We start from the raw sequence: 144,179 nt of genomic DNA, 5'->3' as shown, positions 1-144,179 counted from the left end.
GTTTTGAACTGGTACTTGTTACCTAGTCACAAGCTTCAAAAAGTATCTCAAAAAGTATAATTTATTTCAGTTCTCTCTGCATCTTCCTCAGCAGATTATGCTGCCCCTTAGTTACATCATTCTTGTACAAGCCTGATATTGCTTGAGATAGGAGATCACACAATAAGTCTATGCATTCCTTTAGGACTAATTATTTAAATTTGGCTTCCAGCATTTTTTGTGCATGTAGTCTGGGGCCAAAGGACATAGTTCCCCATAATTTTTAGGAGATTCTAGATAAAGAGAAGGTGAAAAAAAAGGTGCTGTGTTGATTACTGTAATTGCTGACACATTCCTGTGGTATACTTGATCATTAGAACAGCTCATTTAAAACAATATTTTCTTTATGGAAAGAAAGTTGGTGATCGAGTTGCTATGCTTCTCTGCTTTGCATTTTCAGTTTAAGTATTCAGCTGGCAATTGGTGTATGGTCATTGGTTGCCAGAGCATGTTGATTCAAATTTTCATTATCCAACTGCAAGTTGATTTTGTTGAATGATGTTTAAGCTCTTAATTGTTGGAGATTTTCATGTACAGGCCTTTTGGATTTTAGTCATGAATGTGGGCCATTTGAACATACCATAATCTCTAACTGCTCTGTGATTAAAATGGCTGTGACACAGGTTTGAATTTGGTCAAGTCTATCCCTAAGCCACAATAATCAAAATGAACTAGTTGTAGAAACCACACAAAGAAATACATTATGTAAAGTAAAATCCAGTTCTGAAGTGTATGAGATTAAGTGGAGTCTTGCCAAAAAAACCCCATTTTACTGTCTGGGGATGAGCTAAATCTGTGTTATTGGTGGGTTTCAAATGTTTGTGGCTGGAGTGTAAGGTGATAGAGGGAAGCAGTAGTCCTACACAAGTCCTGCTTCTTCCCTCTAAGCTGATAACACAGGTTGTTCCCATTATGGCCTTGTCACTCCCCATCACTCAGAGTCCTTCTGCTATCCCTGACACTCCTGCACTCTGCTGTGAAATGCCACCATCTCCCTGTTTCCCTCAATGCCCAACAGCATGTAAGCCCCATCTGAATCCTGAGTCCTCTCTGAGTTACTTTTCCTGCTCAGACTGCCTTTGCCTATACTACCCTTGCTCAAATTTTCTAGATACTTTGGAAAACAACAGAATGCAGAGAAGTGTAAGTGATGAAAATGAAAAGATCATTTATCTTCTGGAAAACACTTTCTAGTACAAAAAGCTCTTCTCAGAAAAGCCTAATGTTACCATCTTTCATCAAGCCTCTATGAAAAAGATTCTGCACAAAGTAAATATAGAGTATGAATTATATTGTGTTGGGATTCATTGTATCTCTCTACAAGTTAGCACTTGTCCATGTTTGTCATCTGGTCCTTTGGAAGGAGTGATACTGATACCACAGGAAAGTGCTCCAGTGTGTCTATCTGAAATATCTGTTTTAAGATGTCACAGAATCACAGACTCTTAAGGGTTGGAAGGAACCTCGAAAGATCATCTAGTCCAACTGCCCTGCCCCAGCAGGACCTCCTAGAGTAGGTTACACAGGAACTTGTCCAAGTGAGTTTCGAATGTCTCCAGAGAAGGAAACTCCACAACCCATCTGGGCAGCATGTTCTAGTGTTCCATCACCCTCGGAGAATAAATTTCTCCTTGTATTTCTTTGGAACCTCTTATGTTCCGTCTTGTACCTGTTGCCCCTTGTCCTACCATTTGCCATCACTGAGAAGAGCCTGGCTCCATCCTCTTGACACCTGCCCTTTACGTATTTGTTAAGAATTCATGAGGTCACTCCTCAGTCTCCTCCAAGCTAAAGAGCCCCAGCTCCCTCAGCCTTTCATCATAAGGGAGATGCTCCACTCCCTTCATCATCTTGGTGGCCCTGCACTGAACTTTCTCCAGCAGCATCCTGTCTTTCTTGAACTGAGGGGCCCAGAATTTGACACAATATTCTAGATGCGGTCTCTTGACCTACTAACCACACCCCACTGAAAACAGAAGTTGTCTACACAACTAACTTAGGCAAGGTGCTAATGTTTTATGTCTTGGGTCAGGTCATCTGAAAAAGAGTAATTGTGGTAGCTCTTACGGAGTGTGTGGGACGGGAGAAGGTTGTATTTCCAAGTAGGAGTTTACTAAACTATTTACTATGAGGTCATTATTCTCCAGCATGCACTGAAGAGTTAGGAAGTCACCCTGAATGAAGGTCTACTGAATGAGGTAAACCTATGGCACCTCACTTAGAAACAGCCACAGTCTTATTTATTATAGAAACGGAAAATGAACACCACAAAATATTTTTGGAAAATCCCGAAATAATTAATGCAGACATAAGTTGCCTGGGCATGTCAGTTAAAACTTTAAATCCTGCATACTTGATTTAAAACACAATTTAAATCTCACAAAACTACTAAGGTCAATAAATCCGCCATGAAAACAGAAGTGTACTCATAAAAATCACCTAGTCCGTGAACTAGAGATTTTGTCAGCAATGACTCCCTGTGCTCCCTGGTTTTTGTGAATGAAATGCATTTGCCTGCCATGAAACATTGAGTTCACATTATCCTCAGATCTGTTATGAGGTCTGTAGCCTTTCAATATTGCTGGAGAACAGTATATGGTATTCAAAGTCCGAGTCTGAGATCCAATGGGATACAATTCTGCCATGAATTGATACAGAAATAATACTTAGCTATGTCTAGTGTAGGTGAATCAATTTTTTTGTTAGCCTAATGTCAAGCAAGATGTCCTCTTTTCAGGACAGCAGGACATAACCCTTGTCAAGCAAATGTCTGATCAGGCAGCTGGAAGTTGTTAAACAGAAATACTATGTCTGAATCTACTTAAAGTTTTAACACATGCATTTCTAAGAAGAGGTTTAAAAATTTCAATTAAAATTTGTAGATACCATATTGCCCCACTTCCATAAACGTATACCTCTTCTTGCTTCACCTTTTGTTTTTTAAGATGTATTTTTAGTTCGATGATCTTGGAAATTCTTCATACTGTTGAATGCTAAGCTGCACTGGAAGCTCAGGAAGAACAACAGTAGAAGACCAACAATAAGGATTTGTTGACACTCCAGTTTTCTTTTAGAGACTTATAAGACTATTGGATTGGTTTTCAAGCCAGACTTCAAAAGAGCAATCCAGTAACAGAACTGCTTAAGATTTAACTGTTAAATGGATCGATTACTGCATAGGGTGAATGTCTCAAGTTCAGCCTCCAAGTATTCTTTGAGCTTGAAATGTGTTACACCAACAAATGGCCTCAAAATGTAGTGTAAGCAAACCTTTTACTGGTGTTTTTCTGTACTGATCATGAGGGAAAGAAAATGAGAAGTATGGGGTTGATTCTCCCTCTTTGTCTCAGATATTGTTTACTCTGCAATGCATGACTTGTATATATATATGTATACATGTATGTATATATATATAAAAATACATATCTAAAAAAATTGCATTTTTAACGTGATATTTCTTTTAAAAATGTCTTTTCTAGACCATAGTGCTACAATTTGAAGTCTCACAGGGAAAATTTAGCACGTCATGAACAACCAGGGAGTGGGGTTTCAATGTAATTCAGGAATGAGAGCTAAGCAAAGAGAAGAATATTCAACCTTTCATAGAAGGATTGAGCATTCTTTTCAAAGTCATATATCAAAAAGCCACATACAATGGAAACATTCTCTCTGCCTAGGACATAAAAGAGGAGGGGATTGCCTGTTATGTGTTCTGAAATGATCTCTTTTCATTACAACTTCAGAATTTTTCTCTCTGGGGATCGCCAACTTCAAACCATGAAGAAAGGGGAAAACGACATCATGCTATTTCCATTAAAAGCAGCCAAGCGTAACCTATATTTTTTCCTTTCCCCTTTTTTTTCCCATTTCACAATAATATTTGCATTCCAAAAAACTTTTTCGCTTTTCTTGGTGTGCTGAAGTTAAGCAAATGAGGTTGCTGCTGACAACGTTGTTCATACCACTTGCGTCCGCAGCCTTGTTTTCAGCCAGTGGCAAAAAAAATGCTTCGGCTGTGTGAATTTCATTAGAAAACAAAACATTCAATCTTCCTTCATTTGGCCTCATCCTTCTTGTTTACCATAATCAAGTTATAAGAAAACCATCTTGCACAATAGGAATAAAATATTCTCTCAGTCTTGTAAAGGCATAACCTAGAATTTACTACTTTTTTTTTTTTTTATGTTCCCAAGTACAGTGTATGCACAAAACTCCTGTATATGAACAGTTAGAAAAGAGACAAGAATAAACAACTAAACAACTCAGAGACAATGAACAAAATCTGAAGAAAAGGGACTAAGTATGACATGGCAAAAGTTTCACCTGGTTTTTAATATAGTGAAGAAAGGTAAAATTAACGAAGAACAGTCAGTGTAACATAAGGAATATAAAAAGAAAGAGCAATATAGTCCCAGAGAAGAATTTTTCCAGGCCCGGTGAGAATGAATCAGGAAGCCAACTTTAGATGTTTCAGTATTAGAAATATAAAATTGCTCTAGGAAGAGCTTAAAGAGATAAAAAATGTATGTGAGATACAAACAGACTAATAAAGAGAAAGCAGCAGTCATCATTCACATACTATTCCTTTAGATGTTCAAAGCAGTGAATAGATGTTAACAATTACCTTCTGCATAATATCTATTTAAGGCAGGTAGGTTTTTAATTGTCTTTTTATAAATCATGAAACTAAAGCAGAAATGTAAAATGGCTTAACTAGGAAACACATAACAGAAAGAAACCACTTTAATCTCATTAGTGTGTTTATTTCCTGAGATAATAACAAAGCACTAATCAAAAGACCTTTTTTAAAGCATACTGTGCAATGCAGGTTTTCTGATTTCTGCAGTCAAATCATAGTGATTGCAGATGCCATGATTCTTTATGAATCTCTGCAATGTGAGCTATCAGGGGAAGAAAAAATATAATGATATAAAATTATTAAAAAGACAGAAAAAGTAGTACTAAAAATTTCATATTTTAAAAAAATTAAAAAACAATAGGAAAACATACAGATGTTAGTATCTGGAGGCCTGAAGTGGTTTCTCAAAGCATATTTAACTGATCCTGTTCTTGTGATTGCTTAAGCCTAGACTCTTCCAACTCAATACATCCTGATCAGATTGTGCTAATGTCATCTAAAGTTATTCACAGATTACAAGGAAAATTAGCAAATGTATTTAACATTTGCACATTGATGCAAATGCATGATGTTAGATGTAACTTGTTGTAAGCTTCAAATTATTGATCATTGCAACACCCACAATACGTGCATTTCTGCAGCCACACAAAGTTCATAAGACCCTGTGAAAGTGATCACATACATAACTGGAATTGCTAGTGAATATCAGGAAAAACTGTTTTGAATTCTTAGAAGTCATCATCTTCTCTGAAGGACTATAAATCTTCCTATGGGATTTGGCATTGAAACACATTTTAAAGACATTCATTATTATTATCAGTGTAAAGCAAATGACACGATATGTTTGAACAGGGTATATGATTGCTATTGTTTTATATTGTTTGCTAGAATAATGCCACCGTATAAGCAGCACTGATTTTGTACTGTCTGTCTTTTCTGGAATTTAGCAGCATAACATTGGATATTGAAAACATTTCTGTTTCTTCCTAGTTCTTCTGAAAACTAAGACACGAATACATTTATTTATTTGTCATCAATTCATTCTCACATATATGTTGTTTTTCAAAATGTTTTAAAGAATGTTTGCTGAATGGCTCTGGGAAGTGATCTGGATGTGCAACTTGATCCAAGGGATGCTAGATTTTTCCTTTTTTTCATAAAAGCTGTGTTGTGTATTTTTCCCAGCCTTTAAGTGGGATGATCTTTTCCCACTGCAAGTCATCAGCAAAATTGATTAATATTCTTTCTTCCAATCATTCCTGAAACTACTGCACACAGAAAACCCCCAGAAGGCACCTTCTCTCAATTAGCACTGGAGATTTTTTTAAGGCATTTCTCTGCATTCCCATACTACAGATTATGACATCAAACAATCAAGATTAGGATCAGAGTCTGAACAAGCAGGAAGGACATATGTTCTTAGGGGGAAAGATCTCACACACAGAGATATTTTCAGTAAATGACAGATTATAAAAGCTCAGCAAAAGCCCAGGCTTTAAATGGGCTTACTTACATGCTCTTCATTCCTCTGCCACTTTTAAAGCAACGTTTTGTCCTTTAAAAACAAAAAACTGAGAGCATGAGAACCAGTCAGTCCTAGCAAAAGTCTGAAGAAAGCACTTCTTACTCATATGAAGGTTTTTACACATCCCTGTGCACAGTGTTACCAGTTGGCACCACGTTTTCCTGAGGAACTAAGGTGACTTGGTCTCAATTCAGACCTCAGGCCAAGATGACCAAGAGGAGCCGTTTCTAACAGGTAATCTCCTTCCATTCTACCTCCAGACAAAGAACAACCCACACATGGGCCAAGAAGCAGTAGATGACAGAAAGCTTTTCCTAAGGGAAGGCAATTCTGGACATCATGCTTAAGTTGCCTTTTGTCCTGGCATGACGAAGGATGGAAGGAGGAGAGATATTTGGAGGTGCCACCTAGCCATAGGCTTCTCCTTCACAGAGCTGGAGTGGAAGCAGAGAGTAGAAATAAAGTCTGGATTCCTCCAGACTTTGGCTGCACAGTGATTTTTGACCCTTTTGAGGTCTGCCCAGGTAGAGAAGGAGATTTGTTCTGGAGCTCCTGCTTTATGGAGACCCCCATAAAGCTAGTTCTTTTCTGTGGATAACGCCATTGTCAAAGACAGGCTTCAAGGCATCAGACAAGCTCCTCATGTCAAAGTGCTGTGCCAGCATTTTGTTTTAATAAAGTGAACAATATTAGTCATGCTTAACAAATAGTGAGATCTAACAGATGATCTCTAAAGGTCCCTTCCAACCACTACCATTCTATGATTCTATAATATATGATTTTTAACTTGATGCTAACATAGATGCATACTGGATGTAAACAATAGGGTAGATTATATTGGTAGTGTAGAGTTGCATATATCATTCAGAAAGGTGGCCTCAGTGTTGAAATATCAAAAATGTATGTTTAGCTATTTAACCAATACCTTGATTCTGCAGACTCACAGTTTACCTACTTAAGGTAATTTTAGCAGGGGGATTGAGCTAGATCTCTAGAGGTCACTTCCAACTGCCACCATTCTGTGATTCTGTAAATTAGGCACAAACTTATTGGAACACAAGTGTGGTGACATTAGAAATTAGGGGCCATATTTTGAGAGTTAGGCCTATAAAACTAGCTTTTTAGAATTAATTACAAATTCTAAAATGGATGTTTGGTCTCCCAAAGTCAGTACCTCCTTGGTACCTTCCTCTGTGATGCACCTTTTGTCCACTAAAAAAAAAGCTCTGTAAACTGTCAGATGCATTCGTGCATTCACTGTTTCCATGGTCAATAACAAAAGAGCAACAGAAAAACAAAAAACAACAGAAAAAAAGCAATGTAACTCAAGTCATTTGGAAAGAGCTGCTCGTCTACTCCCACTATGTTAAATGTAAAAGTTATTTTTTAAAATCACAGCTAGCTCTGACAGAAGCAGTAATGGAGGGGAACCAGCCAGACAAGTGCAGCAAGAATTGTATTTTAAGCTTTTCTTGTCAATTAGAAGAATCATTGTTTTGTTTGTAAAGTCTAAAGTAACATGTAATTTTTAGAAGTTTATAAAAATTACAGTGTTCGTGCAGCATATAAAAAAATTCCATTATTTTGCTAGTTCACCTGACATTTTTTCATAAACTCCCAACGTATTGTGACCTTCCTCATAAAGTAAACATAATAATTTTTAGAATGTTTTAATCAACATAAAACTTAAAAAGTGATCAGATTAAAATATTTGGCTCTTGAAACAATGCCAGTAAACAGTATACTTAACCACTTGATTCTCTTTCTACTTGAATTCAAAGGAAAGAATTGATCTAAAAGTGGGGGTTTTTTTATACTTAGAGAAGAAAGCTATCTTAAGACAAAGAAAATACTTTAATTCTGTGGTCTGATCCTATATTGTCTGTAGATCTGAAAATACGATTCTAACATTTCCCCTGAATGGGATTCATTCATACAGAAAACCAAAAGGAAAGGAAGTGGGAAGGTTGTTGGGCAATGTGCTTTTTTTGTGAACCTACGAGCTCAGGCTAGAGTTGGTTTATTGGGTCAGACGATACTTCATCATATGAAGAAACATCTTTAAGAAATTAGGAACATCCTAGTGGCTTAGTATGAGCATTCCATTTATATTTGAATGAATTAAACAATGTGTTTTCTTGAGAGACAAAAGGAAACTTTCCTCCCCCTACTTGTCTGATGTTTAATTTTAAAGTTTTCCAACCGCATATGGTTGATGTTCTTAGGACTGCTGAAGCAACAAAATCAAGAATAAAAATTTAGCACTATCATTTAATGGACATCAGGAGATACAGCAATCCATTGTTAAGAAGTATCGATTGACCCAGAAATCAATCTCTTGGATATATACATCTACTTCTTAAAAAGCGTAAGATTTAATTGATTACAGTAATCTTCATTGTGCTGTGGGTTAGAAGTTGAGATGGCAATTATTGTATAAAAAACAGAAGATAGGATACAAAAGAGAGAGTTAAGATAACATGTAGAAAAATGAAAGACAAGTTTTATTGTATGCAGGTTTACTACTGCCTGGAAGAATAATACAAGGCTATTGAGATAGAGTCTTCTCCTAGAAGTAGGAAAGGTGAACAGGACTTTTGAGGAAAGCCATGGACCAGGCATGTTGAAATCTAAGAAGACTGGGAGAAAAAAAAAAAAAAAAAAGAGAGAAAGAAATAAAGGACTAATTCCCATGCTTTTAGAAGGTAAGGGACCAGTAACAGGAAAAAAAAAGGCATAAGGCATAGAACTGCTTGAGGTCACACTGTCAATTCTTTCTCATTTTTTTCTACTTTTGGGAGTTGCATAAAATGCAGAAAAGAATTTTAAGAGGTAGATTTTTTTAATGTCTCATTTTCAAAATGGAAATCTTTCTTCCAAAGCTAAGCACTTTATGACTCTTCATCTGGGAAAATTCAGACAACACTCTAGAGAAGTTTTCAACATTTCTAACTTTCACTTGTAGCTATTTCATGGAAACTGATCCATGTGAACAACAAAGGAAAAATTTGGGACAGGAGAACTCAATTATTCTTAGGCTAAGGGCTGCATACAGAGTGAGAAAAAAGTGAATTAAAAAGATTAGCACTCGAATGCTGTGGGCAGAGGAGGAGTAAGCAAGTAAAATTAAGAGAAAGGAGGTGAAGCTTCTTAGCAAATAGTGTGGTCTGACTGCAGTTTTCTAGGCACTTTAGTGAATACGACTTCAAATGGGCATTAAAATGGGAATTAAAGTAGCTGGCAGATGGAATAATAATGGCTTGATTAAGAAGGATTGTTACAGAGATGAATCCTGCTAAAGGTTCGGAGAAAGCAGTAGAAATTTAGATAAGGGAAAAAAAACTATCAAAAGACAATAATGGATTTGTAGTTTCAGAAGTAAAGTTCAGACTTGAGATACAGATAGTTGAAATGATGTCACAGTGATGGAGGCTTTTACTGACAAAATAACTTGATTCAGAAAAATCAAGTACACAGAGAAGATGGGTGTCCTAGTAGAAAAGGAGACATTCTCAGAGGGGGATCAGCAAGGGATTTGTAGCTGTTGTTAATGAGCACTGGTCATAAGTTTGGTTCTTGAGAATGTAGTATTTCTTACTTGGTTTGACTTGTATGTCTCTAGCAGCACTTTCATTACTAGTAAAGACTTTATGTCTTCTCCCTGTCTTTCCCTTGAGGGAGTATGCAAGGTGCTTCTTTACCTTTCTCGTGGGTGATTCATGCCTGGTGTCAGCCTTGGTCATTCTCTGTACACAGAAGAAAATTTTGTATTAGCCTTTAATCATCTGTTTTTCATCTTACAATGCTTAACTCACAGAAGCAAAGCTCCTGAAGCACACACTAGCTAGTCCAAAAGTATGATTTATAGTTGCACACTGTCTATAGAAAAATATTTGTGCAAAGCATGAAATGTAGATGTACACAGTTTATAGACATCACTGACAAATATCACTAAGAGCAAGACAGACAACTAGGACGCAATGGCTTTTTTGTTGTCATCTCCCTCTGTGTAACCTAGAGTCTAATATAAGATATAATAAAATCTACTGGCATCTTGCAGTACATTCATCAATTTTTAAAGCTTTAAAAATTAATGAAAGTATTGTCTCTCTAAAAGAGCAATTTTTGTCCTAAAAGCGATTAATTCTTGATTAGCAAGTATTTTTTTCCCCATTATAGTAAGGCTTGTAGTTATCTGCTTCTTTGGTGTTGTTTTACAAAATGCTCACTTTTTTAGGATAATATCCTTTATTTAGGTGTACTCATGTACTTAAAATTTTATTTTTCAATTAAAAGACAGTGATAGAAAATTTTCAGTTACTCTATTGCTTCTAGATTGCCCACTTAAGTGAAGGGTAAAGCATTTTTTAAATTGTGCTCCCTATCCAAGTCTTGTTAGCATTCTGGGTTTTTTTAATTTCAACCTAAATAAAATGAGTGCATCAAAACACTTTATGTTACTCTTCTTCTTGTTTTGTCCTATGTCAGTCTTGTTGCTTCATGATATGTAGCTCTTCTTCCTTCCTTCAACAGTTCCCTTCAATATTTTTACAGTACTTTCTGACTTTAGCAGCTCCCTCTTTTTGAAATCTGTTCATATAATTTAAAGACTTGCCTTGCCTTTTGTACTCATGTTTATCACATCCAAACCCCATTTTCAACTATTTTGACATTATTTCCACCAGACCACATGAGAGAACACTAAATACACTTCATAAATTCCCATACTTAAGCATCAAAGAATCTATACCAGCCCTACTGGAATTGCAAGCCATATTACATCTTTTGTAGATTGATACACATCTGCAGGGGGCAAGGTCTTTCTCATATTTCTTTAAAACTGCAGCTTAAAACTTAAAAAAGAAGAATTAACATTTTAATACAAACACAAGAACATCATTTACTTGTGCAAATGAACTGAAATCATCCAGAACAGTATACTCCAAACAGAAGTATACCACATAAAACATGCCTCTCTCTGTAGCTAAAAACCTCTCCATTTCTTACATGCAGATGTTAGTGTGGACAGTATGGGGAACATCTCTTGTTGCACTCTGATGACTACCAAGAAATACTAGTGACAGCCTCTGCTCTCTGTATCTCTCTCTCTCCACTCAGCTCAGCTCTCTGCTCTGCTGTAGGGAGTTTATGGTATAAATTACAGGAACATTGAAGCTTCTGGAGGGGTGCTTAAAGGGCACACAGAGGCTTTGGGATCTTTTCAGAAAAGGAGATGTTTATGCACATAAATCCTGGGTTTTGGTGACTTCAGTGAGAGCTATGTGGCTGTATGAATCTGGAAGCAGGTGAGGAGAAGCCTGTGAGAAGGAGTGATAAAACCACATACTACACCAGGCAATACTGGTAGCTCCTCCATCCTTCCAGGAGATATTAATCTGCCCCTGGATTTAGGTCAAAACACCTAGGTTCTATCCTCACTTACTTAAAAAGTTGAGCATCACAATGCCTTGATTTTCTCCCCCTCCAGAGAAATTCAGAATCCCTGTGTGACCACTCAGACTATCTGCACTGTACGCACACAGCATAAGTCTAGAGTCCGGGACAATTAGGAGTAACACTTTGGTTTCCCCAACCTATGGCACCCAAAGCAAGGAATAACCTGAAGTTAACATACTAACCTTACCTATCACTTCAACTAGAAGGACCAAAGGGAGGGCATGCTTTCTGCCTTGGGAAGAGTCATTCTGTAAAAGACAATCCTTGGATCAGGAACCAGCAGTTATCTGAGTTTCTCAGTTGCTCTTGGGTTTTTTTCCCAGCCTTCTGAATCCAGCACCACTAGGAGAGGCAGCAAGAGCCCCTCTTATACTAAGTCTGACAGTCAGCAGAGACTCATAGGAAACAAGAATTTGAAAGAGGAAAGCAAAGCTCTGGTCCTCCACAGTTTTCTTATGTAATCTAATTGCTAAATTAGCTCAGGTCCTCCACAGTTTAGCTGTAATCTAATAGCTGAATTACTATTTAAAGGGATTAATACAAACCAAACCAAACACAATACAAAACCCAGTGATATTTCTTTTAGTAGATAGCCAGTTCTGTCTGCTTTAGATTTGTTCACTGAATGAGGAAGGATTGGGCTATGTCTCACGGAAACAACAAATTCTTACAAAGTTCATCTGTTTTGTCATTTTTTTCTGCTAGATAATAGAAAGAAATAATGTATTTGTGGTCTTCTTATGAATAGGTTTGCTGCATTTTTTAATTAATTTTTTTTTAAGAGAGAAGTTGCATTCCTAATTGACAGAGATGTGCGTCAAGATGAGTTGGTTATGGGAGAACATGAACTTTTACATGAACCACAGAAGGAAAAGGAGAGAAGAAGAAAACAGCATAACAGATATCACTAAGGAATTTTATTTTGTTGTTGTTGTAGTTGTAACATGAGGAGGAGAAAAGTAAGCCATGCAAATCTGTGTTGTTCATTAAAAGAACACAACGGTGTTCACGCCTGACTCTGCTCCTTCCCTTTAAAGACAGTATTGACATCTGATCCAATCTGGGGAAAAAATGCTGATGAAAAAAGGGATTTCAGTGAATAGATTTCCATTAAGACCTAATGACAGCAAGACAATGAGAAGATATAAGCAGCTTCCTTAGACCTAACACAATAAAGTTTTAAAGAAGTAGAAGGGCTCTCAGAAAGCTGATACAGTTTGGTGGCAGGGTGTAGCAGGCTTCCAGCACTTCTGCAGAAAAGTTGTTATTACCTAAAAGTAGCAGAGACTTGTTAAAATTTTAGCTGTTCCTCCTCAGCTTGAGACTGGTACTATTTATTAGTTTAGACGCCACAGATTCCAGAAGGCGAAGGCAGTTCCTATGCAATTAGAAGAAAAATATGCTTTTGACTCCCAGGAAAGTTTCCCTCCCAGCTCCCGGTTTCCCGCTCAGGCTCTTTGTGAGGCAAGTGGTGAAACCAGCTTTTGTGAAGAACCACACATGCAATCCAGACCTCTTCGGACAAGGCGCCATCATTCACATCGCTCACATGTTGACAAACACTTTAGTTGTGTTGCTAGGGCAATAGCGCTGGAGCAGAAGCACATCCTCGTTGCACATCCCCCTAAGGGCAATGGGGCCGGAGGGCAGCGGGACCAGATGGTTCCACTCTTTCCCATCAGCTGGCCATTGCTCTGTGCAGGACCAACTGGTAGCTGCTTTCCAGCCAGCCAGACCACTCAGAAGGCTTGTGGGTTGCTTTTCCTTAATTGCCTCTTTTTGAGAAACATATCAAAGGCCATTTTCTTCTTCTAAGCAACACAGTTACTCAAAATATTTCCAGGCAGTTCAGGCTGCAGTATGAGGGATTGCTGGGGTGTTGAAATATAGATGCACGAGAGGCAGTGGAGACAAGAGGCAGTCAGTCACTGGGGCTTGCAGACATAAAAGGGCTTCTGCCCTCCTCCTGGCCTTCACTGATGGCTTTCTGAATGACATATCTCTCTGTAAAACCCCTGGGCATTTGTACAATTGTACATGTTTGTGGTGAGGGTGTAGGAGCTGCAGTAGAATCAAGAGCAACAGAGCACTCTGATACCAGAAAAAAATGCACTTGGACATTTTCCTTTTTTTTTCGCACACACACACACACACACACACACACACACACAAAACAGTTAGCAGGGCATACCTGCACTTATTTCATTTATTTTATTTTCATTTCTCTTTGCTTGGGAGGGGGCTGCACACAGACAGAAGGGGGTTGCCACAAAACATGAGTTTCTCATCTCGCCTGTGTGTGTGAATCCAGTTTCCTGTCCTTGATGCCAGATTATTTTCTCCCGTCAGGAGACAGCTGGTTTGGCAGAGCTGAGTGAAGGGTAGCTCTGTCGGCAGAACAGGGGTTGTGGGGTGCGGGGTGACAGGAGGAGAGCTGCCATGGCCAGGCAGCATGAACTGCACTAGAAGCTGCCTGCGGGTGACCAGCAGCAGCAAGAGGTCCTGTGAAAGCCAGAGCGGAGGCCTCCCCTGGCTGCCTTCCAACTCGGGCCGTTCACAGGCCTGTTCTCAGCCTCGCCTCTTCCACAGGGCCCAACTGGGAACAGAAAATGAATTGCTTTTTTATCAGCCTCAAAGAAGTCCTTTGACAGGCAAGCCTACGCCTGCCATTGCTATTTGATGCCCCCCACCGAGCTGACCCTGGTGGCACTGCCCTCACCCTGGCCTGGTAGCAGGTGGTGTTCCTCTGGCCCATGGGTGCCCTGAGGGGTCCGAGTCCTGGCATGGGGCACAGTCAGGACACAGCACCTCCAATGGGACCTGTGCTCTGGGAACAGGCTTTTATCCCACACGTACAAACCCTGCAGCTGGCAGCAACTTCCAGGAGACCAAGGTGGCTCCTTGAGGGGTGTTTACAAGGTGTTTCCCTGGCTCAACTTTTTTCTTTTTTCCTCACAACTGCCCTGTGAGTGGCTTTTGGAGACAGCCTGCCACTCCAGAAGACACAGCAGTTGGTCTCCACAGGCAGCCCTGGCTGTTTGCACCCTGTTTTTGAGGCCCCAGAGCGGACATCTGCCAGGCAGGCATCCCCACAAGAGCTATGGCACAGGCGAGCCTTCACAGCAGTGGTGAGAAGAGGCTATTTGACATCGTGTGGTGTCTGGGTTTTGTGGTTGGGCTTTGGAGACCATATATCCCAGCTTTTGTGCACCTCCGGAAAGGAGCGGGAATTGACTCAAGGGAAATAAGGACTTTTAAAGACATGTTTATTTATGGACAGGCTTTCATGCATGCATCTTACACCACTCCGCATAAAACATAATTAAAACAAGCATCACACTGAATATGATTCAGAAAATAAAAATGTCTTTAAATACAGCTTAACTGCCAGCAGTTTGACATACTTCATTCCTCTGGGGAAGAGCAACAGAGACACAAAGTTATGCGACTACAGAAGCCACAAGACATGGGTATTTTTAGGGGAAGTGTAACTGGGGGAAGGAACTGACCTGCGACCAAGGGTTTAATACAAGAAACCTTCCTGAAGCCTCAGATGGCAGTCAGGTCCTTTTGTGGGGAGGATGAAGAGGGAGGTCAAGATCCACCAGCTCCTGCGGCTGGTCTCAGGCACCCCATGAAGGCATACCTTCACCCAAACAGATCTTCAAACACTTCCGTTGGTGGGGCTATCTGAAGGCTAGGTAACGAGTAAAACAATGTGAGATCCTGAATGCCTGACACAATTTTCTGTGGTTTCTGACGTTTTCTTTTTTCCTCCATTCCCATTCAAGTCAGCAGCCAAGATGGCATGTAAAGATGCCCTGGGGGCACCCTGCAATAGGATGAAATCAAAGCCACTTTCCACTGCTGCATGCAGTATCATCAGTGCCTGCTACCAAAGTGAGACAATCTCTGTTGAGCAATCAAAGTTGAACACATGCAGAGCCTGAAATAACCTCAACGTGTAGTTGTTTTCTTTTTCATTCCTCCTCATCATCATATTTGGCAAGTCAGAAGAGCATTTTTTTAAAGAGAAATACCAGTCTGGTATCATGCTGTAGAGCTGGAAGAATAGTATGGACTCATGTAATGGTTTTTAACTATGGACATTTTACCACTTGTGTGACTTTTTGAAGACTTGTGTCTGCATTCCCATTAAACATATTAGGACAAGGGTACTTCTCAGGGAATCCAAAGGAGACTTTGTTTTAAATACCTCTGGAAAACCATATGTCAGTCTAATACTGTCTGTGATATATCCATGTTCTTCAAAGCAACATAGGGAATATTCAACTTTTCTTCACTGTTAGTTTCATATTTTCTGTTTATTACTTGAGCATTCTTTAGGGAAAGACCCTCAAATTAATTTTCACAGAACTATTGTTCTAAACCCTAAGCAAGAGTAAGCAAACACTGTGAGGCACTGAGAGATCAGAGGTTTTATGAGCAAACGAATTCATGCCATAGATTTCATGTAGATTTTTTTTTCCTTTCTTCTTTATTCCAAGTTATCTTAACATATGCAGCAGAATAGATGCCTGTCTCTGATTTTTCATTTTCCTACTCTGTTTACAAAAGAAAAGCAATTCTGCTATAGCTCCCATTGTCATTGAGGGCAATATCAAAACCCCAAAAGAACATTAACAGAGTCAGAACAAAACTTATTTAATTGTAGAATTTCTAGAACAGAAGTTACCCTTAAGAAAATCCAGTTTTAGATTATAGCTTTATGAAATCAATGCCCTAAAGTGATAGATTTATATGTATAATTGCAAATTCTTGAAACTCAAACATTCTTATTTATTGTCAAAAATGCTAGATACTTTACCTGCATAATTGTAATTATACTGCCATAGCTCATGTCTTTTGTAAAATGAAAATTGCATATGGAAGAGTGATCTATGTTCTTACTATGTAATTTTAAATGTGTTTTCCAAGAGCTTAAAGTTTTAGTTGGGTTGTTTTGTTGGGTTTTTTTTGTACTGAGCATTTAAATTAATTTCTAAATATACATACATGGTGGATGGGTTCTGCAGTTTGATGGATATCCTTTCTACTTTGCATGATTCTAAGCAGATAAGTAAATGATACAGACATCAGACAATGAAGCCAACTCAAAGCTGTGCACTGCTGTGTTATACAAATATAAGTACTTTAAATGCAAGAGCTTTTTCTTGATCTTCATCTTTTGATTGCACCCTGAGAGAACAGGTAACAGGCAGGGTAACACAAAGTCCACCTTGGAGCAGGGTTTTCTCTCCTGAATTGACCAGAAGTTTGCCACAAATTTTACAAGGGACACGTCTGAACCAGCATGTACCCCAGTGGCTTAGAGTCTAGCTCTGCCACCTATTCTAGACTATACACAATCCAGCAGCTTTTTTTCATGAGGCAATAGACAGTGTACAGCACTATTTTAAAGGTAAAAGGTGGTATGATGACATAGAAAAGTATTCAGATTGTTGTAGAGAACAGAGGTTCGCTTTCAACTTGCTACATTTGAGGGATTTATTAGAAGTTTTTACCTTGTCCATTTGTCCAACAGTTTGGTGGTCTGAACAGAATAGACAAAAGGATAAAATGGCATTTATAAACAAAAAACCCCAATGTTAAACACTCTTCACAACCGTTACAGGTGTGGCTTCATCACCTTGGAGACCTAACACTCCACCTCATATTAAGATGAACTCGATCTCTAGAGCAGATCCTTGTGACCAGCATAAAACCTAGAGGTGTAAAATCTCAAACTGCTGTATGAATGGGTTCTGGCACCATCCAGCTTCTTATTTTCAGATACCTAAATGCAGATTTGTGAAAATGACATCTTCTATCTCAAGGCTAAAAAATTTATTTTGTGTTCCTTAGTGATCACAGAATATTTCAGCTGTGTCCAAATGCATGTCTGTGTTTTCCCATGCAACAGGAGGAAATGGAGCGTCTCATTGCCCTACAGCTGTGAGTCCACCCACAGTGAATAGGTGGTGACAGATGGGACATCGGTTTTGGAATTCACATGATTTCTGAAATCCCCTGTGCTTGCTGGTGGGCACAGGAGTGTTTATTCTCAGCATTTTACACCCAATTTTTCCCCCTGCTGATTTATCTTAAAGATTGTCTTAAATACAGTTACCATGTGTGCATGTAAACTACTATTATTTGAAAAAAACTTCAGATATTTCCTGCTCTTTTTCCACTCCTGCCTCCCACTGTAGCCCATGTCACCCCAGGGAAACACTCTTCATGCTGAGGGTGTGCATTGTGTGGGCACTGGCAAGTGCTCAGGGGTTATGCTAGGAGGGAGGCAGCAGCTGAGTCAGAAGCACTGTGGTAGCACTGGACTGGGAGCAACCAGAAACAGTTCTGCATCTGTCTGCTAATGAGCTTTCTGGTGGCAATGCCATTCTCATCAGGACTAGTTGTATTTACAGGCTGCCCTTTGTTGACTTTAGCCTTGTTTTTCTTGCCATGAAAGACAAAAATTCTCACGCGTTAAGCTTTCCATGCCACTACTGCCTTCTTTTCATCTGGGTCCATGTAGAACTTGATAGATGATGGCATTTAATCCAGAGAGGGTCAGGGTGCTATTTTCCTGTTAAACGTTCTCTGGTTTGCTTCACCTGTTTACATTCATGTCTTTGAAATGTCGTAGTCAGTCTTGCTTCCCAGTGAAATCTCTTCTGCTTTCCTTCCCTCTGTGAGATAGTTGCTCTTAATTTTGTGAATCTTCATGCTACTTTTTCTGATGCTAGATGGAAATGAACAACAGCTATGGGCTTTTAAACCAGATGATGCCATGACTTACAAACTCCCTTCACTGTAATAGAGAGCAGGCCCCAAATTCCACTGTTGTAAACCACTAAAATACGAAAGCAGTCCTGGTCATGTTTTCCCTTTCCTGACAGTCTTTGAGAAACATCTCCTTTGAGCAACCACATGTTCAGCACAACCATATGGGTTCTTTTTTATAGATCTGAAGACAGCAATCTTACTGTCTGTCTCAGTACTGGATGTAAGTAAAAAAATTCTCTCTACCAGATGTCTGTGCAACTTTATGCACATTATTTGCACATTCTTTGAACACGACACATCTTGCTGATGTCAACTAACTGTATGCATAGGCTTTTACTAACTTTACCTAATTACTTTATAGCATCATCGCCTCTGTGGTAAAATTCTGACATTCTTAGCAAGATGGAGGGGTTTAGGGCTAGAAAAGAAAGGCAGGACATCTTGCCTTAAGTTTTACATGTTTACATGTTTACTGAAGAGTATATACTCTTTTATTGAGCAGTTATATTCTTCTATTTTCCAAAATAATTCCCCTAGCACTGATGAAATATGCATATGCACAAGTACAAAAGTGAACATAACAAAAAACATGAACTACTACGTGAAGTTGGACTTGTTTAAAATGGTTGAAAAAAAGCCCTTTGCATTTGTTCACCTCTGTAGTCATGTTATATTCTTCATGATGTATCGGAAGAATCCTTTAAAGTATATTGACTGACATCTGCCTACAAACGTATATGAGGTCAACTAATCAGTGCTTTTCCACGGTATAGTCCATCAAGGTTAGAAACTAGATTTTATGAATTGTTGACCAATTCATCCTAAAAAATGCATCTCTTGACTCTGACATTCCTCTCAAGTAGCTGCTGCCTTCCGTTCAGATAGCTTGTGAAGAAAAAAGTCTTTAGTATACAGAATTTTCAATATAAACATTTTTAAAAATATATCATAGAGGAAAGCCACCTCAACAGTCTAGAACCTTGCCATTTTGTATACATGATTATACATTTTCAAGTTATTGCTGCAAAAGCCAAAATGTATATTCTTCTGCAAAGCTATGCAGGTATATGTACACACATTCAAACCCTCTACCTCAGGCAGGGAGAAAACATTTAAACCAGTAAGTACACCTCTTGAACTGTGCTTTTAGAATTAGGGCTTACCTGCTAGGAAACTAGTAACATTACACTGGCTGATGTGTTAAAAATGATACTGAACAAAATAATATTTGACAATTGGAAGTGGAAAATTTGGAAACAGAAAATATATCTCCAGAGAAACACAAAAACAATGCAAAAAAACCCCACAATCCCAAATTCCTCCAAAAAACTAACTGGGGACTAATACTTGTCCAAGACCCTGTGACCTTGTGAACTGCTTGAAAATGAAAGAAGGATTAACTCATTTTTACAGAAAGAATCACAAGAAAACAAGATCAGCAGATGTCTACATCTTACATATACAATTCAGTGACTTCTCTTTACCTAGTTTAGTTGCATAAAAACCAGATGTCTACCTTGGATAGTGCTTTCATCTCACTTTATCAGCATGCAATATAGATAGAAGTGGACACAAGAATGCCTGTATGAACTGAGGGCAAACATCCCTCTTCTCTGGTCTTCCTTCTCCATAAATTGATGATTAGGGGTAAATGAGGACAGGACAAGAGTGTATGATTCTCCTCTCTTCAAGTTGTCTGCCACATCCATCTTTTTTGGGGGTGAGGGAAATTTTGGGGGGACTTGATGCAGTTTGTCTGTTTAGTAATCTTTCTCCAGCTACTTGTCTAGTCAGTCTTTGAGCTCATATGAACTCTTTCCTTGGACTAGAACAACTGTGTATCTATACTGCATACATTTCCTTTTATTTGCCCCAAATCTGGATCTTACAGCCTTTGTATAATGCTTCCTAGTTCATATATTCAAAGAGACAAGAAAAAGTTAACTCCTAAACATCTTCTTCGGGCCACTCATGATTTTGTAGACATCTATGGTGTTTCACTCAAGTTGTCAATTTTCTAGCCTGAAGACTACTACCACTACTCAGTTGTTCCACGTGTAGAAGAAGTTTCTTGCCTCTCATCTTTATAATTCTTTTCCACTTTTTATAAATCCTCTTCAAAAGAAGGGGACCAGCACATTACACACTCTTATGGCATTTAACTTCTCTTAGAGATCATCACTTGTCCTTCTGGACTTTCTAGAGGGCATTTTACTCCTTCCTGTTGTACTAGAAGAATTTAGCCCTGGTTTTAATGCCTTTAGCATTTGCACCTGTCTCTCTTTTGGCTTTCTTACCTTTTTATATTTGATATGCTAGAAGGTATATTACTGTGTATGTTCTTCATCTGCACACAACTTCTTCTTTTTGAAGAGTATAAAGTGCCCTATTTTGTCATTTAATCACATCACCTTTCCTTTAATTTTTCTCAAGGGTTACCTAATAGATGACAAGTGAGGAACGAACAGTGAGATTTCAGCACTGGGTCTTGTGCTATTATGCCTATCATATTCTCAGCTGCATCTTCGAGCTCCTGTTTAACAAGCTTCAACTTCTTTAAGTTAACTCCCCATATAGTTCTCATTAAGAAGCTGAGCACAACTTTTGGGACTTTTTGACATATGATGTCCTGAAAGACAAAACATCTAAGCACATTGGAGCTGTGATATAAGGAGAGGGCTGGCAGCCCCAAGGGGATTTATTCCCCCTATCTTAAAACCAGACCTGAAACTGTCTTGTCTTATCACCAACTACAGGAGGATCTGGGTGACTTAACTATTAAGCTGAGTGACTCATGGTTAGTGTACTACACCTGGATTCACTTCAATGTGAAATAATCCAATGCTTCTTCCTCAGCCAGCTTGGAAAAAGCAGCAATATTAGGTAAGAAACACATTGCTGATTGTAGAAGCATGAGAAATAAAGGCTATGATGATGAGAGTAGTTAGTGGAGGTTAGATGCAGAAGTAATTTCATGACAATGGCTGACTTATCAGCTTCAGTTGATACAAAGATACTTATCTATTGGGTTTAGTTTTACAACAGATGAAGTTATTTGACTAAAGTGTTCAACGTTTTTCTCCATCTTCCTGCTTTCCTTTTAGCTCCAGCAGCTTCTTTTTCACTCTCATACGGGACTATGTTTTGATAGTGATATTTTATTCTCACTTTCTTTTCACCTACCTAGCTGATCAAAGTTGGTGCATGATCCCAAGATTGCCATTGTCAATAAAGAGATGTGGGGAGATGCGTAACAGGAGGTAGTGAAGGAAGCAACATGGCTTTGGCACAAGTTTGCTCATAGATTGGGCTAAGCCAGTCAAGAAACCTCACCCTTGATTTATAAACACTAATTATCTTTTAATGTTACCATTGTAATTAATACTCTGTTCCTATTTCTTTGTTTATATCTGTCCCTGGGGGAATAATTTATATTTGCATTGTGTTTCTTTGGAGAGAAAAGGCTAGGAACTGCCTTTTAAAAATGCATGAAAGCATAGTAGTCCCGTCATACCCTGTTTTAAATCAGTTGATGTTAAATGACTCACAATAACGTTACCTTAAATTGTAGTGAGTGTAATATATCTGTGGCGAAAGAAAAATGGTCTAACACACTAGTCTGAACACCAGTGTTTTCTTTGTGCAAATTTCATGAATGCAGAAAGAAACCTGAACACTGAAACCCAGTTTTACTTCTTTGCTGTCCTACATGCAAATGTGTGTGTCTGGTAAGACAGCAATAGTCTACATGAATAGTTCTAGCAAAAATTTTGCTAGAATTTTGGTTACTAAACTCCTGCCAGATATGCTGTTCTCTTTGGGAGAGCAACAGGAGGCAAGTTTTCTATGAATTAATCATGTCAATGAGAAGCTTCATGATACACACATGGGAGGCTAACATAGATAAATGTGGGAAACGCCCTCATCTTCAAAATGAAGACTGAACTCATGATGTTGGATGAGTTTTGTTTTTCTGGAACAACTTATGCTGAGGACAAAACTATGCATCTCTCTTTTGAACGCCTTACCTTTAGTCTCTCAACCTTCCTGTGTTTTAAATGAATGTCTTTATGCATTAGGTCACAAATGCCTGAGCTTCAAGAAAGGACTTCTAATAAAAAGTAACTCAATAATTTACAACTTTCAGACTGTCTTCTTCCTTCCTGTTTAACATGCCTCTAACACAGGCTTTGCCCAAGTTCGGAATTGTGGAAGAATCATTCTTTCCCTCACTTATTACTAAAGGCGATGACAAGACTGTTAGCACTTTCAGGCCGTAGAGCTAAGTCTGCAGGTCCTCAGCACAACTAACTGTGAACAACAGACAACGAACCCTCTTCCTCCATCTTGGTTATGTATTGGTAAAATTAGGTAAATCATGATGTTTAGATTTTGTAATTCACACAAAATCCCTGTGTCTATGCACTCAGGACATGAACCAGTGTCAACTATTGTACATGGGAAGTATCCCATTGCTTTTAAAACAGGCCTTTTTGGCACTTCTGGGGTGCTTTTCTACATCAGGATGTTTGTTCAGACTACTTCCTCCTTCTCCCCCTTTCATATTCATGGGACTAAAATGTCCAACGTGAAAGTACAGCTACGAACAATGCACAGACGCCAGGGGAGCGTGTCAAACACTTTTTCACACCGAGGCTGAAAAAAGTTGCTTCTTTCTTCCTCTGCCCTTGTGTCTACCAACCTCTTCAGAGCTGTCATTTTGCCAGACTTTGCTAGCCAATAACCAAACAACCAGCTTCAATTACAGCAGCATGGCCATAGGTAAGAAAACTTCTATTATAACTATGATGATCTGCAACACAGTACTTGGCAAAAATATCTTTCATTGAAGGGGAAGATAAAAGTGTCACATGAGGTCTCAAAAAGTCCAAAAAATACAGATTTCATCTTGGATCTTTTGGTTTTGTCCTGGGTAATAAAAGAGCAGAACAGTACAAAAAAAAAATAAAACCAACACCAAGAACTTCTGAGCCTCTTTCAATCCCCAGAAATTGCTTGAGGGGCAATCTTGTCTATTATGTGCTCTTCTTGTAGGCTGTTTCTGGTAAAGACTTTGCCTTAAAAATGTCTGTCACTGTTATCCGTGCACTTACAGAGAATGCTATTATTTTGAATGCACAAAATGCCCCACTGAGACAGCCTTGCAATCAATACAAGACTGCCTGGAGATGTTCTGAAAAATGTTCCTTGAGGATCTTTCAGTATAGCTATTTCTTGAACTTGCTCCCTGTGGTAGAGCACAATTGCCTGATTTTTTCCAATAGAGAAATGTCTAGTAAAAAAAGCCCCCTGTAAAAGCAGCCTGGTGAGCTGCAGAAGGACAAGAACCTTTGTATGGGTTTTTATCTGCAGAAATCCTTTTTCTTTCTTCATGGCACTGCTTAGTTACTCTGAAAGATGAGTCACTATTACTTGTTCTTTGACACATGAACTTTCTGAAAATTAAAGCCCAAGCCATTTCGTCCTTACCAACCAGATAGATTGTATTCCTCTTTACTGTGCTGGAAAGAATCAAAAGCATTACAAGTTCAGGCAGCACGTTTGCAGTGGTGGTGTGTAGGATACTGTAAGAATATAAACAAATAATACAACATTGACTGACTTTGTAAAAGTACTACAGGTCTATCTCTGTCATTCTACTATCTTGCCCCATCTGGAGGAAAAAATGTTTTCATAGTCCAATTTAGTTTACAGAATCACAAAATCACAGAATGATCAGGGTTGGAAGAGACCTCTAGAGATCATCCAACCCAACTCCCCTGCTGAAGCAGGTCCACCTAGATCAGATCACACAGGAACACATCCAGGTGGGTTTTGAAAACCTCCAGAGGAGACTCTACACTCTCCTTAGGCAGCTGGTGCCAGGGCTCCCTCACTTTCACAGGACAGGAGTTTCTCCTCCTGTTCAAGTGGAGCTGCCTATGTTCCAGCTTGTGCCCTTTACACTTTGTCGTGTTACTGGGCACTACAGAAAAAAAGGACTCCTGAACCACAGCTGAAAACTAGTCATAAAATACTAATGGGACTAATATATGTTATGAATTTACATCCTAATTTGAGGACAGTTCACCAAGACCCTTACATCCACCAGCAAGATGAAGAGCTCAGAATTCTCAAATACATTTTATCTTTGTTTATTATAGATGAACAATGTTACTACTGCAAAGAAGGAAGACTTCTGAACTGTAACTTCAGAACTTTCATTTGTAAAATGTAGGAGCTAAATGTCTCCTCCTCCTCTGGTGAGACCTCAGTAGTCTAAACCTCACCTAGGGAAATAAAGGGACTTTGGGACCCTGGGAAGCATGTAGTAAGAAGAATAGAAGGAAGAAGAAGTTGGGGTTAGGGAGATTTGACCTATGAGAAGGGTCAAAGGAAGTGAGTTTGTTTAGTCTAGAATAGATAAAAATGAGAAAAGACATGATGGCAGTTTTCTAATATACAAACACTTATAAAGAAGATTAATTTGTTGCTCACTATGTCCACTAAAATCTTAGGAAAAGAAAAAGTCAGATTAATTTAAATAAAGGAAGTTTAGGTTACATATTAGGAAAAAACACTTCTTAGTAAAGAAATAGGAAGGTCAGATCATCATAATCACTTTCCATGTACCAGTGGCTCTCCCTGGTCACTGCTTGCAGGTGACAAAGCAAACACTGTTTACTTTAGACTATCCTTTCCCTTCAGCTCAGTCCTCCTGGTTCTTTTACTCCCTTTTTCCTCTAAGTTCCTATTCACCACAGGGTCCAAACCCTCACCTCTTACAGCAACAATGCTCATAATCTCGGTTGCTAAATCACTGATTTCAGAGGTCAGTGATTTCTGCCTTCAAGCTGCAATGAGGCAGCACCAGATTACCCTGGTGCTTAGGAAAACAGAGCTTTCTCTGCCCTCCTTATTGAAGGCTACATCCATCTCACCAGGAAAGTGAGGGAAAAGTGAGAGCTTTTCTTTCCCTGTAGTTTAAACACTCACACACCGGGTTTCAAAGTGAGACACTGACTTCCTCAGAGACACGCAATATGTAGTCTGTTCAGGTTGCTGTCAACAGTGAAAGTCATGTAAATTCTTTGGCTTTTTGGGCATCAACCAAGCCCAAATCCTTTAAGTGTGGAATTGTCGTGTGCATGGCTGGGTGATCAGCTGCATTGGCCCACACAACCTTAAATAATACACAGAGATGTGGCTGTGGGTAAGCCTGATGCAATGATGTGATGGAACTAGACCACAGGTCCTGAACTGTCGAGGGAAGCTCAATGGGAGTCAACTCAAAGATTGGAGCCAAAAGAGGAAGTGTTTCATTCCCTTTGCCAAGGGATGAGCTCACTGCACATGACAGAAGGAGCGTTGCTGCTGACCTCACCATAGACCCACTGAGTTAAAGTGCTCTAGTTTAGGCATCTGTGGATCAGAAGATTAAAGAGAAGACAAAGCTGTGAGTGGATCACCCATATATAACGATTTTGCTGTTTTACATTTTCTTTTTTCTTAGCAGAATACAAACTTCCTACAATTGAAGTTGAAATTCAAAACACAGGGTACTTGGGTCTGCTTTTAGTGAAGTATATCGTCCATGAAGAGATACAAACTGGTAAAAACCTGAAGGCAGTGTGACATAATTTACTTTGCAAATATGGAGATTTAAAGAGACAAACTACATGTTGAGAGTGTTACACTACAACATTTAGCAGTGTGGTAGAAATCTCCTCTTAGCATTGAAAGTTACAAAAACAACAAAAAACCCCTAGACTCAATTTTCATTCTGAGTGTTTCATGATATTAAAATTTTGATTATAACTTACTTATTGTGCCCTATTTTGAACTCCTAACCCAGATAAAAAATTCCAGTAACTGGTTTCACAAAGGCCTGACTAAGGCATTGAGAAGTGGAACCATTGTTTTTATATGATAGTTTCACAAACAGATGCGCATGTCTTTGAATGAAACCAATGGGAACGCTATGCAGTGCCTTCTGGGAATATTAAACATGGAGATTGTTAGCTGATCTCCAAGAACACAGCTTTGCATCAGGTTTTCTTTTCTCTGTTTATACACATAAAACTGTGTAAGTACACTGTGTTGTGGTGGAGCAATTTACTCTTATACATCCTCATTTAAAATTGTGTTTAGTAGCTCATATCAGGATGAGTTTTATATTACACTCATTCTTTTTTTCTCTTGGAATTCAGTTTTAATATGGGCTTTGCAAAAGTATAGATACCTGGGGTGTGGAAGGCGACGTGGGAGAGAAAGCTGGTCTGGGACTATGTAATATGGTTTTGGTTCCTCCCTGGAGCAGAGATGACAGCTGGGATTTGTGTGCCTAAGCAGTGTCTAATGCAGGAATGCTCATGGGCAAAGTGCCATGCCACAGGCTACAGTATAAGACATTGGAAAATGAAGAAAACACTGTTAAGATCTGTGAGTTACTTGAAATTTAAGGAAAGAAAAAAACAGCCTGTCTTCCACAAAATACTTAAGAAAACAAGTCTTAAACAAAAGGATTTTTGGAAGTATTCTTGATGGCGTATTTCCAAAGTGTCTTCTAAAGGGAAGATTTATTTAAAGGTGCCTGTAGGGGGAGATGGTTGCCCAGGAGACTGGCAGTAAACATTTCATCTCCAGGTCTCCAGCTCAAGCCAGCTCTGCTCACTAGTGGCCAAAAGCCTACTGTATTACTGTCATTAGGAAAGGACATGAATCATCTGAGTCTGTGGAGATGTGAAATGTCTAGTTCAATAACATATAAATTATTTTCTTATAATCCTTTTGGGGACTTCTGAAGTACATACGAAAACAAACATCTTTCTGAATGTTTATACAAACAGTAGTCTAGAAAATACTAGTAATTTTAACTTTAAAAGTAAACTCACTAACTACACCAGTCATCTTAAAATCTCTCCTTCCTTCCTTCCTTCCTTCCTTCCTTCCTTCCTTCCTTCCTTCCTTCCTTCCTTCCTTCCTTCCTCTCTCCCTCCCTTCCTTCCTTCCTCTCTCCCTCCCTTCCTTCCTTCCTCTGTCCCTCCCTTCCTTCCCTTCCTTCCCTTCCTTCCCTTCTTTCTTTCACCTCTTTTGTCTTTCTCCCTTTCCTTTTAATTTCTTTTGTAAATAATTTCAGTTGACTTGTGAAGTCCCTTAAAGAAGACACAAAACTTTACAAAAAGCCTTTATCATCTGTTTCCTTTTAAAGTATAGCAGGCCATTGGAATTTCAGAGAAAAATAAATTATGTTTGGGATCATTTTCCCTCTAGAAAAACAATAATAAACAAGACACTAAACAATATGTTTTGCAGCAGCCACTGTCTGAATTGTATTGTAGCAAGACATGATATGCTAAAAGGCAATTTGATCAGATTTGATTCAGGCTAATGTCTTTCTTTAATCCACTGCAGAAGAGAACAAAGCTTAAATAATTTAATTTAATAGCAAACAGACAATAATATCAATAGTACTTCCCATTTAACTTATGGCAACCATTAATATGTGCTTTGCACATACCCAAGCAAAAGAGACATTTTCCCCATTTGGTTGGTTTCATCTTTTGAAGCATGTCTCCACCAAAAAGCAGATTTCAATTTCCTTCAGGGACCACAAAATACCCAGCTCTTTTCCCCTCCCTCACTGTGGTTAGAAGTTTATTTTTTCAGTTGTGGTAAGTGCTTTGCACCATATTTATCTGCATGTTGTTTGTTTTAGGAGTGGAGCATAGAACATACTATTTTCAACATGGTCTTCTACCAGAGGAAGGACTAACTAGCAAAAGTCTGCACAGAAATAGTTTAATGAAATTGTTATGGGCAACCATACTGGTTGAATCAGAAAGTCTGCAAGAGTCTCCAGACCAGAGCTGAGGAGTTTCTCCCGCAAGACATGCAACTAAGGCATGCAAACAGACCTAACCAGTAGTGAAGCTGGGTTGCCCTTGGTTTTGTATGTAACCTCACAGAAGTCACTTCACCTTGCAAAACATGTCCACATAGTGGGCATTTTCTATACAATTTCTGCCCTTACTTCATTCAGTGGCCTTACAGATTGGTAGGACTAACATTTGTACAGGGGTCTTGCAGTCTTTTATGCTGATGCAATGGTAAATTCACGGTGATAGTTGGTTACAGTTGTCAGTAATTTCAGTAATTTCAGACTATTTTTTTGAGAGATTTGGAGGTATGAAAGCCTGAATAGAATTTGGCCTTGTTTTGGAGGACATGAGAGGGGTTGTGCTGGAAGTGATCACTGTGTAATTAGATGAAAAGGTTTGTCATCTTTTTTTCTCCTATTTCCTTAGAGGCAAAGAGAGAAAATAACAGTTAAACCAGTATTAAAATACGTGTTAAATGCATTTGTGCATATTTGAATGTGTGTACACACACATTTTCCACATTACAAAAGCAAAGTTGACTGTATTTCTCTTCCTAAAGAACCATCTGCATGAATTGAGAAAAAATATCGTAAGACATTTCTAAGTCGCAGAATCATTACGGTTGGAAAAGACCTTCCAGATCTTCAAGTCCAACCACTAACCTCATACTGCCAAGCCCATCACTAAACTAAACCATATCCCTCAGCATCTCATCTATGAGTCTTTTAAACATCTCCGGGGATGGTGACTCCATCTGGAGAGTCTCCAGACCACCTGTTCCAATGCTTAATAACCCTCTCAGTGAAAAAATTCTTCCTAATGTCCAATCTTAACTTTCTTAGGCTCAACTTGAGCCCATTTCCTCATGTGCTATCATTCATTACTAGAGAGAAGAGATTGACCCCCAACTAATTACAGCTCCCTTTCAGGAAGTTGTAGTGAGTGATCATGTCTCCCCTCAGCCTCCTCTTCTCTAAGCTAAACATCCCCAGCTCAGCTGCTCCTCATAAGACTTGTTCTCCAGACCCTTCACCAGCTTCGTTGCCCATCTCTGGACACATTCTAGCACCTCAATGTCCCTCTTCCAATGAGAGGTCCAGAACTGGACACACTATTTGAGGTGTGGCTTCACCAGTGCCAAATACAGGGGGACAATCACCTCCTTGGCCCTTCTGGACACACTTATTTCTGATACAGGCCAGAATGCCACCTGGCCACCTGGGAACGCTGCTGGCTCATATTCAGATGACTATCAATTAACATCCCCAGGTTCTTTTCCACCAGACAGCTTTCCAGCCACTGTACCCCACTCTGCCTGGGGTTGTTGTGGTCCAAATACAGGACCCAGCACTTGGCCTTGTTGAACCTCATGCAATTGGCCTCAGCCCATTGCTCCCGACTGTCCAGGTCCCTTTGAAGAGCCTTCCTGTCCTCAAGTTGATCTATTTACACATCCAGTTTGGTGTCATTAGAAAATTTTTTGAGGGTGCTCCAAATCCCCTCATGCAGATCATTGATAAAGATGTTAAAAAAACCAGGTCCCAGCACTGAGCCCTGGGGAACACCACTAGTAACCGACTCCATTCACTTGTCTTGTAGTCTTGGCAGTTTAAGAAAGATGATTTTAATTTGTTGTGCATTTATTTGTTGTAAACATCTGTTTAGCATGAACTCTGTATAAACAGTTGAACAGATGACATAGAAGATGTTATCTGAAAGCAGGAAAGAAGCAGATGGAATTCTGATACTTCCAGGTAAAACCAGGAGGAAAAATATGTAGAAAATATGTTTTGTTTGCTTCTTGACTTGTGATGTTTGCTTTTTATACTTTTGCTTTGAATCTGCTTCTTAAGATTCTGGACTTGATTTGTTATGTGAAGTACTGAAAATTTTGATGCTATCATGCTGAAATAAGAATAAAATCAACATGTCTCCCAGTCTTGTCAGAGCATCCCTCTTAGACATCACTACTCTTTTTTCTGAAATGACTGTTAGAAGTATTCCAAATGCACTTTTTTAAAAAAGCATTTTTGTTTCTCTTTCCAGAAATCTTATCCTGTCTTATGGTTGAATTAATTGTTCACCCTTAGTTTTATTTTTCCTTTGCTTAATTATTTTACTAGTGCAATGAACAGTGCAATTGATTCTCTGCCTTCTATAGTTGCCCATGTATGTATCAACCTGCATGTACCAAGCTGCATTAGACAACGTCACCATAGATCTAGGGAAGTAGTCCTTCATCTCTGCTCAGCCCTGATCAATGGAAGTACTGGTTCCAGTTCCAGGCTCCACAGTACAGTGGAGACACAGACGACCTGGAGCCAGGCCAGCAAATGCCACCAGACTGGTTGTGGGCTGCAGCATGGGACTTCCAAGGAGGTGGGAGGTGGGCCAGTTCAGTGTAAAAGGAGAAGACTCAAGAGCATTTTTGGTGAGTTCTTCAGTGTTTGGAATTGACTTTTCACATAAAGAAATTATGTGTTAAAAATCAACATAATTTCACACTTCAAAGCAAAACACAGCAACAGGTATGTCTCACAGGTCTGCTGAAGTTTCCAAAAGCTACAAGGAAATACTGTGTGAATCTAAGAATTGCAAAGCAGGGGATAACACAGGCAGTACAGAGATATCTGAATCTTGGAGAAGTGTGATATTTGTTTCACCAATACATCTGGCATACCATAATTATAAAGTAATGTCAAAGAAAAAATTGGCCTGGCATATTTTGAACACCATTTCTCTAAATCATGCCACACCTCTGACTTGAGAGAGAAGATAAAGATTTGAGTGTGCATCATATGCCCTCAGAAGTCAAAATAATATGACAGAGAAAATGCTCTCAATTATTTGTTACATAATAAATTAATATCATAAACTTTTAGGACTTTGGAAAATTGCCTTTACTACATCAGTTGGGTTTTTTTTGAGAGGGCATGAGCCACTTAGAATTGGTGACACTGAGGCAAAATTGCTATTTATACTGAATAACACTCATATGCGGTGTAATTACATAGAATCATTGAATGGGACCTTAAAGATCTAGTTCCAACTCCCCTGCTATGGGCAGGCACACATTCCACTAGTCCAGGTTGCTGAAAGCCCCATCCAGCCTGGCCTTGAACACTTCCAGGGATGGGGCATCCACAGCTTCTCTGGGCAATTTGTCCCAGTGCCACAACATACCCATGGTGAAGAATTTCTTCCTAATATCTAACCTAAATCTACTCTTCTTCAATTTAAAACTGTTGCCTCTTGTCACTACATTCCTCCATGGAGAGTTCATTTCCATCTTTCCTCTAGGCCTTCTCTATGTTCTGGAAGGCTGCTATAACGCTTTTCCATCAAAAGGTGAATTTATCATGGTGAAAATGGAGACTATTTGTCCATAGCTGGGAAATATTTGGCTTTCATTAGTTTTTGGCACACAGAACATTTTGGAATAAAATAATCTATTTAATCAAATAGAAAAAGGGCATAGAGCTTGAACAAAAATCGGTGGGAACGTAAATGGACATGAACTGACAAGGTGAGTCTATGACATTTTTCGAATCTACAATCAGGTCTTTTGCCTGCCTTGAATTTTGGTTTGGGTTTGGATTTTTGAGGTATTTTTGCATATACTTGCTTAAATGTATTGGTATGTTGTATTAGTCTGTAAAGAAATGTCAGATTTCAAATTGAAATAATGAAATTTTAGCCGTTCTACTAACTCTAACAAAAGCCATATTCTACAAAATATTTTCATCTCAATCTCTGTTTAAGCAGCATTAAGAAGAACTAAGGGTTTAATGAAGCATAGATGAAATTAACAGATGAAATAACATGAATTTTTTTGCAGCAGGTTAATTAATTAATCAAATCAAACATCCTTTACAGCCCTCATAAAACAATTTTTCAGGACAATTACCACTGTGATAAATGAAAGTCTTGATTGAGTGTAAATTGAATTAATATTAAGATATCAAAAAAAAGCCAGACTTTTTTTATTGCAAGCCTATAACATAGTCTTTTAGGGCATTTCCATCTTTTAAAAACCTGCATTGAAAATGCAGATTATTTTTTTTACTACCTATTTTCATGTCAGAGGGAGTTTAGGGAAGTTTCATGCTAAATTGTGACACATCATTATTAATGCTAAACCTGAAGGCCATTTTTAATTTCACTTTGGTTATGTGAACTTATACCTCTCTACCTTCTAGGCAGAGGACAGGTAAGGTGCCTGAGGACTGAAGAAAGGTCAATGTCATTCCAGTCTTCAAAAAGGGCAGGAAGGACAACCCAGGAATCTACAGACTGGTCAGTCTCACCTCCATCCCTGGAAAGGTGATGGAACAACTCATCCTCAATGCAGTCGCTAAACATATGAAGGAAAAGATGGTGATCATGGGGAATTGGAGGCCTGTGGCCAATGGGGTTCCACAGGGATTGGTTCTAGGACCAGTCTTGTTCAACATCTTCATCAACGACCTGGATGAGGGGACAGAGTGTACCCTCAGCAAGTTGGCTGATGACACCAAACTGGGAGGACTGACCAATTCCCCAGAAGGCTGTGCTGCCATTCAACAGTACCTCAACTGACTTGAGAGATGGGCAGAAAGGAACCTCATGAGGTTCAACAAGGACAAGTGAAGAGTCCTGCATCTGGGGATGAGCAATCCCCTGTACCAGTACAGACTGGGAATTGACCTGCTGGAGATCAGCTCTACCAAGAGCCCTGGGAGTCCTGCTTGATAACAAACTAATCATGAGCCAGCAATGTGCCCTCGTGCTCAAGAAGGCCAATGGCATCCTGGGATGCATCAAGAAGTGTGTAGCCAGCAGGTCGAGGGAGGTTCTCCTCCCCCTCTACTGTGCCCTGGTGAGGCCTCATTTGGAGTCTTGTATCCAGTTCTGGGCTCCTCAGCTTAAGAGGAACAAGGAACTTCTGGAGAGAGTCCAGCACAGGGCCACCAAGATGATCAGGGGACTGGAACATCTTTCATATGAGGAAAGGCTGCAGGAACTGGGGCTGTTTAGTCTGGAGGAAACTGAGGAGTAATCTTATTAATATTTACAGATATCTAAACAGGGGATGTCAGGAGGCTGGGGCATCTTTTTTTTTTTGGTTGTACGTAGTGATAGGACAAGGGCTAATGGAAAGAAACTGAAACATAAAAAGTTCCATTTAAACATAAGGAAAAACTACTTTACTGTGAGGGTGAGGGAGCAGTGGCACAGGCTGCCCAGGGAGGATGTGGAGTCTCTTTCCTTGGAGGTCTTCAAGAACCACCTGGACATGTTCTTGTGTGACCTGATCTAGGTGAACCTGTTTTAGCAGAAGAGCTGGACTAGATGATCTCTAAAGGTCCCTTCCAACCCCTACCATTCTATGAGTCTATGATTCTATGATCATATTCAAAGAAATTCCCTGTCAACATGAAGTTTAAGTGAAAGGTACATAATAGTGAATCTTGTGTGATTTCAGTTTACTGAGTTTTCCTCCACCTTTTCTTGCTGCTGAGCCCAGAATACTCAGTATACAGCAGTGCTGCTGTAGAGCTCATTTCAGCTGTGGGCTGATTTCCAGTAGCCTGTTCAGGTTCTGGTGTGAGGTTGACATGAGAGGCTTGGCAGGACCACTGCACTTCCCTTCATGAGTGTTAAGCATGAACCATCACTGACCCCGGTCCCCCAGTGCAGAAGCATCTGCAGAGAGCAGCTGATGAAGCCAAGCCTAGGGGGCTGTTCTGTGCTACACTGTAACTCTGCATGAAATGGCAACTAGGTTTTCAAATAGTATAAATTCGGTTTTAATCTAGATTTTATCTATATGCAACTCCACAACTCATTACAAGACCAGTTGGGATATAAACTGGGGTTTTGCTGCTCAGGGAAATGACACGTGACTAGCAGCAGGGAACCTGTCAGCTGCTACTGACTCTGCATTAAGCAAAGATATTGAATAGTGCTGAATACTGTGGATGTTGACAGGTTAATGAAAGCAAGAGGTCTACAACCAAAGACACCTGCAGCTTTAGCTGAAAATGCCTTCAAGCAGGAAGAGCTCCAATGGTAACGATGAGGATATTTTTGTGGTCACCTATTTTTGCAGCATAGCAGTCACTGTGCATACATATGAAGTGTGTAGAGTCATCTGTGTAGCTCTTTAGCAAATGTATGATACTATATTTTAGAAGTGTTCTGTTTATATAGAGAGACTGGCTAGTGACTTCTGGATCCTAGCTTCAGGGTGCAATACCCATTGCTTGGTGTTTGGCCAGCATTCTACTGCCTGTCATGCTGCTTGAAAAAAAGAAATTTGAGTAATGAGTCTGATACCAAGTCAAACTTGCAGTAAGGGAGAGGTCTCATGTCTCCAGTTAATGGGAGTGGTAGCCTGGGAGAAAAAGTATTTTCCATTCCCTAGGAATCCTAACTCCATGCCAGTGACTGGTCCCTGAGACCATCATTGTCTCAGGCACTGATTCTAATCAGAGACCAACGCAGAGTCTCCCTTGCTCATGCCCAGATCCATTTATTCAGCAGCTTTCTTAAAAGAAATAGCAGTGACAATAGCATGTGCTGTTAGCATGAAGTCTTTGCCTACACAAAAGCATGTGTAGGGTGTTCTTTTGGGACAGATCTTTTGCCTAAAGGATCTCAGACCTCTCTTGTGGACATCTAGTGTCTTCTGCCATGTCAACAACGGTCTCTGTCAGTCACAGCTAGTTATCTCTTTTTGAGCTTTGTTCTTTGCTGCAGGACTCACTCTGCAATGAGAAGACAGAATGCCATGTGCTTCCCAACAGCACTAGGAAAGATTTAAATGGAGACCTCTCATCTAGTAGTGTATACTATATTGTTACGAATTTCAGTACATTCCATAGTACTTCTCAGTCTTAACGGTCCTGAGACACACTTTTCCTTAGACCCTTTCCTCAAAGTAAGCAAGTAATTTACTGAAGTCAATAGAAAGTACTCCAGATTGAAACCTGCTGAGGATACAGAGACTCTTGCCTGCACGGGAGGTTAAGCAGCTGTTAAGCAGCACTAGGAAAGACTCAGAAGAGCCATGTGATATTACAATTGCCCTATGTGATTAATTGTCACTTCTACTTCTGGAGAGCCAGACTAAATGTGTTGTCAAGATTGCAGCTTTCTATATCCCCCTTGTGTAACGAGGACAACTACCTAAAATACAACATAGCAGCATCACGCTCAGTATCTCCTGCTGAAACTGAGAGAAAATTAGGTTGTTCAACTTAGTTACTTATTCTGGAGTTTGGCCAAGATAACAGGGCTAATCTCATTCTTGCCAAATCTCTGTCACAGGGTATTTCGGCACCTTGGCAGCTACATTGTACAGAGTCCCTGTTTAGATAACTCTTTTCATGTAAATACTGTAGAAGGATCTGGCTTTTACATGCAAAGTAATTGTGAACTAGAATGTACTTTACTGCATGAGTTCAGCAAAATATTTCTGGAAAATTGTTTTCCTCCTCCCTGCTAATCAGTTACGATTGCATGGGATAGCCAGGGTGTAGTACAGATGGAAACAATCAGGAAAATATTGTTTCCATTAGGAGATTTGGGTTTTTTCCCCAAAGCTTAGAGTTTGATTACTCTTATTTTGATGTTCTCCCATCTCTGGCAGCACAAGATTATCCTCTTCTCCTACGAACATCTTGATTACAAGTTTTGGAGATTGAGTTTAAATTCAGTAGAACTGTTGACTTCTTCAGAGAGGAAGCTCATGTCTTGTCCAAGGTGATTCTTCATAGATTCCCACTATAATCAATGGCATGACAGATGCTTCTTCAACTATGACTCACTTCAGGCTCCTGCTCCAAATCTGGCAATGATACCAAAATTAGGTGTGGAAGGTGAGACCACGTGAATTGGGCAGAAGCAAGAGTCCCTTTGGTTCTTTCTGATGACTAATGGACCAGCTTGTGAAGATTTGCTATGGTGTCTCTTTACTTTCACAGAAAAACATTAATATCCAGATAAAAGTTTAGACAGATCAAGCCGAAAAGAAATATTTCTATCTACTGTTTTGCCTGATGGACCCTTGCCTTGTGGGAAGAAAAAACGCTAAGGAGTCACCACAAATCTCCCTGACTATTCCTTGTACCAAAAGGTTGTCCTCATCCTAACCCTCATACAGAGAATTTCAGCAGAAGGCATTTTCGGGTCAAGCTGAGGAAATGAGACAAAATGCCTCAAGGAATTTAATACACTGGTGATCCTGTAGAGGGTCATTCCAAAAGGGGTGTGTGTTGTGGGTACTGAGACTGTACCAAGTTGATGCATATCAGGCCTCGAAAAAATCCGCAACATTACCATTGGCACAAGGGTCCAATTCCCAGTTATCCTTAATATAAGCCAGTATAAAGGAAAAAGTACTAAAGGGAAGACATGACAGATGGGAATCACCTCTATTAACTTGCAAAAGTCATGTATATGTGTCAAAGCAGAATATTAAAATGGATTGGCCATTCATACAAATAAGAAAAACATGTGCATTTGTTTCAGCTAGGATAAAAATCACAATGACAATCAATTCTCATGGAGCATATGTAAAAGAAAACTTGGCACCAAGGACAGCTTATCCCAAGTGTTCAGATACATGTTTCAAATACGCCTATTATTTTTTTCAGCTTTCAGGTTACTAGTCTGCTCCAGTAGGCCATGAGAAACCACAGCTTGAAGAGAGAAATAATGACTTTACACTCCCAATTTATTCTCTAAAGTCATTATTTTTTGTCTATTCAAGCTTTTTCCATCTGTCTTTAAGCCCTATTCACACAGTCATGCTAAAATGACATTAAACTGTACTGAAATACATTGTGATAAACACGGTTTTCTGGGTAATAAACATGCATTTGCTTTTTTTTTCCTATGACTCTTCTTAACAATAATTTTAGCCTATGGAGAACTGCCATTTAGCATGTACAGAGCACATTTCTAGCAGTCAGACTCCCAGTCCAATGCACAACAACCGTGTTGATGGGCAGATTGTATTTTCTCAAAATATTTTGGACCAAAGAAGGAAGTTACAGCTTGCACAAGACTAAGTATTTTGTTATGACTACATAATATTCCAAATAATTTGCTCTTCTTATTGGGATTTGGTAAACAGTCCAAATGTTTCAGAGGTTATAAGAAGTGTCCTTTTGCTCACCAGTTTTCACATGCAGCAGAAATTTGTTGTCCAGGAGCATGGAGCCATGTCATATACAAAAAAATCACAAGGTAGAAGAGCAGTGTGTCCCTTGGTAGTGATGTAACCCCTTAGCTCCAAAATCACTACCACAAACTCTCTGATCAAGCAGGGGATCAGAGTCACAGCTAGACAGACACCCAGCTTTGCTGTCTTACAGGTATACTTTCTGAAAAGTAGTCAGATAAAAACATTTTGGGTAAATAAAAATCATATTGGTCAATTCTCCCTCATTTCCTCTGACAGACTGGCATATCCACATCTGGACCACTCCTAAATTAGATCCCTGTGTTCTGTTTATCCTGATGGTAATGACAAACTTACAGAACTAGAGTACTGCCTTGGAAGGCAATTTAAAAGCCTGAGATATTCCTTTGGTCACACTTTGGGCAAGCACTCCTGCAATTGCAAGGACACTGGCACAGTTGCCCTGTGTTTTCAAGAACAGAAGTGTCACAGTTTCCCTTCTGAAGCAGAAGCAGTTATGCCTTGTGCAAATTGAATCAACACGAAGCCCTGGCAGCACAAGCTTACTGAGGGCGGTGACAGGCTGAGTGGCAAGGCAAGGTAGGAGCCTCAGGGTCTGCTGGTGGATTTTGTTAAGTGTTGACTCTATTCACTTCTCAGTGAACTGGGACAATGGAATACAATAACAGCACAAGATAACAGGCTGAGGCCATACATAGAGATTGCTGTCTGCTGCTGCTGAGACAAATTAACTTTGTCACTGATATCAATAACAAAGAATTTGATTCTCAGGTACCTAGCTGTATAATTCGTTTGCCTGGACATGCTCCTATGTGACCTGATCTAGGTGAACCTGCTTCTGTAGGGGGGTTGGACTAGATGATCTCTAAAGGCCCCTTCCAACCCCTACCATTCTATGATTCTATGATACTTAAATTGATCCATTTTATCGTAGTAATTTAAAACAATATCAACCATCCTTGAGTTTTTTTGCATTCCTATCATTCAAGAGTGGAAAGTTTTCTGGTTTAATTAATTGGAGAATAAAAATCAGTACCCAGCTGAGAGGTAGAGTCTTTTTTTTTCTTGTGGAATCAATTCTCCCACAGCAAATAGATGTTTGTGCTGGAAATGCCAACTCAGATGAAATCAGAAGACTGTGATCAGGCATGTCAAGAGCACCAGAGGTTAACATTGCATTAAATCCTTACTGTTGAAAAAAAAAAGCCACAACAGTCAAGCCCCTTCTCCCCCGACACCCTCTGTGCTTCATTTCCCTCCAGTTTCTCCCTTCTTTCTCATATTTCATGACATGAGTGTGTATATGTGTATGCAAACACATGTGTGGGAGGGTGCTAAGCTGTGCTCTCATTCTGGTCTGCTTCCTCTCAGTGCCTGCTTTCCTCCCTGCTGCCATGCATGCCAGCAACATTTATGCACACTCAGTGAATTATGTGGAGCCGCCTCAGAAGCCAAAGGAGGAGGTGACAATTGGTGGACATCTTTCTTTGCCTGACAGCATATGTAGAAACAATCCAGCTGGACAGGCTTCTTTCTATGCTGAGGAGACCAACAGATTATTTTTGCAATTTCCTGGCTTGAAAGCTCAGCATTTTAATGCCTCGCTGACTAGAAAACTATCGGGCACAAAATCCTGAGAACATGAGAACTGACATTGGAAAATGGTGTTTGTGCCTCTCCCTATTTTTCCATCTGCATTTCAGCAGGCAAAGAGTATAGTCAATGTTGAAAGGAAAGGTATAACAGTAATTTACAAGCTGGTAATGGGATGTAGTTTATAGAGTCAAGCAACAGGCATTCAAGTTTCTGAAAATCCCTGTAACAAGTACAATTGTAGCTGAGGTTGTTGTGCCTTCCTCCCGTCTCTCCAGAGAAAGCTTAGCCAGCAACAAATAGCAATGGATCACAGAATTGTAGAATGGTAGGGGCTGGAAGGGACCTTTAGAGATGATCTAGTCCAACCCCCCTGCAGAAGCAGGTTCACCTAGATCAGGTCGCATAGGAACATGTCCAGGCGGGTCTTGACCTCTAAGGAAGGAGACTCCACATCCTCCCTGGGCAGCCAGTGCCTGGGCTCCATCACCCTCACAGTGAAATAGATTTTTTCTTTTGTTTAAATGGAGCTTTACTTTGCAGAGATGTTCATTTCAGCTCAGGTGGAAGCACCAAAGACAAGGAAGGGTAAAAAGGTAAATACAGCTGCTGCTTACAAGTCTCTTACAAGAGTTTAAAGGTTACTGGTTTTTTTTTTTTTAATGAAGTCTAAAGTAGGACATGCAGGGCACAGGTGGAAGGGGCTGTCATTCTGCTAATAATGCCTGCCCTGTCACCAGTGTGGGAGCAGACTGCTTGTTCATATACTTGTCAATGAGTTTTCTGTCAAAGGGACTTGTCTTGCTCAAAAGTCCATTCAGTTCTCAGCAGAATGATGTTCTTGGGCTGAATCCCGGTGGGTGTACTGTGCCTCTGAGGCCTTCCTTTCTCCAGGAAAATGAAAAAAAAGACTGATCCTCTGGGCATATTTGTTCAGTACTTCCAGCCTTAGCTGGAGCATCCCTAGGGAGCTCACCTCCATGTTGGCCATTCGGTCTCCACAGTCCCACAGCTAGTACAATCAGTAATGGTTTTTATGCTGTGTATTGCCAAAAGGTCCTCAGTGCTAGCCCCAACACCATCCCACAAAGTAGTAGAGGTGCTACAATCCCCTTCCTGGGCAGCACTCTCAGGGTTTTGAACACCTCTAGTTGGTTAAAAAGACCAACAGAGAGATTCTGCACTCCAACTGCCTTTGCAGGAGAATTGTCTTAGAAAGCAATTGATCTTCCCAAACCTCAGTGAATAGTTTTTCTCCATTACAATCATTGTAAAGGCAGTGATCTAAATGTAGTGGTGCTTGCACAGTGGATATACAAGCAGCACCATCTTCGTTGTGAAAAAAAGACACATTTTGAATTAGCATGTCTCAGTACAGGCCTTTTGGGAAATCAAAGGGTGTATAACACACATATGATATTTCCTTTGACCTGGTGCTCTAGGAGAGTCGGGAGATGTTATTCTTAATTTATGCATTTGGCCAAGTGCCAGATATTATGAACCAAACAATGCAAAGCAGTTCTATATGAGCATTTGACTTGTAATTATTCAAGTGCTTAAGCTGAGACACACTTAAATATTTTCCTGAGTTTGGCATCATATAGTCAGTTACGGTCTCACCTCTCACTGCACAAAACACAAACTCCTTCTTGCTTAGATCATGTTGGAATCTCTCAGGAATGGTATGTTGCAGGTGGTCATCAACAGAGCTGAGTCATATTGGAGGCCTGTGGCCAGTAGGATTCCACAGGGATTGGTTCTGGGGCCAGTCTTGTTCAACATCTTCATCAACAACCTGGATGAGGGGACAGAGCATTCCCTCAGCAAGTTGGCTGATGACACCAAACTGGGAGGACTGGCTGATTCCCCAGAAGGCTGTGCTGCCATTCAGCAGGATCTTGACTGGCCTGAGAGTTGGGCAGAGAGGAACCTCATGAGGTTCAACAAGGACAAGTGAAGAGTCCTGCATCTGGGAATGAGCAATCCCCTACACCAGTACAGGCTGGGGAGTGACCTGCTGGAGAGCAGCTCTGCAGAGAGAGCCCTGGGAGTCCTGGTTGACAATAAGCTAAACATGAGCCAGCAATGTGCCCTCGTGGCCAAGACGGCAAATGGCATCTTGGGATGCATCAAGAAGAGTGTGGCCAGCAGGTCGACGGGAGTTCTCCTCCCCCTCTACTGTGCCCTGGTGAGGCCTCATCTGGAGTCCTGTGTCCAGTTCTGGGCTCCCCGGCCCAAGAAGGACAGGGAACTTCTGAAGAGTCCAGCACAGGGCCACCAATATGATCAGGGGACTGAACATCTTTCATATGAAGAAAAGCTGCAGGATCTGGGGCTGTTCAGCGTGGAGGAGACTGAAGGAAGTCCTCATAAATGCAAGTATTTGAAAGATGTATGTCAAGAGGATGGGGCAACACTTGTTTCTGTAGTGTCTAGTGATAGCACTAGGGGTAATGAACAGAAACTGAAACATAAAAATTTTCATTTCTATTTGTCTTTTACTGTGTAAAACATCACATTTTCCCCACGTTATGATGCTATAACTGCTCATCACGTTTTTCACAGAATTACTTATACACACCTTGTAAAGGAAAAATATCACCCTGAGGTTTTATTGTGTAGGCAGGGTTTCATGTCTGCAATATGCAGATTTTTTAGAAAATGGGAAGTCCTAAAACAACCCCATGACAGAAAATGAAAAACAGAGAGGCAAATATAAGAAAGCTCAGTGCTGGAAACTAAACTAATTTTTGGCATAATCATGCTCCGTACAGTAAAGTTAAAGCTACAGCTCTTTACCCCTGACAAGATGAAGGACATTTTTTTTGTATAAAAGATTCAATTTTCTCTTTTATCATGCTTCTTTCAAAAGAAACCGTGCTACAGAATAAAAGATGCACTGAAACAAAAACCTTGGATATAAATAAAGATGAGGTACAACAGATCTGGGACACATTATCTTCAAATGTAAAAAAGGAAACAACTGCAAAAAAACCCCAACCCATACATTTTATGTTATCATACCAATGAATGGAAGTTCTAGTCTGTGATCTTTTTCAAGATGCTTCCTAAAGCCTGTCTGGAGCTTGAATGAAGTCTTGTTGTGTACTTGCTTTGAATTTGTAAATCCAAGCAACTTGGTCTAAGTGCATTTCAGAATGTATTTTTAAGTACGTCTTTTTAGTGGTACTGTAGAAATACAAGACATTGCTTTTCTACTACAAGTAAGCTTTTCCAAAACCAGCAAAGTTTTACTGCTCCAAGAATTACCTGTTAACCATCCTACATATATTAAAAATGGTAAGAAAGTGTAGCAAGAAATCCTACTGTTTTTTTTCTACTTGTGTAAAGTTATTTGGGTATATAGATGCAAACACATCCCTTTTTTACAGCCTTAGTACAATGTACATGATAGGCAATTCTTAGAGCAGCAGGTGTATAGAGCTATGCTGGTGGATGTCTCCAATCATCACAGAGAGGGTGTTTCTGTTGCTTGCTGCTATTGCTGTTGCTTTCACTAAACATTTCCTCCAGCATTTACACACACTTTCCAAACATACAATCATAGCCATATAAATAAGGATAGACGTAGCCTTAGAGAGAATTTAAATCCACTATTCTTTACCAATAGCTAACCCACTCTGCCTGGAAAAATCATTATTACAAATGGAAGACTCAACTAGATTGAGCAATAGGTGATCTATTAGCTCCATATTTAAATTTAATCATCATAATCTAGGAAAGAAATATTGTCATTCTTTGCAATGGAGTTCCACTCAATTCTCTGATAATAATTTTAGGTTTGTAACATATCTGCCTTCAGAGAAACTCCTCTCATAGCTTCTGAAAGCACAGAGACTGGCATTTTGTACTCCAGGATCATTTCTGTTGTCATAGGTTACCCAGCAATTACAATTATTTATTGCTGGGCATAGTATTTCTGCTTTCCTTACGGATCCTGCAAACAACTTATTTTTCTTCCAGGCACCAGTGGCTTTGCTGACATAAACTGAAGTCAGATGAAGTTAAATTTATTGTTAGAAACTGTTCAGGATACAGCTTGGGCTTTTTCTGAAATTTAGTGCAACAGCCAGGGAGACCGGTCACCTGCTTAGTATTTCAGAAAATCTCGGAAATAAGTTCTGCAGAGCCTTCTGAAAATCTTGTTAGCTTTGAAGACAATGGGAATTTGAATGCCCAATATTTTTGAGCAAAGGGAGGCAGGTGAGCTCAATTAAACTTAACTGTAGCTTTCAAAAGCACCCAGGAAAAGTCAGGGTTGGAGCATCATAGTCATAGTCAGAGAGACAGACCATGGTGCCATCCTCAGTTTATAGAGTTGGAGCTAGTTGCATAGCCCACATCATGTGGTGTGAGAGCATCCCCCTCACCAGTAAGAGAAAGAAAGATAGGGAAGGGGCTAAGCCCTCTTAGCTGGCATCTACTAAATCTCCTGGTCTCAGACACCTCCCTCACATTTTAACCATAATTTCTGTCCTCCTCTGACACATTCTTATATTTTCCAGCAACCTGTCTCAAAGCTGTGTGTCTGTATGAAAATGTTTCCCAGCCCTAACCTGGTGGAAAGGCTGTAATAGCTTTGCTGGTCAGTCACCTTACAGAGATTTTATGTCCAGGTTGCTTTCCTGCCTGAGGCAAGGGCAGGGCCCAACCTACAGGCTACCAATCTCTAGCCTCTCCATAAACCTCTTTCTGCTTTAGTCCATACGCCTAACTGCACCCACAAGGCTCTAAGTGTCCCCAGGATGGATTTCAGTGGTGTCTACACAGCTCAGCTGGGTTCAGCATTGCACATCTTCAACTCATTTTGATTTCAGTGTCTTCCTGCTCCTGCTACTGGACCATGACCCCAGCGTCATGGGTCATCCCATGACTATTTCTTATAACTGTTGGAGGCAGGTGAAGGAAGTTCAGAGACCAAAGGAAAAAACGGAAGGAAAGCCTCTCTTTTATCTCTTTCAGTAAAATTTGTGATTGCCAAATGCATCTTCTCTTTCCTGAAGTGATAATCCTGTCCCACTTCCTGGATGACCTGGCTGTAACCCTAGATGAAGGAAGTAATTTATTTCAAGTCATTCTGTTTTAAAAGTGTCTCAGCCTTTAGGTTGGCATCTGAGACCATCTGAGACACTTTTTTCACCTGCCTGCCTGCTCATCTGCCTCCAGTCACCTGGCAAGCGAAGCCAAGAATGGGACAGCCGCAGCAGGAGCCCCACACAAAGGGCTGACATGGGAAGACAAGCGAGGCTTATTTGTTTCACACCATTTCCCCAGCGCCCGTGCTGACAGATAGACAGCCTCCCACCAGTCCCTGTGGGGCACCGAGCAGCCCTGACACAGCGGGCGCGCAGCTGGGAGGATGCCAGTGCTCTACATCTCCTACCTGTTGCCTTAGAAACAAACAAAGGGACGTAGGCTTTTTTCTTTCCTACTTTCTCTTTCTTTTTTTCTTTTTCTTTCTTTTTCTCCTTGGGTATAGTGCCATGTGCTGAGTCTCAAGGTGGGAGGGAAAGGAGGGAAAAACAGAAAGGAAAGGAGTGAGAATATGAAGACCACCAAACATATTTGAGACTAAATATGAAAGCAAGATACATTGAGGCAGCTACCAGGTTTGTCCCTGACTGCTGCTCTTCTGCGGTCTGCAGCAGGAGGTCACGGCTGCCACATCGAGTACAGTTGTATGAACCAGCTGTGACATCTGTCTTACATTGAGGGATCTGAACATTGGAACTGGACAGTGTTTGTTTTCTCTTGCTTGAGTCTAAATCAAAGTTTTAATTAAAGAAAGCACAGAGATGCTCTCAGTGAGACTACTCAAGGTCAGTGTGTAGAGGATACTTCTTCAGGTCGTAGTCTGATCTGCTCCCTGAGGTGACAGGTACATTTCGAGGTGAGGAAGTAGTTGCAGATCCTAAAGCAGCAGAGATGAACTACTGTAGGGACTCTATAGCTGCCTTTGCATACTGGGGAGCCAGACTCAGAGGAATAATCAGTGTCCCCAAGGACCCCATTGTCTTCTCCACACCTCCTCTTTTTGCTAGCAGCTATTCCCGTAGTTGATCAGCCTTGCTGCCCTTCTCTTTGCAAAATCATTTGACACTTCCCACAGTTCCTCCTTTGTATAAAGCCAGTCCTAGGGCTCTCATTGCGCCACTCCCAGTGAGGAACTACTGCAGCAACGCTCTCTGCCACTGCTGGCTGCAGTTTGGTTGCTGCTTAGCTACTATTGTAAGCCATTAGTTCTCAATTAGTCTATATTAGGCAATCCTTTTTTTTCCCCAGATAATTATTTTTCAGACTGTTAGTAGCTCTTTAGGATATTTTCTAAAATAGAACAGCCGTATCCTAACTTCTGAGTGGTCAGCACCACCGTAATAAATTATTTCAAGCACATCAGGTCTCTAGCAACCCCTTGAGTCAGTTCCCAATCCCCATTAAAATTGCTGCAGCAGTTCATCTCTCTAGGGCTACACTTGTTTGGAAAAACATCTGGCACGTATCATATGCCTCCAGTGCAAAGCACACTCCATACAGCTGCAGCTCAGGCAGCTCACCCCAGAGTCAGTATGTCACAGTCAATCTGTAGCAACAACGGAAAAACAAAAACTCAAAGCAGAGAGGTAGGTCTGTGGGATCTCCATCTACAAAGAATGGTATTAAGGGGGCATTAGTCTGTTTGATACAGTTGAGACATCTAGATTGGCTGCTGCTGATGTCACAGCCACCCACGTGCCCCATAAATCTATTTTTTGGTTTTATGTGTAGTGATGTAATTCCCTCAAACATCCTCAGTCAGGGTTCATTATTTAATTTCTCAGGTGGCTGAAGTCGTAGGCTTTGTGGCGTCTATGGCCACCCACAATGTGCTCTCACTGCCTAGAAATGAACTTCCTCTTAGGACTAGCTTTCTAGCTGGCATCTGCAGAATTAAAAGTCCACTGATCACTGCATGTCATGGGAACACTTGGGAAAGTATCTCTGGAATGATAAAACCATTTTGATCCCAAAATAATGTGTGTGCTTAAACTAAGGCCTTCTATTACAGAAAGAAGATATGACACTACATTGAGAAAACCTCCAGTTTTCATGAGCAAACATACTAATACAAACTACTTGGAAAAAAAACATTTCACCAAGCAAGATAAAAACCCTGCTTTACCTAAACTAATATTCCTCCTTTGAACAAATTTTATCATGAATTTTCATTACTAAAGGGAAATGCATCTTTATGAACATCATTGGGCTCTTAAGTCATTCTTGGGAGTGGTTCTCACCAGTGGAGTCATGAGGATTTATCTGTCTCCTTTGTCTTACCTACTGGTGATAAACACATGTCATGCTTTCTTTTAATCCTGCTAAGATCACATCCTTTGTTTTACTTACATGTTTATAAATCCAAGGAATTAATCGTCCATGAAAAAGAGTTTCCTGAACACAGAAGCTTTCCTACACTGGTCCAACTGGCCCTGAGAAATTGTCCTTCTCCATAGTACCAACTAGTGTTGCAGTATAAAAAGCAGTGCTTTTCTGATATCTGTGATCCTTTTCAGCAAAATGAAATCTTGTGCCTTATTAGGAATTAAAATAAACTAAATGGAGCAGTGCAGAGGTCAAGTTATTACCATACAAACACCAATCAGTTTTTCTTAAACTGTGTAAATCCATAAAGCCTGAAAGGATAATCGTCACAAACGACAGTTATAGAATGAAACATCCCAAATAAGATTAGCTTTTAGAAGCACAGTGAAGTCTATGAGAATCGACTGCATCCTGAAGATTTAGAGTAAACTTCCTCATTGACAAGATTCTTACTGAAGAAATAGAGTACAAACAGCAAAGATGATAAAAGCAATTCTATGGGAAGCAAACAGATTTGCAAATACTGTATGCTTGCAGGCAAGTTCATTCTTCTACAGTAGTAAAGTCATATAGAAGATATTTCAGACACTGGTTGTTTAATTTGCACCATAAACGCTAGAAGAAGAAATGACACAGGAAAAGACACCATTTTCTCACAGAAGAAAATCAGATGAAGGGAATTTTTAATCTGCAAAGTTGTGAATAAGTGAAACATCTTCTTTATCTTCTGAAAGAACGTCAGTAAAAAAACAGCACCATGAGAAAAGCTGATGTTCATGTTGTGGATAGTACAAATGGTTCTTGCCTTTTCTCATAGTGAAAATGCTTGAAGAATGTTTATGGACAGGCTGCTTCCAGCAAAGAATCTTAAACCAGCATTTTACTTTATCTCCGCTGACTACAAACCAGAAATTAAAAGGTGGCAATGAAAAGAAAAATCGTAAGGAAACTTTTTGTCCTCAGCAGTAATTTTTTTTCACTCGGGAGTATTTTAGCTGTGGAAGAAGAGTCAGGAGCAAAGGTCTGTTGGGCAAGCAGAGTTCATCAAATGATTTGCTCCCAAATATTTTTTCCTGTGTTTTTATACAGTCTTTTCTACACCAGATGTTTATTGACCAGGCTTTCATCATCGTAAACCTGTTCCCCTGCACCTTCCATCTGATTTTTATGTCCTTGGCTTATCTTAGGACTCGTGTTCCTGCCCTAAATCAGCCTTCCCAGTGGTCTGGACGTTATCTTTCACTTTGCTGTTTTCCTCATCCAGTGGTCTTGTCTAGCTAGAGCATCGTACAGGCTTCACAAACAAATCCCACTGGACCCAGCTCAATGCTCAGACTTCATGGGCACTGCTTTCAGGAGCAACTCACCACCCTTCATAAGCCTCTGCTCTGTGTTCAGAGAAGGGCACGGAGGTTACAGGGCCAGTCCTTGGACACTGAGTGATGTATGAAACCAAAACAAATTAGGCAATCTAGGCTTTCAAATATCACAAAGTATTCCCATTTCCATGGAGGATATGAACAGAGACTTTCATCTGAGACACGCTTTGCAGAAGAGCAGGCGTTTAGGGAGCTCCACTCTGTACCCAGCCTGATGAGTTCGATGGCAACAGTTGTTTGGCTGGAAAAGTCACCTAATTTTGCTGACCTGCAGCTGATATCTAGAAAGCTACACTGTGCCAACAACCAGACTTAAACCCTCCCCTGCACACACACAAAGTTTGCTGCTTCCCAAGTCTCAAGATATCAGCCCAGGCCTTGAGGGCTGCCTTGTGGAGGGCAAAAAATAAACACTCAAGCATCAGAGGCTGCCACTGGGCACCCTGCATTCCCATGAGAAACTTGCAAAGTTGGATCAACTGCGTCACAGCAGCCTGCAAACCGGAGGCCTGGATGGTTTAAAAATACTGCCTGCCACAGATTTCCCAGGCCATATATAGTTCACACATCTCACAGCAGTGGGAAGGAACTGCAAAAACACAGAGAGATACAGAGAAGGAAGAAAGTAACATGTTGCCAGCATGCAACAAAAACAGGTTTAAAAATAGCCTAGGCTGTAACAGCTCCATCCTAGCAGGGGTGTGTGAGGGCCACTGGTTTTCCCTGCCCTCACTGGCCCCTCTCTCAGTTGCCTGTTTTCTGCCAGAAGGAAAGAGCAGGAAGGAAGCTTTTGGTTGCTGGAGGCAGAAGGAGAGAAAACAGTTGTTTTGACATTGGGCAGGCTCTCCAAGGCCTGCACGGACAGCCAGTCAGCGTTGCAAGGGGACCCTTTCTGCAAGGCTTGGGCTGGGGGCATGGGGGGACCACTGTCTTGTATAGCCTCACTCACAATTCCCAGCAGTGGCAGGCATAACCCCAAGGGATGTGATGCCACACTGCCTGGAGGGGAATACAGCTTGTATAAGCCCTTGATGATGGCTTTGAAACAAGTCTCCCCTTCCTCCGCCCACCCTGTGGGTATTGAGAACTGACCTGACCTGAATGCAAAGCTGAGCTGTCCAGCCCTACTCTGGTAAAATAAAGAAAAAGCCAGACTCACTTGTTCTGCCTATGGCCTCTTCCCTCTCACAGCTCAGCCTCCACAGAGCCATTGCAAAAGGAAAGCAGCCACATGCCAAATGAGTCTGTCTCTCTGCAAGGATGCAGTGCTACCAGCTTGGGGCAGTGGCTGGAAAACTGCCCAGTAGAGAAACATCTGAGGGTGTGATCAATAGCTGGCTGAACACGAGCCAGCAGTGTACCCAGGCCAATGGCATCCTGGCTTGTATCAGAAATAGTGTGACCAGTAGGACCAAGGAAGTGATTGTACCCCTGTGCTCAGCTGCACCTCAAGTATTATGTTCAGTTTTGGGCCCCTCACTACAAGGACATTGAGGTGTGGGATCATGTCCAGAGATAGGTAACAAAGCTCATGAAGGGTCTGGAGCACAAGTCTTACGGGGAGTGGCTGATAGAAGTGAGGTTGTTCAGCCTGGAGAAGAGGATGAGGGGAGGCATGAACACTCTCTACATCTACTTGAAAAGAGATTGTAGTGAGGTGGAAGTCAGTCCACTAATGAATGATAGGACAAGAAGAAATGGCTTCAAATTGCACCAGGGAAAGTTTAGATTGGAGATTAGAAAGGATTTTTTCATGGAGAGGGTTGTTAGACACTGGAACAGGCTGCCCAGGGAAGTGGTGGAGTCACCAACCCTAAAGATACTCAAAAGATGCGTAGATGAGGTGCTGGGGGACATAGTTTAGTGATGGTCTTGACAGTGCTGGGTTAGTGGTTGGACTTGATGATCTGAAAGACCTTTTCCAAACAAACAATTCTATGATTTGAAGGATGGTCTCCATCACCTTCTCCTAGCCTGCTTCCTTACAGAAAAAATATAAAAGCATGTGCCATCATGCCTGGGTGGGTGACTATAGCTTCCAGAAATCTCCTTGCTTGCTGGGAGCCAGGTGAGCATTGACAGACTTGTGGCTTGGGTGGAAGGAAAGGCATGTTGGAATGTCTGCAAAGGCCATGCAATTAATTGTATGACCAGTTTTAATTTGTTCACTAAAGTGCTGGAATTTTTTTCTTTTATTCTTGATCACTTGCGCCCTGCAGACCTGGGTGTCCTGGCCACAAACAACTGTCAACTCCTATATGCCGATATGGGGCACCAAAAGGGGTCCAAGCTGAAAGCCCAGATTCCAGACATCCCTGAACTTTGGAGAAGTTCAAATCAGAGCACACATCTTTAGTGAGAAGAGGAAAGCTGTAACATGATCCCAGCTCTGGGTAATAGAGGTAACACTCCAGTGTGGTCTGAAGGTGACTTCCAGAATATGTAGTGTGGAGCAGAGTGTTGGAGGAGAGGGAAAAAAGCATGAAGACATTTTTCATACATTAAAAAAGAAGCTCTAGGGAAAACTGGGTGTCTGCTGCCTGTGGAAAGGTGAGAAAGGTTGCTGACAGACTAAAGGGGGTTAAGAGAGGTAGATGAACTCTGAACGTAACAAGAAGTGATATGAAATAGTCCTGTAGGCTGTCAGAGAGGTGTCAAAAGTCAGGAAGGAGCAAGAAGGACCAAGAATGCTATTGTTCTGCAACAAGTCCATTAGAGCACATTTGCATATCTATGAGATCTTGAGACTCACAGCTATATTCAGGCTCACATCTGTCCCTGCCATGCTCTCTGCCTGACTTTTACATGGATGAAAATCCTCCTAACACTTCAGCTCCAGTTGTGTTTGCAGGGGAAGGATGCCTCCAGCTAAAAGTGCAGTGCTAGGCACTGTCTGTGCCATGTGCATGACATGAGTAGCCATCAGCCCCTCTGTATGCTACTGGCAGCACCCACCCCAACACTTGCAGCTAGAGAGGCAGCACGGGCTTTTTCTGCTGGAGCACAACCATCTACATGCTGCTCCTCTAGCTCTCCATCAGCTTGTATCTCAGTACATTGCTTAGGTTTGCTAGACAACTGGGCTCTTATCAATGTAAGGCTTTACAAGAAGAGATACCTTTTTCACTCTGTATCAGAATATGGACTCTTTTATTCCCGTTTCCAGACAAGCTTCACAGAGAGGCAGCAAGCAGCCTAACTAGGTTTGCCTAATGCTATATTAATGTGCTGGGTGTGCTTAGGCATATCAGTCTCTGTATGGCCCAGGAACAAGCTTTAGCCTGAATGTAGTGGGCACCAGGCTGCAGGACTGGGGAGCCGCCTACATCAGATTACACAAGGGTTATGGCTTAAGGTTAGAGCGATGCACAGTTTCAGGTGATAGTAGCTCAGGTCATGCTTGCAGGAAGGTATGATGACAGCTCCAAGCCTGACTGTGCTCATGCAAGAGTGACTGTGTGGGCACCATGCCCCTCTCATAGACAAGAGGAACGAACTCCTCAAGAAATGTAACCTCCTTTTGGCCAGCTGCCAATGTCTGGTTAGATGGCCTTAGTGCCACGCTGTATAGCTTCCTAGCTCTCACTTCCTCAGTTAACAAATACCACCACTAATTAACTGACAGTAACACGGAGTTATTCTTGGGCTTAGGTGGATCTTACTGAGGTCATATTGGCTGTGGGTAACGTAATTTATTATACTGTGAGGCACTTTGGGATACAGTGTGAGAAGACCACTTGAAAAGTGCCAAAGTAATAATCCAAGTTAGGATTTTCCTTGGTAAGGTAATATGTTCCATACTTGCTATGCCTCTGAGAAATAAAGCATCAAAGTTTCTCTGGCTCCAGTGCAATGCTGTAAAGATTTCCAGATACATCGGTGGAAACAGAGGACCACTGTGCTTAAGAGATGGATCCTTCTCAGAGCAAACGAAGTGCAAGGCATTTATTTTTTACTTAAATCAACTCTGAAGACAAAAATCTCACCCCGTGGAAAGGCACTCGGCTGCCAAAGAGAAGTATCATGCTTTGGACAGGTGGGTGGCTCTCCCTGGACGGCAGCGAGGTCATGCAGTCCAGCCCACGTCAGGACTGCAGCTGTACTCCGGGTGAACTCTACCAAATTAGCTGTACATGATGCTGCATTCCCTCCTTTCTCAGAGGATCAAAGGGGCTGGATTGAGTCCCAGCTTTTTGCAGATAAGCAGGTCACAGGACTAGTTTGCACCTCTATGCTGCTTGTAATACACCATGTTACAGATTCCTCTGTATTTCCTGGTTTGTGCCCACTGGATACCGCTGTTCACATTTTTTCCCTTTAGTCCTCTGAGCTAATCTAGTGACCTGGGATACTTCTACAGACTCCTGACAGTAGTACTGACTCCCTGGCAGTGTTACATCTGATTATAAACTTCTACTCGCGTCTTTGCCCAAATGCTCTCTATGACTCCCTTTTTTTATAGTAAAAGCTTATTCCATCTTTTGAAAGGCTTCTCCTACTAGCACAGTAGCACCAGGGTAGGTGCAGCAGCTCAGCAGGCTAACTTGGATTAAACCTTGTCTCAATGGTGGAGGGAGAAAGACAAGGCTATCTGGTTGGGTAAGCCAGGAGGCAACCCTAACACCTAAGCAAAAGGCATGTGAAGAGTAGAGGAGAGGGGGAAGATAGCAGTAACTGGAAATCCATTTCACTTGTATAAAAGTGTTAATTTGTCATTTATCTGCAGGGACACTGAAGGCTTCACAAAGGCACGCACAAATTGCAACAATTAATTAGTAGCAGGGTCTGGGAGACTCTCTGTAATTAAAATTTGTGATCAAGCAGCAGCAAAGCGTGATTAAAAAACAAACAGCAGAACATGTACATATATATTCCTCTTTAAAAAGATAACATGGGTTTGTGCCACAGGGTGGTAAATTGACTGTAATTTTAACCATTGCTGTTGTTTAAGTGACAATGTTGTTTAAGCAAGTGATGGCTTTAGAATGAGACAATGTTTTACCTGTGTTTATCTGTCAGTAGAAGTTGACACATGTTTATACTATGCAAGACTTTGTGTCGAATCCAACGAATAGTTTGGAACAAGTAGAGATAGAATTGAGGGAAAAAAGTATTCAGAAGGATTTATTTAGTTTTGGAATTATCATTCTTAACCTAATATACTTATTTTAATTTAAAAAATGAAAATAAATCCTCAAGCCCAAAATACTCTGTTGATTTGAAGAGTAATATTTTTTCTAGTTCTCACATCCAGCTCTAGAGGAATATGCTTCCAGTGTCCATTCTCCCCAGAACATAAAAACTTTTTAAGGAATGAATAAGGGACAAATTTAAACAGAAGCACCTTATCAGCAAAGGAAGAGGCTTTGGATAAAGCACGTATTTTTTATTTCATTTGTGAAAAATACATTGGATTAGTAATACAATAGCACTGAATTAAACTCGGAGAACTCCAGTGGGATGAGAAGCATCCTGAAAATTTTGTCTTGAGATCCTCCTTTAAAACATTTAAAATAAAAATCTGATAGCTGGAGCAGTGAAGACAAATCGCAGAATAAAAGTGACCTTCATAATTATTTTCATAGGGCTATTTTTGGCAAAGCTGAATGATTGAAAACTATTTCCAATAAATGTATTTTAAAAGTGACACATTTATCTTTTCTTGTTGTGAAGTGTTCAGTTCTCAAAGATATTTATCATTAAAAATTATTCATAACCTTTTTTTTTTCTGGAATATATTTGGCCAGGGATTTGACAACGTGTGAATATTGTCCAGCTTGTATCTGAGCTTTGTTCCTCACAGACAGTGACGATGGCATTTTCTGTGCTCTTCTGGATCACTGAAAACCATCTGCAAACAAAGTTTCCACCTTTTGCAAGTCGTGAAAGACCAGCTTTTTTTTTTTTTAATGAAAAATTTGGCCAAGAAGCCAACAGAAAGGTTGCTGAAATGTTTCCATGAAGAAAACAGAAAAAAAGGTGCAGAATAATGTTCAAACCAATGCCAACAAACTGTGTTTAGTACAGTACAGCTAAGTTTCTCACAGCTGCATTCAGAGGCAAAGAAAACATTTCCCTGAAGGGGAACAGGCTTCCAGCGGGGAGGATGCACAGCGTTGTGCAAGCGCTCCACAGCGATGAAATACGGGATTGTATGGCAGCCACTTACTGCAGAAAGTCTTTCCTTTTCATATGTGGCAAGTTACAAATTCAAAACAAAAAGTTCCACAAAATGAAGAGGTAACTTTATATCTAAATATCTAATTCAATTATAAACTGAATATCTTGGACGTGGCCACAATGAGAGAAATGTCTGATTAATCTGTGTAAAAGAAGAGTTCATATTTCCAAAACTAGAAGTTAAAATCCAAGACTAGCCCCTAATTACCATGCAAAAAACCTCACAAAACCCCAAATTCAATTATCTGAAATATTGTTGCTTGATAGTACTTTACCGTTCTAGTTTGGACAGTAAAATATTCCTGATGTAAGAACAAGGAAGGGTGAGACCAACAATTTTTTTCCTCTGCTGACAAACTAGGTTTTGCAGCTTTTCTTGAGCAGAACACTTTTTCCTTTCAGAGTAGTATCTACCTAAAACCTTGTGACACAGCTACTAGTAGCTAACATATGAGGGAATGGGAATTTACAAAAAAGTCAGGGAACAAAAGGTGAAACAAAAAAAAGAAAAAGAAATTGAAAACAAAATAAATTCAAGAAAAATAGAAAAGTGAAATTGAAAATTAGAGCAAGATAATATTTGACTGTGCAAAGAAAGCTTTGTGAGAAAGAAAGGATTTATCTGTCACCTTCATGCACATGCTAATTATTTTTTTTTCCTTTTTACACCAGAATGTTCACATGAGAAAGTGAAATAACTGCAATGAATAACTGACAGCCCAGTGGAATTAAAAAAAAATAATAAATCCCAAATACTTGTGAAATCAGGGATTTAGGTGAGATTTACAGTTGCCTCTTAGAATAATATTTGAAAAAATGAAATGCTTACCATTAGTAGAGTTACAATCCAGGCCAGGGAAGGTACAAAATTTAAGTGAGGAACTGAGGCTGCGGAAAAAGTCATCACTAAATTAGCAGAGGTAAGCGTCAGTCAGTCAAGTGGAAGACTCCCCTTTCAGCCCATCATCTCCAGCTCAACAGCCATCTGCATCTCTCTAAGTTGTCACATTTCATTTGATTGAAATGTTCACACAATAAGAAAAAGACCCAGAACTTTGAGACAGTAAGAATTTTACGATAACCTTTTTAAAATTCAAACCTAGTAACAACAACAACAAAAAAGCAGCTAGACAAAGAAGCCAATAAACAGGCATTTTATTGGGGAAGGTTTTATTGTGAATTGCACAGAAACTAGTTTACAAAGGTCAGCCAAATACGTTGTCCAAGACAATTACAAATCCCACCCCAACAATTTTATAATGTGGTTCTTCTGTAGCATTATTTGGAATGGCTTTGCAAATAGCCAAAAAACAGCGAACATTTCTCATTGCGAATCGCCCTTCAAGCATCGTTGTCATCTTCCCAATGTCACCACAGCGACCTGTCAGTGCCCTGCAGTGTGGCACTTTTGCACAGCGGTTTATCAGGGTGCTTTGCACTGGACTATTGCAACTACCAGCAGTCTTGAAATGCTTTCTTGAGTCTTCATATGCATGCTGTGCTACTTTCACACCTAGAGAGTTTTCTGACAGAGATTGTGCTCCACTGCTGATGAAAGCATTCACCAGTTTCACTCTCAACAAAATAATAAAAAACAAAAGGCATATTGTCATGGACCAGGAACACAGTAGCACCTTTGAAGGCATATATAACATCTGCCAGTGAACTCAGTCAAAAAGCCTAACCAAGATACACCCCAAAAAAGCACGCCTTCTATTTAGATATGTCTACACAACCCATAAATTGCTTATAAATTTAGCATTGCAATATAAAGTATATGCAAGACCAAGTGTCCAAAGTAAGGTGGGGTTTTTGGGGAAAAAATAAGAAGTGTCTGCCTACTTGCCTCACCTAAAGAATCTTAGTTTAAAAAGCTGGTAAGTTAAAATCAGTATTTTTCTACACAGCAGAAATTCAGATTGATACTACCACATTAGATTTCCCATATGAAAAAGATGTGATATGAAAAGCAGCGGTACCTCAGAAGACGATTTTTAATACTGAAAAATCCCCTGGAATTTCAATGTTACATAGCTGCACATCTTAGCTTTGAAAAAAAAAAAAAAAGAGGAATTATGATGCACTTGCAAAGAAACAGTAAAATTGTGGGTGTAAGGAAGCACTTCACAAAATCCTTGCATTAATTTTGTACATATAACTGAAGAATGGGGAGTCAGCAAAGCAAAAAGTGGAAATGTTAACATCTTTTTGGTTCTCATTCTAGTGTGTCTCTTTTTCTTCTTTTTTTTTTACTCCAACATTTGCATCCACAAAGGGATGATATTTTGTCACTGAAGACAACAAAGACAGGTTGTGGAGTCTACATTCCTGAAGACAGTCAAAAGCCATATAGCCATGGTCCTGAGCAACGTGCCCTAGGTGACTCTGCTCTGTGCATTGAGGCTGGACTAGGTGAGCGGCAGAGGTCCCTTTCAACCTCAACTATTCTGTCATTCTGCGATCTTCATTAACAAGGATGATGTGTGATGTTGCAAGAACATGTCTACTAATCACATACCACGAAATATTCTGTGCGTGCTGTACAATGGAAAGGAAATGAAGTGTTTGTACAAGAAAAAAACAAATAGATAACCATCACAGTTTAGATAACATTCAGTTAGTGGATTCTGATTTCCTAGAAAGTCTCTTTCAGCTGAATGCCTTCATGAATTTTAAACACTGTAAGATTGAAGGAAATTTTTCCTTGCCTGAGTTCTTGAAGTCTTTATTTGATGATGAGCAGACAAAACAAAGACGGAAAGTTCACATTTCCAATGTTATGTTTCACATCGTGGTATACATGATGATTTTACATGATCTTACATGTAATGTGTAACAAAACTGTCATTACCTAACCCTGCTCTGTGGTGGTCTTTTACAATAAAGAACTCTACAACACAAAGTGTAAACTTGCCTTTATAAAGTCACTGTGTGAACCATCAGTGGAGCCTTTTACCCAGCCTGAGTCCTCTTGGCCAGTAAATCTGCATAAGATCACAAATCACAGCATTTGTTCTTCGGTGCATGCCGGTTTTTATGCTTTCTCAAGAACGCTCACCCACAGCTGGCTCCTCTAATCTCATTTGTTTCTTTGTACTGGCAGATGGCCTAAAACAGGGAGAAGTGGTTGGACTTTGAATGCATGGTCATCTTTCACAAATTTACTGTGCACTGTGTATACTCCATCCTTCTGTTTCTTCCTTACCCATTTCCTAGCCAGGATGAACTCTCCTCCAGCTCCCTGCAGCTGGCATACTATGGCAACCACTTACCTTCACATCAGTGGCTGAGCAAAAGTGCAGTCATTCCCAGATGTTAAACTCTGCTTAAAAGAACAGGATTTGCTGATACAAATTTGAGGTGTAGCAAAAGTTACATCTTGATTAAGAAATTTTGGGTAGCTGTAAACAAACCTCTGCCTCTTGAAGGCTATAATATTTTTCCCAGCTCCCCCTTCATAGTGCCCCATAGTTTGTAACTGCATTTGGCAAAAGCTTATCTTCCACAGTCTGAATGTGCAGGAGTTTTGCTTATCATATTCGTTATTATGTGATTAGACAGTAGCCACCACTCGCTGTAACCGTGATGTGAAACGAGGTATCTGTGAAGATTTACTGTTTACTGTCTAAATGCATCTTGGAAATATATCTCTACAGGAATAAACTTGTTTAAAAAGTAAAGTGTACACCTTGCTTCAGAATACTGAGGAAAATCAACATACCAGGAAATCCTCATGTTGGCCCTCTCATGTTGTTGCCACCATTCTGACTTAATCAGGAAGGGAAACAGCTTACAAGTAAGACCTATAGGCTGGGACCAGCAACCTCCATGAAGCAGCAGTCAGGGATGTTCGAGACTTGGGCTTGACTCTCATGGTGGCATCCAGTCAAGTCTATAGCACCTTCTCAGTTTCCCAGTTTGTTAGAAATAATAGAGGCAGAGATCAAACTAAGAAGTAAAAGGATACAGTGGAAGCCAAGAAAGGCTGGTTTGCTCCTTCTTGCTAAACAGACTGATGACAAGGCTGCTTTATGCCCTCAAGGATTTCCACAGCTCATCCAACATCATCCATCCTGGACAAAAGATCATGCACTGTCATTCATCTTTGTGCATTTCTCATGCTTTGCCTTCTGCAACTGCTCCAAGATGGAAAACTTTACCTGTCACCTTCTGATTACTGTTACCCTTTACCACGAAACAAACTGCTCATAAACCCCAGGAGGGCTCCTGGGGCAAAAGGCAAAAGCTGCAGATGGGCAGCATTTCACTTGTAGCTGATTTTGGGAAAGTGGGAGGGGTAAGAAGGAGGCACCTGAGACATGCTTCCAAGTGGAAGGGTACAGGTATTCCCTCCCACCAGTTTGAGGCTGTGGAGAAGACACACACACGCATACCTCAGCCTTACTGCAGGGTGCTCTGACCCGCTGCCCCATTCATGTGGCTGGGGGACCAGGCCCCCAGGGAGTACCTCTGTGCCCCGTGGCAAGCCATTGTTGTGCCCCATGGCACAGTTTCGGCTTAGGGTAGGGTAGGATGGCAGAGCCTGAGTGAACGCCTATGGAGCCTGTCACACACCAAGCAGGAGTGGTGGAGAGAAGAAGCTAGACTTGCATGGCTTTCCCTGTGGCTGGTTCAGAAGTGGAGACTGATTTTGTTACCACCAAGAGTGGTAACAGGGAATGTGAAAACCCTAACTTTTTCAATTGTCAAAGTTAATTAGGATTTTACCTATGTGTCTCCACCCAGTAATGACATCCCAGCAGCATAGTGTCTCAAGATGCAGCATCAGCCCCAAAAGTTGCTGGGGGCAGGATGCCTCCTGAGCCACACAAACCCCTCACAGCTACATCAAAGACCTCTTCCCAGAACTTATTAATGAGTTTTCTTTAGAGTCTGCCCAGCTGAAAAGTACAGTGGCATTAAATTGTATATGCGCTTTTTTTTTTCTAAAAAAACAAAACAAACCAAACAAAGCCTCCAAGCCTGACAGGCAAGGGCAGGGATAGGATTAAGCAAACATCCTATACAGATGGTTCCTCTTTCTGTCTGTCAGCTTGTAAGTGCTTTCTCTTCTGGAACTATACAATACTAACTGATCCGGAAACAGCTATTTAAAAAGTGATTATAGTGTGACATTTTTGTTTGACCTAACATCAAGCCATGTGCAGCTTAAATGTCAGCAGAGCTATTTACTACAGGGGCAGACAGGCCCTAGCATGCTTAAAATCTACCCAGCGTCTTAAAACCGGTTGCCGTCTCCACCGGGTGCACATGAATGGCGCTGAAGCCGAGATGTGAAGCACGGCGCTCCGTAAGCTGCGATGATTGACTAATGTGATGGGTGGCACAATGCCTTCAGCGAGGGAGGAAGACAGCATAATGGATAATTCAAGTCAATCTCAGGTTAGAAAGCAGAGGCCTGAGAAAAACGTTCCCTTGGATTAGCAAGAGCACGCCAACAGCTGGTGTGTTTTGCCCGGGGATGTCTGAGGAGCTCAAATATTTGTACAAAAATAGCAAGTAGAATTTATTTTATTCTTTTTTTTTTTCTGTTCTTTAATTAGTGCAGGAGCCACACAGGTCCCGTGAAGGCGGAGCATGCACAGCCCCGGGCCCTGGCTGTGGGTCCTGCCCTTACCAGTCTCCTTCCAGCTCCTGCAGCCGCACACCCCTCAGGTCCGGGGGAGCACAAATCAGGCTGCCCAGCTGCGGCTGCCATGCAGGGTGGCCCTTTGAGGGGAAGCGAGGCTTCAGAGCATGTCAGCAGCCGGCAAAATAAGAGCCGAGCCGCAGCGGAGCATGAGGCTAACGCAGCTAATTATGTGCATCTCTCCCTGCGTGAGAACTGACGGGAATGGAGAGCATTCAGAGCCTGCAAAGATGCACGAGCACGCACAGCTATAAAGTGACACACAGAGTTATAGAGTGTCATGAGCTCTCCACAGAAGACAAGGGGCTGGCTGGCAACGGATGGAGATATGTACGCTTGTAGGTCCTTAATGGGACCTGAGGCATATATATTTGGACAGTGTTCCAGTTTGACCTTCTTCTCAGAGCCTAAAATAACAAACAAATCAGTGAGCCTTTATTTTGAGAAAACATTGCTCACAGTAATAAGGGTGGGTGGGGGCACTCGAAAGGAAGCAGAGCTGTGATAAAACTTCCATTTTGTTCTTTCTTGATGTCAAAAAAAAAAAATTACATTACAATTCAGAGTGCCTTTCACAGTTTATTTTTCTTTACATTGTTACATGCCCGATCACATCTGATATTGGAAGCCAAGCAGAGTCTGGCTTGGCTGGTGTTCGGGAGACTGCTGTAAATGCAGCAGACTGAGCGGGATCTCTGTGCTCTTTACATAAGCACGCAGAGCCTAAAAGCATGACTGGGGAGGGAACAAGAAGAATATTCACAGCTTTTCCATAGTTTGAAATGCCATTTTTCTCCATGTATAGCAACTGAAATAACACCACGACAGAAACCAACATTGTGAATCTTAAACGAGCATGTTTTTTTTTCAAATAATAAGAATAAAAAATAGATTACTTGTGAATACTAGTTAATACTTTCCAAAGAGCACAGAAAAACCCTTTGAGCAAGCTGATCATCAGGTCATTAGAGATAGGAAATAAATTCTTTGATTTCTGTCTGCTTGCTATTCACTTTACTAAGTGTTGACAGTGGCAGGGGACTGTTAAAATCCCTTCAAAACTCATTTAAATACAATAATTGAAAACAGTACAAACTTCCTAACAGAAAAGGTATGAGAGGTAGACATAGGATTTTTTATGTGGGGTTTACCTGATGTTTTCAGTGATTAAAAAAAATAAATTAAATCCTAGAAAGGTTTCTTCCTTCTTGCTTTAACTTAAAAAATTCCAATAATCAAAAGCCTGATCTTTTGCATTTCTGCTTGGAGGCTCCCTAGTAAGATTAAAACTTTAACAAAAGTTTCTTTCATTAAAAATATTCATTAATAGTTCAAGTAGAAACAAATATAGGTTTGTACTGTTCTGTTTTGTTTTGTTTTGTTTTAAAAAAAACCCAGCATCTGTAACTAGAACTTCTTTCCTCTCTTGCTTTCATACCAAATGTCATCAGTAGGTGCCTCTCAGATCCTGGGTGTGCCTTGCAGTTTAGGGTAAGCTTCGCTTTTTTTGTCATGAAAGTTAAAAAGGCAAAACCAATAGTAAACGTGCTATAAATAAAACAATGTCAAAAAAATCTTTGAGTATCTTTATTCAACCTTTAAATGAGAAATATATAGGATATGGCAAGGCAAGACAAGCTTCACATGCTATAAGCCTTTCCCAGGTAGCACCTGAGCTGCCCTTGTTCAGTTTTGCAGCACTTCTTTGTTATATCAAAATGTGACGGATTTCTAAATCCTGATTTGGATGTGTCTCCCAGCAGCAGAGAGAAACTGACAATTATTGAAGCAAAGCAAGTTGTTTTCAGTTTAGTATTTTTTTTCCCCTAAGCTAGGCTTGTGGTTTCATTTAAAGTTTGAATGCTTCCATTCTCTGAGAAGCCCAGTGACTTTCAATAGCAGAAGATCAAATGATGTTAATCGGGCAGTGTGACCTAATCCTTTAATTCAACTGCCTTTTTACATTAGAAATGTTCTGCTCATGTAAGACTGATTTGCTCTTAAATTGACTTTTTTTTTTTCTTTTTTTTTTCTTCTCCCCGTTAAACAGGCTAATCTGAATTTCTACTCCCGGTTCTGAAGATCTGTCACACAAATAAGAGAAGATCACTTTTTCTTCATTTTGTAGGTTTAGCTAGGCTAAAGGTTCTGATAGAAAATCTCTTGTTAATCACAGAAAGCCCAAGACGTCACGCAACGGCAGCGAGAACATGTTTCTTTTCCGTAGTGATCCCACAGGTCACCTACGCTGAGCAGGGCTACTCTGGTCAGCTATTGCCGACTACAGGAAGCCTACGGTAAGTGTACTTTCTCCTCTGCCTTCTGACTTCCCTTCCATTGATGCTGGCACACATTTCACCAAAGGCTGAAGCAATCTCCTCCTTTCCTTTTCCTTCCCTCACATTTTTCTGATGTAGTGGTTCTGATGCAGTGTTTCATGACAGAGCTCTCACACCATCCATGTGAAGCTGTGTTCCCCCCTCCTTCCACACCATACATCTTCAGGGAGATTGCAGGTCATGGCCACATCTGTCCTGCTGAATGGCAGGAGAAGAAACAGCCACCTGGGCTGCTCCACAAATGACCAATAACTTATGCAGTGAGACTGCAATACAGAGGGAGGCAGTTGGGTGATCCCTCAGACACAGCCTGTCAGACTTGTCAGGTTTTCTGGCACTGTAATACCAGAACAGCTCCTGAGCTCTCAAAGTACCAATAGATGGACCAACAGCAGTGGTTGTGTCTACCAGCCTTCACAGCAGCATCCCCTAACAAAGGCCAGGAAAGAGAAGTCTATACAGTTTATAAGCCACATGCAACTAATTGTAATTACCAGTTCCCATGAACATGTTTGGAACTAAAACTCTGCAAAGCCTTGTGACATCCATCGCTCCTACAAACAACACACAGGTACCTGCATTTCTGTCCAAACCCCAAGGCCAGACCCTCCTGGAACACTAGGCTCTACGGTCAAATGAATGTTAACAGACAGCACAAATTGTGTATCATTCACCCCTTGACTGGATTTACTCAATATCTGCAGATCATGAGCAGGTCATAGTCAACACTATCAGTGTTAAACTGCTTCCTATAACCTTGAACTATAGGGTAGGTCTCATCAGATGTCCAACCCTTGGCACAGACATCAGTGGATGGTGGCTCTCTTACCTGCTTCAACACTCTGTGTCAGGCAACACAGGGCTCCCTGGGCATGAGGACACACAGTCTGGCATCTGCAAAGTGTGTGGCAGAGGGGAGAGAGCCACATGGCACTCGCGTACCTGTCACTCCAGGGTTTTGTTCCTTTCTGTACTGTTACTGAATATTCTTGCAACAGATTTTCACCAGCTACTTCTACATCATTGTTAAGATTGCCTCAGCTAAAAAAAAAAAAAAAATGATAATACAATCTGGAGAACTAAAATGACGATTTCTATGGCAGGTGTCTGGCAGACAGTCTTTGATCCTTTTGCTCTTCAGGAGGACATCAGGGCTGCTGTTCCTTCCAGTTTGGTCTGTGATATACAATCATTTTGCTACATACAGTACACTTTTTAAAACTTTCTTTCCTTTTTTTCACTCCCCTAACAGATGGCAACAAATGAGCCAAATCAATTAGTTACTTTTCTTGAAGATATTTCGCCAACACAAGGTTTGCAATGTCCACGCTGGCCATAACACAGAAGAGTTTTTGAAAGCCCACAGGTTATCCTTGATATTATATAAACCACAAGCTGACCAATAAACACTTTTTGAGTAGTTAATGCGTCTGTCCTCAGACATGTGGCATCTGTGGAAACGATTTTTATATCACCATGTCGTGTGTAAAGCTTCCCCCTTTCCCCAGCGCCGTTTCTTAAAAGAAATTGAAACAAAACTTCACCGTGACGTTGGGCAGCAGCAAACGTGGTCGAGGCACAAATTTGTGGGCAGAGAGCGCCATCTCCAGCTACCAAATAATAATTACTTTGCGATAACCAACTAATTTGGTATTTCTCCTTTGGAATTGCCTCTGTTCCAGGAAAAAAAAAAAAAAAAAAAAAAAAGAGCAAAACCAACCATCTGAGACTGATGAAAGATTGAGATTTAAGCCTTAATATCTTGTAGGGAGACTTTGCTAAAGTTTCTGAACTAAATAAAAAAGCTGCTTAAAATTGCAAGGAGTTGAGCATCTCAAATTTGTTTGTTTTCAGGCTGCTTTGTCAAGAATAAAATCACATTAGATTTTAATAGAGATAAAATTTGTACTATATTATGGCGCTCTAGCCTACAGTCCATGCATCTGATACTACATATGATGCATTTGATAAGTACTTGGAAAAGCTCATAAATGTTATCTCTAGTACTGTCTCAGAATGACTGGATAATTACATAAATGTTACAAACTATTACAAATATCATGAAAATGACATAAATAAAAAATGCATAAATACAACTGGAAACAATTTACAGGGATTGTATAAAGTACAAGTGTATTTTGTGTACATTTTATCCCACATAAATGATATATATGTCATGTATACTTTTAATGAAATCCAAGTTAAAAAAAAGGAGAAGACATTATTTATAGCTGATGCCTGAGAAATTGTTCCCCACCATGATGTTAAATTACATTGTTGTCATCCTTTCACTCAGCAGTTTTCTTTCTAACACCATGGGAAACCTCAGGTCTCCAGAGCTTTCATGGCTCCAAGGGGTTCAAATGAAGAATTGCTACTAAGTGCATTAGAAAATCAATCAGTGACTGCAGAAAAGAACCTGTGGATGTTAATCGACAGCCAGCTGAACATGAGCCAGCAGTGTGCCCAGATGGCTGAGAAGGTCAATGATATCCTAGCCTATATCAGGAAGTGTGACCAGGAGGACTAGGGAGGTGATTGTCCCCTTGTACTTGGCAGTGGTAAGGCTGCACCTCGAGTACTGTGTCCAGTTCTGGGCCTCCCACTACAAGAAGAACATTGAGGTGCTGGAGTGTGTCCAGACATATGCAGCAAAGCTTATGAAGTGTCTAGAGAACAAGTCTTTTGAGGTGCAGCCGAGCAAATTGGGGATGTTTTGCATGGAGAAGAGGAGGCTGAGATGAGACACCATCACTCTCTACAACTACCTGAAGGGGAGCTGTAGTTAGGTGAGGGTTGATATCTTCTCTCCTAAGTAACAAATAATAGGACATGAGGAAATGGATTTAAGTTACGCTAGGGTAGGTTTAGATTGGACATTAGTAAGAACTTTTTCACCAAGAGGGTTATTAAGCATTGGAATGGGCTGGCCAGGGAAGTGGTAGAGTCATCATCCCCAGAGATATTCAGAAGATGCATAGATGAAGTACTGAGGGATACAGTTTACTTTAGAGATGAGCCTGGCAGTGTGAGGTTAGTGGTTGGACTCTATGATCTCAAAGGTCTTCTCCAACCATAATGATCCTATGATATTCTGAGTTTGCATCATTTACTGTCATTGGGGGCTTTTTTTTTTTTTTTTGAAGCATGCTAAAGGTCACGGATATTATCGGTTTTGATAAAAGCAGGAGCTTTAGCAGTGGCTGCTTTCTCTCCCTCATACTGAGGACTTCTCCTCTTACTCCTCCTCCTCCCTCCTGCACTTCAGGAGAGGACACACTCCTTTCACTCCCTGCCGCGCCCATGCAGCCTGGCCTCACTTGCTGCTTTTCTTGTTGCAATCGCAGACTGGGTCGCGATTGTTACAGTGGCTAATTAACGCCTGGGGAAAGATAGCGCTGGGAACACGCTCCCGCCACACCCCCGTAGATACGGCGGCCGGCTCCGAGGCTGAAGGGGAGGAAGCTTGGCTCTCGGACAGCCGCCTCTCAGCTTCCCGTGGCGCCGCCCAAGAGCCGCCCATGCAAGAAGCCGCAGGAGGAGGGGCAGGAGCAAGACGGTGGTGGCTGCCGGGCGGCCGATGGCGGCGGGGGCAAGCGGCGTCGGCCTGTTGCCCTTCTTGCGGCTGCTGGGGCAGCTCAAGGTGAGCTGAGCGCGGGGCCACGGCCCACCTAGGCGGGGGAGCGATACTGCCGTGCGCCCGGGCAGCCGCGGCAGTGGCGAGGCGTCTGCCCACGGCCTTTCCGAGGGCCGGGCCGGGGCCCAACTGGGCCGAGCTGGGAGCAGGGAGCATGCCGAAGCCTGGCAGGGGGGCGGCCGGCGGAGAGCCGGAGCCTCCGGGGTGCGGCTGCGGACCGCCGCGGCGCCCGCCAAGCGCAGACGGGCGGCCCCGGTGCTGGGGCTGCCGCGGGGAGACGTGTTTGGCGGCCGGGGCAGGACAGAGGCGGCCCGGCGCTTCGGCCTGAGCACCGTGAGGCTGAGGAGGCGCCCGCTGCGGTCAGTGGTGCTGCTGTGCTGTGTTCTTCCCTGTGAACTGAGTCCCTTCACAGCCCCGGCAGCCCCGTCCTTGGGCAGGTGTTTCCCGGAAGCATCAAAGCTCACTGGAGCATGGAGGGTCACGGTCGAAGTCAGCGTTCTGGGCAACCTCATGAGATTCAACAAGGACAAGTGTAGAGTCCTGCATCTGGGCAGGAACAACCCCATGCACCAGTACAGGCTGGGGGTCAAACTGCTGAAGAGCAGCTCTGCAGAGAGAGACCTGGGAGTCCTGGTTGATGATAAACTAACCATAAGCCAGCAATGTGCCCCCGTGGCCGAGAAGGCCAATGACATCCTGGGATGCATCAAGAGTGGGGCCAGCAGGTCAAGGGAGGTTCAACTCTCCCTCTTAACTCTGCCCTGGCGAGGCCTCATCTGAAGTCCTGTGTGGAGTTCTGGGCTCCCCAGCTCAGGAGGGACAGAGAACTTCTGGAGAGAGTCCAGTGCAGGGCCACCAAGATGATCAGGAGACTGGAGCATCTTTCTTACAAGGGAAGGCTGCAGGGCTTGGAGCTGTGTAGCCTAGAAAACTGAGGGGGGACCTCATCAACACTTGTAAGTATCTGAGGGATGGATGGCAAGAGGATGAGATGGTACTTTTTTCTGTCCAGCAACAGGACTAAGGGTAATAGGCATAAGCAGGAACACCAAAAGTTCCACTTAAACACAACGAAGAACTGCTTTCCTGTGCAAGTGAGGGAGCCCTGGTACAGGCTGCGCAGAGAGAGTGTGGAATCTCATTCTCTGGAGGTTTTCAAAATTCACCTGGACTCATTCATGTGCTGCTTGATCAAGGTGAATCTGCTTTAGCAGGGGGGTTGGACTGGGTCATCTCTAGAGGTCCTTTCCAACCCCGAGCATTCTGTGGTTCTCAGAAAACCTAAAGTTTGACATTTTTTAAATTTGGCTTTTCTCACACAGAGAGTACCACGGACAGGATGGGTGTACAGAAACGTGTCAAAGCCAGAGAGTGTCTCTGATCATATGTACAGGATGGCCATGATGGCTTTGGTGACCGAAGACAAAAGCCTTAACAAGGACAGGTGAGACTGCTTCTGGATATCAGATGTTAATGTCATGGGAGAGCTGCAACCAAAGTGTTTAATGTAGCTATAGTGAGAAAGAGCTTTTAAAACACACTGAATGAGTTTGAAATCCTTTCCCCGCTTCCCTCCATATTTTTAACAAGTACTCTTTACCTGGAGAGCTGAAAGGCTAAAGATTTCTATGGCTAAGTTCCAAGTGCTGAGGCAAGTTGTTAATCCAGAGGCTCTGAGATGGCCTTCTCTCAAGCCTTAAGTAAGCAAGTTGGAGGCGCTTAGTTAAAACACAGTTTGAAGCCACAGATAGCAGAAGCAAAGCTATATACCATGGGAGTTTTGACAGACTTGGCACTTCGGAGCAGTAAGGAGCCTTAGAAATCACATAGCATGGAAGAAAAAGCATTATTAGCATTGAATGAGTTGTCTGGTGTGGAGTTGTCTTTACTTTGTCCTTTGGGAGCTGATGAATACAGTGAGGGCTTTTGAAAGTATTCCACTGCAGACTGACAGCTGCAGACTTGAGAGCGTTAGGTTATGTACTGGGTTGAGATGAGTCCAGTCCAGGTTTCCTTCTACCTGTTGCAGCATTCACATTAAGTGTGTGACTCTCATAATCTCCCAAAGCCAAGCATGCAGAAGCTAAGGGCAATATTTCTGAATGCTATGCTTTTGAGCAAGCCGTATTTATACTTGAATCTACATTTGCGAGTAGAGAAAACAGCTAGAAATCAACAGTTAAAGTGATGTCTAGGTGGAAACTACTTTTCGTAGCAAAGAAGTGGAAAACATTGGGTAACATTTTAAAAGCTTGTAAAATGTACAAAGAGGATAAGCTGTGCAACCTCTGAGTTTTATGGATAGCAAGATGCAGCTTAAAATGCTGAATAACCAATTATTCTACCTTTGCTGCTTCCTAGATGCATACGATTAGCTTTGGTTCATGATATGGCCGAATGTATTGTTGGAGATATCGCTCCCGCAGATAATATCTCAAAAGAAGAGAAGCACAGGAGAGAAGAGGTATGGACATAAGGTGTGAAGCCACATCTGCAAAGTTTTCTCTGTGTGCTTTATGTTCTGGTGGTACCAAAGGGATCCTCTAAGCAACTTGATGCTGTCATTGGTATTGGACGTGGGGGCCACAACCAACCACAGTTTTCAGCTCGTGGTTTGTATATGTGTGGAAGTGTGAAAGTAGGAAGGAGAACCATTGAAGTAATCTTCACGTTGGCCATTTATTTCCAAACTAGCAGGATTTTTGGTAACCCGAATAATCCATGTTGACCAGCCTTAGCAAGAGGTGGGGAGCAGGGAGTAGGTGCACCAAGAAAGGTAGATGACAGTTCATGGTGGATCATTTGTGTTGAGCCAGATTGTGTGGTTGTGACACAGATTTTATTTAAACCAGTTGCACAGGACTCCAGAGAGAGGTGATCATGAATCTTTGAGTGCAGCGTGCCTAGAGTTATTTTATTTTTGGCCATGTGTGTGTCCAAACTAGTGGTTTGTCATATCTGATTTGCTGCATTAATTGTATAAAAACGACTCCTCCGTCCACCGCTAGAGGGCAACGTGGTGCCTCAGAATCTCTTGAAAGGCTACAATTAGCTCTTTAAAGAGTGTAAAAAAATATTTAAAATGTCACAGTGGTTATTCCCCTCTCGCCTTTTAAGATCCTGTGTTTGAAAGGTGGGGTTGGGAGGGCTGTGACTATCTCTAGGAGTAAACTCTTTGCTGAGAAGGCGTAAATTAAAGGTCAAAGGGATAATCAGCATTCTTTAAGTACTTTTTACTGACTGCAGTTTTGAGATTTCTTTTTTGTTTTCAATGTACCTTCCTAGTGTGTTCTTACACTAAACAAACAAACAAAAAAGACTCTTTCCTAGAAGCCTCTGAAGGTTTTTTTGTCACTGGGGATGAGGTTCAACATTGCCTAGCAAGATTTCTCACTTGTATTTAGGCAATGGAAAAGATACTTTGATGCCTAAGAGGGTTCATGAAATCTCCTTCAGTATTTTCAGCTCCTTCTGCTCCCATTTCACTCTGTGAGGACTCTGCTGTTGACTGTGTGGGAAGGAGGGTCGAGCATTAAACGTTAGGCTGACACTGAAATACTTTGTTGTGAAAATACACCAAGGGTAACGGTGTCCTGAGGTGGCTTGAGTTAGATTATCAATACGCTGCTTCCGCTGCAGAGTTCTCCTTTTTTGCTCTCTGCTGCTGACATTGAGCCAATTCTGAAGTTTGCTGCTTGTGCAGTTAGTTGAATCAGCTACTCTCACCTAGGCTAAGGCAGCAGAAAATGAACTTGATTTTAAAAAGAAAATTTTAAAGTTTGAGATTTTTCTTTGATTTGGTTTTTGGATTTTTTTTGCCCAATAAGTCATTTTGGCCTGCTAATCTTGGAATCTGATGAGCTCCAGAAATGGAAGGAGATGGGAAGGAATGAGAGGCTTTGGGTAGAGAGCAGCTGATTCAGTTTAGACATGTTGTGAAACTATGCCCTGTATTTGAAGTGGAAAAACAACCATAGAATGGTTTGAGTTGGAAGATACCTTAAAGATCATCTAGTTCCAGCTACCCTGCCATGGGCAGGGGCACCTTCCACTAGACCAGGTTGCTCAAAACCTCATCCAACCTGACCTGGAACACTTCCAGGAATGGGGCATCCACAGTCTCTCTGGGCAACCTATTCCAGTGCCTCACCACTCACACTGAAGAACTTCTTCCTAATATGTAACCTAAGTCTACCCTCCATCAGTTTAAAACTGTTATCTTTCACCCTGTCACCACATGCCCTTGTAAAAAGTACCTTTCAAGCTTTCTGATAGGCCCCCTTTATGTACTGGCACAAATCCTTTGTCTTGCCTGTGATGTTGACTGTTTGGGAAGCAGCCCTTTGTGTTACTAGGGAAAAATGGCCCAGGGATGACACTTGATGAAGTGGGAGAACACAAAGAGCATGCAGAACGATTTCTGCTTGCTGGTTATACCATCAGTTTGATGCTGTGTTAAACCTTGTACCAAGATTTTTGTTGTTGAACAAATGGTATCTCAGTCTGGGAACACTCTGTTTTATTGCTGCAGGGTATTAAATGGATTTTTTTTTTCTGTCTGTTTTCAAAATTGCAGATTTTTTAAAGGCTTATGTTATGTTGCCTGCTTGACAGTCAGTTGCTGCTCTCGGCACCACTAGTGAAAATGTGTTAGTTGAGTGTTTGGGAAGGAGCCTATTAAGTTCAAATGTTGCCTTCCCTGGTTAAGTCTGGAAGGCAGAGCTGGTAAGTGAGAAGAGTTTCCTGGCATTTGCCTGTTTTGCTCTGAGCATCGTTTTGGGCTCTTAAAGATAGTGGATGCACTTTCAGTTTGTTTTTCTTGTGTTTTAGGGTAGCTCCCAGAAAAGATTCTTCGCTGGGTGGTCCTCTTATTTCTGGTAGATTTATGTATGTGTGCACTTTAGGATAATATACTGTGTAGTTTGTATGTCTGCAAGTTGGGTAATAAGTAGTTAATTCTTTTAAAAAGATAATGATGAAAATGTGCTTGCTCAAAAAATGATGGATGGAAATGGCTTCTTTTCTTTCAGGCAGCCATGCAACAGCTGACCCAGCTTCTGTCAGAGGACCTCAGAAAAGAAATCTATGAGCTCTGGGAAGTAAGCTTGCATTTTTTTTTAATCCTTTGCTGAAATCTGGGGTGATCTATTGTCCTCTTCCTGCTTAACTATGAAATCGTGTCAAGGTAGATTAATTTGCTCTTGAGGTAAAGCTAAGGGTATAAGTCAAGGTCTCTTTGGAATCCTTTTCAAACAGAAATCCCAAACTTTGGTAAAATCACCAGCTTTTGCCTTTGATTTCTCAAAGTTCCAGATAAACCTGTCCAGGGTTTGTTTTGTACAACTGAAGGAAGGGTCTGTCATCTACATTGAGCCATTATGAATGTAAATCTAGTTTTGCTAACGTATTACCTCTTGTTCACATCTGCCCGTTGGTATCTGACAGTTTTTTTAATGGGGGAAAAAATTACAGAGGTTGATGATGCCATGGAGTATTTTCTGCTTTTTATGCAAGTAATAATTAATGTGGCTTCTGTTTCTTTATTTTACAGTCCATTAGGCTAAAATATTTAGTAGTAACTTCTCATTTAAACTTAAATGTGGTGTACTGACACGTGGCAGTGCTTTTTACAAACAACCCAGATTGCTGGCTGATCATGGGCACCTTAAATGTTTGTATTGGAAGATATCATCTGTGATCTGAAGGTGATTTAACTTTTTGATGTGAATTCGTGCTACTAATAGATAAGATCTTTTATACTTGCAAACTAGGGATGTCTTCTCCTAACAACATACAGCCTCATGAGGATAAATACATCCACAATCCCTTTGTTCACATGTATTTTATGTTTCTTGGACTCTATGACCTGAGACTGTATTTTAGGCTGATATTCTTACTTTTGCACTTGGGCTGTATTTAAATTTGAGATATTTGCTGCCAATTTCTGCCTTCTGCGACAACACCCTATGAGATAAACCAGCATAACCAGATCTGAGAAATGGTGTGTGTGCATTTATTTACTAAACGGCACTGTTTCCTTCTCCCTTGAAAAGGTGTTAGAATTGAGGAGAAGGAGGTTTGGATGGAGAAGATAAGTCTTGTAGGACTTCATTTAAAATAAAATACTCTTTTTCTTTGCCTCAGTTTTCTCTGACGTTGTATAGGAGCTGGTTCAGTGAGCAGTTAGCTCTTCAGCATGACAGCTTTGTATCATTCTTATGAACCACAATTTAACATGTGCACAGTTTTGAGTATTTGTTCTTTGTTTCTTCCTTTGGAATAATATTTATTAGCATTGAGTCTCTAGTGCAGCAGTGTTCACATATAGTCCCACTGGCCTTAATTTAAGTAGAACAACTAGGTGCTGCTTAAAAAGAATGAGAAAAAAAGGGGCAGAAAATAAGAAGCCTCGAATCACATGGTGTGATAACTCTGTTCTCAGCCAGCCGGAGTCATTTCCTTCCAGTTTATTTGAGTGAATGAGGTTACAGCCCAGAGCTAAACAGCGTCTGGGTCAAGATCTGGTGCCACTGTTAGCAACTCCTTCCTGCACTGCTCTGCCCTGAGCTCTGCCCCTTTCCCTTTCAGCCTTAGGAGGACTGTTGCTCTCTACTGTATGGGTGGGCACCCTGCAATTGTAGGGGAGAAGGGCAGTAGAGAGATGCCTCTGATACATTGTCACTTTAGAACTTAATCCAGAATATTTTGGAAAAGACATTAAAGGAGTCAGCACCACCTCAGCTCTGTCTTGCTTTTTAATTTTCAAGAGCAAAAGTGCAGGAGTCATGTTTAAAAGGCAGAGACCATGCTGGTCAAGAGAGCAGTTACTGTTTTTTCAAAGCGTATCGTTCTTTCACACTCTTAAACACCTGCAGGGAGGAAACAGTAAGTGTTTATTTGAGCACTCTGTACAGTTGCACATGGAACAGCTAATGTTTCTGGAGGTTCATGTGCGCTGAGGTATGAATAAGATCTGGTGGGTTGTATGGCACAAAGAGGTTGGGAACAGATGGATACTCCCAATTAATTGCTGGAGGTGGGACAGACCTTTACAAGGAAACCACTGTAGTTCTTCTCCCAAAGTTCTCCTTTGCAGTGCTGCCAAGAATTTGTTCCCTTTTGTGGTCTGAAGAAAAAAGAGTAGAAATAAGTGGATTTAAGAAAATAAGACGCAGAACTGAAGCAATTTCAAGATGAGGCAAAGCTCAGATTGAAAGAAGGAAAAGAAGGTTAAAATAGAGTCATGAAATTAATTACTAAAATAATGATCAAAATATAACTGAAAGTTCAAGGCATCATTCCAGTCCAGATCCAATAGTACGAGTCAATCATGGCTGTCAAAAGCTGGATTTCTGGCTTTCAAAGGTAAAGCAATAAGCGTCAGAACAAACAGGTCCTTAATAGCATCTCAGGCAAGGAAATGACTCTGACACTTACCTGAGTATCACTGCACTGGAATTACAACCCAGGGTCTTGGCGCTGTGAATGATGCCCACACCCACAGTTGTCTTCCTGAGATGCAGAGAGAGAGATGCCTTGTCATCTGATCAGTGGGAAAAACTTGTCCTGTGCTTGTGCTTTCCTCCTCTGTAGGACTGCTGGGCTGTGTGGGTCTGCTGGCACAGAGGGGCCCTGTGTGTCCTTACACCTCTGTTTTGTTTATTGGTGGTGGTGATAATAGAAAGGGTCAGACCTGCTGAGGGTATTAAGGTGATGGTAACTGCACAGAAAGAAGCCTTTTTCTGTGTTTGGTTTTGGAAGTCGGGAGAAGACCAGCTGATGAGACATCAAATGCAGTGCAGTAGATGTAGAAAAGAGAAAATGAAATGGCAAATCTGTCTGCAGCCATCGCTAGAAGGAAAGGACAGCAAAATTGTTCAAGTTCACCAGAAATGGGAATGACTCACAAATACATATGGTGATGGCTACAGAGAGGGGAAAAGATAGCAGAGAGATTAAAGGGCTTAAAGGCTGAAGGGGAAGGAAACCCCTTAACGACTCGACTCCCCTTCCCTGTCTCCTAGGACAGATATAAAGACATAAGCAGCTCAGACAGATCAGACCAAAGAGATTAGGAAGGAGAGACAGGAAGAATGTAAAGAACAATTCTTTCTAAAAACAGCAAGTGGTGGAGAAAAGTGCAGAAGAGGTCTTAAAAATGGGTAGTGGTGATGTGTAGGCACACACTGTGGTAATTCATAGCCTTAGCCAAGCCTCAAAAGATCTTTATATGTAGACTCTTGCTAGGTGGAGCCTATTATTTAACTTGTGTATTGTGGAGGGTTGTCTCCCTGTCATCCCTGATTCAGCCAGTTAAGAGTTTGCAAAAGAATAATGTTCTTAAGTCCTGTTGTGTTTAATAGAAACTTTAGCAAGTTACTGATGTCAAGTGTTTTGCTGAATAGCAGCCTCAAACAGAGAGTGAAAGGCCTAACTGTCCTGAATATTTATGGAGTGCCGTATACTGACAGAGAAAATCCTACATATGTAAAGAGCGTCTAATACACTGTTTCAGAATGACACAATTTCTTTCTTCTAACTGCAACTCTGTGCAGGAATATGAGAACCAGTGTACTGCAGAAGCCAAGTTTGTAAAGCAGTTGGATCAGTGTGAGATGATATTGCAAGCCCTTGAGTATGAAGAGCTGGAGAACACGCCTGGCAGGCTGCAGGACTTCTATGATTCAACTGCTGGTATCACATTTGGGCTTTTCTGTTGGGTTTTTGTTTTTCCATTCATAAGTGAAATCTATGAATTACCTTCTTTTTTTTCCCAATAGACATTCAGAGCAAGCGAGGGCTAGTTATTTTACTCCTTGCTCAAGTACCCTAAATGTTTCTGGAGAACCTTACTGTAGTGTCAACATACCTTACATTCATTTGTGTGTACCGAATCCAGTACCGGCCCAGTTTTGTTACACTTGTGCTCAAAGAGTAACGGACAAAAACCAAAACATAAAAAATTCCACTTAAACACAAGAAAAAACTTCTTGACTGTGAGGATGAGGGACCCCTGGCACAGGCTGCTCAGGGAGGGTGCGGAGTCTCCTCTGGAGATTTTCAAAACCCGCCTGGACATGTTCCTCTGTGACCTGATCTATGTGGACCTGCTTGAGCAGGGGGGTTGGACTGGATTGTTTCTGGAGGTCTCTTCCAACCCTGCCATTCCGTGATTCTGTACCTTTCAGAGAAGATGTAAAGGATTCACCGATGCTCTGACAGTGGCTTGTTTCTGCTTTGTTAGTGTTTCATGAACCAGTGAAGCAGAATTTGTTATCCCCACATGAGCTGCGTGGTCTTGTGTAACCTGCCCAAGGCACCTGTGAGAACCAGCTTAGGGAAATGTTTGAGGTGTAATTGTGTCACTCTTTATTCTGTCCACTGTCTGTATCCTTTACAAAATAATCTGGTAGTGGAAAGGAATAATTATTTTAGCAAGGGAGTTGAACAGCAGAAAAGGGCTGTGACTCCAATAACTCCAAGTCATCCTGTCCAGAGCAAAAACTAGGGCCAGACAAACTCAGGAAGAGGACCAGGAATCTCTAGGCACAGCCCTTGACGAGTCCCATTTATACCTTCATGACTCCTCAGGGAAACAATCAGCTGTCTGAAAAATGCAATAATTTTATTAGGGCAGAAGGAAAAAAAGGACAACATCAGCATAGCTGGAAAATTTCTGTCATCTTTGCCCTCCTACTAGAAATCAGTGACTTAAACTAAGCTAGTGTCTCAGTAGAGGCTGAACATATACGCTACATACACGTGTAATTGGGGTGGTTTCCTGCCCCTGGACACACTGCATGGGATTGTCCTGGTCAGGGTGCATCTTTTTTAAGCTATTCGGTGTCTTAATAGGGCATAAAATACTAAGTTTTTGTGGAAAAATATCTGAAACTTCTTTTAGAGTTATTCCAGTGTTGGAGTATGCAAAAGTACCGTCTCTCTTAGAAGAACTTGTTTATTTTGACCCTAAGCAACATCACTGCCAACCTTTCACACACAGGAAAAGGAGTGTTTTTAACTAACTTTCTCTTTCTTTTGTCTTACAGGAAAGTTTGTTCACCCAGAGATACTCCAGCTTGTATCTCTGATCAACACAGAAAGGAATAAAAAAATAGCAGCTACCTCTCATCCACATTCCTGAGGTGTTCCTGAATGCCGCAGCTATAATAAACATATTGTTTTACATTCCCTGCATTGTTTTTCCTCCCATAACATCACTAATTCTGCCAACAGATTTTTTTTCTTCCAGTGGTTCACTGGAATCTCAGGATCACTTAGACAGGAGCAGGTAGGAGAAGTGCCTCCCAGATCAGAGGCTGTATCAAGGGCTGCATACTCAGACCTGGGTTTGAGTGATTTTTCTTGTATGAATCAACCTCAGATTGCTGCAGTCTCAGTTACAAATGGATCCTCCACTGGGGAAATGCAGGTTAAGTTTAAAATTTAGCTGCCTGCAATCCAACCTGTTCGTGTAAGGCACTGACTGGGGCAGGTGGTTCTTGCTCTCTGACTTCCAGGTTTGTCTGGATGTTAGCTTTGGCATCAGAGGGGTCAGTATCTATTCACTGTTGCCACACAGAAGCGAGACCAGCGAGTACATTTCTCTAGAAGCTCTTGACAGAGCCAGGTTTGGAAATGAGGTTCCTTTGGAGTGCAGGAGCCTTAAGAAGGAAACAATGTTGAAATCTCAGTAACTACATTCTCTCAAGGTGCCTACTGGTGCATAGAGTTTTTCCACCATTGACGTGTTGTATCAGGGACGTGCTGACATTTCCATAAGGCAGTATTCCTGGCTCCCTCCCCCTCGCCTGGGTGAGTTTGTAGCCTCTTGTGTGGGTGATTGATTGATCACTAAATTCAGCTGTCATCCCCTTCATAGGTGGGTGATGTATCTGAGCACACACCCCCAGGCATGGGACCTCAGGACATGTCTCCTCTGCACACTCCTGAATGCGGTGGGTCCCCACGGCAGAGGCCCTGAGCTCCGGGCAGAGCTGCTGGGAGCTGTGGCCAAGGGTGCAGCACACTGAGCAAGCAGAGGAGATGGGCTCGGGGGCAGGGGAGCGCCTGCTCTGGACAGGGAGCCCCACTGCACAGTGCAGCAACCCATGGGCACCCCAGGAAAAGGAGCTGCGCTTGGCTGAGCAATAGGGAACTTGGGTTAGCGTGTCTTGCAGCTGCCTGTCACACTGTGAGGCTCGGTGAGTGGGGCTTGCTGAGCTTTCCTCAGCATTTCTGTTCCACCAAGGTGCCTTCAAATTATCATCTCCATTAGTTTGTGTTTGAGGCCAAGTGTGAAAGAGCTACAGAGGCACTGTGAGGCTGAACTGAGAATATTCTTGACACAGGAGAAAAGTGGCCTTGAACCTGTCAGTTTTGGGCACTGCATTTTAATAGAAATAGGAGTTGGTTGGTTAGAGACGGGAGAAGAAAAGTGGAAGCAGAAACTGTCAGCCATGATAAGTTGATAGGTCAGCAAAGAGCCTGTGGGGCTTCAGCCTTCCTCACTGAAGCACACTGTTCATGTGCAGGAGAAGTGTGGATGCGTGGCCTGGGAGAGGCAATTGCCTGCTCCTGTGTCTTTCTCCTCATCTATTCATACCAGCATCTACCCTACACAGTGGCAGCTGCTGTAATGATAATAACATATAAAGATTTATATAGAAGAGAAGCTTGTGTGATCAGCCTACCTCCATCACTCACAGATCAGCCCTTTATGCTCCTAATTGTAGTTCAAATCAATCTGCTGCTTTCCCAGAAGCAATTTTCTATATGTATATAAATACATAAATAAAATGAGAACTAAATTAGTGTCCTGTAGAGAGTGCTTGGACTCCATGTTTTAGCCTTGGTTTGGCTGCTGGCCCTGCTCAGGAGAAGGTTGAGAACTTTAGACCTGGAAGATGTCCTCAGCCATCCATTTGACTTTTACTGAACTTGGTTCCATTATTTCTGTCCTTTGAACCTCAACATTTTCAAAACTTGGGCAACAATTTTCCACTGGAAAGATCTTAAAAGCTGTAGGAATGGCAGAGGATGTTCTTGTCATTTACCTGGATACTCAGTTGTGACGTAGAAAGGCTTGAGGAGGTGTGTGGTAATACCAGTAAATCCACACAATTAAACACACCACAAAGTCTAAAAGAGTAAGAGAGGAATTTATTTTTAAATAGTATCAATAACTTCATTTGACACAAACTAAGTTGACCATTAATTTTATTTGAACAAATTCACATTTGTGCACAAAACCATGTCAAATAAGCTGGCAAACCGTCACCAGAAAATTCTACTAAAAAGAACTACTTCCATTTGCTTCCACGCTAAAAATCACACTCAAGAGGCATTTGAGATAAATGCCCAAAGGTAACTTATGTCCAGTAGAACATCATGATGAAAGGGCTTCCAATGTTGTAAAAAGTATAACAAAAGCCACACAGGAAAAAAAAAAAAAGTAAAAAATCACTTAAAGCCAAGTTTTGTCACAAGATTTTAAGCAGTCTGTAATGTTAAACTAACACACTGACTTGAAGCTTTGGCTTATGCTCAAAAGCTGCATCCACTTTGAAAGCAGCCAGACTGTTTGCCATCTTGGTTATGCTTTACCGATAAAAGTCGTGCTCATCTCAGTCTGGCGAACCGAGCAATGCCACATGCAGGCTCACACGTGCTCACTAGACAGCAGAGGGTGTCACAAGTGCGCTGCTCTTTTCTTAGACAAAAATGTTAAAAGGATGCAAGAAAACATGCTGAACCGAAGCTAAGAGGTGCCTGGCCCTTGGCGATGCAAGAGAACGCAGTCAGGGGCTTAACATCTGGGCATGAGGTGGGACGAAGCTCAACAGCACCAGTGAAGCCCCTACTGCTGGCCTGGCATGGTGAGAGGCAGGTCACGGGGCTTGTGCCTGTGGCACAGAGAGGCGGGGGCTCTGACCTAGGGCACATCTCCAGACAGTTGTTGTGTTTGTGTTCTTTCACTTAAGGCTGTGTCTTGAACTGAGGCTCATAAATATTCAGGGAGGCAAAAATATTGGAGGTTCTCTTCGCTCCACTTCCTTTTGGGATTATCTAAGACTGTCACATCTTACCAAGTCACAGAGAGCAAGCAATGGAACATATTTTTAAGCTGAAACTTTTCCAGCTGCAATAATCATCTTACACCAGCAGCTAGCTGATCGATTCAATTTCTATTCAAATAACTGTCTGTCTCTTCCTTTTGCCCTTAAGTCTGCCAACTGATGGGTGGAGGGCAATGCCAGACCCTACCAGTGAAGGAGAGAAACCTTTTTGTGGCAATAAGTGATTTAATTCTGTTAGGAAACTGATCATGTATAGACACTCCGAAGCAAAGGGCGCCCTGCTATGGCTAGTGGACAGCTGGTGCGTGGACTATTGCTGGCAGCATCAATCTTTGCAGAGGTCTAGGTCCATCTGTCTTGATGGGGCACCGAGAGGGGAGTTGGAAACCAACAGATAGAAAAGAGTAAAAGAAATGAGGAACATAGACTGGGAGATTGTTGGAGGGAAGTTACATCAAAATGAACTCTTTTGGTCACTTAATGTGGAATGCAGAGCACTGTAAGTCAACGGCTTGCGTGTGGTTTCTGTGGTGTACAAAGTACCTGACAATAAAAAGCGCCATCCAAAAAACAAATAGAAGGAGGAAACTTTTCTCCATCACAAGGCCAGGGAGGTGATTTTCCAAAGCTGACACAACCTTGCTGCACAAGTTGGGTGTCGAGGAAGGTCTAAAAACCACTGGCTGGGCAGGTCTCTGCAGAGAGACATGTGAGGCTCGGGAGGGCCTGTGGTCTAACACTGAAGCTCTTCTTCACTCTCAGGGAGTCGAGTGCCAGCAAGAGAGCTCTGAGCGCTGGCGTGGGCTGTAGAGCTGAGAACTTCTTCAAAGCTGCCCCCCGTGTGGCTTGTCCCACCAACCTTGGTCTGAAACAAGGCAAAGAGAACAGTAAGTTGTTCTGCTCACACTGCATAGCAAGTCCAATTTGCATTGCACCCTATGGCCACAGAAGGCTGGGAACTGTTCCAAGCAGGCAGAGAACATGTAGGGTTGTTTTTTTTTCTTAGAACAAAAGCTATAAAAGGTTAAGTAAAGCATTTCCTTTTCCTCCCCCAGCTTCTAAATTTCTAGGCTGCAGTCATAAAATCTGCCAGGGGTGTTTAGTGTATGCTTAAAGGAACCAGTCCCCAGGTAGACGCCAGGCAGGATCCAAGATCTTACCAGCAAACTGAGTGGCTCCTACAGGAATAGTTCACACTGGTTTCACTGTTTTTCCCATCTTTACACAAGCTGGAGAAGATGGTTCACTTGCAGTGGAGATCAGCCCAGCTGCCTGCACTGGTAACACAGCTGCTCTCCAAATCCATAAGCTGCACTGGGGTTTCTGACATTGTGAGGGATACAGTAAGCAAAGAACACAAACAGCAGCTTGTCTCCCTTCAGGTACTCGTAGCCATCTACATACCACTACCTCAACAAGACCATAGCATTTTCCTGGGGTGGAAGAGACACCGGACTGCATTCATAAAACATTTGACAATGTGCTCATGGGTCATCTACTTTCAACATGCTCATTTGCTGTATTTCTAAAGGTAAGTATTGAAACCAAAAACTAAGATGACTAAATCTCTAAAATACTAGTTTTCCTAACAAAGACACAGCTCTATCTAAATGTTTGTAAACAGTCAAAGCTAAGTGGCCAAGAGACAAAGCTGATTTGGCTGTGTTGTCTTGCTAAGAGAAAGTTATTTTATCACTTGGCTTGCTGATACACCCACTCAAAGTTCACTCAAGTCTAAAAACAAATAGGGCAAACCTTTTTTTACCCCATCCTAGAACTGCAGCAGGACTTAAAAGACAAGCTGGCACTTTTTTTTCACCAGCCTGTCAGCCACTGAATGCTTGGGAAGATTATTTTGATTAAATGAATGTTGTATCCTAAGTTTCCAAAGGGTTAATCCTATGTAATCCTTTGCTTCCTTAACTAGCAGGGGAGCTTGTCTAGCTGGGGAGTTCAATAAAGTCAAGCAGCAGCAGGCTTGATGTTTGCTCTGCCAGCTCCAGTCAGTTATTAAATAAGTTCCCATCTCAGGAGGTATCTGTATCCAGTCAGTGGGCTGTGCTGCCTTTCAGAAAGTATCGGTGCATCACTGATTTCTGCAAACAGCAATACCAAATACATTGTTAAATGTTGGTAGGCTCAAACTTGCAGTGAAAAGGCAGCCACTGCATGGTAAAGCTACCGTTACATTTTCCTGGCTAAACTCTTTTATTTGCTAGTTAAAATTCTCAAAAGAACATTGATTTGGACTGATAAGAGCGATCGTGAAGGTGGACTCTTCCTGCACTACTTCAAATGGCTCAGATAAGGTGCACCTGTATTTGGACACCTCAAGATCAGAAACATTAATGCCGTTTCATTTTCTGTTTGCTTTTCTGCCTACTCTCCCATCCAAAACCAAAAATTATATCAGTCACTCCACTGAATGCCTCTGACCAATATCCCAGTCTGTATCCAAATACTTTCTGCTCCCATTTCCAGAAAAGCTGAAGGCAGTTGGGCACCAGGTCCTTTTGATTTCCAGGGAAGCTGAACTAATACACTCTTCCAAGAAAACTGCAATTCAGAATCCAAACTCCGAGGTCAAATAAAATCTAGTTTGAGATGTGCCTTCTAAATGTATGAGACCTGAACATCAATTTTTGCTGACTACAGAATAATGTAGAAGCACTGTAGATCTGTAGCTAATATGGGGGAGGGAAGGTAGTGCTACTGCTGTTCTTTCCCTTTTTTTCAGAAGCCTGTTTGGAGCCTGTTTGGGAAGTTCTCCACTTTTTCAGATCACAACAGGATCCTAGAATTGAAAGGACAGACTATGATTTCTTCCCCACCCCCTTGTCTTCCAAATCTTGCATGCCTCGAAACAGAGGCTGAAAACGGAAGACGAGCGCTGAGACACTCCCATTTGTCCATGCCTATCTTGATGGTACCCCAGGCCCATGACTCCAGCTTCCCTTCTCCATTTGCACAAAGAAATCAAAGAGAATCCAGGCAGAAAATATTTCAGAAAATATCAGTGCGTCTGCCCATAAAGATGGACAATCAAGGTTTTGTGGGATGTAGAAGATGACTCTAGACTCAAGATTGTTTGGTTTGTTCTGCTTAACTAAAGAGTCCTTAAAGGATGACCTAGGTGAGCCATGAACACATGACGGACTAAGAGCTGGCATGACAAACAGTCTCCTCTCAATGAATGTGCCTTTGCTTCATCAGCAAAATAAGATCAGACTTCCCTGGCAGATCACTGAGAAGAATTGGTTTTCAGAGTTGCACAGTTTGAATTAACTTTTCCTTTCTGAATGACACAGTGAGGTGACTGGAAACAAACATCCCGGCCCTGCTGCAGAAAAGACATCACTCACATTTTTCATTTAGCCCTCAAAGCAAAGCAAAAGCCTTTAAGTAGCCCCTCTCATAGGTTGGCCGTAAGTATAAGAAGAATATATTAGTAAAGTCTAGAGTAGTCTGGAATCAAACTTGGGAGCTAGAAGTACCACTGAATGCCCCAAGAGCTGGTTTGGTGAGTGAATGACTAAATGGGTATAAAAAGAGCTGCAGTTCTCCAGTGTAGTTTCTTCTAACTAAATGAGTAGAAGGAACAAAAAGAGATAAGGAAGTGACACACAACAGAACGGAATTCAGACATTCCAAGCCAATGCACCCCATTGCAGGAATGTTTTCTCCTACAGCGAGGCCAACTGTAGAAAGCTTTTGCAGCTAAGGAGAAAAGAATTAACATGAAGGTGTACACAGGCACCGAGCTGAGGGTTTGGAGGTCTATGCTCTGTTTTAGCTCCTTGGGATGCTGCTTCCCACCTGAGAAACCAAGATATGTTTCCTTCTCTGACACGGTACATAAAGTTGCCAGAACAGCTTATTACTAAATGTGAACATTTAACAGGTAAAAATGATATAGAAACTCTGCATTCTTTGATGAATGCGTGTCTTTAGAAACAGAAATGAATCAAGCTCTCTGATGCTTAGTTCTCACACACACTGACTGGAAAATTTTATCTGGGTATGACTTCACAGTGGCATGGAAAAGGTACACCTTTCCTGTGCACCTGCTCCTTCAGTTCTAGCTGTAATTTGTGTTTCCTGTAACAAGGAATATCCTTCTGTCCCAAGTGGAAGGCCATTTTCTTGCCCTTTTTAATGTTTTACAAGTTGTAATGCCGTTTGATATTAATCCTCCCTAAAATAAGGGAAGATCAGTTGGGTCCTCGTCTGCTGACAGTGTTCTTGGACTGCATCAGAATCTTTCTAGTGCAAAGTAAAATATCATTTGATGAACACATTTGTCTTTACCTGATGAACAAGAACCATTAGGAGATAAACCCTTTTGTCCCCCTCTCGAATGTGCCTTACCATGCAGAAAAGATGTGCTCACTGCAAATCTGCCACACTCTGTCCTGCTGAATCACAGAATGCTAGGGGTTGGAAGGGACCTCTAAAGATCATTCAGTCCAACCCCTCTGCTCAAGCAGGTCCACCTAGATCAGGTCACACAGATATGTGTCCAGGTGAGTTTTGAAAACCTCCACAACCTCCCTGGGCAGCTTGTGCCAGGGCTCCTTCACCCTTAAAGAAGTTTTTCCTTATGTTTAAGTGGAACTTTTTGTGTTCCAGCTTTTGTCCTTTACCCCTAGTCCTATCACTGAACACTACAGAAAAGAGTGCCGCCCCATCCTCTTTGCATACACTTTTTAAATACTTGTAAGTATTAATGAGGTCCCTCCTCAGTATCTTTTTCTCCAGGCTGAACAGTCCCAGATCCTGCAGCCTTTCCTCATAAGAAAGATGCTCCAGTCTGAATAAAAGCCTTAAGAAGTGGTATCAGTGATAACCAGCAGATCTTCCTGTTCCACAGGAAATATGTTAATATAGGTTTGAAATTAGAAATCCAGACAAAGCATCGCCATTTGAAAGGAAACATGAATGCATTAAAGAAAGATGGCCAAGAGCCACCCAGGTATCCTGAATCACACCTAAGTTACACTCCTGCCAATATTGGAGAGGTATTCCCTGAGTGCCTCTTACTCAGCTGGCAGGAGCTGTTGTAAGCTCCCTCTGCAGGCACACTGCTGTGTGTGCCTGGCAGGGCACAGCACAGAGCTTAGGAGGCCACTGCCTCTGAAATCCGACCCTGCATCTCCACGTGGCTCTGCCTTGCACAGCGTAATCAACCACGGTCACACCTCATGAGATGTCTCCGCTTTCCATTTTAATATGGTTGCATTTTTGGCATTTCCGAGAGCATTTGTTTGCTCTGGCAGACAACAGAAGTCACTTCTTAGTAACAAAGCAGAGAAAGACTATTTATCTGCATATTGCCTTCATTCTCCATTAGAACCACAGAATTGTTTAGGTTGGAAAAGGTCTTTAAGATCATGAGTCTGTTAACCCAGCACTGCCAAGCCCACCGCTAAACCATGTCCCTCAGCACCTCATCTACACAACTTTTGAGTATCTCCAGGGATGGTGACTCAAACCACTTCTGTGGGCAGCCTGTTCCACTGCTTAACCACCATTTTGGTGAAGTGTTCCATGAAATCCTTGCCTGGACACGTTCCTATGGGACTTGATCTAGGTGGACCTGCTTCTGCAGGGAGGTTGGACTAGATGATCTCTAAAAGTCCCTTCCAACTCTACCATTCTGTGATTCTATGAATGGTGAATTCAACTGGTCTCCTGTACAAATACCAGGGATAACCAAGCTGTTACACTTTAACAAGCGCAGCAAAGTAACTCAGCCTCTGACCTTTACCTTAAGGCTCGTGACAGTGGTCTCAACCTTCTCCTCAAATGATTTGAATGTTGGAGAATTCCTAGGAGAAAAAGAAAGTTGAAGGAGACTAGTCAGTTGCACACATAATGTGGTAAACTGCACAGTTTGATCAGTTCTCACCAGGCAACAACGCTCAGGCAGAAGGCAGGCAGGCAGGCTGGCTGGCAGCACGGCACTGTGCCTTCTAGGACAGGGTATGAACAGTCACTCCTGATCTGTCAGCCAAATCCAATTAGCGTAGGCAGATGAGTACTTTTGCAGATACAAATCTGCAAAAGCAGAACCTGCATAGGAATTGAAATCACTGACAGGCCTGCCTGCCCTCTGACACATTTATCACCTTCTCAGAACAACCACCAGAGAATGCTGTGCTGCATTTCTATGGTTTTACCTATTTCTGTTGTTGCTGTAATGAAATTAATTCTTTTTTCAGCTGATGAGCAAGTTCATAATCTACATAATTCAAAAGATGACAGTTTAATATCCTGAGGCTAGGATGAAGGAGATTAGAATCAGATAAGGAGTGGTTCCCAAACACCTTTGAGTAATCCTGACCCCTCAACTCCATGATTTTGAGACCGTGGGTGTATCCTGCTCCTTTCAAAGGCAAAGACTTCAGAGAGACTATTCCGAGAATGCCCTTGACACAGCTAAGCTGTTCTCTACCTTTCACTCCCTGTGAAGCACAACATGGTTTTGGGGAAAACTCTGAGTGAACGTAAAGAATAATTAAAGAAAGAAGGGCAACAGCTGTGATTTTTCCTCTTAAAGCAAATCACATATTTGGTTTGCTGGCTCACCTGACAACCTTGTTTGTTTCCTCTTTCTCTCTCTCTCTCTTTCCCTCTTTCAGACTTGAAACATCCTTTCTCACTCCTTTTAAATGCATTCAATTTTATACATTTCTTCTTGCAAACAGAACATACTGACCACAACTCTTATCTGCCACGTAATGTTATGAATATAAATGCACATGCTGTTTTAAAGTGAGTATAGTTCCCATTAGAGATCTGTACTCAAGGTACCCTCACAGGGGGACAATGAGGCAGAACCACTTTACCCTGGCAGGTGCCCATGCCTCTGGATCATCCACAGGGAAAGGCAAATACATGCAGGAGTCTGTGCTTCATTCTGCAAAGTGATTAAGCCAACGGCTGCTAAAACTTCAGTGTTCCAGCTCATCCTCTTTATACATTCCAGTAACTTACTTACCAGGAGCATCACGATGGCCTCTGTTTCTGTAAATATATTTACATCATATCCCTCATCAGACTAATTTAAGGCAACAGAAGCCAGCTGGAAAAATAATGCAGATTTACTTTGGGCTTCTGTTAAACGGGTGACAAACTTTTTATATGAAGGGTCATAAGGAGAGAAAATTTGAGTTTTATGACATAGATTGGACTCACAGGTCACAGTGGTGAATGCTTGCCTTAAACTACCCACCTGCTGAAGTTGTACAAATTAGCATCCATCGCATAGTTTGGAGAATTGTTTTCCCCAGATGCTTGGCAGAAAAAGGGGATATTCACATACTTAGAGGCCAAGGGGGTAAAAAGAAATCTGGGTCCTAATTTTATTGAAAACAGTTGGAGCTTTACTTGAACAGACATCAATATTTGGCTGCAGCCAAGTAAAGCATGATTATAGCCATTAAAATATGACAGCACTCATATAAAATCCCTCCACAGGACATGATCCAAAGCCAGCTGGAGTGGAAAGCATCTCTGACATTAATGGGCTTTGGATGATGTTCTGGAGACAGCAAAACAACTGATTTTCAGATTCAGTAACACAAACCTGCTCACAACTAACCAAATGCATCTCAGAACCGATTCATTTACTCAAAGGCTTGTATGAGGGATTAAACAGATAATACAATTAAAGGGAAAAAAACCCCCACAGATGGCCTGTCCTACAGCCCTACCTACATGAACAACCTTAATTGATTGAAGTGGGACCATTCATCCAACTGAAAACTGCAGGATCAAGATCAAAGCATGCAAATCCCCCCTCATTAGACTGTTCCAACATCCCTGTACCAAATAGAATACGTGTAGCATATTACCTCATTGCAGGCATGCTTATGGAATGGCGAATAGAATAACTGTGGATAAAAGCAAAAGATAAGGGAAAAAAAAAGCTGTAAAATCCAGTTTGCAACATGACTGTAACACATTCATTTTACTTCTTTAACTTAACTTTAAAATATATAGATGTATTTTCAAGAGTGCTGGTACTCTTCCTTTCCTGTGATGGAGCAACAGCTTGTCAGACTCAACTGAGAATTCCAGCTGACTTTCAGCACTGAGGATCTTACCACCTCGTTCTCATGTCAACTGATCAGCAATTTAACAGAGTTCAAAAGAACAAGGCAAACCAGTTCCTGGCCACAGCCACCTAAATAACAGAGCAGCCCCCTGCCCTCCACAGAGACACTCTACAGGTGGCAGAGGGACAGAATGCAGCCCCCATGTTCCACAGGGCCCGGGGCTGGATGAGCTCTGTGAGAGGCAGATGCAGTACACCCTGAGTTCGCAAACAGACAGAGTTGGGGTGAAGCAGGAGGTGAACAGACAATTGCTTTTGTAGCATGTACAATGTGTACAGTCCAAACAGCCAGTGATGCCCCTCAATTTGAACAGGCTCCTGCACAACATGCTACCAACACAGAGATAGCTCTCTCAGCTCCAGCAGCTGCTGTCCCCATTTCTCTAGGGCGTTTCACCTCCTCCTTCACACCTCAACATTACCAAGGACTGAAAACTCTTCTCCACAACTCTCATCCAGCTCTCCTTGCAACATTTCCCTCCTCAGACTTCCCTGCAGCAACTGGATAGGTGGCAAGTGGAAGATGGAGCCCCTGCATCACTCAAAGATCCCTAGGTCATTTTGCACACATTTAACCCTGCAGATGGCTGCCTGTTCTAAGCACTTGACTTACATTAGCCACATCATCCCACCTGAGCCACCAAAGCCAACTCTGCTATCACAGCATCACCTATTTCCTGCTGGTGGGAAGGATCAAGCCTGTTCTGAATAGGAGTCCTTCCTTGAAGAGTAAGTACGTTTCGATGTGAACATTTTAAGTAAATTGTGCAGTGCAAGAGTACATATTGTTTCAAAAATTAATGCACGGCTACTTTCAGTGTTGACTGACAGCTGCAGCCTGGTCTGACCGAGGACGGGGAGAGCTTTACTTTAAGGGACACCAGTAATGAGCTGCAATCAAGTAAAGCATGACTATAGCATGAAAAAATGAAAGCTCTCATATAAACAGCACATGTGTTTGTTCTAACCCACATAAATTCAGAGCAGCACTTTTACGTGTCTGCATACACGTAAAAGATTACTTTTTTCCAGATTAAAGATTCAGAAATGGGGGCAGGGGTGACAGGGAAGGGACGAAAGAACTGTTTGACAAGCAGGTGGGACAAGGAGAACTTACACAAACTGTTTGTTTTTGTGTATACTTTAAGGCTTCTCTGGTAAGCTCAGATAGACAAGAACTGGCAGTATACAATGCAAATCTTTCATGTTCAATTTTTCATAACATTTTTAAGATTTACAAAAGATTAGCCCAAGCATTTTACAAGTGCAGTAAATCCTTAACAATCCTAGTTATATTAAACATGCATGTTTGCCAGTTTTGTCTCGTCACACACGACAAATAAGCAAAAATAAGCATTTGGGAGTATTTCAGCATAGGCTGCTCCTCTTCTAATAGCAAAACATTCCAAATATGAAGGTGTAAGAAAGAAGATGATACTGTGCCAAAAGAAATTTACACAGCTAAGAGAAAGCACGTGACAGCCTATCTGAATACTAAGTGCATATTTTATTGAGTTCATATTTTAATTTCTCTAAAGAAGGATGCAAGTTATATGAACTGTAGCAACATCTTTTACTAGAAGCCTAAAACATTAAGTGTTTTTAAGGACACAAATGTCTGTGATGGTGATCACTGCAGAGGCTGGCAACAGAGATCCTTCATGACAAAGGCTGCTAAAGACTACATTTTGGTTTCACATCAGAGTGAGAAAGGAAGGGCAATCTATGCTTAATTTTGAAGTTTTCTCATGGAGGTAAGAATTCATGTTAGGATCGCTCTGCTGAGCAGAATAATTGTTCTTGAGCTGTCCTGTGCACTGGCATAGTGGTTTTGCCTGGGCCAGGTTTTTTGGTAGCGGGGGGTACTACAGGGGAAGTGTCTTTACACAGAAAGTTGCCAGAAGCTTCCCCTGTAGCTCACAGGGTTAGGGCCAATCAATGCTGGACCCTGCACCTGACCCAAGCCTGGCCAATTAGTGTCTGAGGTAATACCTCTGTGAATAATGTATTTGAGAAGAAGTTGTTGCTCAGTTGCAAAACCGCTGCAGCAACAATGAGTGAGAATGTGAAAACATCTCCATACACACCAAGGTCAGTGGAGAAGGAGGGGGAAGAGGGTGCTTAGGCACTGAAAAGGCTCCCCTGTGATATGTGGTGAGGGCCATGGTGAAGCAGGTTGTCCCCCTGCAGCCATGGAGGACCACCAGGGAGTAGAGACTCACTCGCAGCCTATGGAGGAGCCCACGCCAGAGCGAGTGGATGCCTGAAGGAGGCTGTGACTCCATAAGAAGTTCATCCTGGAGCAGGACCTGGGAGTCCGTAGGGAAGGTGCCCATGCCAGAGCAGATTTGCTGTCAGGACTTGTGATCCCGTAAGGGACTCTGTCTCTGAAGAACTGTTCTCCTGGTGGACTGTTCTCTCACATCGGGGCAGGGTGTGAGGAGCTGCCCCCATCGGAGGCCCAATGCCAGAGGAGTTTGTAAGGAGCTGCAGCCCATGGGAAGAACCCACACTGTAGGGGTTTGTGAGGGACTGTCTCCTGTGGGAGAGAACCCACACTGTAGGGGTGGGAGGAAGTAGCAGCAAAATCCATCTGTAATGAACTGACTGCAACTCCCATCCCCCATACCCTGTGCCGCTGAGGGGGGAGGAACGGGAGTCTTGGAGGAAGGAGAGATGGGGGGAGGTGTTTTTAAGACGGATTTTATTTCTCATCTCCCTGCTCTTATTGTTTCTTTAAGAAATCAAACCCTTTTCTCCCTAAGTTGAGTCTGTTTTGCCTGTGACGCTAATTGCTGAGTGATCTCTCCGTCCTTATCTCAACTCACAAGTAGTTTCTTTTTCTCTCTCTCCTGTCCAGTTTGGGAGGGGGAGTGATTTTATAACTTGGTGGACACCTGGCTAAACCACCCCAACTGGCGATGCTACAAGGCCAGAAAGACTCCAGGTGACTCAAGGCTGCTCAGCTACTCTGCTGGGTGAACTGACATAAAGCCAGACCACTTACACAACCTTGGAGCACACCTAAAACTGTTTTATAATTCGTCATATACTGAAGTGCTTTACAGTATCAATAAATTCAAGCTCTAAATACAAAGAATCCCTTTAATGGTGTTAATATCTTGTGCTACTATTGGAAATTTCCTCAGGACTCAAGACTTTTTAAAGAGTCATTCCCTACACTTCATGACTAATATACTTTCCCTGTATGGAAAGGAGAGGAGGTAATTAAATACTTTACACAATCTTTACAAAATTCTGCTGGATGAATAGAATTTTTGCTGAGCGTTTGTTTCAACTTTTGACTGAAAAAGACAGTTGAGAGAATGGGATAAATAGGTCTTCCCAAGGGCAACATCTTTTGGATATGTTCATTATTTGAATTTGAGATGGATTTACTGAAGAGTAAGGCAAACACTGCCAGATCTTTCCTCATTGTACTCACCATGTTGTAGAAATGAGGCATTACATTTTCACTAGCACATGTTTTTATCCTATCTAACAATGCTGAAAGAGGTTACTGTGCTACATCCCATAAAACAAATCCTGTCTGATACAGAGGCAGTATTCAAGAAGATTGTGTCTTACCTGATTGAATGCGATCTGTGGTGGGTGCACAAGGAAAGAAATGCAAGAGTTAAAAGTATTATGAAAATGTTAACAAAAATACACATACATAGCTGCAGCCTGTCAAACTGCCTCAGGAGAAAAATGAAATCATTTGCATTCAAACACATTCCTTGACTACCTATTCTGTGTGCAACAAAGAACGGAAGTTTTGTCTGCTAAACCTTGTGTTCTCTTCATTAGATCAGATTTAAACAATGGTAACTGATTTCCCTCCCAAAATCCTACCTTAATGTCATTAAACACAAAGTATAGGCGAACTGGAATTGTACGTGTACCTCATCAGCAAATGTATCTTTTTCCCTTCTGTATTTCTTAATTATCTCTCAGTTGAGAAGGGCACAGAAAAAACAACAGGCTATTAATTCCTAAAATGACATTTTCTAAAATACTTCCTCCTTGTTGAAAACAATACTTGAAACACTTAGACACTGTTTCCCAGCTCAGAAGAAACTTAATTAAGGCAGCAGAACTGAAAGAGGCACACTGATATACAATATTCAAAGGATGTCATTAAGGTTCCAAAGTCAAGAAATGATGAGGCAGACAGCATCTCCTTTATCTGTGTGTTATTGATGTAGTCTTTAATTACAGACCACTTCAAGGGAACACCTGCCTCATGCAGAGAGACAGAAAGACGGGGCACACTTAATGAACATCCCTTCAATACTTATTTTTCACATCCTTTTTCAATGTGTGGTGTGATGCATTATTTACTGCACAATATTCATACCTTGCTCTGAAGAAAAGCATTGATTTCTTCAGGGTTATTTATTTACACGGCTCATCATCATGTATATTGGTGTTCTCAAACATTCAGGGATTTAGCTTCACAACACATTTCTTCTTAGACCATCGTAAGCCACGCTGCTGTCAAACGTAGCCTGCCTTTACCACCTGCTGACTCCTGGTAACAGCCACTGCCTTCTCCATGCTGATACAGATACTTGTACAGCCCTATGGTAAGGAAACCTCTGCTACTGCAGAGCTCTCAAAATCAGCACAAATGAGTGTCAGTAGAGACAAAACAACTGCTTCACTCAGCAGCAAAGTAAATGCTTATGAAATTAGACTCTGAAGCAATTCCCTTTTAAGGATATCAGAGACACAGGTTTGAGAACGGTAGTTTTGGGTATGACAGCTACAGTATTTCAAGGAATTCAGATCCCAATGAGTTCAGCAACAGTTTTAAGTGCCTGGAATGTGCCTAGATCACAGAAATCCTGGAAATGCAAGAGACTGTGCAAAAACTCCACCACCACCACAACAAAAAAGCACAACAATAAAGACACAGTAGAAATCAACTCCTACAGCACTAAAGCAGATTAATTATACCTGAGCTACCTCCAACAGATATTGGCCTAACATGCTTCTAAAAACTTCCAATGAGAGAGATTTCACAGCCCTCATTCAGCCTGTGCCCCCATTCAGCTGCATCTGTGAAGCGCTAGCATAGCACTTATCCGCAAAGCTCCCCATTTTTCCCATCTGTCAATAAAGCACCTTACATTTCCCCACATTGAATTTTATTTCTCATTTAGAATAATTTTTAATTCTAATCCTGGAGTCTAAAGTGCTTGCATTCACTCTCACTGCTATCATCTGGCCATTTTAAGTGTACACACGATGCCATCATCTAAACCAGTAATGAAAAGCATCATGCTGAGCTACTGAGAGCTATTCTTTGACTATCATTTTCAACTCCCTATGACCTCTTCCTGCTAAAGCAGTAACACCTAAACAGTATTTCTCTAGTTCTGTGTAAACACTATAGACAGTTCTGTCAAAGTTAAGCTTTATCACATCTTCTGCCTCCCCTTTGTCTTCTCTGAGAGCTGCTGTCAGTTCAAGATAATTGTTCTTGACAAACCCTTTTTGCTATCATGCTATCTTCTACATGCTCAGAAAATAACAGGTTAACATACCTCCCCAGTATTTATTTGCTATTTCTCAGAACCTTGCTTGCCCCCTTCCAGAGGGATGAACTTTGCCTCCATCCATTCCCCTGGGTCCTCAGATGCCTCTGTGCTGACTCCCATCCCACTCTGAGGGGCACATTCAAGTGCTATCGTCATACCCCAAGCTTCCCCTCCCTGCAGTCTTCTGTTTCTTTCCATATATGCCTTCTAACTCCTGTCAAGAATGAGCCATTATACTACCTTCACTCATCTTGAAAGCTGGCTCATCCCAGGCACTGATTTTGAAAGGGGTCTGCGTGATCATGTCATTACAGAAAGTGTACAAGACAGTTGAATGAAGGATTTATAAGCAGTATAACTGCTGACATCCTAATTTGTATTCATGCCTTTGTTAGCTTTTCAAAGCACATCTACTTCTGTAATAGTAATGTATGTAGTAGTGTAGTGTACGTAGTTTCCTTTTCCTTATTTCTTTTTTTAAAAACCAAAAAAACAGTAAGTTGCTGTCACAACTTCTTTTTTAGAAAAGGACATTAGCAGGGCTGAAACTCTTAGAGCCACATAGGCAGTTACAAGAGCAATCCAGCAGCACTGCTTGAAAAGATCCAAACTTTACCAGTATGCAAAAGGAGCAAGGGATAGAGACCCTCAACTTCAGACCACACCTAAGCTCTACATGGCAAGAGCCGTGTTGAAATGTTAGTGTATCCTCTATAATTCTGAGAGATCTGAGCCCATGCTACTGCCTTACGAGCACCTTGTGACTCCCTCCTTCCCCTTTGCCTTCCTTCTCCGTGTCAGAAAATGTTAAAGGAGACAACTTGAGCTGTGGATAGAGGGGCAAGAAAAAATCTGGATGGCATATCATTAATCATGAGAGCTGTTCATAAAGAAACAATTATCTTATCATTGGTGTCTGGTTTGTATCCTAAAGCAAAAGTATCTGTATACTGGTTTTATATGTGCCTCTGGTATTTCTAGTAACACGACAACATTAAATAGAGTGCGTTACAACCATAAAGAGACCTTATAAGCACTAATAATTAATACAAAATCCAGAAGATGTAAAATGCTAGTGATTATTCATGCATGAAATGAATTAGAGAGTTGTGATGGGGAAGCTGAGGTGGGGATGAAAGAGAAGCACAGTGGCTACATGAAAAGCAGTTTGTCCCCAAAGGGTAGCTTCTCTGTTCTTCGGAACACATGGAACTTTGTAATTTTCCTTTCTCGTAGAGTTCATCTTGAATTCTAACAGCCAAACAGCACATCTGGGAGAGCCTATCTGTCTTGTCGCTGATATATAATACTTTAGTAATATTTTTAGAGATAATTATGGTGAAAATTAAAATCCTGCATCTTCAGCGAAATATGTGTTTCATGTGGTGCTCTGGGAAGCTGCCAGATCAGGCAACCTAGAAAACAGAATTTTGTTTCACAAGCAGGCAGGCTTCAATATTTAGAGTCAGGCTGATGACAAGCCCTCTGAATATCACTACCGCCAGAGGCAACGGCAAGGGCCAAACACACCAGACTGCTGAACATACTGGGAATTATGATGATGATCTGGATTGTCTGAAATCAGTTTCAAGTGTCTGCTCTTAATGAAAGCAGAACAGGGATTTGCATCTGGATGCCATTGGTGGCTATCAGCCTTAATGCCTAACCAAGAGAATTAAGCTAGAGTCTGATGTGTGTTTAAATCAGCATTATGAGAGGGGGTGGTCATAATCCATATACTACACCACTGAAATAAAACGATTTGGATTATCAAAAAAAGCAAGCAAAGAATAAAACAAAGACTGCATGCCCCTTTACAGCTTACTCCCTCAAACACAGCTGGGTTTGGAGTGGCAAAGGGGAAGATGTTTAAAACAAGGTTATTTAAAGGGATAAGGTTTACAGTGTGACCCCACACACAGCTGCACCTGCCCAAACTGAACCAGGATCTTTGGCCAGCTTTGTTGCTGGGGGAAGCATTCTGTCCATTATTCCAGATTTAGGACATTCATCAGATGCAGAAGGATCAAGTCATGCCATGTTTTATGTAACTACAGGATACTGGCTACATCACTTGCTGCTTTGTCATCAAGTGGCAAGAAAACTCTCCTGAGAACTTCAGTGAAAACAGCAAATGTCCACAAAAAATGGCAGTGCTGATAGTTCCTATTTTCCTAAAAAACACCCAACCAGGTTCAAGGTAATAATTTTGATCAAACAAAGCTACTAGAACAAGCTTCTTGATTAGTCAAATTGCTTATGGACTTAGCCTTTGCCTTGAGCCCTTGGCTAAAGGGCTAACGGGATAAATGCTGCCCATCTGCTTTCCCAGCACTAGTCAGATGCATGACCACCACATACCATGGGGGTGGGGGTTGGTACTGATAGCTAGGACAAAAGAATTTAGAAGCAGATATTAATTAAGGGAAATATTAAAGGAAAAACATACTCTATCACAATGATGACATTTCTGCCTTTGCACTTCATCTCATACCCTACGCAAAGCACAAGCAACAGGACCTGAAAAGTACTGAACTGTTGCAGTCATTCCTTCCTCTAAGATCAAGACACACTGTTCAAGGTATTTGCACACCAACTCTTTGGTCACTACTGTAGAATCTAAAGCAGCAACGGCACCTGTTCACTAAAACATGGGACTGTGTTACAAGAGGAAGTGCTAGGGAAAAAAGAAGATGTAACAGAGGATATGTTGGTGCCACACAGAGCACATGCATCTCATCCATTTCTCAAAAATACAGAATACAACTACAAATACAGGAAATGCAGTAAGGATAAACACAGTTAGGAAAAAGGGCTTGTGAAAGCAACTTATGCAACTGGAGCCTCAGCCTAGAAAAGAGAGAAATGAAGTTATGAAATATGATAAAACCACAGGAGATCATGAGTGACATAAAGGACAGCAGGAGGACTACATTCACCATTTCTCATAATAGAAGTACCGAAGGCATCAAAGGAAAGACCAGGGATACTCAGAATAGGGAATGAAGGAATGAGCGAACAAATAAACCACTCACTTTTTTACCACATAACTATCTGTTCATCTGGGGAGACATGAGGTGTTATGAATGTCAAAAGCTCACACAAGCTAAAATACATTTTAAAAGATAAATTCATGAAGAAAAAGAAGATTTCAGGTCTCAGACTGCCAAATGCTAAAAAATGTACTAGGGAAATGTAACTGCATGCCTCTCTATTCTTGCATTTTTTTCTTGGCACATAGTACTAAGTGTATGGAGTCAAACAACTCTGCATGTTCACACCTTGGTTGCAAATCACTCCCTAGATTTCCATTTTGAACTGCAATGTGGAGAAACACATTGTAAAGTAGATCATACAATTATAAAGATTTTTTCTTTTCTGAGTTCACCTAGAAAAATAGTAGCATTTCTGTAAAGGGTTTATTAAGCTGAATGTAAAAGGTAGGTATGAAGGAGGGATTCTAGAGATTTCTGAAGATTCATAATAACAATAAAAAAGTGGGGAAAAAAAATTGGCTGCAAAGAGCTATGCTTCAGTTATTTGTAGGAAAAAAAAGCAGTTCAAAAGATAGAAATTTGAAAAATTGTAAAATGGATTCGCACACTTATGAAGATATGTTTACCTCATATGTTACAAAATCACCAGAAAAGGGAGTACATACCAGTATCTCTAATAAATGAGACCCTAATTATGCAGCTCAATCAATACATTGTCTGTTTATTTCATCACAAAAAATCAACACCCTAATAGACCTCCAAGGAATTTCTGTAATCCACCTACCAACTTGAAAACTGAAGTGCTGGTTTACAGTGTACAATTTCTTCATTTATGCTCTCATTCTGAGAAAGTTTAAGACAAACATTTTTAAAGATACATCAACACATAAAGCCTGAAATTTACACCCCATTTAAATGACAGATCTCCTGAGCTCAGTTCCTGTTACTTTCATCATATCTTTTTTTATACGTACAACTGGAGAACAAAACTTTGCCTTTGTACATCTTGAAAAAGCTGACAAAAATCAGCCTGAGACATGGTTTTGATTTGTCTTTCCACAAGCAGCTCCAAGGCTTGTTTTCTTCAGATGATGTTGGTCTCCAGAATCCATGTATGAACATAACTGGGTTAATAAAGATCTAACAGCGATTTTTGTTCCACTTGTATATTTCTTTGAAGTAGCAAAGTTATTCCATCAGGTTTTAAAATTGGGGTTTTTTTTTCTTTTCTTTCTTTTTTTTAAAACCAGGACTCAAACAAGACTTATCTCTCATTCATCGTTATCTCTTCATTTTGCTTGACACCGTGAATGTTATAAAATACTCTTGACTTCAAACAATGCGAACCTTTAAAATACTAATGTAGAAGGAAAAGACAAGCTGACAGGATGACTTACACTTCTTGTCCTCAAAATAAGACCAGAGAAGCAGTAGATCCCCATACCTCATGTCTCCGAACTTCTTGCTGATAGCAGTTCCTACATTGCTGATAGCTGCTGTTGCTTTTTGTCCTGCATGGCTCAGGGTCTCATGTGTTTTCTTGTAACTGGAAACAAGAAAAAGAATAGAAATAATGAAAAGTATTAAAAAGAGAGGCTAGAATCTCCTGCAATTAGTTCACTTTTCTCTTATTCCTACATCTTAAAGTTCCATTCACTGAAAGGTTAAGAAACATAACTGTAGCACACAACAAATTACACAGATGCCTGCTTCTGCACAGCTTCCTAAGTGCAGTTTAACCCTAATGTGAGGAAAACACTCTCCAGGACAATTTTTCATTGTTTCTCTCCCCTTTGCACATAACATCCCCTGAGCGGGCCAGCACAAGGTGTTTAAAAGTAAAATACAGTGATTTGTTGAATACTTGCTTGATACAGTTTCTATAAATTTACATTGAATAAGCATTCTCACAGCAGACACTGACTTGGTAACAAATTCTGTTGCCTAAAGCACAGAACAGAACATACACAAGTCTGATCTTCCATGCATATACATATTAGGTACATTTAACAGATACACTTCAAAATAATTTGTTAATATTTCAAATCAGATAAAAATGATCAAATCTGGTTCCATGTATTATAATTTTACACGAAAAAAAATCTTTAAAGGAAGAAGGATTTGGGTGAAACAGAGAAAGATGAAAAAAACTAAACCATGACTGTATATTCTAAATAGCACTGAATCCTTTTGAAGTCATTAATTTAATGTACAGTATACACATTCAAAACCAGTATCATCTTAATTTCTTGATCTGGAATACATGCTCTGACCCACATAGACTCTTCAGTACATTTAAGCTGCATTCTCAGAGTAATCAATAAGCTTTTCTGCACAGATGCTTTTTTGCTGAGTAAACCAAGTCTGAGCATGTCAGAGGCTTCCTTCTGAGTAAATTATCTGATACTCCCAGTGACGCAGACAAGCTCAGAATTAGAAGTACTGACCTAGTAACAAAAGGAGTGCACATTACAATCAGTCTTGTACCCTGTGGTGTGAACTGGCAGACAAGAACTGAAGAAACAATCATGAAAAATTCAGAAATACAATTCTACTGGTTCTAATTCTCCTTTGAAAAACTCTGTAAGACGGCAAACATGTACCAAAATAGATTGGAGATAAATGAAGAAAAATAAAATCTCACTGCCAGATTCCCAAAACAGAGTATTTCCTGCTTACTTTCGGGTATATGAAAGCATTATAACTTTGCAGAGACAAGTAGGGAAATAAGAGAAGATTAACACTTGCAATATGGCACATCATTGCATTTTATGTCAGGTTCTTTTAGCCCCAGCAGTACCTATCACTAAAAGATCCCTGTTGAGGACTGTTTTACAAACCACAGGTTAGATGCCAAGTAATGTTTTATTCCTTCAGACAATACTCTATCAACAATTAATACAAATAAGACCATAAGGATTGATTTTACTGGGTCTTCTTTCTCCTCTGGCTGCCATCTAGCACAGCAAGATTGCGGTGCTTCTGTTTCACCGAGGCCTCATTCTCGAGCTCAGCTACTTTAACAGCTCTGTCATCCTCCTGCTGTCAGTGGACATACTCTCATATAAACCAGAGTGGGATGAGACCCTAAATTAGACATTAAGGATGTTTCAGTCAAGCCACGGGTACATGACTTTTCGATATGTGTTGCCTATGAATAAAAAAAAAAGAATATTCTAATGTCTAGGGGTTTATATGCATACACATATATGGGTATTTCTTAAAATGCTCACATTAATTCATACAACAACTTCACAGAAGCCTTTAGGCATTTTCCTAACAGAGAGGTTTCTAAACTTCTTTGCTAAATCATTCAGCAAAGTGAAATTTTGCTGATGACGAAATGAAGTCAAGGACTTGACTTCCATGAGTAAAAGGTCTTTCATAGCAGAACCTATTTTCGTACAGGTTGACTGTACATAGTAAAATACTTTTCAGACATCCTTCTCATTTTTTTTTTTAAAAGACACCTTGGAGTTCGTTTTATTTAAGGGCATATTTAGCTTTGTGAAAAAACATCTGCATGTCATACATTTCTGCTGCAGATTCTTCACACTAGGTAAAATCATTATGAGAATAGTTCCAAACACCCCATACAGCACATAGACACAACTGTAACTGAGAAACATTATAGAGTTCCCTGAGTATTTCTGAACATTACATTGGTCAGAATACATCTTTTGGGAATTGGCCGAAATAACACTGGCTTTGGCATTCCAACCAATATTGTGTTTTCTCTGTAAATCCCATAAACTCAACGTCCTCTCCTGGATTTCCTCTTGCAAGGAAGACATAGAGAGTGCATTTATACTCCCAATGCTTTGGGCATTATGTAACACTATAAACCCAGCTAAGACTGTTACGCAATTGGTCTTTTTTCAGCATCAACTTCAGCAAGAATGACCTTTGACATGAGACCATTCCAGCAATTCAGAAGAAGAGCTTTAAGGAACAACAAAATAACAAAGGCAAAATGCCATGCAACATGCAATGCCTATCAGCAGAGATGAGAAACAGTAATTTGCATCTTAGTAGAGCTTAAAAATCAATCCTCCATCATTCCTGCCTCTCCACTGTTATGCACATCGCTACGCCTTCTTCCTTAACAACTTCTCTTTGCACCAAACACATTGCCTTCCTGCAGTTAGTTATGCTTAGTATTGATATTGATATAGAGATATTGTTTAAGATATTTCTATCATCATTATTATGTCATATTTGCAGCATTCATTCAATACCTTGCCAAACACTCTGGTAATAATGAGCTTTTCAACATAGTTTCTCTGATCTCTGGAGTCTTCTCTGTGCCAGCAGTTTTCATACCCTCCCGTAACACCAGTTTGCAGTTTTGTATAGATGCCCTGAACAGCTTACGTAATTTTCAGAAAACTTTAAGAGTAGAAATACAGTTGGATACTCCAGTTAACACCTACTAACATTTATTCCTTGGAAAAAGTGCTGTACATAGGGCTTAAGGTCTCCTAAAACAACCAACTGCTCTAACATGCTGATTCATCTACAATCCCCTTTGAACAGCCATTGCTGGCAATCGTCAGGCGAGCACTCACTCAGTTCATGAGGACAGGTGACCACATCTCAGCAGCCGAAATAAGGCCAATGACCCTGAACCTTATTGGCTCTGCTCTGGCAGAAACAGAGAACTTAGAATCGTAGAATGGTAGGGATTGGAAGGGACCTCTAGAGATCATTTAGTCCAATCCCCTGCTAAAGCAGGTCCGCCTAGACCAGGTCACACAGATTCAAGAAATACCACCATCCACCCAACTCAGAGCATTCATTTTCACACAAATATATCACGAGGCTCTACATCTTTCTTACACTAATACAAAGCTTCCATAACCTCCCTGAATTTAAACGACATTATTGCAGGTGCCCAGCGGCATTCATAAAAGTGGAAACAAGCTACTTGATCTACACATTTAGAGCAGGAATGCCTTCCGTAGGCATCTAAATGTACTCCATAGCATGGAAGGATCACACTTCATGCTTTTCGCTTAGTAGTAAATATTTATAACATATTTCATAGACAAGAAGAATTAAACAAATATGGTAGGCGAACTGCAGTCACCAATGTAAGCTTGTGATTAAACTCATTTGTGGAATTTTTAACGTTACCTTTTTATATGACGTTGACCACAGAATTTCATTCATCAATTTCCAATTACAATCTGTTGGTTTTTTTTTTTAATAGAGTATTTCCTTAACCAAGGCAAGTGTTTATAAAATGGAATACAGAGGCTATGACAAAATCTGTTGATGTTGCAGTCATATTCCAATAATACGCTTTTAAAACAAGCTTTAAATTAAGTCACATATCCAGTACTGTATCATACTAATTAAAAGTAAAGTAGATGTGCAGCATATTTTGACTGCATTTTCACCTGACAGGTTCAGATACCGTATTTAGGTTGTACTATCATATGACAATCAGGTCTCACTGGCTGATTTTTACAGCCAGTGAAAGAAAATGAGAGAAGATGGAGTTTCATAAAACAGAATGTGTGAAGGAAATAGTGCTTCACAGAAAATCTAGCCAGGCAGCAGACAAATAGAGAGGTCAGAGAACTAGATGTTTAAATGACCAACATCATCTGCAGGATAAGACAGGATAATCATACTGTGTGCTATTTGATCTCAACTCAGTACAGAACTGCCCTTCAAATGTCAGAGTTAAATCTAACTTTTCTTCATAAGTGCATGGGCTGCTGATGGAAGAAAGCTACAAATGTAATATTCATATTTTGCATGGAAAGCTGCACATTTGACTCACTACAGCAAATGATAAAGAATTTAAATTCAGCTTCTGTAAAAATCAGTACCTCTGGTAATTAGTACATCTTCATTCAGCATTGTGTCTCTCCATCAGTGCTTGCTGGCAAACTTAATCCACTTGAGAAACCTTCTTCTGTGATAAAGCTCACAAAAGATGCATCAAAATGCAAACAATTAACAATGAAATCACACAGCACAGCAGAGTTTGGCAGCAGAAGCCATGCCCTATGGAGCTTGCTGCTTTTTAGTTTTCAAAACAGTCAGCTCAAGAATAACATTCCTGGAATCAATATAATCTCTGTGCTAGAAAAAGATTTCTCTGTTGATTTTCTGGGAAAAATGGAGCTCAGCATTAACTAAATTATGCTAATACTCAAATTAAACGAATGCATATATGAATGGCAAATAATGTGTACATAAAACATCTATGAACATCCACATTGCCATTTTGCCCACAAATGAACCGTAAAGTGTCGTGCATTTTGCTGTTTTAATGCTCACCTGAAATTCATTCCAACTTGAAAAACAAATTATGATATACTTTTTTTTAGGCATTCTTCCCTTTGCCAGGTACGTTAAGAATTAATTGAAACCATGCTGGCATGTGGATGGGTACATATGCCTAAATGAGCAAAGGAAGCATGCCCCAGGTAGTTCCTCTCCCACAGAGAGAGAGGAAGAGCATGGCTGAGGGAACTAAACCTCTGCTAGCCACAGGGGACCCTCCTGCAGCCAGGAATCTGTGCGCTGCACACAGAAAGAGACTGTTCAGTAGGCTGGAGAGAGTCATGGGTCAGGAAAGGTGCCAGACAAACGTGACAAATATTCTATAATATCCTGTGTTGTAATATTCAAAATCTTGATAAAAATAGAAATACAATTCTGTGAAAGGCATTGTTTGTTCAGTGTGGCGTAAAATGGGGAAAACAAGCAGTAGTGCTATAGTTATCTCCAGGTAGAAAAGCCACAATATATTGGCTCAAGCCAATAAGCTTAAGATATTCCAAGCCAAAACTTCACAGCTTGTAACACTTTAAACTATGCCAATAACACTGTCTGTGAGCTCTGTACTGTACAACAAAATGTTGTACATTTTGTACTAGATCAACAAAATGCAGATTAAAAATATCCCAGCCTCCCTTTTCCTTTCTTCCCCTTCGTTCTCTTCCCCTCTCTTTCTTCTTTCCTTTTCCTTTCTTTTTCCTCCTTTCTCTTTCCTTTTGCTTCATTTCTATTTTCCTTCCACTTCTCTTTTCCTTTTCTTTTTCCTTCCTCCCCTTTCTCCTGTCCCCTTTCCACTGACCCTTTTCTGGATATTTTTTATCCTGGTCATTTCAGAGCTTCCAATTTACACTCAGATATCCCTTCCCTTCATAATTACAGTTAGATACACATAAATATAGGTAACTTTAATATACTTATATACATTTTCCGGTGCCCAGTGATAATGACAGTGGGTTTTTCCCCAAGGAACAGATCACCTAACTTTGCTGGGGAATTTCCATTAGTTGAAGGTTCTGGTGTAAATAAGTGGAGACTTGTGTTTCAGAAAAGGGACACTGAGAATAGACTGTTATAGAATAGTTAACCGCTCAAAGTCCTTTCCCGAGCCTTATTACTCCACCTCCCCAAATTCAAGGCCAGAAATCCACGTGGAAAAGCAGCAAAAAAATGATATTTGAAGAAGGCATGAACATTATCTGATCTGACCCAAGGGACACAAAGTCAGTGAGGTGAGAAGCTCCCTTTAGCACAGGCTCCCACACAGGTACTGTGCTTGCTAAAGTCAGCACGCCATTTCTTCACTTACACAACTGCTACATTTACTTGCAAATTTAGATAAGAAAGTGTCAAAAGGTGATTACACATTGCAGTGAAAGAAACACCCACATTTCTTTTACTACCACTCATAACAAGTATGTGTGTGGGAACATGGTATACCGAATTCTTAAAAGTCACAGTAGGACTGTGGTTGTCCAGAATTTATACTTGACTTCCTGAGAAAATTCTGAGCCTCTGGAACACATTAGTATAACTTTAAATATACATTAAAGAAGACTGCAGGTACTGTAGATTGTAAGTCTAAAACACATGCGGTGCAACTAATACTTTCTATTTTTTCATCAGCTGGCAGAAATTTAAACTACAAAATGTCAAGTTCATTTGTGGAAACCCTTTGAATGTCCTCAGGTTCCCTGTCACCAGAACTAAGCTTGCTCATGGAGTCTTCAACCAGTAGTCAACAAATAGATATTTATTCTGTCTTTGGACGGAAGGGCCAGGTCCACGTTGAATGCTCTCGTCCCAAACCTAAGGTATTGCATGTTAAGCGCAGAGCCTTATTGTAACATTCCTGAAAAAGCTTCAAAAGGATCAAATCTCCCAAGAAAGTCCCAGGCACTGCTCAGGAGGCAATGTTTGGAGATAGCACAGTTCTCTTGATTCTGGCCTCTAAATCATGAGAGCTTCCCTTTCTACAAGTGCCATTTTTTGTCTGTGAAGGCAAAAGATGAAAAGTTGTTTTGAAAATATATCATTGTGAGATTCTTATCCTAGATGCAGTCTTGCATGGGTCCACCTTCCATCACATCAAAAGCTTCCCAGTCCCCTGGCTGGAACCAATTATATAGGCTATGAGACATTTCACTACTACAGCTTTCATGGAGAGAATGGGTTTTCTTCAAGTTTTGAGGTATTTTAATAACTTATTGGCCACTGCAGAACTGCTGCTTACAGTGTTCTGAACGTTGGGAGTATTGTTTTTGGGGTAGGTATTTAGTAGCAAAACCAACCATTTTCATCTCCCTAGAAACTATCTCTGTAGTTATATTACTATTCCATCCATGGGTTGAAAGGTTATCTATTTAAAATAGAGGCAGCTTATGTCTTCTAACAGCTGCTAACATTTAAAAAAGGAATGACAAAGGAGCTTCTGGGAACTATTATGCTGGAATGAGGTTATTGGTGGTAATTTTACAGATACAACTGCTCCTTAGAAACTCTGTAGTACCAAATTATCTCCTGAGAGGTCAACAGTATAATATTTAATGGCTTTTTTTCTTCCAGAGAAGTACACAAGAGCAGCAAATTAAAAGCAGAGGGACAGAAAGCTGAGCGTGGTTACAACATATATGTCTAGAAAAAGCCAGGTTATTTTGTGGATCTCTGTCCTTAGTGCTTCATGCAAGGAACTACTGAGGAGACTAAAGTAACCTTTGGAACTTTTTCCAGATATTATGCTATTTAATTTTACAACTACATTGAAAAATACTGTTATTTGGGACCTTGACTGTCTGAAAAAAAATGGGGCTACAGGAGTCTCAGGAAGTTCAACAAAGGGAAATGTAGAGTCCTGCAGCTTGGGATTAGTAACTCCATGCACCAGTTGAGACTGGGGATCAACGAGCTGCAAAGCAGCCTTGCAGAAAAAGATCTAGGGTCCTGGTAAAGAAATCAAACACGAATTAGCAATGTGTCTTCACAGCAAAAGTTGCATTAGGAAGAGTGATTAGAGGTTGAAGGAAGTGACCCTTGTCCCTCTACTCAGCCCTGGTTATAGCCACACCTGGAATGCTGGGTCCTGTTCTGTACTCCCAAGTAGAAGGCAGACATGGACTTATTAGAGAGAGGCGAAAAAAAGACCGTAATGATGTCTGAACGACTGAAGCATCTCTGATATGAGGAAAGGCTGAGAAAGCTGGGATGGGTCAGCCTAGGGAAGATAAGGATCATGGGAGGATGCAAAAAATGTGTATAAATAACCTGATGAAAGTGATTAGAGAAGATAGAGGCAAGCTATTCTCAGTGGTATCTAATGTACAAGATACAATGGGCACAAATTGAATGCAAGAAATATTTAAACAAAAGAAAGCTTTTTCCACAATAAGGGAACTGAACACTGGGACAGGTTACCTAGAGAGGCTGTACAGTCTCCATCCTTGGAGATATTAAAAACCTGACTGGGCAGAGTCTAGAGCACCCTGCTTTAGCTGACCTTGCTCTGAAACAGGAAGTTAGGCTAGACAGTCTCCTGATATCACTGTCAACCTCAACTATTCTGCGATTCAGTATAAAACTAGCTCAATCTTTACAGAAGCTATCTTCTTACCTTAAAGCACTATGCAGTGAAAATCTGAAGTACAGAAGGCTGGAGAGAGCTGTGGGAACATTATTGAAGCAGCAACAATCAAACAGCTTTAACTAAGTAAACACACTGCATTCAGGTGATGTAAAATCTTTCCTTTGTAGCAAAATATTAGAAAAGCTCAATTATGGCCTTTGTAAATATCTCTGATGAGAATTAAAAAATACATTTTTAAATGTTTTCTTAAGCGAAAGTAAATAACCTTGAAATCCACCAGCATTGCCCTGTTTCTAGCATCTAAATAAGAATGAATTATCTATGTTAAAACTACAAATTAAAAACCTGCATTATTAGAAGTTATCTAAATATCCACTAACCTCTATTCACTAGAAACCTGATCTTTACAAGGGTGTGTGTGGGGGAAGTCATTCCAGTTGAATGCCTTACCACTGTAAAAGAACATTAAACTTGAGGCAATCATTTGCTCTCTAGTTACCTGAATTCTCTACAGTAGAATCCCCTGCCCTTCCCTAACACATAGATTATACTGAAAGTCAGTGCACTGAAGAACAGAACAGGAAATCAACAAGAAACTTGAAAAATGCATTATGATTCTTGTCATCGTAATATGTACGACTTCCAGGTGTATTTCATAAAAAGATGAAAAATGAGAACATTACACGTTTGCTTTAGAGACAAAAAAAGCTGATGTGATACGAAAAAAGTTGCACATTACTCTTGCAAATGTAAGTCTTACTAGAGATAGTTAGAATTGCTTTTGCATGCCTTAAAATTAACAAATTACTGGTTATTACCACAAATTAACGACACAGAAACAGCCTGTACTGTACAGAACTGTATGTTGAGTCTAATATAATCTTCAGTCTTTGGAGGACATTGACCTCCAGCTCTAGCTTTTCTCAGAAGGAAAACTGTGACTTTTTCATCACAGCTAAACTTTAATGACACTTTCTGACATGTAAATGTCAAGTATGCTCAGGCCAATTACAAAGCTACCCATAGCCAACCGTTTAAAATCTAAATGCCTAAAACCAGTCAAAATCTCAAGTTTAAATTTAGTCATTCCAGGTGGTGTCCATCTTTGAGTTTGGCCATGAGTCTTTACTAGTTGTTCAGTCACACTTTACATGACAGTTTTTGAGAGAAGCCCATTCCTCTGCCTCTAAATTCACTTTAACCCTAAGAATACATCCCAAAATGGTGAGTTCGAAAAGATTATTAACAATAAGAGGACAAAAATTTGGTGCTTAATTGTTCTCTGTGGCTTTGAAAAGATCCCCATCAAAAGAATTCTGCTTTCAAATTCCAGAAAAGCACAGCATCTACAAAATCCAGCGAGACTGAGTGAAAGCAAAATTGCCTCCTTAAAAACAGGTCTTTCTAAAATTGAAAATGAGCAGTTGAGGATTTAGAAGTTCAAAGTACAGGCATATAAATATTTTTTACTTTTATTTTTTAAAACAGGCTTTTCATCCTTATTAAATCAGAAAATCTTGGTGAGTAATGCTATCCTATTGCTATTTTGGTGCAGCAGCAATGAATCACCTCTATTACTTAACACATCCATTCTGAAGAATGTCAGATTGCCATGATTTGTGATGGCATCACTGTACTGGCATGAGTGTCAGTCAGAATTATATAGCAGTTGGACCATGGACATCAGGATTCCCAAGTGCACAAATGGATTCCTGGTGCTCAGTTCAACATAACTACTTGTTGTTTTTGAAACTCATCTTGAATTAAAAAGTTGCGACTACCATACTGATATAAGTCTCCTAAATCTCTCTGTCCTTCTGCAAAATGTCAACATTGTACAGGGAAATTGAAAAACTGTCCTGGAATTTGTTACCCAATTTCAAGTAAAAATTAATGATTTTGCTTCAAATTTTGGTAGCGTCTTCCAGTAACTCTAGTTCAAGTGTCTTGTGCTCCTCCTCTCTTCTAAAGCTCTGTATCTCTAGACTATCCTCTCCCAGCACAAGCCACCTGCTAATGATATGTCATGAGAAACAGGACCTGCCTGAGCAACTGTCCAAAAGTCAGAGATAGGAGACATACAGACTACCTTTTCTATTAAGGTGTTTATGCCTTATTTAACTTCTGATTAAAATACAAATAATTATTATTTTAATATAAAAATCTGCATTTTTACATATTTTTTTCCAAGTGCCTGTCAGGGTCTGGAGTGCATCAAGAGGCACTGCAAACTCCTCCCCTCCCACGGGTTTGGTCACCTGAGCTCAAGGTCAGCTCTGACACTGCGCAACTGTGTAACCTTAGGTAAGACTGTGCTGTGCAAGAAAGAATTGGGACAAGCCTTGTTAGGCTTATCTCCCCTTCACTTGGGAGCTATACTAAAGCTGAGACTGCATTTAAGTCTCCAGTTCTTGTCTGAGTTACATTAGTGGTGTACTTGTACCTGGCCAGGTACCTCACTGATCTTGACTCACCAATATGGCTTACTGGTTTGACCTTAGACCTGACTCACCACTACAGACTCCAAGCCTTGGAGATCTGAACTCCTGGCTTGACCCCTAATTACTGTCACCAGACCTGCTTTGCTCCCTTTGTGGGACTGCACCTTTGTGAGTGATGTCACTGCCCTGCCTGCCTTGCTGTCAACTCCCAGCTCAGCTCTGTTGGAGAGCAACACACTTTTGTTTCTCCCTAAGTGTCAAATTCATCTGTCACTTGAAAAGAAAAAAAAGTAAAATAAAAAATCAACAAACTTTTCAGACAGCACTTGATGAAAGGTGGGTGGTTCTTTCTACCAATGTTGCTATTAACTCAGTCCAAAAAGTTTTAGAGGAACATGGTATGTCCATATGTGTAAGTATAAAGATCAGTATGCAGCTGAGACCAGCCCCTCAGTAATTACCATGGCCTTCATAGAGCTTTGGAATTCATCATTTTCTGTCTCTCTCAGTGGACACTCCATCAGAACAAAAAGTGTTTGGAACTTAAAAGTAACACTGTCTATCCTGAGTTCGAACATTTTTTTTGTGGAAGACTCAAGATAGGCCTCGTCACTATGTCCATAGGTGTATTTTTAACTCTTTCTTTACATGAGACAAAAGGTTTGCACCAGTAGCTCCAGGCAGCAAGCTTCAGTCCAAATAACCTCCCTCTTCTGCTTCCTCATCCAAGAACTTAACACATTTTGAAAAGGCAGCTCTACAGACTTCCACACTATAATTGGTCTGGTTAAGAAAAAAACAACAAATCCCCCCAAATTCAAGTTAAAGTCATTTCAACAACAGCAGTGGAGTAGCCATTCTTCATATTTATGCATTACCTGGGAACCTAAAGCTGCCTACATGTTACATAAGGTTCCACTGAACTCTTGCGAACTAGTACACATTCTGCACAGTGGTAAACCAAGGCTGTGAGAGGCTTCAGGGACTTGCCACAGAACACACAGCTGGAAAGTAACAAAAAATTGCAGATATGTAGGCCTTATGATAACCTCAAAGATGGTACAGGTAAGCCCAACAATATTTTTTGTTTGTTTGTTTATTTTGGACAAGCAAAATCAGGAATTAAACAGAGTCAAATGTCATCTGGTCCTGCCAGTATTGTTCATAATCGAGATGATGGTACTATTTAAAAAAATAGTTGCTAATGTTTTAGTAATTTTAAACATTTTAATTGTATTTTATTTGAAACTTCTCTCTCTTGTAAACTGAAAAATATAACATATTGAGATAAAAAAATGTTTGTTCTCTCCTCAGTAAGGACTGTAATGGTGAGTCACAGGAAAGGAAGATAACCTTCTCAGGATCCTAACAGTTTTAGTTGCTGTGATTTTGCAACAGTGAGATGTGACACATTAGCAAAGCATGTTGCTGCTGTGGAAGGGGTTTTTTTCAACTTGCTCTGAGTTGTCCCTGTCATCTGTTCCCCCGGCATATGTTAAAATTATTAAATTTCGTACCAGGGCTCATCAAGACAATGCCTCCAACATGATACACAACACATAAGGATGAATTGTGCAAGGTCTGTACTCACGCAGAAGTTGTCTGCATATCATGCCAGCTTTTGCTGAAGTTCTGCTTCAGTTCGTTCATCAGACTTAAGCCAAGCTTTTGTTTAATTTCAACCAGGTGCTTTTCTTTAGCTGCTAGCACTTGCCGCAAAGTTGAAATTTCATCCTCTAGCTGACAGAGACAAAGAGGGAAGAGAAAGGAGAAAGGTGTTAGTCCATTCCCATGGAATGACAAACACATATCATGTTAAGAGATTAAACGAATCTCACGTAAACTTGCATTTTTTGTAGGTGACTACAGAGAGAGAGATTCAAATGCTTGTGGAGATCGCAAAGACATGTCCTGAACAGAGCTGACGCTACATTAAATTAATATCTCAAACTGTGTCACCTACATGCATCATCCTACCCATCTATCTGCTAAAAGAGAGAATTTTCCACTAAGGAAGTGACTATTGAATGACTTGACCAAGATCTGTCTTAAGGCATTAGGAGTCTCAAACATCAGCTTTCATTCACTGGTAAAACAGGAATGGGCAGAAGAAGAAATGACTGGATAATTCAGGAAAACATTTCACCTTGACTGAACAGGCTTTTCACTTCATATTTGCGGCTTTTTAGACTTCTATTCATGAAAAAAAACATAGATGCAAATTTTTAAGAGAAGATTAAAAAAAATCACATGGTAACATATGACCTGAGAGTATCATGAAGAGTTATGGCCTTGTCATGTGAATTTTATCTTAGGCTCTGTATATTTCAAAATAGTAAAATAAAAATATACAGCAGATGGACTGTTAACATGAGTGAACAGGCTCTACCCAAAGCATAGATGCATACAGAAAACACAGCAGATTAGTCTTTTCAGAGCTCCTACTCATTAACCAAATAGTGCGAAACGCAGTTGGAAAGACACCATTCAGCCCAAGCAGAGGGCTACAATTCTCCCCGAAGTGAACATTATTTGAACCATATAAACCAAGCCTGTGTTTTAGGAAGGAAACAACCAGAACCAGAAGGACTTAACTGAGAGGAGAGCCTGGCACTGGCTCAGCATCCATCTTATTGGAGAGCACTCCTGCGAGCATAAGTTTGTGTTCTGATCTGCCAAGGCCTGGGTAACAGGCCTCAGACAACAGCTGGCCTCTAGATGGACCCTGCAAAATAGCACTTAGCCATCAGCAGCATTTGCTAATAGTAGCAACTTTTTAGTGGCCATCAACAGACACTTATCAGTTGAGAAATACGAAGTTGAAAGCCACAAAGTCAAAAATACTTCCTTGGGTTCCTCTCTGAGTACTGGCTAGACTTGGGCAGAATTCAACTTGGAGGATAATACACCAGATGTTTCTGCACAAAGGAAATGCAAGTCATCCTGATTTGCTGGGTTTTGACTATAAACAGGATTCCCATGCAGTGGCTCTTTGGTAGCTTCACCTGTGGGTGGACACACCATGCAGGACTTCCCAGTTGCTGGGACAGACTTTCCAGACCCACGCTGTGCCTGGGGCATCCCTGTGACTGAGGGTCTGGATGATGGTAACCTATCAATAGGGCAATTGATGATGTATCTTTCTTAATCACTATTGCTATTCTATAGTAATTATTAGCCGCAGTACCTTGCTTATATCTTTTGCTGCTCAGGAATAAGAGTGCCATAAGCTTATTGTCATAACTGATTGCTTTATCTTATTTTCTGTAACATTTTGAAGTACACAGTAAGGTAAGATTAATCTTTTTATTGGTATCTGTGTCCTTTCCACCACCCCCCATCATTTGGCAAAACATTGGGCAACACACATTCCCCACCTGGAAGCCTCACAAGCTTATTACAGAAGCAGTGCTGAATGGTACTGTGGTACTGAAGCTAACAAGGGCAAGTGACACCAGAGCAGCTGCCTTTCACTTCAGGTTTAGAAATTCCCTTACCAACTGTGTTCCTTCCTCCATATGTTACTAGGATAACATATGGTCATGTATCTGATTGCAATATGTTAAGTTCCCTGGAACCACAGTGTCCCTGTGATTTAATTCCATAGGCTGCAGGGAATGAGGCAAGCACAAGCTGAATCAGTTGCCGACCTCCGGGCTATATTTTGGATGTCAATATCAGCATTATTTTTATTTTACACACTTATGCATTCTGCTTCCCATCTTGGAAAAGCCTTTCTGAATTCCCCAAGTATTAGTTTTTCTCTTTTTGTCACTACCTGCTATTTAAATTATTCAAGCTGCTCAGGAATTGAGCAGTGAGATTATGAACACAATGCAAAATTATGACCTCAGTGAAGCAGGTATCAGTATTTGCCAATGCCCATGATGCCAACACTTCAACGGTAGAATACATAACAATCTCAAACTGCTTTATCCCTTCCTGTGTCCTTTATGCTGCATTATATCCCTAACCTGCAAATGAAATGCTGTCAAGAGGCAGCATGAGTTTCTCCAAGAGGGTAACCAACTAAATGCTTATGGAAAGAAGAAATGACATTTCTGCAGTCCTCAGGCAGCAGTAAAGAGCTCCTTTCAATTGCTTCCCACCCACAGCAAGCCTCTTAGTACACAAGTCTGCCTGAGTAACACTGCTAAAGAACTTAGCTTAAACCTATACCAGTATGCTTACATGTACTTAAACATTAATGCTTTCCATATGGGCTAGCACTAGGCTGATCATTAGGTACCTGGATATGTACACATTCAAGGGCTTCTATTAAAATTACATTCCATCTGTTCCAGTGAATAGACACCTAAAGCTGTAAAGCCCTAAGCAAGCACTAACCATGTGCTTGATGGCCTAAATATGAATAACATTTTTCACTGTATAATAAATAATAAACTATTTTTCTTTAGCGATCAATTCAGAATCATCAAAATCCTCTTCAAATTCCATCATTTTAAAATAATGGGAAAGACAAAGCCTCCCTCAAGTGCTCAGACATCAGTGACTGAAGACTGTGAAGTAGGTAGAAAGGATTAGGGACTTAAAGAAGATCTTTAAAAGCATTTAAGCAGGTTATGTACCTAACTCCTATGAAAGTCTGGCATCACCTGCTTAGGCATTTTTAAAAAGTCCACTCTTGTAAGTGCAGACTCCGTTATAAAACTAGGGCTTACAATCAAGTGAAATTTAATTTTCTAGTCCTTGCATTTCCCTTTTTTCCAAGTGCCACAGAGTCAGAAAAATACAGATGCATCAAAAAAGGACAAAGTTTCTGTCTCCCTTTTTGTGGGCTTAGGTATCAGGGTTAATAGCTGGGTTGTTTTTCCTTTATTATTGTAGGGCATGCAAAAGCAGGGAGAGGAGTTGACCACCTAAGACATTACAACTCTCATGACTTCCTAAGGAGTAACATGTAAATGACACAAAGGTAAGACTCCAGGAAAAATTAGAAAGAGACTTCTCTGAAAATCTGGGACTAACTAATAATATGGAAGAAGGTCAGTGAAGTCCAGCACACAAACACAAAAAAGTGTTTTCCCCTGCTTTGCCTTTTCCGATTCGTGAGATACACATTCTGAGTACAGCTATTGTTTGGAATTATACTGAAGAATGGGTTTAATGCTAGGCTGAGTAGTAAATTGAGTATTTATTAAGCTTGTTTTAAGGATTAAGGCCATAAATGATTAAAATATTAAGAAGTCCCAAAAGAAAACAGAAGCTAGCATAGTTAAAAGCGTACCTCTAAGATTAAACATCCTTTTTCTCTATCGCTGCATCACACAAATGCAAAATGGCCTGACCTGGCTGTTTGCACAGCCCTCTTCAGCAGTGGGAGCTGAACCAGATAAAAGCCATCATAGAAAAGAACCAATTATTTTAAAGCCAGATCAGTTCCTAGATCCAGTGCAGAGAGGTGCTCACGTGCCTGTGTGGATACAGTGCAGGAAGCGGGAACAAGTGGCTGGATGGAAAAGAAAGGAAGGCAGCATGTGCAGTACTCCCAAAGTTGTGTACTGTGATACATACATACATATGCAGACTTCCTGGACTTTAACACAGTCTCCCACATCATCCTCTTCAAGAAACTGGCTGCTCAGTTTGGATGGACCTACTCTGCAATGGGTGAAAAACCAACTGAATGACCAGGCTAGGAGAGTGGCATTGAATGGAGTTAAATCCAGTTGTCAGTGGGTTACCAGTGGTGTTCCCCAGGGCTCAGTGCTGTTTTGTTTAACATCTTTATCAATAATCTGGATGAGGGGATTGAGTGCACCCTCAGTAAATTTGCTAATGACACCAAGCTGGGTGAGTGTGTAGATCTGTTTGAAGACAGGAAGGCCCTTCAGAGGGACCTGGAGCAATGGGGCTGAGGCCAAATAAGGTTCAACAAGGCCAAGTGCCAGGTCCTGCACTTGGGCCACCCACAATGTCATGCAACACTACAGGTTTGGGGCAGAGTGGCTGGAAAGCTGTCCTGCAGAAAAGGACCTGGGGATGTTGGTCGACAGCCAGCTGAATATGAGCTAGCAGTGTGTCCAGGTGGCCAAGAAAGCCAATGGCATCCTGGCTTGTATCAGAAATAAGTGTGACCAGCAGGAACAAACGAGTGATAGTCTCCCTGTACTACGTGCTGGTGAGGCTACACCTCAAGTACCGTGTTCAGTTTTGGGCCCCTCACTACAAGAAGGACATTGAAGTGCTGGAGCATGTCCAGAGATAGGCAATGAAGCTGGTGGTGGGTCTAGAGAACAAGTCTTACACGAAGCAGCTGAGGGAGTTTGGGAAGTTTAGTCTGGAGAAGAGGAGGCTGAGAGGAGACATGATCACTCTCTACAATTACCTGAAGGGGAACTGTAGTTAGGTGGGGGTCAATCTCTTCTCTCCAGTAATGAATGACAGGACACATGGAAATGGGTTTAAATTGTGCCAGGGAGGTTTAGATTGGACGTTACGAAGAACTTTTTCACTGAGAGGGTTATTAAGCATTGAAATTAACTGCCCAGAGAGGTGCTGGAGTCACCATCCCTAGAGATATTCAAAAGATGCACAGATGAAGTATTGAGAGATATGGTTTAGTTTAGTGATGGGCCTGGCAGTGTGAAGTTAGTAATTGGGACTCAATCTCAAAGGTCTTATCCAACCGTAACGATTCTATGATTGTACCAGAGACATACATCACTACTGAAAGGAAGGCAGATACGGCTGTTTAGGAGAGAACTACCTAAGGAATAGGCTTTGTCAGGTATTGTTTAAAGAAATAAGAAGCCAGTTATGTAACCAATACCAGCAGTGTGATAATATGCTGATAAAAACTTGAGAAGTTGGCAACTATAGCAAAGCCAGCAGAGAAACTGAGGCCTCAGTCCCCTGATAGAGAAGTCCTGAAACCAGTGCTGTCCCAAGGAACTCCTGCTGGCCTCTGCGAGCTGGTAGACCCGTCTTCAGTTGAACCATCACAATCCACCCCTCCACAGCTGCGTCACTCACTATCTCACAACATAGCAACTCCTAGTCATACTGTCAAAACTAGCCAGGACATGAAAATAGCAGGACTAGAAAATCTGAAAATGCAGTGACTCAAAACCTCTCACATTGCGGAATGATGGCTTAGAAATACCCTGGATTATGAAGGCAGGCTCACACACTTCCAGGTACCACTGTGGCAGACAATCTGCCTGCCTATGCTGGAACTGAACATAAACTCTCTGCATATAGCTCTGTGCTGTAAGAAAATCTCTACACCATTCTTTCATGTAATCCTTTTTATGTCAGAAGACACAAAGAAAAACTCTCTCAATGAAGCCTACCTTAAATTTTGATAAGCTGTTGTATTTAGTAAACTAGTGAGTTATTGAGTTATTACCCCTTCTCAAAATTAATGTGTATTATGACAGAGAATCATAGAATGATACACATGTAATATGTATAAAATTCATAATGTATTAGTAAAGTGCTCTTTACTAATTTCTTTACAATGGTGGCTTTTATTTTAAGAAAGTAGTTGTAACTGTGAACAGAATAACATTGCACAAAAAATTAACAGGCACTTCACCTCTGCACCAAGTCATATAGCTCAAATTTTGTAACTCCAGGCTAAGTACCTGTTGATCAGGACCTGTTGAGTATTAGTTTTTCCTTGGGTGAACAGCATCCAGAGACATCAGGGACATTCACAAAATTTGCCATAAGTTCGCTGAAAGAAGTGCTCACATCTTTCCTTAGCCTGGGAATAAACATGCAGTAACACACATAGCTAAACGTAGAACTTGTGCACCAGCTAGAAAACTTGCCGATCAAACCAGATAGCTGCTTTCATGAATGTATGGAAGGAGGAAGACAGCAAGAAGTGCGTGCCTAGTTTAGTAAGTGTAAAGGAAGGACAACTGACAGCAATGAGTGAGATAGCTCAAAGCCTCAGTCCTCATCATGGCTCCAGTCATATCGTTTTCACACACCAAGGGGTCAGGGGGGAATAATCTGTTTTTCTAACAAGCTTTTGGCCCTATGTAAAGTTTTGGGGATAAAATTTTCTGCTATTATTCCAAATTGCCACGCTGATCTCTCTTAATTCAAATGACTGTTAAAAGTTTCTGTAAGTGTTATTCATTTTACTTGCACTGTAGAAATTCCAAGGCTCAATTCCAGTCAGAATCCTGCTGTGTTAGCCAGACTACAGAACAAAGTTAGCCCACACTCTGGAAAGCTTCCAGTACAAAGAGGCAACTAGCAGGGGAATAGAAAAAGAGGATATAAAAAAAAAGTCTGTCAGAAAAAACAGTAGTGCTGGTTCCCCTCCTAATGTTAGGGAGAGAAGGAGGAAGAGGAAGACAGAGAATGTATGCAGCAGATACACAGCACCGAGATGGAACATATTTTTGCTATTTAAATATATCTACAACAGCTACTCACAACAGCTCCCCATTATATCAATGACTAATGGATGGGGCAGCACTTTTTTCTTTTATGTCCAGTGATATGACTAGGGGCAACGGGCATAAGCTGGAACACAAAAAGCTCCACTTAAACTTATAGAAACACTTTTTACTCTAAGGATGAGAGAACCCTGGCACAGGCTGTCCAGGGAGGGTGTTGAAGTCTCCATCTCTGGAGGTTTTCAAAACCCACCTGGACACATTCCTGGGCTACCTGATCTAGGTGGATCTGCTCTAGCAGGGGGGTTGGACTAGATGATCTCTAAAGATCCTTTCCATCCCCTATGATTCTATAATGAAGTAAGTGACTGCAGTATTGAGAAGGAAAATTTGAACCTTTCAGAACAGTAAGAAGAAAGGTGCTTGTTCCCACAGGCTCTGACAGGTATTAGCTAACACATGAGGACATGGAAAAAAAACCCTACCACTGGTGGAGCAGAGGGGGCTTGAAAGTAAAGAGTAACAACTATTGAAAAGGAAACATTAAGCAATTCTCACAGAGGTCTTACATGTTTCTTATAGTCTATTCTAAGCATCATAAGCCTCATTTAAGTTGACACTTTGTTCACTTTAAAATTCTTAGCATAATTATCATTTTTATTTTCTTTAAAGCATAAGCTGTATGCAAGCAAACTGCTGTGAGTAATTCAAAAAAATAATTTCTAGGTCAGTCAAGATCATAATATTTGAAAGGCAATCTCTCACTTTTGTGTTGGTACATGAATTAAAGCATTTCTACTGTGAGTCACTAAAAATTCTCTGCTCCCACAGAAATCACAGAAGCATAGAATTGTTTGGTTGGAAAAGACCTTTCAGATCATCAAGTCCAATCACTAACCTAGCACTGGCAAGCCCACCACTAAACCATATCCCTCAGCACCTCACAAATCTTTCAATTATCTCCAGGGATGGTGACCCCACCATCCCTGGGCAACTTGTGGCAGTGTTTAACAACCCTGTCGGTGAAAAACTGCTTCCTAATATCCAATCCAAACCTCCCCTGGTGCAACTTAAATCCATTTCCTCATATCCTATCACTCGTTACTTGAGAGAAGAGATCAATCCTCACCTCACTACAGCCTTGTTTCAGGTAGTTATAGAGAATCATCATGTCTCGTCTCAGCCTCCTCCAGACTAAACATCCCCAGCTCCCTCAGCCACTTTTCACAAAACTTGTTCTCCAGACCTGGTGACCAGTTTTGTTGCCCTTCTCTGGACATGCTCCAGCAAATCAATGTCCCTCTTGTAGTGAGAGATCCAAAAATGAACACAGTATTTGAGGTGAGGCCTCACCAGCACCGAGTAAGGGAGACAATCCCTTCCTTGTTCCTGCTGGTCACACTATTTCTGATACAAGCCAGGATGCCATTGGCTTTCTTGGCCACCTGTGCACAATGCTGGCTCATATTCAGTTGGGTGTCCATTAACACCCCCAGGTCCTTTTCCACCAGACAGGTTTCCAGCCATTCTGCCCCAAGCCTGTAGTTTTGCATGGGACTGTTGTGACCCAAGTTCAGGACCCAGCACTTGACCTTCCTAAATCTCATACAGTTGGCCTCGGCCCATTGCTCCAGCCTGTCCAGCGCCCTTTGAAGATCCTTCCTGTCCTCAAGCAGATCTCTGCCCCCACCCAACTTGCTGTCATCAGGGTGCACTTCATTCTCTCATGCAGATCATAGACTGAGCCCTGGGGAACATCACTGGTGACCAGTCGCCAGCTGGATTTAACTCCATTCAGCACCACTCTCCTGGTCTGGCCATTCAGCCAATTTTTCCACCCAAAAGCAGCAAGCAGGAAGGATGCCCAGAAACTCTTGAGATTAATTCTCTTGAAAGAAATACATTTTTCTCAGATGGCTGCAGGAAATTCTTTTTTTTTTTTTCATTCCTTGTTTCCATCTGCCTCTTAAGTCCTTTTCACTGGAAGAGAATCACAGAATGGCAGAGGTTGGAAGAGAGGTCATCAGATCCAATCCTCCTGTGCAACCAAGGCCACACAGAGCCAGTTACCAAAGACTGTGTCCAGATGGCTTTTGAATATCTCCAAGGATGGAGACTCCACAATTTCTCTGAGCCACTTGCATGACTGCTCAGTCATCTCACAGTAAAAATATGTTTTCTGATGTTCAGAAAGAACCTCCTATGTTTCATGTGTGCCCATTTGTTCTGGTGCTGATGAAAAAAGCAAATAATGAACATCCTAACATCACAATCCTTATGATTTCCTGATTCTATCACATCTGAAAAGAAGTAAAAATTATCAGCAACTCAGAAGCACAAGGCTTGATAAAACACCGAAGTGAAAAAAATAAACCTTTTGGCATTTATTGTAGTATAAATTTCTAATCAGCACTGAAGGTAAGTGACTTGAGATATTCTGAATGTGAGTTCTTAAGAGTATTTAATATTATAACCTCATATTAACTTAAATACTTCTGTTGTATGAAAGACAGAGATCAATCTCTGCAAAAGAACTGTCCTCCAGATGAGCCCATTCTGTGTTTAATAGCAACAAATGCTCCACAGAACACTACAGAACAGTTATGAAGGAATGCTTTTTCCCTAGACAGTTTACACTTTGAGGATACATGCTCAGTCTTAAACTTTAGGTTTTCTACTGTTCAAATGGCTTGCTATTTTATTCTTGCTATGTGAAATTTTCAACCTGTCTTAAAAATTCATTATTTCAATTAAGACAAAAACAACTCTTCCCCCCCCTATTCACACACCTGTGATTTCTGTTATTTGTCTCATGTTTAAAATAAGTAAGCCCTCACTTTTTTTTCCCCTCACTCTCCTATTTTCCATTTTGGATTTTCACTTCTGTTTCTGCAGTATACAGCAGCAATAATTAAAACTGAATCCACCCTCCCATTGTTGAATGAATCTAGGCAATCTCTTTAATCTTTGTAATAAAAGGACCACATGGCTAGCACTTTTTTCCTGCCATCTCTTTGTTACTAGGTATTATTTTTAAATCTCTTCATGAACATCTCCTGAAGTTCTTTAATTAAGCAAATAACAAATGCAAACCAAAAATATAACCCTCTCCAAACACATCAGTGCCAAATGAAACAGAAATGTGGTAAAATTACTGTGCTCATCACCATCACTCTCTTCTGTAACCATCATCATCAGATTTTCCTCTAAGCACCACATAAAGAATCTTTTCCATCAGGTGTCACAACCACTGTAACAACAATACCATAGATCTAATAAAAAGAACATGTTTCATTCTTTAGCAAGACACATGTCTTGACTGAGCTGGTAAGGTATATTTCATTTTCTCTCTACAATCATAAAGTAGAAGATATTTATTCAAAAAAAATCTAAAGAAATTAATTGCTTCACACTATTGTAGCCTAGAATAATTTCATTAAAAAGGAAGCACATACCTTCATGATGTGTACTCCAACCTGCAATTAATATTTTTCAGATTAGATGGTAGAAGAGTAACACAGCAATTCAAATTCATTACCTTGGCTAGCTCAATCTTTAACTCTTCTTTTTCTTCTTCAGATATCATATTGGTGAAATCAACATCAGTGACCACATCTTCATCTGCTTCATGAAAAGACTGGGTTTCCAACAGGCCTTAAAGTAAAAAGTCAAGACAACCATTATCGATTCTTTCAGCTATCACACAGACCTCCCCCTAAAACCTAAGAATTATATAATATACATCCAACTAGGAAAAAAAACAACACAACCTTTTCCTGCTAAAGGTCATTTGGATTCTGTTCCTCTTCTGAAAAACTATTGGAAGTATCAGATGGTAATAGCTGTATAGAAGCAATTTAATATGTCAAAGCACCACTCATACCCAGAAAGTAATCAGCTTGGACCTCACTAGTCCCTGATGAGGCATCTCCTTGCATCTAACAATACAGGAGAAAAAAGAAAGAAAAAAAAAAAGCTCTTTCTTGAAAACAAGAAAGCTGGTTAATGCGAATGTGACTGGCAGCAATAGTACACTGAGAAATATAGGAAGGACATTATCAAGCCAAGTATGCTTTAAAACTACCTCTGGCTGCAGCAATTTGAGAACCTTACAGATGTACACAGTTTGCAGCAGCAAATGCCATACCTACTGTTTGAGTTTTCTAAATGCTAGAGAGAAGCATACATTGATCACTCAATCTAAACCTGTGAAACATGAACAATTATACTGGACCTTCAGTTAAGAACATATATAGATGTTTGTGAGACTTGGGCCTGCCTGAATAGGTAGAGAGGAAACAAAATATATCCTATCTCCCAATCATTCTGTAAAGAAAAGAATGATGGCTGGGGTTTCAAGACATTAATATCTTCTCTTTCTTCACCATCTGCTAAGAAAACAACACAAAACGTGACATAACAGAAAATATTCTCGTTCCTTTGGAACTTGCTTAAATTTCTTGATCTATTTCTGTTGTGGAAGAAAATTCTCCTCCAGGCTGCAGCACTTTTCTGGAACAGCACTTTTCACTGTATTTCGACACTTTAGCAGGGCAGCTGACCATCTCAGCTGACTCCTGACATCTGTACACTGCTTAACAGAGAAGAGAACAATTTCTTTCCCAGGTCCAGACAGGACTGTATAGTTTTACATAGAGATTAGAACTTAACTTTAAGTTTCGGCAGTAGGGAACAGAGGTTACATGCAGCAAGCCTGGAGTATTCAACAGCTTGAAAATGAGTATTTGATCTTTTCATGCAGAGAGCAAAATTCCCTCCAGCTTTCTGTCATTTCTTCCAGATAGAGTCCCCCAGTGTACCTGGATTCCCTCTAATTTAAGAGAACAGAACAAAACTGATATGATTCATACCATCAGCTTCAATGCAGAGCACAATGTGGTGAACTCAGCCCTATTAATTACAGCCTCTCCTGAGTGGGAAGATAAAGAGCAGCAACACAGGTGCTGAGCTCCTGCCTGGTACCATATGCAAGAATAGAGCACCACCTTTAAGCACAAAACCTTTTAAAAAACATGAAAGCACAGAGTAGTAGTTGATACCTTAGCTATTACCTAAAGAGCAGCTTGCAAGGAAAACCTAGATTGTAAAAGTCACAACAAAAGAAAAGCACATTTCTTCATCAGGAATACTCCCAAATCATCTTTATTAACAGTAGGAATACTCCCAAAACACCTTTATTAACACCCCTCTATCTCTAAACATAATTGTCGTTCAGTATTTGTTTGAGGATTAATAGTGTTGCTATGGTAATTGGGCTAAACTTGGTCCCCAAGGTCTCAAAAGCAGTCTTTTTTTTTCATGGATGGAGGAGCAGCAGTACATAGCAGCTCTTGGAAATGCCAGGAAGAATACTTCAGACAACAGGGTTAAGGCTGAAAAGCCTTCATGGAAGTCTTGATGTAGGTGTGAGATGAGGCCACCTTTGAGCAACTGGTATCTGAGCTAAAAAGAAGACAGATCTGTGCTCAAGGGACAGCATTAGTTTTGAGATTGGCTAGGTAAAGAGGCCAGAATGGCCAATGGTTAAGATAGAGATGGAAGCCAAAATGGGCCAAAATCACCAAAAATGACTGAGTAACACTTAACTAGACCAAATTGTCGAGTTAAAACTTAACAACTGAACTAACAATCATATCAAAAAAGCACATGCACATCAATCTTCTGCATGATCCTCTGCAACCTCATGCAGTGACAGTCCCAGTTCTTATCTAGGTTATTTCACAGACAGAATGCTAGATGAGCTCATCCTTATATGAGCTATCAGTGAAACCAAATAGGGAAGAATGATCAGTCACAAAAGCTGGTTTACAACAACAGAACAAAGTGTCCAAGCTTGTACTTCTGGGTACCATAGCCTCCATTCCACCAACACACACCTTCTGTGAGATTCCTACAGCACCTTACTCAGGAGGAGTTCTGCGTAACCTCAGGAGGAACTATAGTATCAACTTCATTCAAGGCAGTCAGTGAAACACAGAGAACCACAGGAAATTAGGCTACCCTACTTGTAACACAACATGGTCGTTTTGCAGTCTCCAAGGAGAATAGGAACCTGCAGCAAAATTCACACCAATATATATAAGAATTGGTAATAATTTTGGTAGCAAACCAGGTGCTAGCATTGCTGACATATTCTCCTACTTTCTACTCTGTGCAGGAAGCACAGCCTCCTCTCAGCTTTCCCACTGTGGTCCTTTCAACTAGGCAGGCTGTAAAAGATACCTTCCAGACAGTGCTTACAGATGCACCAAGTACAGAAGCAAAATAGAATGCAAGAGCTCAATGGGATTGCTGATATATCTTGAATTAATCATACGAGTAACTCTTTTAAGAATCAAGGAATAAGGTAGGGTTCTATTCAGTGTAGTTACTGCATTCTCTCTATAGACAATGTAAACTCATACACAACTAAAGTCTCTAGAACAAGGGTAATAGTAAGAGTCCCTAACAAGGATGGAGTCAAGAGTAGGTTCCTAAAGAGCAGCCTAGCACCTCCACTGCACTTGAAGCAATGTCATACAAACCCATCTACAAGTACTGCTCTCATGCAGTTTCGAAACCTGGGGCAGGCACTTGCCTCTCCTGCCCAGATACATAATCTGACAATGCACACTTAGCTGTTCTGAGAAGAGATACTATTTTTGCCTAAAGATGCATAGGTATTAGTTAAGAGCCATGGAAGCTTTGGTCACTCTGGAAAGGGAGCAGCAGAAGTAGCTGAGATGTTTTCAAGATTAACATAAAATGTTTGGTAGCAGGAGAAAGCAAAAAAAAAAAAAAAAAAAAAAAGATCAGTCTGAGGTTCCCAATGCTATTCCTTTTCCTGACTAATATGTATGTGCTTCTTCATCAACAAGTCACATTCAAGCTGCATTCCCTTCTCCAGGATGCCATTGGCTTTCTTGGCCATGAGGACACATTGCTGGTTCATGCTCATCCTGCTGTTCACCAAGACGCCCAGGTCCCTTTCCCTGTAAGAGTTCATTCCCCAACCTGTACTGGTACATGGGCTTGTTCTTCCCCAGATACAAGACTCTACACTTGCCCTTGTTGAATCTCATTAGATTTCTACCTGCCCAACTCTCCAGCCTGTCCAGGTCTCGTTGAATGGCAGCACAGCCTTCTGGTGTGTCAGCCACTCCCCCTAGTTTAGTATTGTCAGTAAACTTGCTGACACTGCCCTCCGTTACCTCATCAAGGTCACTAAGGAATATATTGAACAGTACCAGTCCCAGCACCGACCCCTGAGGGACTCCACTAGAATTATACCAATATCCAAATGTAGAATCAGGAATTAACTTTCTACCCATTTAAAATAGCAATGTAGTTGTTAGATAGGTGAATACTTTCTGCTTTACTCTGTAGTACAGGTGTTGCAAGCTTCATCCAATTAATTAGGATCTTCATCCATGACATTACCAGCCATTACAAGAACCCATTGTGTTGCTGATGTCATGTACCTCTGACGTCCTTTACTAACAGCACAATACTTTAAGTATTGACCTCCATGTATTCATGTATTTGTCTGAAGTACAGGTTTTCCAAATTTCATTCAAGCAGGCCACTAACAGGTAGGACATGAAGATAGTGCACACACACCACCAGTCAATAGCATCTATTTTCTTCTGTTCTTCACCTTATCCAGATTAAGCCAATCCTGTTTCTCCTGAATTTAATTTTGGTTGCTGGGCCTGGTGACTAGCAATTCTCTTGCACTGAAAAAAATCACACAAGAGCTATCAGTGGAGCAGAAGCCATCTTGGAATATATTCCATGAACTTCCTTCTCTCATTCTCCATGGCCAGATGAGGAGTCCTCATTGCCTATTCCGTTCTCTCCACTTCTTCTAGTTCCAATCAAGCGCAATCAAGACTTAGCTCTGGAATATACCAGCAGAGGACTCTTCCCAGAGCCAGATGTAAGACCCAGCCCACCTCCTTTGTTATCTTTTCCAGATAACCCTGCTTCTTGTCGCCTAATATTGCTGGGGACAAGATCTGAAGGTCCCTATGGTCTCATACAACCTTATATTCGTACAACAAATTACACTAAGAATATACTCATGTATGACTCATTAATCCTTCACAAACAGACAGACTAGTGATTGTCTGGATATGTGCTACTTCAATGCAAAAAAATAGGAAACCTCCATAAAGTATGGGAAAGCATGTAACAGGCATAAATCAGCACAAATTGCTGTTTGGCTTTTACTTTAAAGAAAGTTTTAGTAGTTACTGTCAAATATAGTAAGTTAAATATGAAGGAAATTTTAGAAGTATGGGATTACCAGTAATTAGGAATTGCAAGTCATACAGAAGGATTCATCTTAAAACAACTGAGCAGATAACCCTTTGTATTAGGATATTTTTACAGAAAAAGTAGCAGGTGGATAGCTGGAGGTACACATTTAATATGATCTTCTGAAAGATTCATAGATAATACAATAACCATATGAGGAGTTAGAGTATGCTGAAACAATGCATATTTTTGAGCTTACTCCCAAAGTTCATGGTAAATTCTGGCTTAAGACAAGTAACCTAAATTCTACAGTCTGCTTTAAATCTGACTTAATGCAAGAAAGTGTTTCAGCATTGATCTATACCTAAGTTTTCTACTGGAATTGTAACAATGACAAATTAAATAAGTCACTTATAAACCTCAGGATCTGTAACTGTTCCACAAAATTTAAATTAACCAAACGATACATTGATAAAATACAGGACAGATTTTTAGACTCATTCAGGTATTTGAAGATTAACTGGATGAAGGTGTTTTAATTAGGTCTTTTTATGTATTTGCTCCATATTAATCTCAGGTTTGTGTTGTACAGTGTTATGTATCAGGCTAATTCCTGTATGTTGACTGTGTGAAAAAAACAAAACCAACTAACTGACAAACAAGCAAAACCCCACATGATTGTCAGGGATGTCTGTTGAATTAACCATAATGACAGAAAAATTAAAGGCAAGAACAGTAAACTTCTGCTAGTGTATGTGTTCTGTCATTCGTTTCAGGGAAACACATGGATGACCCTTTATTCTAATGAAACAGTTAAGAACCGAAACCCTTTTACTCCTCTGGTTTTTTGCTTCAATAGCATACCTACCTTGTTGTCTAGTATTCATATCAAATAGTGACCAAACATCTTCTAATTACGTAACCCTTCTAGTAACCAAAATGACATGTTACAGCTTCTTTTGCCATGTCATTATAGCGTAGCTACACAGCATAGCAAGGTATGCAAATGAATTGTTTGCTATTTAGAATTGGAAAACACTTGTTTACAAATTTAAATCCCAATTAAGTCTTCAAAGGGATGAAATGGGGAAGCAGAACAAATGAACTGCACAGACATTGCATTAGTGTCTTTGATCTTCTTTATAATGTAGTCTGAATGTGAGATACAGAGATTAAGTGGGGGAAAAAAGGGGGATTAGAAGTATGTACAGTAAATAACTAAATTGATCAGAAAAACTATTAAAAATTCCAAGGATTTCCAGTACCATTTTCCACTCTGAATTTATTATGGAAGGATCAAAATAGGAAAATATGTTTTTATTTAACACACCTAGAAAACAAACTACTTGAAGGAAGACCTTCCCTTCTACTTGATTCTAAATGTGGACAAATCTGAACTGCTTGAGCCTAAAAATTATCATACAGCCTGTCTTTCTCGTAGAGGACACAGACCTAGAACAGAAGAAAGGTTGCTTTTGAAGCTACAGTTTGAAAATAAACCCAGAAGTTGGGTTAATCTTAGTTCAGGAAAGGAAGAACTCAAGTACACACAAGTTATGTAGATAAAAACTGTAAGCATTAAACAAAACTGTAGATTATGCTTCATGCAACTGTGGGAGCTCAATCTTCCTTTTCATCTCAGTTGCTCTTTGGAAGAGAGGTATGGATGAGCAAGGGTCTTAATTTCCTCTCTCCATTGGACTTTGCATTAGAGGTGGTATCAAGCAGAGGGAGGAAACAGCTTTTGGGTTTTCAAGAACTCTAGGATGCAGTCTACCATCTCATACTCCTGGGGCAGCTCATTACAGACTTTACTAAGGCTTTCTATTACATCTCTTGACTCCTGCTAAACCAGGCATTTTGAATTTCATCCATAGCTATGAGATAGACTGTCAAGTTTCCAAACAAAGGACTATTTTTATTTGAAGCTCCTGGATAAACAGCCAGGTAGTGTGCTAATTCTTTCCTCTGTTTAGTAAAATAAAAAGAAATTAATCATACATTGAGGACCTCTCTAGGTTATCTTTCTCCCAGAAGCCATCAACACAGCTCCAAATTTATGCCAGTGAAGACAGACAATCTACACACAAATAACTGTCAGAAAACAGACTCCACAGCTTGACCACTGCGTCTAGAAGCCATACACATTGGTAAGGAGTTTTATACTCATCTCAAAGATAGAAATGCAATGGATAAAAGCAAGAATAGCAATCTTGGTAAAAAACAGATATCATCTATGACCACTGGGTATCAAGCTTCAGTCTGAGAACTGATATTCCAAATAAAATAATTATCTGAAGTGTCCAGAAGTGCAATGCATGATCTTACGCATTTTACCCAACAGCTATCTCTCTGTGTATAAAATAATAATCCTGCCTGTCTGAGGAAGACAAGGGCGACATTGCTCTCTAAGCTGTAGCTATAGAAATACAAAGCAATTGTTGTGAAATGTCACAGTTTAAAGACAGCAGATGCTTTTTTCTATTATGTCAATACTGAAAGTAATGATAGTATTGTACCACTTACTGTGCATTCTATTGATCATTCTGCACAACCTTCTGTGAGGTCAAGCGTAAGAAAAGATGCTACAAGTGGATGGGTTATCATCTCTTTTTCTTTCTTTAGGCAGAGCAGAAAAATAAAAACAAAAGAAGAAAAAAGATGAAGTCATGATGGCATAATAGAGAATGAGAAAGTGGATGACACTGAGTCACAAAAGAGACTTGTTCTCTGCCAATAAGGTACTCTAGAAACTGTATCAGGCCCCATAAAACAAATGAAAGAATAAGGCATATATAATCAGATTAGAGAAAAAGCAATGAAGGGGAAGATGAGAACTATAACATGGAAATGCTGGCAGTCAGAGGTGGAAATTGTCAGTCACATTTCTCAAACCCACCCTTTGACACTAAAAATACACGGAGGTACATTTTTCTGATCTCAGAATAGACAGGCATCTTGGGTCCCATCCTCTCAGCTGGCAGAATTGACTGTGATCCCATCAATTGTGTAATTAAGCTCACACATCTGCTTCACTGAATCGAAATCACAGAAACTTAATGTCAGAATAATCTTCCTCTCCTAAGAAAAGATTAGTTTACTGTACTTCTCTAAAGCCAGGTGCAAAAGAGTATCACTAGATAGCAATCTAACTGCAGTAAAATTTAACTCACAGGCCTCCTCTCAAATAACTTCCAACAAAATATCTGTGCTGCAATAAGTGATAAAATTATATTTTTAATTAAAAACAAATTCTTCAAGCAGCTCTAATTTGTATCCTTTAGATCACAAAACACATAACTCCCAAGATTTTTTTAAGTCTAATTTAAAAATGAGCATAATCTTCCTGTAGCCAGTAGGCTGCTTGCCTTCCCCACAGCCCCATGCTTCTATCTCAACATGTAAGGCAGATGTGTCACTTTTGATCCTGTAAACTTACGAGGGAAAGTACATGGGAAACAATTACAACTGGGCACACAACAAGAGTTTGTCTTGTCTTAGGGCTCAAATTCATGGTTCCCACTGCTTTAATACAGATTAAGTGTTTCAGCATTGTCAGAAATACTAAAATACATATTTAGGAATGCAGAGAAAGAATGGACAAATTATTCTCCCCTGTATCTGCTCAATCTCTCACATTGGCAGAGTAAAGATTACCATTTAGCATTACTGTCTTTTTGCCTGCTGTTTGGCACAAAGTGTCCATAATCTGTGACTAAGCTTTGAAGGCAGTATCACAATTATAAATTAACAACAATAAATCACTCACTAAATTGGAATGAAGGCACAGTTCCTGTCTACAGAGGTTTTCTCAAGTGTTTCCATCACATTATGCAGGACCTCACGGCCACAAAGAAGAGGTAGTGAATCAATATGCTTCTCAGAGCTGATATGGCTTGTGTCCTTCCCCCTGCCCCTATTTTTTAAGCACCATCTGCTTCAGTTTGCAATACATCTTAACTGCTCCATAATTAAGACTAGCTACTTTTCAGTACTCATGTATGGGAGAGTCATGTGTATAGACTTCCTTCAGGCTTCCCTAAACAATCTTGACCTACTCTTCTATGCACCTACCTGCAATACAACTACATTCCCATTTAAACCAAATAAAAATAAGCTCATTTATATTAATGTTACTTGAAACCAATCAATTTTACCAGAGACAAAGGCAATGTATTCCCTTACAGAAGCTGTTTGCTTAAGGTAAAGCAATTTTTTTGTTAAAATAAATACTCCAAATATTTTTTAAAAGGAGCTCTTGTGTGAGTCACCTCACTTCTTGGAAATGCACTACCTAATAGCTAGGCAGTCCTTGCTGTGGTGGCTTGCTTTGATTCACTCCAAATTCCAGGTTAGCGTATAACACTAATTCTCTGTACGCAGGCCTCACAAAATCCTTCTCCGTCAGAAAACCAACATCGAGCTGAGCCAGTTCAACTCAAAGTTTCATTTGTTTTTCCTCCAGGTTTTTTTGCCAGCACTCTGAACTGTAAAATGAGGTATTTATTATTCTGCTCTTAATGATAAGCTCTACGTTGAGACCTTCAGAGATTTTGGCATCATTAATTTTGTGACTTTGCCTACTGAGTATTTTGCAGCAGGCCACTACAAAGAAATGTGTTCACTTACTGAGGCTGTGGGTGGAGACATCTGGGGTTTAGGGCTCTGGATATCTGTGAAGTTCCCATAGAAACAGTTTTCTTGGCCTTTCCTTCTTTTGGATAGGGTTTGAAGACAGGAGCAGACCTCGGCAGTCGGCCTGACCGTACCCCAGCAGGGGAGGCTATTTATCAGACCAGGAGACAGACTGGCACTTCCAGTCACACTGTACAGTCTCAAGTCTTTGAGGTCCCTGATTTGCCCTAAACACCACCCAAAATGTCAGTCATCAAAGAGAGAGTGTTTTAGCCTTCCTTGAAGACCAACAGGAAAGATAAGCCCTGAACCAAAGAGGGTCAGCTTCCCTGACAGCTGCTCTGAACACAGGTAAAAGCAGATCAAATGGTGGAGAAGGAAGAGGTTTAGGCATGTGGCATAGAGTTGCAACACTCTCAAAGTTGCATTCGATGACACTCGGTGGCAAAAGCATCACTCAAACCTCTACCCCACTCCTGTTTGTTGTATATTGCAACTTCAGTGCCTTGAGAGGGTCTAGAAAAATGACATATTAGTCTTTTTTCTCTTTGCTCTTGTACTACCTTGTGTAAGAAGATTTTTCTAAGGATGTTGTTGCAGGAAGGACATAACATACTTTTTGGAAATGAACCATTATTCCTATGCTTGAATCTCTGCTAACAACTTCCATTCACATCTTCATCCCCATTCAATGTAACTGTTAACATTCTTTTAAAAAAAACTTAAAATTGTTAAAATTCTCTCTCGCCCTTCTGATGTCTTTGATTCCCACATGCAGCATGTAACTGTGATAACAGTACTGCTGCTGTCCTTTCAGGGCTCTGTATCTCTGTGCAGACCTGGACACAACTAGGCAACCTTCTAATTATGGATCTACCTTTAAATCTAGTTCCTATCTTTGAATCTCTCTCAAATGGGTACAAACCATTACCCTTACACATTTTCCTTTACTCCTTGCGCTTAATGCAGACTTCATCTGTATTGCTCACTATCTACACTGCTCTATTTTTTGAAGGAATTTGAAGCCACAAGAGGAGATACATTTTTTCCTTTACCTGTAGTATTTGACTTCCAGTTTCCTGACAATATCTGTTATTTGGCTCTGCAAAGATCTTATTTAAATTCTTAAAAACCACATTGTGATTCAGTTTATATGAATGACAGTATTCACCAGCCTTTTTTAAAAAATCAGGCTGTTCAAGTAATTAATTGTTCCTTCTTCACCATCATCGTCTCTTTTTTGCTATCAAAACTTCTGTACTATTTGACCCACAACGTGACTCAAGGAGTTACTTAAGCAAAGACCACATGGCTCCATTGGTTTTTCAGTACTCTCACATATACATTACAGTGTACAGCACTGTTTAGATAGTTTAAGTACATGGCAAACATCATTCTCCCTGATTATGACTTTGATTTCTTCCTCCCACGGTAATAAGTTAATAGCTGCCATCTGCCTATTAAAATACCTTGAGCAGAAGAAAATTTTCTGTTCCTCACATAATTGCACCTCTAAATCTGTAATGTACATACTTTTTACTTGTCTCCATATAAAATCTGGTTGTGTTTAAACACAGCTATCTCTGGTCATTTCTTAATGAAAATTTAGCATGCACCAGCTAAGCAGAAAAAGAACATAAAGCACTTGAGGCCTTCAGGAGATATTCTAAACACATTTGCTCCGTATCATTCCCTACAAATCTGTCGGCATTTCCTGGAGTGACCTATCTGTGATCTACTTAGTGGAGTTACGAACATTGAAGTGTGAAACACAGAAAGAAGAATTAGATTAGTACCTAAAATGCCTAAGCCAACGTCAGTATGACAAGTTATTACTAAATCTACCAAATGCACGATGAAAACAATTACTCCAAGGGAACTATGCAAAAGTATTTTAAAACTCTAAAATGGTTTTGAGCAACATTTTTGTAACCACAAATCTTCATTCCACCCAGGTGGCAAACCCATTTCCTGGTGAGTATAAAGTAGTTAAAAGAGAACACCTAAACAAACAGGTGAACACAGAAAAAGTCTCAACTGAAGCAGCAAACATGGAAAGCATCAGCTCCCTTCCAACATCTTTTATAAATATTTACAGAATATAAATCACAGCCTCTTAAATCCATACCATACATTGTTTTTAATCGTGCTTTCCATACTTTCCTTACAATTTACAGATTAGTAGCTTTAATTTTTACAAGTTAAAGAAAACTCCAAGCACAAATTAGACTGTACAAACAGAAAATTAAAAAAAACCCAGGAAGATTGGCTTCCAAAACAAGAAAAAATAGTTTGGACAGAATCTGGTCTCTTGGAGCCAGGAAAGGCAAATCAACTTCAATGACCAACAAATAAAAGTAGCCCTTTCAGCAAGAAAGCACATGAAAACAAACTGCACAGCCTCTACAAAAACATTTTGTGCAAACACATTTACTGAGAAAACCAACATCCCATCTATAGGCTTTTTGTGCTTGCATGAATATAAAAATATTTTCAGAGTGTAATTTTATATCCCTCTTTGCCAAAAGTGCCACTAGAGCCCTAGTTCCTGTTACACTAAATGCTAACCTGAGTTTGCATTTTGAGGAATCTGGTGTTGTCAAAAGTACTTTAAATTCCATTATCTTACAAGAAAAAAATTTAATTTTTTTTTTTTCTTTATAACAGCAAAGCTGAAAAGTAATTACTTTCAATTACACATTTTAAGTACTTTCATTACGTAAAAAACTTTACTGATTAGGCTCTTGGTGGACAGCAAGGATAACTGCAAGCTAAGGTAAATTAGTGGCAGTAGCTGTCAACTTTACAAAAAACAAAACCCTGACAACCAACAAAAAAGCCAGAAGCAAGGATATTTCCTGACAGCCTCCCTTGCTTCAAAATGAACTGGCTGCTCAAGGTATAGTGTTACCTTCCCTTTTCTAGATGTGACATAAGGCATTGGATCTCCTCCTGATCCTTAAACCCACAAACTGCATCTCCAGATCCCCCTGGATTCTCCTTCAGTGGACTAGAAACGCGTAGACGTAAAAACTGCCCAAGAACCACATCCCTGACTACATAAGTCCTGAAGCATCTGAAATCTCATTAGTTGGACAACAGTCTGCAAGAAGATATTCTATATGTCCACAGGATATACACATGTAACCCTGTCTTTATAAGTTTTACTGCATACAACACAAGAATATATCTTACTTGGTTGATGTAAAAACCCAGACTTTCTGCTACAAAAACAAGATGTCTTTCAACAATCAGCCTTACATAAGTAAGATTCATGACAGTGTGGAGAGCATATCGAAGCTCCTTGTATTATATGTGACTATTTGCAGTGGGAACTTTCTTGTATGGGGATCCAATGTCCTTAACCCTATGCCATTAGTATAAACACAATACCTTTTTATTGGAATAAGTGAAAAAGTTCAAGAAATCTTGCACAGAATTAACCAGAACAGCCTTTTAGAAGCCCCTTTTATCCAGAATTTAAGTCCTACAAGCATAGGAAAGGTAAAATGTGCAAAGCAGGAGATGGAAGATTCAGTATTAAGATGTTTATCACCATGGTAAGATGGTACTTGAGGCAGTATAATTTCACACGTGTTCTTGCATTTGTTTTACACTTTCAAATAAGAACATCTGCAGAAAGGTCCTCACTGCTGGCATTCTACTCCTTTACACAATGTGAAAGAGAAAGGGAACGAGAGACAGTACAAGAGAAAGAAACGGAGATTTGGTGCTAAAGTGCAATACAAAAACTTGCTAAATGAATGTGTCACTTGCAATTATCAACCTTTAACGTCCAACAAAGCCATAGATACAGAAGGGTAGCAATGAGAGTCTAGTTAGCAATTATAAGATTTTTTTATCACAGAGGGCTACATAGCATTACCACTGTATCAAACAAATCAACTAATATGCCCAAGGTTTTAGAAAAGCTCAGTGTGACATTTGATACCAGAATCCAGATTTGTCAGTCCCCTCTCATCATTTCTCATACATGACGCCTTTAGAGAATGGAGTAGCCAAAATGCCCAGTTTAGAGGGGAGCAATATGACAATACCAGACTAAATTTCTGAAGTTTGGCATTGCTTCTGTGCATTTCTATGATAAATATATAAAACCATATAAAACTATCCTGCCCAGATCTCATATTGATATATTACCCTAGGAGATATTTTCTGATCTAATTTTTTTCAAATTTTACCCTTAAAACACTTCCTGAAACAAAGGCTGACCACAGATTTTCTGAACCCAAATTCCAGGACTACACTAAAACAAGCTTTTAAAGAATATCTAAATTTCTAAATACAGTCACATAGAACACACTTCAACTGCTCTGCAATCTTCTGCAAAGCCTGTACCACATCCTTGATCTTCAAGCAGCACATGGCCTGAGCAAAGCACCTCAAAAGTTCCACACGTTTGTACTATACTGCATGTGTCTGTGAGATGCATCAAAACAGCATCAGCACTCATCTTTCCACTGGCCCACTTGAGAACACTGACAGACTATACTTGCGCTGCCTCCCAACAGGACTCATATCAGCAGTCCTGTAAAAATAAGATATAGGAGGAAAAAAATAAAGCAAGAATTTAAAGACATGTTTTAGGGTTTTATATGTTTGGCTTTGCATGTTCTACATTTTATATTTTCAAGGCTGTAAAACTGGCAAAGATGCAATGCCTCACAAGGCTGGCCCTAGATTTTTGAGAAGGTATCACTTTTATCTCTGTTTTCCAAGCCCTCCTTTATTTTATCCTCAGTTCTCATGTATAGCATGAGACCACTGAAATTTTCTCAGCCTCAGTAAACTCAATTTCATCCTGTGACATGTGTCATAAAGCTGAAAGTAGTAGAGGTTCAAAAGGGTAAAACAGAAGCATTGCATTTGATTTCAGATATTTATTTGCTTAAAACTTGATACATCAAATAACTCATTCTATGCATATAGTTGTCCTCCTTTTAGTATAAAAAAGATGAAAGAGCAATTATCTCAAGCTCTGCACACTCATGTTAAATATTTAATAATTGTATTATCAATTACACTGTACCATTTTCCCTTGACCCCATCTTCATCTGATCTTACTAACGTGGCATCTGAGACTACCCTCATACAGCCAAATATGCAGGCTATCACTGCCTGGTTCAACTATCCCAATATCCTCCTGACTCTTTGCAAAGTTTTCTCTCCTGTTTTCCATAGCAGGGACCTAGTCAACTCCAAAGGGCAGGAAGGAGACAGCACAAACCCCTGGCTGACTAGAGTGAATTTTGATGCCTCAGAAGCATGTACGGTCTGGCACTTTCCTTGCAAAGAACATCAGGGAATGTAAATGCACTTCTCTAAAGGGAAAGAACTAGCAACTGCTGCTAGGCAAGAAAACTAAGGTTCCCCTTGCCCCATCCTTCCCATTTTTTCACTGGTATCAACACTGAACAACCTGTGCAGACAGACTTACTTACCTGAATAGAGGGATTTTCGTCTCACAGAACAATTATACTAAATCAGCCCCAAGCCACTAGTTTCACTCTGCCCTTAGGGGAAAGATGAACACAGAACCAACCATCCGGTGTTCCTTGGTAAAGCTACTAACCTTAAACACAAGGCTAGTGAAGATTCTTCCCTCTCAAACAAGACTATTCTTCAGTGTGATGGCTACAGCACTGCTGCTGTAGTGAAGTAACGCCTCCATGTCTTCCTTATCCCCACATTCCGTCTGTGAGACTGACTCCCTATACAGATTCATACCTGTATTAGTAACCACATGAGTAGTTAGTGAGGAGAAAGAGAGAATGCTGACCAAGTTGTCAATGCCCTGTTTTGGCAAGTCTTGTGCACCATGTCACAGGCAACACAGGACTTCCTCACCACTGCCTCCCACCATGGCACACTTCAGACCATCCAACTGTCATTGGGGCAAGAAGAGAGGGCCACTGAGCTCGTGCTCTGACTTATAATGGTTTTCTTCTGATCAGTAGCTCCAGCCAAGTGACACGTGCCCAGGAGTTGCTTCTCTGCTCTGTAACATCACATGTCAAATGTCACTGGCCTGAGGATCACAGCTGGAGCATGTCAGCTGCACACAGCAGAGGAAAGCAGTGCAGTGCTGCTGGCCAAGGAGACACAGGCCTCCAGAAGGAGCCATCGTCCAACATCTAAAACTAAATACAGCTCTCACTGCAATACCTAACAGGTGCATGCATAGCCACAGCGAGCTATTGTGGCTACAATGCACAGCTAGCAGAAGATGCAGAACATCTGTCAGGAACAGCTATAAGAAGAATTGCTAGAACATGGCAATGACTCAAAAACCCTTTCGGAGGCCTGAAGTGCAAGAAGCTGGTTGAGCTACCTGAGTAGGTAAAAGGACAAAGAGTGGGAAGCTGCACATCAAAGCTTCATCAGGGTAAGAATCAAGGCAGGATACAACAGAGAAAGGAGGCATGATTACAGTTGGATACAAACACACACAAAAGAATTGGTGTAAAAGGATCATGATGTATTAAGAGCAAAGCTCCAGTGTTCAAAATGACATGGGATTCTCAGATAAGAGATGGATGAAAACATTCAAGGTACTGTTGTTATTAGAGGACATTCACACTTTTAAACTAGAAAGTAGGATTGTGCAGGATCATCAGTTAATCAGGACCTGAAGCAGAATGAGGATGATGAGAGGCAACTACACAGTTCTGGTCTTCCCGTCTTTCACAAAGAAATACTGTTATTCAGACTGCCAGATTTTTCACTTCAAAAATGACTGACAGCCACAGGAAGGAAAACAAATATGCTCTTATGGAATTTTGGCATCTAGCATTAAGTATAGCTGGTGTGTTCTTCGGATCAGCTAGCTCTGGGACCATTAAGAGGAAAGAGATCAAAGACAACAGCACCCAGAGGCTTAAAGATAGCATTCATGCAAAGGATAAATAATGATTCTTATTACATATATGAATTTGTTTACATGGAACATATGGTTATTTCTTTAGAATACAATTTTAACATTAATTACTATCACTCAGTCTGGTAGACTTATCTAGTTAGCATAAATGCTGCAAGGCATATTCAATATACTTAACAGTAATTCCATTTCAGTCCATGAATTCTCTCTCTCTACCACTTTAAGATAAATATCAGAGCATTAAACTTCCACAGTCTTTGGAGCATGGATATCTGTTATGTTGTGCCCTGAACCACACAGAAACTCCTGATGTTAGCTGTGACCTCTATGCAGTACCTTGATAAAGTTATATGTAATACTACCTTTTTTTTGTTCACTTTAAGATTTATAAGGTTGATTCATGCTGCTATGTAAAAATGCTGACAAAAATTATTTTCCTGCTCTGAAGAAATCGACATTTTATACTTGCCTGTGTGAAATTGATCTACTCAGGCAGAGCCTCCCTTCAGGACAATATAAAATGGCACAAGCAACACAATTATGTAGAACAGTCCTTTTGAAGAAAATCTTTAAAGTGTTAAATGTGAGAAATTCGACAGTGCTTTCAAATTCATAGCTTTTACTTTGTCTTTTCAATTGGGATGCAATCCCCCAGCAGAGCACACTGCAACACATCATTCAGGATTCATTTCTCTGTGTGCACCCCTAGAAGCAATTCATAAGCTCATTAAAATGTATACACATTTCTCCTGCTGCTTAGGCTGACACTTGGAAGGGTTTTGTTTTGTTTTGTTTTTTTCCCAAGCAAATTGCTACTATTTTGTTAGTAACCTCCTATAACTATGCTCTGCAAATTGCATAGTGGGATAGAAAAATCCAGATTTCTGGACAATTCTTCTATGTACTTAATTGAATTCAACTGCATTAGGCACAAACAGGTTAAATTCTTTTGGCCAGCCAGGCTCCATAACTGCAATAGCTTGCACTGAACTAAGTCTGGAAGAAAAGAGCTTTTCTTGCACGCAAGTACCTAACATAAAAGTCATAGCTTGTACTGCTAGTGTATCAAAGAAGGATTTTTTTTTAAAGTAACAGGATACTGTTCTGAGAAACTGTAGAAATAAAACACACAAGTGAGAAATATACGAAAAAAAGTTACTTAAGATTTGAGCATAGACAAATATGAGACTTTCAAGGCTATCAATTGATTATTAAAAAAAAAACTCTTGTATTGCACGTAGAAAAATGAAGGTCTAATAATTCCTAATTAGATAAAATTAAGCAATACAAAATGCTTTTATATTCTCTCAGTAGCCAATAGAAGAATTTATTACAGACCTATAGCAAAACACATTAATTGGCTTGAATTTTAACATGTGCTAAGAACATATTTACTTACGTTACTAGTCAGGGAAGGCAAGAAGTTCATGTGCACACATACCACTGTATGGCTAATTAGAACTGGATACTGTTTTTCTATCAGTTCTACAAAATAAGATGCAATCAAATCCTTTACCAATATGAAGTTCCTGTTTAAAGCATGGGAGCTCCTACCATAGTACTTGTACAGATGTATTTGGAAAATTAGTTTAAATAACATGCTGTAATTTTTGCTGCTTAATAAATACTGACTTTTAGAAACCACAGGAACTGAGGAACAGGTCTGTTTATTTTGCCTGTCAGTTTCATCCATGCACACACTAGGAAAGCATATACACCACACTTTTACCGGTTAGGTTTTGTCCTTTACAAGTGTCATGAACTCACATTTCCCACTGTATTCCTTTACATACAACCATATTTTCAAGCAACGGTTGCCTCTTTTATGTGTATTTAAGGCAGTTTTTAACTACTCTGGAAGGCTGTTTTGTCAGTTAATTTCACTGAGCCTATGTCTCCCCCTTACTTCATCTTACTATTCAACAGATGACATGAAATGTTTTCTAAACGTTCTGCTTTCATGGAAGTATTTGTACCACCTGTGTTCACTTACAAGACACGTGTGACAAAGTAATAAGGTTTTTCAGAAAAGAGATTCAAGACCATAAAGGTAAGTAAGATCTCTGTATGCCGAATGCCTTAGAGTGACCCAAATACCCATCTGAACCTTGCATGAAAAGCTCCTTCTGTTCTTGGGAGGCAAATTCCCTTTACCCAGAGAGAGATATGAATAGCTACGTTATGATTAACTGTTCCAATAGAAAACGTTCTCTTTAAGTTAACGATAGCCGTGTCTGCAAAGCGTTTGCAGAAACGCTTTAGCAATGTTAAGCTGATCTGGGTGCACTAAGTCCTGTTCGCTGCTGCCGCGGACACCTGTCTGTCAGGTTGGCTGCCCCCCGGGGCTAGGGCTGCCTTCTGGGCAGGGGCCCGCAACGTCTGTCCCGCCCGCCCTCCCGAAGGCGGGGGATGCAGTCTGGCCGGACGGCTTCCCGAAGTGGCCAGGCACAGCTCAGTTGGACAGGACACCGCACACAAAACTACCGCAAACAGCCTAAGAGAACCCCACGCCCTTACCGAGGCTAACTTAAAGCAAAGTTGTAATCCAGCTACTTGACGGTGAAACATTTAAAACCAGCAGGAGAAAAACAGACCACAGTATGTCAACCGTATAGTAAAATATGGACAGCCAAAGGGAGCCTGGGTCGGGATGGAGGGAAGCATCCTCAGGTCGGGCCGAGCCAGGCCATACTGCGCTCCCCGGCGGGGCCGCGATCGTCCTCAAGGTGCGGGGGAGCCTCTCCCAGGTACCTCGAATCGCGCTCCTTTCACCAGCCCCCTCGCCGGAGAGGCGGGCGGTGCCCCGGGCCGCGGCCCACCCTCAGGTCTCGCCGCTGCGCGGCACCTTCGTCCGTTGTCCCCCATGCGGGTAGGCTCGCCCCTTCCCCAGGGGGGAATGGCAGTCCGCGGCGGAAGGAACGGGACCCCCGCGCCGTGTCAGGAGGGCTCTGTCCGGACAAGACTCACCCTGTGCTTGCGGCTCCATGGTGCGGGGGGCTCTGCCGTCCGCCACAGTCGCCGCCGCCGCCTGGCGCGGACCCACAGTTCTGGCAGCGCTAACAGCGGCGCCGAGCTGCCGCTACCGCTGCCGCTCCCCTCCCCCGCGCAGCGCCGCGGAGCTGGCCGGGACGCGTGGCGCCACCTGCCGGCCAGGCACAAGCAGAGCCAGCGCCGCTCACCTGGCCTCCTCTCCTCAGCGGCAGGGCTGGCCCTGGTGAGGGGCGTCGTGGGGCGGGCGGTGAATGAGAGCAGTGTGTGGGGGATAACCGCGACCATGAGCCCTCCAGCAAGCAGGGATCCGCTTGAGTTTCTGCGCTTTCGCCCTCGGAGTGATGGCCGTCGCCCTACCGCCTCCCGCGGGCGCGCTCCTTTCAGTGCCCGCAAGCCCCGTGGGATAAGTTCGCGTCTGGTTGAGATGGCGAGAGCCGGCCTGCGAACTGTGAGAAACGGGAGCTCCTTTTGCTGCCCGTGCCCTGCCCGCTGGCAGACTGTACGGTCTCCAGCTTCTTCAGCTATGAAAATCTAATCTTAAATGTTGAAGCCGGGGCAAACAGTACAAACAAAGAGTACAAACAAAGCTTCTGTTTTACGGATTGTAAGTAGCAAAGGTGGGAGATGTTGCATCCCCACAGAAGACCGCTGTGTCCCTAGGACAAAACCTCATGTCAACAACCCACTCCCACAGCCTAGCGGTGCCTCTGTTCGCCAGCTGGGCTGACCCCTAAGCTCTGAAGCTGGCCCTGGCAAGCATCGAGTCTCCTCAGTTGCACAGTTGAACTTCCTTGTGCTGTGCCTCAGGCCATGGCTGTGCCCTGACAGGGAAAGCACCTGAGGCTGCTCCCTAGGGGAAGCAAGGAGCTTCAGGGGGCCTGAGGGTGCTGGTGGCAGCAAGCAAACAGGTGTACCTGGTGTAACAGCAGCATGGTGAAGTAGTTGGGTGACTGTAGTGAACAAGTACCTGGCTTACTTGAGTACCTGTGGGTTTCACATAGGACTTCCTATGGTAGAAGCATGGGGATACATCCAAGGCAGTGCCTATGCTGTCACGTATATTCAGCAGTTTAGGTCTGTGTCCTACTGTTCCCTGGAAAGCACTGATACATGGTTTACAGTGCTGTGTAGATTTACTCTTTGCTTCCATACTTTGGTACCCATCCATATTAACTTGGCTTGCAGAAGGATCCAGAATACTTGTTTTAGTGATGCTGCATTTACTGTGATGATTATCCATATATTCGTCAGACATTGTCTTAAGGGTGGATGTCAGAAGGATGAGGCAACACTTTTTTCTGTAGCGTCCAGCAACAGGACTACAGATAATGGACATAAACTGGAACACAAAAAGTTCCACTTAAACATAAGGAAAAAATTCTTACAGTAAGGGTGAGGGAGCCCTGGCACAGGCTGCCCAGGGAGGTTGTGGAGTCTCTGTCTCTGGGGGTTTTCAAAACGTGCCTGGACATGTTCCTGAGTGACCTGATCTAGATGAACCTGCTTTAGCAGAGGAGTTGAACTAGATGATCTCTGGAGGTCTCTTCCAACCCCTACTGTTTCATGGTTCTATGTAATACTACTGAATGCATTCCAGGACACACTGCAGACGCGTAGATTCTCAAGGCCTCTAATATCAAAAATAACAAAGCAAGAGAGTAAAGGCAGATGAAGGAAGTGTTGGACATTTGTTTGTCAAGTTATGAAAACAGATAATATTTTTTTGAAGAAAAAAAACCAAAAGAAAATCATTACGCAGTGCAGTTAAAGAAAAAAGAACATTTAGATGTAGAAAACAAGTTGTTTTCCTTAAAATATTGTAGAATGTAGCAAAGCGTCAATTGTACTTTTTTCTCAACTTTGCTTTTCTAACAAAGTAGAAAATTAAGGCCAAGGCAGCTTTAATTTGTATACCTCTAATTATATTTTGCTTTAATATGCACACACTGGTGGTTCTGAATTTGAATTGCCGTAAAACATGATTTTTTTTTTTTTTTTTCTAGAGCAACATCTCTTCATTGTGATTTGACATCTCCTTGGGCTGAAATTTACCACTTACAAAAGCAGAACAAAGGTTGTCAGAACAATGAATTCTTTCACTCACATAATTTCAAGTAAAGAGACATCTTACCTTGACAAGATTTGAGCTCAGAAAAGCTACCAACTTCTATGTGAAAAAATCCAAACCCAAGCCTGGCCACAAATGCATGAAACAGATGAGAAATTAGAACTTGTACTTTTCCGCAAATATAACCAGAGGGTTTTTAAGCAGTCTAAGCAGTTTCCTTGAAGCATAACGAAAGCTGAGCACCGTATTTATTTACAGGGCTATAACAATATTAGCCACGTTGTTTATGTGGATAAAAAAAAAATCTTACAGACACATATGCTGTTCAAATTATAGAGCAACAGAAAATGTTACCAAATTTTTAGCTTCTGTATTTGTTTTATTCTTTACATTCATGTGTGTTGCTTATTTTTCCACACCAGAAATGCACTCTTTTGTAAAGAAAATGTGTTTTACCTAATAAGGATTGGCAAACAACAAAATTAGTTCTGCATTTAAGACATCCATAAATATCTTCAGGGAAACAAAGCTCTAGTTCTTTATGAGACCCATACTAACATGTTAATCTCACGGCATTTTACAATGGAAAAGAAATCAATCATTTACAAGTTAACATCCTCCTGTAACATAGTGAGGAAATCAGCATTTTAAAGGTAACTCTGATTAGAAAATTAATATTCCATTGAAATTCTGTCATTTAATAGTAAAGTAGCTGATCCATTTTCTACCCACAGTACAGCAGAATCCATTTTCATATTATTACACTTATGTCACTGGTTTGGTGAGATTCCTCATGGAATTTGCCTTCTGAGACATTTTGTTTTGCTCTTCTCTCTGAAGAGGTTGACAGAATTCAGACTTTGTTATCTATCTTGGAAGGTCTTGATCAAGTTATAGAAGCTTAGTTATTGCCTGGGAAAGGTCATTGTCTCTCCCATCATGCTGAAATTAAAGACAGTTGGGTTTTGTTTGTTATTTTAAGAGGTCAGACAGAAGAAAGCAAAAACAAAATTATTCAATTTTTTTAAATACTTATGTGTTACTGTGTGCTTCATATTACACCATTTTCACAATACAAAAGTAAAAGGCATAAAATACATTTATTATGTTTATGGCAGTCCAGTGACTGATTTTTGTCCTCCAACACAGAAGCAATGCTATTCATTGTAGGGAGTAATTGCATGCATTTTGCAGATAGAGATTAAGGCAGGATTCTGCATGATGCTGAGTATCCTGAACTCTTACTAGATATCCATGGAAAATAATGAGGAAAAACTGTGCTGAATAATTCTCATAAGTGCTAACAGTCTAAGAACTGTGAAATAACCAGTGGAAATTGTTGGTCCTTCAGGCTGAATGATAGTTTAGCAGCATAAACTGCAGCATGTGCATACGTGCATTTCATACGAAAAACAGCAGGCCTCAGGGAGCACAATGTCCTAGTTGTGATAAGAAGTTAGAATCCCCCAGCACTGAGCAGGTTAAAACTCTCTAGTTGTACTCCAGGTATGCAAAGGCCAAGGATACGCTGTGTTTATGATGTTTCATTAAAAGGTTGGAAAGTCACACTGTCACATGGTCAGACATTACCATTTATTTCCTTGCGTTCAGAAGTGTTTGAGTTCTTTGCTAAACACCTTATGATAACTGTTCAATTTTTGGCATGTGGTAGGTTCCAATTTGTGAAAGAAATATTGAAAATGAAAATAGAATATGCTCAATAGTATTTCAGATTTTTTTTCCTTAGCCTGCAGTAAATTCATATGATTTTCATCTCTTATTCTCTGTGTACTTAATGTTTATGGAAATCTAGCAATTTAATACTACAGAGTGTGAAATATCAATGTTTCTGCAGCATACGACAATGAGAAGCTGTTACTTGATAGACAGTGACTTCAGTTTAGTCTGTGGTTTCATGCAATGAGGTTCTGGCTCTGTGGGTCAAAAAGTACTAGAACAATGCAAAACAATATAAAAAAACAAGACTAAATTACATAATTGTATTATTAGAATAATATAATCATAGAATGGTAGGGGTTGGAAGGGACCTTTAGAGACCATCTAGTCCAACCCCCCTGCAGAAGCAGGGTCACCTAGATCAGGTCACATAGGAACATGTCCAGGCGGGTCTTGAAGACCTCCAAGATATATTAGACAATATTCTACTCACTAAACCTTACTTTTTAACAGTAAGTGATACTTTTAACTCCGTTTTAACTCCCATTTTCCAATGGCCACTGAGGAAATGTATGACACTCTACCTAAAGCATCCCAAAAACTCACCAAGGAGGTCTGTAGAGGGAATATGTTAAGTACGAGAATTTTATCCACTTCAAAGAGAGTTGAATTTATTGCATGTGCTTCCTCTAGGGTTCCCTACTTCTGTCACATAGGTTAGAGAAAGAAAAAGATGTTACCGTGTTTTGTAAATTAAATAGGGGATCCATCAATAAAGCTTCTCTTTGAAGTTCAATGTTATCTGTGTCCACATTGCCCAGTGTTGCTATTAGTTCACCTATTCAACGGCACTTCGTTGCAACACTTGAGACATTTGCTTCCTTTTTCCAAAATATCAACCTGTTTTTGTACAGGAGATAAAGTAACAGGTTTATCTCCATTGTTTTCCAGCTACTATGTACACACACATCTTCACACAAGCTCCTTTAATCCTTTCCAATTCTATATTGAAACGGAAAAATGTTGGCATGAGAGAAGACAAATTACCTGCCAGGTGAGCTTTGGGAACACTGGGATGTTGCCATTGGTGGTGATCAGGTTATCCAGTATCAGTGCTTAGAAGCACCAGAATATCCCTAGGTCTGTCTCCCTCCTGCACAGGGGTCTCACATTTAGCCTGAGGCTGTAAAAGATTTTTGTCTTTACATTCTGAAGATATCTGAACCTAAGACAGTTGTACTGGGTCAGATGAAAGACACAGATGAATGGTGTACTTGACACAATATTTATTTAAAACCATGCTTTTTACCTTACACTTCTGCAACCACTTGTAATTCAGGGACATGAATGTTAGCGGATTTCCCTTCTGTGAACATATTTGGCCCTCACAGACCTACAAATTTTAGAGTCCTCTAAGGGACATCCTTTTGCAGGGAGCTGCACAGATTAGTAACTTGGTAATTGAGATTCTTGTGTCTTTTGAAGCTACTTCCCACTACTTTTACTTGAACTGAAAAGTCCACAGAGAAGAAATACT

The 144,179-nt window shown here is 40.8% G+C and overlaps 2 protein-coding genes across 3 annotated transcripts; one reads left to right on the top strand and one right to left on the bottom strand.

Annotated features, from left to right (window-relative positions):
* The first annotated feature begins 65,567 nt into the window (after positions 1 to 65,567).
* Positions 65,568 to 75,866, top strand: HDDC2 (HD domain containing 2). 2 transcript variants are annotated; one of them, XM_061990639.1, is made up of 7 exons: positions 65,601 to 65,684; positions 66,691 to 66,874; positions 67,001 to 67,122; positions 68,040 to 68,142; positions 70,709 to 70,777; positions 74,234 to 74,372; positions 75,728 to 75,866. In XM_061990639.1, exons 2-7 carry the CDS (start codon positions 66,857 to 66,859, stop codon positions 75,820 to 75,822), a joined length of 546 nt encoding a protein of 181 aa, XP_061846623.1. In that variant the 5' UTR covers positions 65,601 to 65,684; positions 66,691 to 66,856; the 3' UTR covers positions 75,823 to 75,866. The 2 variants fall into 2 exon arrangements, with proteins under 2 accessions (XP_061846621.1, XP_061846623.1); XM_061990637.1 differs by lacking the exon at positions 66,691 to 66,874 and having other exon boundaries at positions 65,568 to 65,684.
* Positions 75,867 to 79,490: 3,624 nt separating this feature from the next.
* TPD52L1 (TPD52 like 1) lies at positions 79,491 to 126,705 on the bottom strand. Its single transcript, XM_061989614.1, has 8 exons — positions 126,702 to 126,705; positions 119,653 to 119,768; positions 109,325 to 109,473; positions 96,863 to 96,964; positions 90,465 to 90,479; positions 86,614 to 86,652; positions 84,525 to 84,585; positions 79,491 to 79,622 (listed from the first exon to the last, which is right to left on the bottom strand). The coding sequence occupies exons 1-8, from the start codon at positions 126,703 to 126,705 to the stop codon at positions 79,491 to 79,493; spliced, it is 618 nt and encodes a 205-aa protein (XP_061845598.1).
* Positions 126,706 to 144,179: the final 17,474 nt, after the last annotated feature.

This window comes from Colius striatus, chromosome 2 (genome assembly GCF_028858725.1).
Source record: "Colius striatus isolate bColStr4 chromosome 2, bColStr4.1.hap1, whole genome shotgun sequence".
NCBI classification, from domain to species: Eukaryota; Metazoa; Chordata; class Aves; order Coliiformes; family Coliidae; genus Colius; species Colius striatus.
This window is presented reverse-complemented; position numbering and strand designations above follow the sequence as displayed.

Excerpts from the sequence above, each read along its gene's own strand:
- HDDC2 (XM_061990637.1), top strand. The coding sequence starts at position 65,622 with ATGGCGGCGGGGGCAAGCGGCGTCGGCCTGTTGCCCTTCTTGCGGCTG. Across the intron at positions 67,123-68,039 it reads AAAAGCCTTAACAAGGACAG|ATGCATACGATTAGCTTTGG; the intron begins GTGAGACTGCTT and ends GCTGCTTCCTAG. Across the intron at positions 74,373-75,727 it reads CTTCTATGATTCAACTGCTG|GAAAGTTTGTTCACCCAGAG; the intron begins GTATCACATTTG and ends TTTGTCTTACAG.
- TPD52L1 (XM_061989614.1), bottom strand. Across the intron at positions 109,474-119,652 it reads TAAAGATTGAGCTAGCCAAG|CTAGAGGATGAAATTTCAAC; the intron begins GTAATGAATTTG and ends TGTCTCTGTCAG. Across the intron at positions 79,623-84,524 it reads CCACTGTCACGAGCCTTAAG|ACCAAGGTTGGTGGGACAAG; the intron begins GTAAAGGTCAGA and ends GCCTTGTTTCAG.